Source organism: Bolinopsis microptera, chromosome 9, assembly GCF_026151205.1.
Source record: "Bolinopsis microptera isolate Bmic1 chromosome 9, MBARI_Bmic_1.0, whole genome shotgun sequence".
In the NCBI taxonomy this organism is placed as follows: domain Eukaryota; kingdom Metazoa; phylum Ctenophora; class Tentaculata; order Lobata; family Bolinopsidae; genus Bolinopsis; species Bolinopsis microptera.
The window spans coordinates 1639853-1784031 of record NC_087080.1 but is presented as its reverse complement, the minus strand read 5'-3'; the positions used below and the strand labels follow the sequence as shown (position 1 = coordinate 1784031).

Below are 144179 nucleotides of genomic sequence, written 5' to 3'. Positions count from 1 at the left end.
CACTGGCCAAAAAAGATCCTTCGGCTTCCTGTAATTGGCTGGTTGCACTTGTGTAACATTGTGGCTGTTGGAATACACCGAAGTAAAATAAGTGTCTAGATAAAAAAAGATATCAATAGATCGCGCTATATAGCGTCCGATAGCGCTAAGTGCGCAACATCTAGTGTCAGTGTTATTTTATATATAGCGCTATCGCTGAATTTCGTTCAATATTACTGGCCTTGAGAATCTCATTATCAAACAATAAAAGTAACACGAAATATAAGTGCAGGTATTGGATCCATTTGAGTGAACTGTAGCAACAATCAACGTACAGCAAAATTCTATAACAAAATCAGGAGTATCATCAACATCGAATATCGATTAAAACCTAAAAAGTCCTTTGAAAAACTTTACCAGGAGACAATCTTTCCAAACCTAGCGATATAGCTTGATCTCCTTCTCAGACCGATTGTGGGTTTGGAAACATTTCCGTAGATGCATTGAAAACAGCGGAACTTGATTCGATATTATCGATGCTTTAATCTAACATTAATTATGGGGAATATGTTAATCGTATGTCACGCTAAATCATATAAGTCTGGTAAATGTGGATGAATAACTGTAACTGTTATCAATGCGAAATAAAAAGATTAACAAATTGTTGTAATCATGATATGTTAATTCTACGTTTGTTCGAGTGGTAAAAAATGGTATGTCTATATAACTCATCTCCCTTACTCTAACACTCAGTGGCGTAACGTTGCCTGTTACGCTACTGCTAACAATAAGCTGCACTAAATCAAGAGCCCGGTCTCTGCCTTATCATAGTCTCATGTGCGCTGTGTGATTCGTGGGTCACGTGATCAGCATTGGTCAGGTCTCGGTGACGGTAATCTCTTCCTGCAGAAGAGTTATAACCGTATGAGCTAATGACCGAGCAACCTACCAATGAATAAGTCAACAGCTTGTGAAACTGCGAGGGGACCTTTAATGAAGGTTTAAGAAATGCAGGAAAAGATTTCAAGGCGTGAAGCTGAGATTTTGTGTAGGCATTGTTTTCCGATGGGCAATCGACGATTATCTTGAAATAGCTCATCGAGAATGGGAGGGGGAACTTTAATATAGCTTTAAGAAATGCGGTAAAAGTTGTCAAAGCTTGAAGCTGTATTAAACTGAACGATTTAAATCTGTGGGAGGAATTTAATAGAGATTTTGTCCAAGCAATGTTTTCCGATGACCGATGGGTAATCACTAATCGACGATTAACAGAAAATAGACACAAAATAGACACAAAATAGACACAAAATAGACACAAAATAGACACAAAATAGGCCAATTTTACATTCCTAATCCACACGCATACTGTCCTGATATGCTTATCTTTTGTTTAATTTTGTTATCGCGTCACTCCCATTTGTAAACGGATATGATCGTTATAATTATCATTTATCAGATAGGAGATAAGTCACCAGTTTAACTTATGAATGTGAAAGTAGAAGACACATAAATAAATGTTATAAATAAACAATATCTGCACAATTTGCATACCTAATAGTAAGGGGAAAATTGGTCGATTTAAGGGTTCCGTTGGATTTGAATGTTCACAAGGATTTCTCAACGGAATATGGTAGTTAGGACCCCTACGAACATAATTAGACTTGTTGCCAATTTTGTATCTCAACAGAAACACCACTTTTACCACTTTTTACCACCTTTGTACCACCTTTCTGGTTTGCCAAATATCTTTAGTTGTGAACGTCGTAGAAGGCTGCAAATTAACCTAGAATGTTTATCTTATCAAGGAGTAAAACTTTTGTATGAAAAATTTTGACATTTGACAATCAGCTAATTGGATAATTACCAATTAGTTAATCACCAAAAAAAGTGAAAATTTTTTATTGGCTCAAAATGATTGAAATCGTTTGAAACACGGAGAAATGTAGTTTTTAGAAAAACTTCAAAAATTGTTCACTTAAAAATTTTTTTCGAGACTTTGAAAAAAGTTTGAAAATTTTAAAATATTTTTTCCGCCAAAAGTGATCGAATTGCATGAAACGTAATTAGGAATAGCTTAGCGGAAAGGGCTGAACCTGAAAAAGGTTAACCACACAATATTAGAGTTTCATAACTAATTACAATACAGCTTTATCAAATTCCACATAAAGAAACAGCACAAAAGGACCATTTAAGATCGAACCGATTTTATACCTGCTGTACTATCATTTTATTGATTTCAATGATCAAAACCTCTGTACCGTCAATCTTGCCAATCTATACCGGGTATCTGAATGTACCGGACCTCTTATTTACCTCTATAATTAGACCCAGTTATGCAAGAAATGCGATTTCTCACAGGGATTTCTTTTAACTTTGCACTTTTTGTCACTCTCGCAAGAGGCCCGGTATTATAGGGGGGTATAGGAAGAGAGTGTAAATATACCTTTCATCATCCACTGTGGCTTTTTTGTATTGTGAATGCGCATGCCGCTTCGTTTGCTATGCCAAATACCTCAAATAACCCCCATATCTCATTGCCAGGGTCGGGATAGAGCTGGAGATAGCATCGAGAGGTTGCTAGAAATAGCTAGATTTAGAGTAAACTGGTGGTAGCTGGGTGGTGCTAGCATGGATGTAGCAGAACGTAGCTACACGGGGTTTCATTGGAGTTGGTTATTTTAATGGCCAAAGAGTGCCGGAACTAAAGTTACTTAAGATTGCAGTTGAGGGGCAGTGTAAACCACGGTGTAGTCAGGGACACAGAGCTACAGTGCAGGAGTACTGCAAAAGAACAGTGCAAGTGATACAGTCTGCAACAGTAAAACGCAGACGAAGCTAGACTTAGAGTTAACTGATGTAAGCTGGGTGGTGCTAAAATGGAGGTAGCAGAACGTACTACATGATGAAAACAGGAAAACTAAGGCTGGTTGAGACCTAAAAAGATGTGAATCTGTCCTGATAGATCCAGTGAAGAGCGAGTTTCGAAGAGTTTGATCACTAACCTAAAGCTTTAAAGAAGAAGAGGGCTAAAGAGACTCACTTTGATCAATAAATCCGGTACGGCAAGGTCTGTAGCCTTGATAAGAAGATACCATGAAGTAATTCATGCGGTAAAGTCGATTTATATAAAGGTTTCGTTGGATCTAAAAAGGGTGGGTCAGTCTCTCTGTTTTCATCAGATTCTGATGAAAGGCTGTTAAGCTCAGGACGGTGATCTTAATAGGTCGGATAGCTGTACCTGGTTGCTTTCAACCCACCCTTGTCGCTTGAAAATAAGTTCTCACTCCACCTCTTCCAAAAATGCAGTTACCAGAGAAGGGCACTCTTCTTCCTCCTCTTCTTTCAACCCAAACACAATCAGGTTCCAGCTCCTCTCCTCCTCTGCAGTCACAATCTTATCTCCTTCTTCGGCGTTTTACTGTTGCATACTGTATCACTTGCACTGTTCTTTTGCAGTACTCCTGCACTGTAGCTCTGTGTCCCTGACTACACCGTGGTTTACACTGCCCCTCAACTGCAATCTTAAGTAACTTTAGTTCCGGCACTCTTTGGCCATTAAAATAACCAACTCCAATGAAACCCCGTGTAGCTACGTTCTGCTACATCCATGCTAGCACCACCCAGCTACCACCAGTTTACTCTAAATCTAGCTATTTCTAGCAACCTCTCGATGCTATCTCCAGCTCTATCCCGACCCTGGCAATGAGATATGGGGGTTATTTGAGGTATCTGGCATAGCAAACGAAGCGGCATGCGCATTCACAATACAAAAAAGCCACAGTGGATGATGAAAGGTATATTTACACTCTCTTCCTATACCCCCCTATAATACCGGGCCTCTTGCGAGAGTGACAAAAAGTGCACAGTTAAAAGAAATCCCTGTGAGAAATCGCATTTCTTGCATAACTGGGTCTAATTATAGAGGTAAATAAGAGGTCCGGTACATTCAGATACCCGGTATAGATTGGCAAGATTGACGGTACAGAGGTTTTGATCATTGAAATCAATAAAATGATAGTACAGCAGGTATAAAATCGGTTCGATCTTAAATGGTCCTTTTGTGCTGTTTCTTTATGTGGAATTTGATAAAGCTGTATTGTAATTAGTTATGAAACTCTAATATTGTGTGGTTAACCTTTTTCAGGTTCAGCCCTTTCCGCTAAGCTATTCCTAATTACGTTTCATGCAATTCGATCACTTTTGGCGGAAAAAATATTTTAAAATTTTCAAACTTTTTTCAAAGTCTCGAAAAAAATTTTTAAGTGAACAATTTTTGAAGTTTTTCTAAAAACTACATTTCTCCGTGTTTCAAACGATTTCAATCATTTTGAGCCAATAAAAAATTTTCACTTTTTTTGGTGATTAACTAATTGGTAATTATCCAATTAGCTGATTGTCAAATGTCAAAATTTTTCATACAAAAGTTTTACTCCTTGATAAGATAAACATTATAGGTTAATTTGCAGCCTTCTACGACGTTCACAACTAAAGATATTTGGCAAACCAGAAAGGTGGTACAAAGGTGGTAAAAAGTGGTAAAAGTGGTGTTTCTGTTGAGATACAAAATTGGCAACAAGTCTAATTATGTTCGTAGGGGTCCTAACTACCATATTCCGTTGAGAAATCCTTGTGAACATTCAAATCCAACGGAATGCCACTTTTCCCCTTACTATAAAGGCAAAGGGGCCGAATAAATGATAAAAGGAAATCAATATTTCCTCTCAACTCTGACCTATAGCGCCCGTAACCCTTACCCGACATCATCCTTCCACTTCTCACCAAACCCTCAAGCTTCTTTCTCACTCTCTTCGTCAGGTAACAACGCTGGCCTTCCATTTGAACCCTGATGAACCTCATGATTGCGACCACGTCGTCCTTCGTTCTTGCATCTCTCATCATCATCTTCATCCTCACTCTGGACACCGCCATTAACTCTTCCCCGTGCTTCATCACCTCTTCCTCTTTAAATATCTCCACTCGGATGCTGGGGTTAGCTTCCCGTTCCTCTCTCGCAAACTTGTCGTCATACTCATCACGGCGGAACTTCTCTACCTGCCTACTGCTGTAGTACTGGATGGAGGGGGAGCAGGCTTTTCCTGCTTGTTCACAAGGGTCACCCTCGGGTGTCTGGGTAGTGGTTGCTCCTTGTCCTCTCTTTCCATCTCTTTTCTTTTCTCCCCGCTCCTAGGTTTTTCTGGCTCAATCTCACCTCTTCTTGAATCAAAACTAATGCTTTTGCCTCCTTTAATCTCTCCATCTTTGTAGGGGCCTCCACCACCATGGGTTCTTCCTCCCTAGCTTTACTTCTGATCCTCAATATTGCTCTGGCCTCCTCCTCAGTCCTCATGCTCTCCTTAATGATCTGCTCCAACACTAGTTGCTTCATCTCCAATTCCCTCTTCTTCAAATCTTCCCGCTCTTTCTTCCTTTTTTCCAGCTCCTCCGGCTCTATCCGTCTTTTCTCTATCTTCTCAGCTACTCCAGTTCCTTCTTTCTTTTCTCTAGCTTTTTCTCCACTGTCTCCAAACCCCTCTGATCCATTAATATTCCCGAACCCCGAGTAACTTAACGCTCCTCCCGAGCTTTCCCTTGCTCCTTGGTTTCTCTTTCTCACCAATCTTATCCTCGCCTCCTCACTTTGGTTCACAATCGCTTCGTCAAAGCTCCTGCTCTCGCTCCATCTGTTCTCCTTCCATTCTCTTTCTCCTTCTAATTCTTCTTCAAATCTTTTCCTCTCCTTTTCCCTCCGTCCTATCTTCTCTTTCAATTTCTTCAACTTTTCCCCTCTTTTCTTCACTCTTTCATCTTCTTGACATTTTCTACAAAGATCTTCCATGAGCAGCTGCCCCTCTTCATCCTTCTTCTCTTTACATAAATAACATCTGTAGCTCATCCTGAAACCGTGGAAGTATTAATGACAAAATTACAGATAAAGCTGCAATTAGTAACAAAATTACAAATAACGCTGCAATTAGTAACAAAATTACAAATAAAGCTGCAATTAGTAACAAAATTACAAATAAAGCCGCGATTAGTAACAAAATTACAAATAAAGCTGCAATTGGTAACAAAATTACAGATAAAGCTGCAATTAGTAACAAAATTACAGATCAAGCTGCAATTAGTAACAAAATTACAAATAACGCTGCAATTAGTAACAAAATTACAGATAAAGCTGCAATTAGTAACAAAATTACAGATAAAGCTGCAATTGGTAACAAAATTACAGATAAAGCTGCAATAATAAAACTGCATGACGTAGTAGTACCTGACACGACAAAGCGTTCGTTACTAAACATCTCCCGGGTTAGAAACGGCAAAGGAATAACACTCTCAACACGTCTACCCAAGAAGGCATCAGGAGCGAATCTCTACTGGATATTTATCGCTACGCCATGCAACCTTCACTCAAAATACGTAGGTACGAGTGCGAAACAAATAAAGTCACCTCAACTTGACATATATAAAAATATGAAGTTTAAACATCTAGATTAAACCTTATCGGCACAAGAATATTAAAAGTCAACTCAAGGCAAATCCAGGCATCAGGAGCGATGCTCTACCGGATCTAAAGGTGACTCACACTCTACAGTCTACTCTTCTCCACGGTTCAACAACTAACTCCACCTCTCGCGAATTCTACACTCTCCAGGGTAGCAAGCCCTTCTAAATAAAAACCAGACATCACTTATCAAAATCAACTGCTATCACTGACCAGACAAACTCTAAGCACGGCGGAAGACAAGAAATGCAACGATGACCACCCTCCACAGGTTCCAGGTAGTCTGCAAAACATGACAACAAACATCGTGTCTGCCCGAGCAACAGGTAGTATACTGGCATCACGTGACCAGCAATCCTCTAAAACCCAAGTAAACTGTCCTTTACCACCTTCAATACAACACTTATTCTCGACACCGGTCTGTAATAATCCGGCTTTTTTAACTCCGTTCTATTTATTAGAGAACGTCCTCCACTGGCTACAGGCGTACTCTGTTCATCAGGTGAGTAAGCTAGTGTACTGTTGCTCTCCCCCAGTATGACAGGACTCAAACTATCCTCCATCTCAGATGTAGGTTTCTCAACCCCTCTGCTCCACCCAGGTGTGTAGAAAGATCCAAAACTCGATTCCGTTTCCTGGATCGGTGATGAAACGTGAACTGCAGTGTTAAACCTAGCTGGTTGAACTGTACTGTCCTGTCTACATGTTTCAGAAGGAAGTGATTGAGATCTGTCAGAAATCTCAAGTGTCGGACATACTAAGATACTCTCTCGAACCACAGAAATCCTTCTCTCCACATGCTCATTATGTACTTCCTAGATCACATGAGGTTGACATCCAGGTTTCACCCCAGCTGCCTCCACACATTCACCCTCCTGTCTCTCATACCACTCCCGACTTTACTGACGAGGATACAGAGACCGTCCTCACTAATCTACTTGAGTCTCGTTCATCAGACTTCAAGCAAGAGAACCACGCGGAATATCGATCGTCTCTTTGAGTATGTCAAAAAGTTTAAGAACACGATGCCCCCTCCAATTTTCTGAAGTGATAATTTTGGAACTTTGACGGGCTATAACTCTCGCTAGGAACAGCCATTTGCCCAAAACTTGGTACCATATGACTCTACTCAATGAAATAAAAAATGTCACCCACAAGTTGGCGCTCTTAGTACATACACTAAGTGAGCCGAGTGGGTCGTCAATGACCCAAATTCTTTATTTCTAAAAAGTTAGAGTCACACAGTATTGATCATATGTTTTTTACTTACGCTACAGTTTTTATTTTATCCTAACGTCTTTGTTTCAGAAGTTAAAGCCGAAAAACCCTGATGGGTCGTTTGCGACCCGGACGAGTGGGTCGTATGCGACCGCAGTGGCGCAGTTAGTAAACAGCGTCTAGCTCTGTTTGTGAACATTTGATTATCACTGGCTTTTCATTTGTCTCAAGGAAATCGTTGCCTGCAACTATTTTGTTCTCAAAAAATAAGCCTACATAAAGTTGTAATGTCCCAATCAAGGCAAGAAGTTAAGTGAAATATTTTCCAATTATGACGACTAATTAGTCTAATTATTTAATTGTTAGTGATTAATTGGGTCTCGACTGGAAAGTCAATAACGTAGCCCAATAAATTTTGAGCATATGTGCGAAAGATTCGTGGCGTTTAGTATTTTGGTTTGTCCTCTATGACTATAGCCTCTAGAAAAGGTGTGTCGTAAACGACCCTATCGTCCCTAATGGGTTAATAGTGAGTATTGATTCGGAAAGACAGCAGCAATACTGCGGAGCCTAAAAGGAGAGACACGGTGAGAAGTGATAGTGATGACAGTGATAGCAGTAGTGATGAGGAGGGCTGGAGGGGGATGCCTGAGCAATACATATACATGTGATCTTGGCAGTACATATTATACTTTTTCTTATAACACCGAATACTGTCAGTCATACAAGGCTTGAAGTTGAATGGGTTAATTGTAATTACGATATGAAGCATGAGTTGGCGCTCTTAGTACATACACTATATGTTCTTCCGTCATGTTTATAATACAAATCTCCTCCTCAGAAGATTACGGTGGTTAAGGCGAGTTAGGAATGCTCGACAGACTCTGAATCTGAACTTTAAATAATTGTGGACACAACAAGAAAATTGAGAATAATCTTGTGCGAGGGTAGGGACCCAGATGTCGTTTCTAACCCAAATAAACTTTAAGGAGGCTTCTCATCAGTAGCCGCACCTCCTTACTCGGTTTCTGAACTGGAATTCTATGGGCTTCCAGACGGCCAGACCGAGTATTACCACCCCATCCTTCTAGAGTTCATCACAAGTAGCACCCACCTTGAAGATCTTTGACACCCAGACACACCCCATTGGCGAACAAACTTTGGATATAATCTTACATGCTCCCGAAGGAATCCCTGGTTTATGGTCTTTCTCATCGTCACCAGCACTTTCACTAGGTCACCAGCTCTTTCACTGAAGTCATCAGCCCTTTCACTGAAGTCATCAGATGTGACTCTGATCAACGGTATAGTTGTGGACACAACAAGAAAATTGAGAATAATCTTGTGCGAGGGTAGGGACCCAGATGTCGTTTCTAACCCAAATAAACTTTATGGTCTTTCTCATCGTCACCAGCACTTTCACTAGGTCACCAGCTCTTTCACTGAAGTCATCAGCCCTTTCACTGAAGTCATCAGATGTGACTCTGATCAACGGTATAGTTGTGGACACAACAAGAAAATTGAGAATAATCTTGTGCGAGGGTAGGGACCCAGATGTCGTTTCTAACCCAAATAAACTTTAAGGAGGCTTCTCATCAGTAGCCGCACCTCCTTACTCGGTTTCTGAACTGGAATTCTATGGGCTTCCAGACGGCCAGACCGAGTATTACCACCCCATCCTTCTAGAGTTCATCACAAGTAGCACCCACCTTGAAGATCTTTGACACCCAGACACACCCCATTGGCGAACAAACTTATTAATACTGGTATATTTACTACGTGTAAAGATGGCTCAACCTTACTATTGTACTATCCTTAGGTGTAATTACTTATTATATTCATGTAATGTAAATCTATGTCATGAGCGCTTTTTTCTATGCTAATCATAATATGATTGAATTTGTATATTAACTTGTCAGTAAGCAACTTCGTTCTAGAATTTGCGTAGAATTCCTTGTTAATTTCAGTCATGTAACATCATCGTCGTGCACTGATTTATCACTATCAGAATATGATAATTGTACTCTTATTTTTATTCTTTATGTTAAATAAGATGATAAAGAACATGTTTTATTTTGTCTTATTCAAGAAGATTTAGAAAATAAACTAGCCTAAATCATTTGGAAACCCGCCTCCCCCCTCGGCTGATTACGTATTATGTGAACGACCCCTTAAAAGTCTACATCTTTGAGCCGGTCACATAACTTATAAGCGTATAGTCACCTAACAATAGAACTGTAATTTTATTCACGAGGAATTACGCTTCCAGTCACCTCGTACGCTTAGGCAACGTTGTCTTCCTAACACTTGAATATTCAAAAACTCTACTACTTGTAATGTCAGATTATAAGAGTCTTACAATCTGACATTTCAAGTAGTCTAGTTTATTTGAATAAATTACAGTTCTATTGTTAGATGACTGTAAGTATAAGAGGGGGCTGGGTGCCATATGATGATGATATGGGACCGGCTAAAAGATATAGACTAAGGAAAGAAATTTAGACAAGAATACAGTCTCTTCTCTCAGTTTAGTTCATTAATATTCAAAAATTCAGACCCGAGATGAAGATTGAAGATTAACTTGTGTGTATTCTAATGCTGGACCAAATGTAAGGATCCCAAGGGTCCTGATATTACTATTATAGCTCAGAAAGCCCAAAAAATGTGAGAGTCCTAAAAAAGATTTGATGATATCAATCTATGTTTATGCACCCTAATTTGGGGTGTTATTGCCATCAGACAGGATATAGTTTATAAGTTGATATCACAATTTAAGTGTTCTCTCTTGTTACATGTCATAAAATGAAAAAGTTCGTTTTTAATGAAGGTAAAAGATGCTACTAATAATATAAGGCAACATAGATATTTTAATATAATACCAAAAAATGTTATTTAAGATTTCAACCAGTAGAACTTAACTTGAAAACCAAAATTTACTATGTTTATTGATTCTGAAAAACTGTGTAGATGCTTAAGTAAAATATACGATTGATGGTTACAATTTAACCACTGCTAAAATAAAAAGAACACGACGAAAAGTGTATATTATTCGTAAAATGTCATTCAATTGGCCTTGACTACTAGTGCTGTAAAAGTAAACGAGAATTCATATCTGACCATTGTGCCACGGCCCGCGATAACAACAAACCAAGTTTTACTCAGACTTAGAGTAATGAAATAAGTTATTAACCACGAAAAACAAAAAGAAGAATTTGATTCTTGAAAGGTTAAATTTAAGAGGTGAGGCGAAAGTTTTTAGATGCAGCAGCTTCAAAAAAAATTGTTCCTCGTGTTCAGCAATAATCTAAGTGTTTTAAATGTTCTCAACTGATTCTATAAACTGTCAATTGTTCATACCAGGAGTGATATTTATTCTTCGTCCACAGGTTTAGGTATTATCCCTCTCAGTTCAATCCAGCTAGTGCGCTCCCTGCATGTTCCGGTGCTTGCTGCAGTTGGTGCTGGCAGAATGAGAGGTTGGCTGCAGTTGCTGCTGGCAGTAGGAGAGGTTGGCTGCAGTTGCTACTGGCAGAAGGAGGGGTTGGCTGAAGGAGAGGTTGGCTGAAGGAGAGGTTGGCTGAAGGAGAGGTTGGCTGAAGGAGGGGTTGGCTGAAGGAAAGGTTGGCTGAAGGAGAGGTTGGCTGAAGGAGAGGTTGGCTGAAGGAGAGGTTGGCTGCAGTTGCTACTGGCAGAAGGAGGGGTTGGCTGAAGGAGAGGTTGGCTGCAGGAAAGGTTGGCTGAAGGAGAGGTTGGCTGAAGGAGAGGTTGGCTGAAGGAGAGGTTGGCTGAAGTCTAAACCAGTGTGGCCTTTATAAGTCGTTCAGCACGATGTAGAACAGGAACCCGATAATATCCTGAAAGTAAAAGTATAATAATAAGTGTCCAATCCATCAACTCACTATGCAATGTGAGTCGGTTTTGTAAACAAGATCCCCCTGTCAGCAAATTTAATTATGGCTAAAAAATCTCATGTGATCAATTTCTAAACCCCTATTCCCCCTAAAACAGCTAACCTGTCTGCTGTTGAGAAGGATGAAGATGTACTACATCCCAAATGTACTACATGAATATCCAAAAAATCCAGCTAGTGCCCAACAGTGATATTACCCCGCCTGCTGATTTGAATCTTCCCTGAAACAAACGTTTGTAAGAACTTGAATTTTATTGGAGGCAGCCGAACACTGGGAGACGCGAGATAGTGTCAGTTTGACAATATCAATTAACGTTATTGTTCATAGTGGCCAAATATTTTTCAAAATTTAAGATCAAACTCACCAGATTGCGTTGCTGATCGGAGATATTTCTGGCAGATTTCGTCTCCACGATGACCTTAGCGATGGGCCCAGAAAGAAATGGCGCGCAGAAGGGAATACTCTTAGGTCGGATAAAGCTCATCTCACTATCCGTGTTCAGTAAAGAAGAGTTCGCCTGTCGTTAGTTTCTTCGTGAAGATGATGTAGCCTATGAACGAAATCAGGAGCGGAATTCCTGTAAATGTTATTCGCGTTCTTTTAAACAACTAAACAAAGGCGATTCAAGGAATAAATATTAATAAATTCCGTACCGAAAATAGTACGGAAAAAATATTGATAGTCGACGAAAGAACACAGATGTCATCTAGAGAGGACCTAGTAAAAATACTAAATGGTATTAACACTAACAGTACTGATATGTCGACATTCCACAACTTACGAGGTTGTACTTTATCACGTACTTGGAGATCTGGGAATCTGAACACCCAACCATTCACCCGAAAGAAAGCTGCCAAACTGCCAAAGGTTGGGCATAGTAATACTCCACGCAACCTGCGGAACACGAAGTATGTTGTGATGGTCCATCAATTAAAAAATTTAGTGATTACCAAATAAATTAAGTGATTACCAAATAACCGAAGAAATAACAAATAGGGAGTATCAGAACTGACCTGTTTGATGTGTTAAGTGTCCTCTCACTGCATTCTGGAACAGAAAAAATGGAAACAAATTCTGGGACCGGAACTATGCAACTTGAGATCTCAATGGTGCTCATCGGGGGGGGGGGGGGGGGGGGGGGGGGGGGGGGGGGGAGGGAGAGGGGGAATGAGGTGGGGGTTTATTTTAGGGTTAGCATTTAAATTTGTAATTCAATGTTCAATGATAATGTGATAATTTCCAAGAATTTCGTGATTCTTCAAATAGATGTATATACTTCAAATGAAAGTATTTATCTGTTGTAGCCAGGATTTTTCACATGGGAATTTAATTCAGATGTCATCAGCTTTTGAAATTAGGGGGGGGGGGGGGGGGTAGGGTAAGGAGTAATAGTGGATAGATGCTCCCACGTTTGGGGATAGGTATTTACTCCCGGATTTGGGCGTAAGGTAAAACAACTATACTATGATTATAAACCTTAAGTCCGAATCTGGGAGAAAATACTTATTCTAATACTATAAATGGTATATATACCAGTTATAGAATTAGAATACCAGATAGGTATTTATAAATACACCAGACTCCCCCGAATTTGCTGACGATCGGGAGGTGGAGGAAACAATGAAATTTCCAGCCTTTAATCTGTTCTGTCGACTGAAATAATTCGGATATATTAGTATTATTTAGTACTAGTTTTAAGGAGGTATAGTCGACTAATCAATATGCAATGCAACGAATCAAGCTTTCGTGTGTATCGTATCATTTTCATCATTGTTATGGAAAATATGGATAAAATAGAAATTGATCCTGTTAAAGTCTGCGACTATATCCAATATCAACCAGCTGTGATTGCAGAGTATCAAGGGCACATTCCTCGCTAGGATTAGCTGAAATATTGAACATGATTATAATTTAAATTATTACAATTAGTAAATATCAAACATGGAAGATTGGGTATTATTTTAAGTAATAAAATTAATACTTTTTTTGGTCTGACTGTGTCAAACCAAGTACTGCTGTAATATTGTTGTATTTATGTTGCTTCAGGACGATAGAAAATAAAATATATTGCATTGAAAATGTATTAGCTATCTCAGAGTGCAGAGGATGAAATTCTGGTTTATTGTTTGAGCTCCTCGTGGTACTTATTCTTTACATACTTTAAGCCGGGTTTGTCATTAATTTATTTTGCATTGACTTAATAAAGATGTCATAAACTTCGTATAGTGAGATATCAAAACCGAGGTCTCCTGAAGCCACTTTTAAATACATTATCCATTTTGTGTTATTTAATGCAATAAAAAGTGTTAAACCTTCAACTTACTTGGTTTGTAGCGAGTAGTGCATCACTTTGATTAAACTCCTCCTTGAACTGGGTTGACTGCAGCTTCTTATCCAACTGTGTCATTCCGCTTCAGTTGATAGGTTCGTTCCTGCTGAGCAAGGGTCTGAAATAAAGTGTCGTAATATTGTGATATAATAATAATGCATTAAAACTTTGTTAAAACTTTGGATTGATTTTAAATATTTAATGTTAAATATCTTGTTAAATGTACTTGGACAAAGCATTGAGGTTCTTGCTGTTCCCTGTACTGTTGAGATATAAGAAAGGTTACCTTCGCTGCGCTTCCAGGGGCTTGTGAGGACTGACTTTTTGTTTTCATAACTGATTACTTTCCATTCAGGGAAATTGAACTTAATAATAGTTTTACTTATTTAAATATCTACGTTAGGTTGCAGTATCATGGGGGGGGGGGGGGGGGGGGGGGGGTGGGAGAGGAGGGGGTGTGGCGAATAAAGTCATGAAGATACTTTTGTTATTTAGCAATTTCACTGCTTCAATACCTTGGTTCATACACTCGGGTTCATTTAATTTGAAATTAAATTCTGTTTCTGAGATGCAGGTCACTTCACTGCTCCCTTTTCTGACAGCTCCAGAGTCAGAACAAGTGACTTCCACCACAGTTCCTTTCTTTACTGGGAACGTTGTTGAGGTCTCGATCGTACTTTTCCACTCATCTTTCAGTCCAGTGCAGATCACTGAGATCGGTTTGTATTCATTGTGGTTTAATGTCAGTCAGAAAAATGTTGTATGGTGAATAATCATAAGGTAACTAAAATAAAGACAAACGGAGAACATGAAATAGGGCTTCAGTCAACACCGAGCTAGGAACTATGAAACAGGGCAAGACAAGCAGATAGAAGCCCTCTGGAAACAACTCAGCTCCATCAACCAAACCAGCCTCACCTAACTACCAACATTGCATCAGTACCAACTACCCAACCAAATGGTACAACCCCCAACTGCTCCGTGGAACAACGGCCAGAATCAGTGTTCCATCTACTATAAAATTCGCAGTGTCCCCTAAAGCCATCACACACCAGCACAAGTGGAAAATACCCTTTATTTCTGACTCTATTCTAAACAACAAAAATACATTCGAGCCATTTATGGGGATAATAGAAACGTGGCTGAAGATAGGTATTTACCTGACATATACCTGATCAGTATAGATGTGACGCAGAATGTCGAATAATAAAATACATGAATTATACATATGTGTTACATGGTTATAAGTTTATATAGTGTGTTACTGTTACTATATTTACCTTCTGGTATGTAGAAGTCAGAAGCTATGTCCGAGGAAGAGAATGCGATCTTCTCCACTTCTCTACTCCAATAATTGCTCCAACTAGAGTCAGTACACGTCTGATCTGACATGGTAATATCCAGTACTTTTACCTCGTTACAGTGCACCGTTATCCTTGGTCCAGCGAACTTAGTGATCTTCCATGTCTTATTCACGTCACTAGGTAGAGAGGGGAGAGAGATGAGAGAAGAGGAGTCGCAGGAGCCGAATCTGTACTCTGGAGAAGATTTGAAATAGAGTTCGAAAAATCCAGCCTACCGTCCCGCTGCGGTGTGGAAATCCACTCTCATGACCTCCCCACTCCCATCAGCACTGTTAGTCTTGATCTGTAGCGGAGTCCTTATCAGGTTGTGAGGTATCTTTACTTTAAGGGTCACTGGCTTCCAATTTCCTGTAAATCAGTAATCTGTATTCTTTATAATGACTTAGTTGATGAAAATAACGAAAATAACGAAATTTGAATATTCATATAATTATTCTTAAAGTGCAAATAGTTCGATAGTGTGAGGGTTATAAATTATAGATATAGCTTTTGCAAGTAGCTCAGAGTTTCTAATTTCTATCAATACAAGACGCGGAGCTGTAATCTACAATAGTTCGCAGTCATCAGTATTTGTGTAACATTGTATGTAGCTATTATTATATCATTATCAAGTGCGTGAAATATGCTGATATAATTGATTTGAGACAGTTATTTGGGATTTACAACTGTTACTAAGTTTGTAACTCCGATATTATTATCGGATACTTACAGTTACGGAGCACAAAGTGCTGATAAACAGTCGCGAGGCAAGTCTCACTCAGGACACAGGATTTTATGCTATAATGTTTCATCGTTATCGTATTTTATATTTATATTTTGAGCAAAGATTATCTAGCCAGTCCCAACCATTAGCTGTTGCATTTGCCATTGATATAATGATTGTGAACGTTGTCATTGTATTTGTTACACTCTGAATCCGGGTTTAACGAACAAACCACCGCTGAGAACAATACATCTAAGTTGTCTTGATTCTCGGTACACTGGTCAATTTAAACTATTTTATTATATTACATGTATTGGTTGACCAGGAATAATAATTAATTGGAGATTGTATTGAAATCTTCTGTTGTCAAACTTGTAATCGATAATTGCAGTAAAAAATAAGCAATTCAGGAAAATTACAAATTTTATTGTCATTAACATGAATAATAGAAGATTTCATATCGAAACTATTGTAATTAGAATTCTGTGAACATAGCTTCGTTTTGACAAAGAGATTTTTTATTATTTATTATTTTATATGATGATCGTGCTCAAAAGAGTAAGGAATGATGAAAAAAAAGATACAGGGGGGCCAAAAGTCAGTACCCATACGTCGGCCTTAATAGCTCAATCACTGAGTGCCCAATTGAGATAATTCTTTCTGGTATGACTTCTACCACCAATGGTTCGAGGAATTTGTCAAATCAAAACATATTCGTGTTCATTTTCTTCAAATGAAGGTTCATTTTCGCATTTATTAAGTTATTAATATTAGATAGTTTGGATAGTCGGATCGAGCCAAGTTCTAGCTTCTCAGATGACCGAGATATGAAGCATAACGAGTTTGTTCATTACGTGTGATCAGGTGATTGGGTTGAGGCTAGATCCGCATTACGGGAATCGTGCAGAGAGCCCAATTACGGTGTCGTAATTGGGTAATCAATGATTACCCGATCAATTTTGCGGGTGGCAGACAACTGAACCCAATTGAACCTAGTTCCCACGCAGTTAACAGGCACCCAATCAGCTTAATTGGGTGACCAATCAGCTTAAATCTCAAAACGACAACTGAACCCAGGTCATATCACAACTGCACCCAAATTGGAAATACGACAACTGAACCCAAGGAAATACGACAACTGAACCCAACGATCGGATTTTCAGGTTCTCCTTCTGGCTACAACTTGTGAAATAAAGGGTAAAGGTAAGGCACGGCTGTAATTTCGAGAAAATAAATAAACAAGAGTGTATAGTGGATCCAGAACTTTGGGTATAAAATGGTCATCAAGGTATAACGTCTTTAAGGCACCGTATAATATCCGGTTTTTCACACGTAAGCTTGTTAGATCAGATCTCGCGATCGAAAGCAGAGGCACATATTAGGTGCGATGGGTGCGGGATCGCACAATTTACCGTTTTCCGCACATTTCCGCATAATTAATTGTTTTCCGCACATTTCCGCACATTTCCGCACATTTTGTAATTTTCTGCATATTTCTGCATAATCTAGCATTTTCCGCGTAATTTCGCATAATTTTGAAATTTTCGCGTTAAGATTTTCGAGTGTAAAAACCAAAATATGTTAAAAGTCGGGCCCTTTTAGGACCGTGACTCAGGCCCTTTCGGGACCCTGACCCAGGCCCTTTCGGGACCGTGACCCAGGCCCTTTTGGAACTCATACCTAGGCCACGTGACCCAGTTACCACGTGACCGAGGCCCTTTCGGGACCCTGACCCAGGCCCTTTCAGGACCGTGACCCAGGCCCTTTTGGAACTCGTGCCTAGGCCACGTGACCCGGTTACCACGTGACCCAGGCCCTTTCGGGACCGTGACCCAGGCCCTTTCGGGACCGTTACCCAGGCCCTTTCGGGACCGTGACCCAGGCCCTTTCGGGACCGTGACCCAGGCCGTTATGGAACCCTCGTCGTTACCGTACTTCGATTATAGTGTATCAGTTATCATTCGTAACTTCACCACATCATCTGATTACTCTATATCACATCACAACGTCATGGACCGTTTAATTGGTAAAAATTTACCGCACCTTACCGCACATTTTACCTTTATAGTCGGGTGCGGTACCGCATAATTTCGATTTTTTTACCGCACCTAATATGTGCCTCTGAATTCGAAAGGCACCTGAGACCTTGTCATCTACAGGGTGTTTCAAAAATAATGTCCTGATTTTAACAAACAATAAAATTTTTTATAAAGGAGCAAAATGCCCATTATCGGTTGGCATTAGTTCATAAAGCTTACAAATTTAATTTTTTAAGCTCATCTGTTCCAGCGATTCAACTTTGTTAATTTTTTTGGCTCTGTTCCAAAAAGTCGAATTTTGAGAAAAATGGGGTTCACAAAAAAAACAAAACTTGATATTGTGAGGACTTATTGGATTTGTGGAGGCAGAGTGACAAGTGCTAGGCGTTTGCTACAGCAAACTTGATGATAGGACAATACGACGTCTTGTAAAAAAGCTAGAAACTGAATTTACTGATTGTACCCTGATAAAGAACACGCGTACGGGTAGGCCGAAATCTGCTCTTTCTGAGAAGAATATCAAAAGGGTGCAAAGAAATTTAGAGAACAGTCCAAGGAGGTCAACCAGAACACTTGGTAGGGAGCTTAAGTTATCGACAACTTCAGTTTGGGGAATTTTGAGGAAAGAGCTGAAGAAGTTTGCCTAAAAAATTCAAATCAAACAGACACAAACTCCAAAAAATGGAGAACAAAGGACCAAATTTGGCAGCATGATGGCTGATCGCATCGAATCTGACTCAGAATTCTTGAAACAGATATTTTTTCAGATGAGGCTCATTTTCATCTGAGCGGTCATGTCAATCGCCAAAATTGTAGGTTTTGGGCAGATGAGAACCCCCATGCAACAGTTGAGTCGCCTATCACTAGAGAGAAAGTCACAGCTTGGATGGGGATCGGGTATCATGGTATTTTTCTCAAAATTCGACTTTTTGGAACAGAGCCAAAAAAAATTAACAAAGTTGAGTCGCTGGAACAAATGAGCTTAACAAATTAAATTTGTAAGCTTTATAAACTAATGGCAACCGATAATGGGCATTTTGCTCCTTTATAAAAAAATGTATTGGTTTTTAAAATCAGGCCATTATTTTTGAAACACCCTGTATTAGTACGCTTGTTATACAGATCGGATCAATACATAAGGAAGAGAGATGGTGGTCACAGTATCGAATCATGGTTGTCTTCAGCAAGTACATCAGCGGACAAAGAGGAGCTCAACTACTTCTGGACACAGACGGTTTCCTCTACACCCGGAGAAAGGATCGAGATACCCCTACTACCTCTACTTGGAGATGCCAGAAGTACAGAATCAAGAAATGTCCTGCTCATGTATTCCTTGACCATGGAGATCAGTCCTTGGTCAGCGGTGCCAAACCTCATTCCCACATTGCCAGTACTTATCCTTTGCTCATGGATGTGGTACACTACTTTGAACGTAGTTATCTTGGTTTGGCTAACTTGACTGGTCCTAGATCCACCCCCAAGTATCCGACTGAGTTTTGGAACCACTTCTGCACCATTATGGTGGATCCTGAATATCCCCGGACCAGTAACATGGTGAAAGGTTTCCACCGTGGTTTCAGGTCAAGGGTTACTCGGGCCAAGCCCACTGTCCAGGAGTATTTCAGGGCTATTCGTGAGCAGCAGGTGACAACCGATTTTCATATCGATCGTCTCGCTGTTGGAGTCACTCCCTCCAAGAGACGGAGGAACACGAGCTCGAACCTTGAGTTATATGATATATGTTCTAAGTTTGACAGTTTTGATACAGTTTTAGAGTATCTTTTTGCCATTGCTAAGTGCTTTGGACACGATGTTACTGCTTAAGCTGAAATATTATGATGACTTTGTGTGAGATTTTAAGTAATAATTATTATATATTTACAATTACCTATTAAAATTAACATTAATGAAATATTGTCTCTGTTTTGTCTCCGAAATTATAGCACTAGAAACCAGGCAGCAGCTAAACTAGAACGGTATTTGGAAACCTGTTAAACTGTTAGTGATTTCTAGTGACGATTGGGTTCAGTTGTCGTTTCAAAGTTAATTAGGTAGTCTGATTGGGTTAATAATTATTTTCCCAAGCTACCCTGTCTAGGAAAAGTCCAAATTGGGTTCAGTTGTCCGGTAGCCATTTTTGCTAACGAGATAAACAAATTGCTTGATAACTTCTTCATTTTAAATCCGTTTCGCACCATCTTTTCAGATTATATTCCGGATTTAATGACCTATTGCATTATTTTACAATGGAGTCTCTAACATGTTCACAAACACCAGTATAAGCTATTCAATTTTGATTGGGTGTGGCCCCCAAAAATCGAATTTTCAAATTTTAGTGACGGAATCCTTAACGGGTGATACTCTGTTCCTTACTCGTTCCTTACTCGTCGCGCGTCCTGGTAGGTTGTAAACCTACAACGGAATCCTTGAACAAGTAGGTACAGTGTGCCATCTGCAGAGCAACAACTCTCAAATATAAAACACGGCGGTGGTATAAGACCCAACGTATGGGTACTGACTTTTGCCCCCCCCCCCCCCCCCCCCCCCCCCCCCCCCCCCCTGTATTAGAACGTTATAGCATAATAATGCTATTCAAAAATAGTGCACCGTTTATTACTTCTCCAATTATAGGCATGCATAGTCGTCAGTCTTATGTATTATATACTTATATAGGGTTATTAATAGGATACGATAGCTATATAATATTAATATATTATGTGCGATAGATACAAATAATTATTTGGTGAAAAAACAAAATTCTTACCTTCATTCGTATCAGCACTTGCAGTCCCAAATAGGAAGAGAAACGAAAACAATTTCAACATTTCTATTTTTAGAAGGTTGAAGATTTATTCATAAATATTTTGATTTATTTAACATTGAATAAAACTGACAATGTTTTACTGTATGAGGCATAATTTTGTTAAAACAAGATGAATATTTCATTAATATTGCAGAAAAATTTAGGAATAGAGAGGGACACAGGGACACAGGGACACAGGGACACAGGGACACAGGGACACAGGGACACAGAGACACAGGGACACAGAGACACAGGGACACAGGGATACAGAGACACAGTGACACAGGGACACAGGGACACAGGGACACAGGGACACAGGGACACAGGGACACAGGGACACAGGGACACAGGGACACAGGGACACAGTGATACAGGGACACAGTGATACAGGGACACAGTGATACAGGGACACAGGGACACAGGGACACAGGGACACAGGGACACAAAGACACAGTGACACAGGGACACAGGGACACAGGGACACAGGGACACAGGGACACAGGGACACAGGGACACAGGGACACAGGGACACAGGGACACAGGGACACAGGGACACAGGGACACAGGGACACAGGGACACAGGGACACAGGAACACAGGGACACAGGGACACAGGGACTCAGGGACACAGGGACACAGGGACACAAAGACACAGTGACACAGGGACACAGGGACACAGGGACACAGGGACACAGGGACACAGGGACACAGGGACACAGGGACACAGGGACACAGGGACACAGGGACACAGAGACACAGGGACACAGGGATACAGGGACACAGTGACACAGTGATACAGGGACACAGGGACACAGGGACACAGGGACACAGGGACACAGGGACACAGGGACACAGGGACACAGGGACACAGGGACACAGGGACACAGTGATACAGTGACACAGGGACACAGAAATACAGGGACACAGTGATACAGGGACACAGGGACACACGGACACACGGACACACGGAAACACGGACACACGGACACAGGGAGGTTAAACTTAAAGTAATTAGATTTAAATAACTAAATAACTATTATTAGATAAAGTTGTAAACAAGGAATTGTTTAAAACGAACGTGCTAAATCACTCTACACTCTAATAACAAGAACTGTAACGATAAGAACTATAAGTATTTTGGAAGTTACTAGAATGAGCTGCAGGGTTATTAAGACACCCTTTCAAAACAGCAGTATGTAGCGACAGATAGCGCTAAATAACTCTAGATAACGCTAAATAGTGTCAGATAGCGCCGATTAGTGATAATAACGCTAACTAATGACAGAGGCCGAAACGTCGAAAATACATGATGTATCTTGTTTTATAGTGAGTGGGGACTTTCAATTCGTCCTCTGCTCAAAAGAGCGGAAAACATAAAATAACGCTATAAACCGTCGGACACCTTTTCGATATCAATAGATCATCGCGCTAGATAGCGTCCGATAGCGGTAAGTGCGCAACATCTAGTGACAGTGTTATTTTATATATAGCGCTATCGCTGAATTTCGTTCAATATCAACGTACAGCAAAATTCTTTAACATAATCAGGAGTATCATCAACATCGATTAAAACCTAAAAAGTCCTTTGAAAAACTTTACCAGGAGACAATCTTTCCAAACCTAGCGAGTGTGTATGGAAACATTTCCGTAGATGCATTGAAAACAGCTGAGCTTGATTCGATATTATCGATGCTTTAGTCTAACATTAAGTATGGGGAATATGTTAATCGTATGTCACGCTAAATCATATAAGTCTGGTAAATGTGGATGAATAACTGGTTTAGATATTTACTCTTTTTGTGTAACGGTTATCAATGCGACATAACAAGATTAACAAATTGTTATAATCATAGTATGTTGCAGGAGGTGACCGGGACATGATTTCAGGCCTGACCGGAACCGGGACCGGGACCGGGACCGGGATACAAAATGTGACTTGACCGGGACCGGGACCGGGACCGGGACTGAGATCCGCTGAGATTATCAATTTACCGGGACCGGGACCGGGACCGGGATGAAAAATGTGACTTGACCGGGACCGGGACCGGGACCGGGATGCTCAAAATTGCCAATCCCGGTACCGGGATTCCCGGTACCGGGAATTCCGGTCGATTACTGGTTAATTCATGATCATAATTTATTACTCAAACTTGTTTAGCAATTTTAAACATTGTTGTATTTGGCTCAGAGGATGTTTAAAGATGAAATTCACAATGAATGAAAGGAAAAACTTAAAATCACAGTGAATGAAATTATGTAAAAGATCCCGGTCAAAATCCCGGCAAATTTGAGTGATTGACCGGGACCGGGACCGGGACCGGGACCGGGACCAAGAATCCCGAATTAACCGGGACCGGGACCGGGACCGGGATCATAAATAAATAAATCAGCATTTGACCGGGACCGGGACCGGGATAGCTCAAAATTGCCAATCCCGGTACCGGGATTCCCGGAACCGGGAATCCCGGTCACCTCCTGGTATGTTGATCTACGTTTGTTCGAGTGGTAAAAAATGGTATGACTATAACTCATCTCCCTTACTCTAACACTCAGTAGCGCAACGTTGCCTGTTACGCTACTGCTAACACTAAGCCGCCCTAAATCAAGAGCTCGGTCTCTGCCTTATATTACCATAGTCTCATGTGTGCTGCGTGATTCGTGGGTCACGTGATCAGCATTGGCCAAGTCTCGGTGACGGTAATCTCTTTCTGCAGAAGAGTTATAACCGTATGAGCTAATGACTCGGGAGAGACCGAGCAACCTACCAATGAATAAGTCAACAGCTTGTGAAACTGCGAGGGGACCTTTAATGCATGTTTAAGAAATGCAGGAAAAGATTTCAAGGCTTGAAGCTGAGATTTTGTGTAGGCATTGTTTTCCGATGGGTAATCGACGATTATCTTGAAATAGCTCATCGAGAATGGGAGGGGGAACTTTAATATAGCTTTAAGAAATGCGGTAAAAGTTGTCAAAGCTTGAAGCTGTATTAAACTGAACGATTTAAATCTGTGGGGAGGAATTTAATCTAGAGGTTAACAAAATGCTTTGTTATAAAGGTCAATTCTTGTAGCTGAGATTTTGTCCAAGCAATGTTTTCCGATGGCCGATGGGTAATCGACGAGTATGTCAAAAAGTTTAAGAACACGATGCCCCCTCCAATTTTCTGAAGTGATAATTTTGGAACTTTGACGGGCTATAACTCTCGCTAGGAACAGCCATTTGCCCAAAACTTGGTACCATATGACTCTACTCAATGAGACAAAAAAATGTCACCCACAAGTTGGCGCTCTTAGTACATAGACTAAGTGAGCCGAGTGGGTCGTTAATGACCCAAATTCTTTATTTTTTAAAAGTTAGAGTCATACAGTATTGATCATATGTGTTTAACTTACGCTACAGTTTTTATTTTATCCTAACGTCTTTGTTTCAGAAGTTAAAGCCGTAAAACCGTGATGGGTCGTTTGCGACCCGGACGTGGCGCAGTTAGTAAACAGCGTTTAGCTCTGTTTGTGAACATTTGATTATCACTGGCTTTTTATTTGTCTCAAGGAAATCGTTGCCTGCAACTATTTTGTTCTCAAAAAATAAGCCTACATAAAGTTGTAATGTCCCAATCAAGGCAAGAAGTTAAGTTGTAAGTGAAATATTTTCCAATTATGACGACTAATTAGTCTAATTATTTAATTGTTAGTGATTAATTGGGTCTCGACTGGAAAGTCAATAACGTAGCCCAATAAATTTTGAGCATATGTGCGAAAGATTCGTGGCGTTTGGTATTTTGGTTTGTCCTCTATGACTATAGCCTCTAGAAAAGGTGTGTCGTAAACGACCCTATCGTCCCTAATGGGTTAATAGTGAGTAGTGATTCGGAAAGACAGCAGCAATACTGCGGAGCCTAAAAGGAGAGACACGGTGAGAAGTGATAGTGATGACAGTGATAGCAGTAGTGATGAGGAGGGGGATGCCTGAGCAATACATATACATGTGATCTTGGCAGTACATATACTTTTTCCAACACAGAATACTGTCAGTCATACAAGGCTTAAAGTTGAATGGGTTAATTGTAATTACGATATGAAGCATGAGTTGGCGCTCTTAGTACATACACTATATGTTTTCCGTCATATTTATAATACAAATCTCCTCCTCAGAAGATTACGGTGGTTAAGGCGAGTTTGGAATGCTCGACAGACTCTGAATGTAAACTTTAAATAATTTATTAATACTGGTATATTTACTACGTGTAAAGATGGCTTAACCTTACTATTTTACTATCCTCAAGTGTAATAGCTTATTATATTCATGTAATGTAAATCTATGTCGTGACCGCTTTTTTCTATGCTAATCATAATATGATTGAATTTGTATAACTTGTCAGTAAGCAACTTTGTTCTAGAGTTTGCGTAGAATTCCTTGTTAATTTCAGTCATTACCTAGCGAGTGTGTTTGGAAACATTTCCGTAGATGCATTGAAAACAGCTGAGCTTGATTCGATATTATCGATGCTTTAGTCTAACATTAAGTATGGCCATGGGGAATATGTTAATCGTATGTCACGCTAAATCATATAAGTCTGGTAAATGTGGATAAAACTGGTTTATATATTTACTCTTTTTGTGTAATCAATGCGACATAAAAAGATTAACAAATTGTTATAATCATGGTATGTTGATCTACATTGCATTTGTTCGAGTGGTAAAAAAATGGTATGACTATAACTCATCTCCCTTACTCGAACACTCAGTGGCGTAACGTTGCCTGTTACGCTACTGCTAACAATAAGCTGCCCTAAAACAAGAGCTCGGTCTCTCATGTGTGCTGTGTGATTCGTGGGTCACGTGATCAGCATTGGTCAGGTCTCGGTGACGGTAATCTCTTTCTGCAGAAGAGTTATAACCGTATGAGCTGATGACTTGTCGCTTGGGAGAGACCGAGCAACCTTCCAATGAATAAGTCAACAGCTTGTGAAACTGTGAGCAGTGAGGGGACCTTTAATGTAGATTTAAGAAATGCAGTAAAAGATTTCAAGGCTTGAAGCTGTATTAAACCAAACGATTTGAATCTATGGGAGGAACATAATAGAGGTGAACAAAATGCTGTTATAAAGGTCAATTCTTGTAGCTAGATGCTTTATTCAGCAAACAGAAGCAAGGAATAAGGGCTATTATGCCTGGCTTCGTAAACTACTACTTTAAGGAAGGTGCCTTACCACAACACACAAAGCCATTTTTCAGTGAACATGAAATTCTCACTGTGCATGGTCTTATCGTTTACAACTCAATTATCTTGATGCATAAAGTTAAAAACATGCCACAATTAGTCCCCAAAAACATCTCTCAAGCTTTTCCCGCCGACATACCCACAAAACTTTCTGATCACACGTCAGCCTGCTCCTGGCTCCAGTTATACGGGAAACGACACTTTCAAAACAGTAGTTTCTACAAGGGACCACTGCTCTCTGTCTTCGCAGACAAAGCAGACGTTACTACACTTCCGACATTATTTTCGATAAATCTGTTCAAGACTAGTGCCAAGAAAATGCTACTTAATCTTCAAAGTGATGGTGATGTTAACGAGTGGCAACCATTCCTACTGCACAATGTTCCTGGCCTAAGACAGTCTAGACGTGAAATTTAAACTTTTAACATTTAACCTGAATCGAATTTCAACTGAAACGAATATAATCTAAGTTTAAATTAAGTCTATTGTCTAATTAATGGCTTGCAACAGGGAGCAGTATGAAAATCACACAACCCAGCACATAGAAACTACACTAAATGACACAAATTTAAATAACAACTTGCAATTACTGACTACCAATATAATAACCGCTCGCATAACTACCCCCACTTAGCGTAGATAAGCAAGCATTTCACTGCCGCTAAATTCTTTTTCCATACATTTAATCTCAATCGCGCACTCATAATTACTGTAAGCGCTGAGTTACCGGCCAAAATCATTAATCACTGATGGTAAAATTATGCACAAAATTTTAAAAACAATAGTCCAAGCTGTTCAGTGCAAGTCTAAACTTCTTAACCTATAGGATCGATATTATGGATGTGTAATATCATGTGTAGCGTGAAGCGTTGTGTTTTTAAATCTGTAGTTCATAGTACTTCATGATCACAGTGTACTTTTTGATAAACCGTGTGCAGTGCCCTTTCCAGAGGGTTTTTTGAAAAGAATTCTTTAACGTTACTATTTTCTATCTATTACTGTTTGTATTATAATTTTGAGTAAACATTAATCGAGTAAACCGCTCGATTCCCAATCAGCTGAGATTTTGTACAAGCATTGTTTTCTGAGGCCGATGGGCAATCGACGATTAACACAAAATATATCATCGCTGAATGGTTTTTGGAGATCGAGGATCCTTGCATGTTATAAGAAATGCCGTTATAAATGTTGAGAAATTGAGATACCTGCCTGCCTAGATCCCTGCCTGCCTGAAATAAAAATTAAGCACAATTAAAAGTTGGCATGCTCCGATAACTGATATTGAACCCAGGTACCAATCCTGTGCCGATCACCAAAATCACATGACACTATTGGCCAATCTTACATTCCTAGGCCACACGTATACTGTCCTGATATGCTTATCTTTTGTTTAATTTTGTTATCTTTGTCACTCCCATTTGTAAACGGATATCGTTATAATTATCATTTATCAGATAGGAGATAAGTCACCAGTTTAACTTATGAGTGTGAAAGTAGAAGAAATGGTAAATTACTCGAATCACAATAAATTTAATAGTGATATGAGGGTATCCCTTATATATCCCTTAATACATAAATAAATGTTATAAATAGACAATATCAGCTGCACAATGCGCATCTTAGCAGAGCCAAAAGACTAAACATTTTTGTTGGGCCCTCTGAGGCCTATAACACTATATACTATATAGTATAATATAATATAAATGATATATAGAACTGAAAAGGTTTCAGGCCATCGCTCGTTGCAGCGCCAGCAGCAGTCAGCACCCCCAGACACGATCGACATTTCAAAGTCTGGGCAGAAACTCCATGGATTGTTTTACTGGTGGCGGTGGCTCTTACAAATTCGCTCGCCCAAAAATGTCACGTGACTTTGGTTATTTATGGTTTTGCAGCCGTACAAAACGGTTTTACATAAACCCTAGTCCCAACCCTAACCCAAGTCCTAAACAATCGAATTCATGTTTTACTAGCCTGTCACGTGACCAAAACAGTTTTTTGCCCATAACTCTCCAGGGAAGCATTTTTACCCTACGTCATGGTAAATGATTCGGAATCAGCGTCCAAAAATATACCGCACCGATTTCAGATTTAAATCAATTTCATACCCAAAGGGCCTTTTCACAAGAATTTTCTCAAAATTTGGGCAAGCGATTTAGTAATATAAAAGCGGGTGGCGGTCCACATTGTACAAAAGGAAAATTTGGGACAATGTAGATTAAAGATTTATAGAGTTATCCCAAAAAGTTTTATTGTGGACCGAATAAATGATAAAAGTTCAAAACTTTAATTTTTGGCTTTGCAAAATCCTGTTATGATCTGATTGGCTGAATTTTGGAATGTGTCACGCGGGCAATTATGAATTAGCAATGAGTAAACTTACCGCAAAACTAAAAAGTGTCTTTACTTCTTTAGCATGAAGTCTTGCATGGCCGGTAAGGTTTTTTAGGTTAGTGAATTAAAATTGCCGTGCCAGGTACTGAGCGGCGAGCGCTGGTTGATACATGTTACGTATCACAAATAATAGAGATATTATATATTTTCCGCTGCGGCGCGCGCAATGCGCGCGAAATGTGGCATGCAACGTATGTCAAAGCGCTGGGTACTGGTTGACGGATGTTACTCGTCTAAATTTCTTCAAAGTAGCGTGTGCCGCTTTCTTCTCGAAATATTATGGCCCGATGGCAAATGCTACGAAGTAGCGCGCGCCGGGCCAGACCATTAACAATGGTCAAACTCGGCGCACGTCCTGGTAGGTTGTAAACCGTCAGTGATTTTGATAAATTTGGTACCAAAAGGTGCCTTTAAGTATGAATAATCAATAATGCAAATTTACCGTGCAGCTTACCTGGGGACCTCAGGCTATCATGTTCATTAATAGAAATTTGGCGGAATGACAATTGACAGGCTGAGCGCGGCCTTGCTCTAACCAGAGCCCTCTCGCTTGCAGTAGCGCGCGACCGCCGAAGGCGGCAAAAGATTCAACTTGTATAACAACTTGTAGTAGAGGCTCTTACGGGCAAAAAGACGTGTTTTCTGCTACGAGTTTAGAGACCTAACCGCTAATTGGACACAATAGTATGATGTCTAAGGATCGATAATATGTTAAGAAGTATAAATTTGGCCTTATTAGTCACGTGCTATACCAATGCGCGTTTTAAACTTTGACAGTCTATTACTCTAAGGCAAATAGAGTAATTATATTCATATTTTGTCAGCAATAAGATCACATTGTTTTCTATTTAGTGTGAAAATATGAGCTAGAACGGACATAATCTCGCTGAGTTATAGCTGTTTGAAATTTATGATGAACGCGCGGGTGCCAATTGATAACAACTAAATGCTTTTGCGCGTAGTGCGCGTCGAAAATTTGGCAAAAACGCTTGCGGAGTGAAAATATTCAAACTTCGATAAAGTATATGAAGTGGGTACTTCTCGGAAAGGAAAAATTTAGGCAAACACGATGTAACTATTTTTGGGTTGATTTAATACAACTGCAAAAAATTATTCAAACTTCAAGCAAAAAAGTCAAAATTTTTACCACTTTTTTGGATTTTTACCTCAGAACAAATAGAGGGATTTGTTTTATTTTTATACAATCTTGTGCGGCTGTCTTTTAGCTATCTTTATGCAAGTTTTGCCGACATGCCAACAAAATTAACTTGCTCAAAATATCAAAAAACATGGTTTTTTGGCCTATTTTTGGCCCAAAAATCGGTTTTTTGCGATTTTACCCCAGAACAATCAGTCCAATCATCTTGAAACCACTTTCAATCGATTCTACGGTCAAAAATACGTCTAGTAAGGTGTATCTGGGGTCCCTAACGTATCGAGCAGACAATGCCCGTAAGAGCCTCTACTATTGTGAAACAAGCGCGTCACGCAGTACGCGTATACACATGGCTATGTGAAAGCGCGGCCCAGTAACCGTGCAGCATGATACAGTTTACTGGGCGGTGCTCAGCCTGTCGTTCCGCCGAATCTCTATTCTGTATTCGGTTTATGAGCATGGTAGGTTATAAACATATAACAGACAATTAAGTGCTTTTGCCACGATACAATTAGTGAAACGACAATTCACAATTAACGGGTGATACTTTTGACTTTGCTCTAACCAGAGCCCTCTCGTTTGCAGCAGTGGCGTAACGTTGCCGGTTGGCGCGCCCCTGCCGAAAAAAGCGCCCCCCTGTTGGCGCCCCTCCCCTTTTGGTGCTCCTCCCTAAGATTGAACAAATTAGGTGATTTTAGAGAATACGCCGGTAAAATCTCTAAAAAAGTGTGTATCTAGAGCAAAACGCGCAGTTTTGCTAGTACTTTAGTTAAGTTTTCGAAATTGTCCCACATTCAAACGACGATTTGGCGCCCCCTAAGACAGCGCCCCCCTGCACAGCGGGGTCAGCAGGGCCTTTCGTTACGCCACTGGTTTGCAGTACGCGTAGACACATGGCTATGTGAAGGTGATACTCGTAAAATATCTGTTCCACATACAGATTACAGGACCGTCGACGAGTCCAACTCGGCGCGCGTCCTGGTAGGTTGTAAACCTACAAAAAATATTCTCTTAAGACAGTTTACTCGTTCATAAACTTATATTTATATATATATAAAACATCAGTGCATTATAATGTTAAAAATTTTCTTGACGGATGTTACTCGTCTAAATTTCTTCGAAGTAGCGCGCGCCGCTTTCTTCTCGAAATGCAAATGTTCGACGCTTTTCCGTCGAAATGCTCGACGGCACGAGCTACGAAGTAGCCCCACACTCATGCAAACGTCCTCTAGACAATTAGCACCGTCCAGCACATCTCATCAGACACCACCATCCTCCGTAGGCATCTTCTGCGCTAACAAGCACAGCACTTAGGAGGGGTGGAGTTTAGCTTGTGTCTTTTTGAGAGACTCACGTAGGAGGAGTCAGGGGTGTCGCACTTGCCACGGTTCTCTAACAAACCGAAAAGAGGAGGGGCGAACAAATGTTTTCCTCCCACTTCTTGCTTTTAATCAAGGTACTCCGATCTTTTTTGCAATTTGTTTCAGCGTGTTGCCGGAACCGTTAGCGCTGTTTGCAGTTGCCCGGATGTTAATGTAGTGTCGCTGTTCGCAACCTGTCAGGGTTGAAGGTTGTTCTCCTCCGCCGCATTGTAGACCACGTAAACATTGTTATGTGGATCACTGATCACTACCCCTGTTATAAGAACTTCTGGCGGACAGCTGTGGTGATGTCGTTTTGTTTTTGGGGTTGTAGAAAATGTAGTCGACTGTATAAGGAGAACTAGAGGTTATCACTCAGCTGAACGGAGAAGATCACGCACTTGATGTCATCTTGTAGTAATGAGGTGAGAGCGGAAATGAAATGCCATGGATTTACCAAGAAGGGGTGAGCTCGCAAATGTCTTGAGCCAGTCATGCTTCTAGAGTTTTGAGGTCTCCTACAGGCAGTTGAATATTGTTTTGTACGTGTGGTTTGTCTATCCATTCAAAATCAAACAATGTTAATAACAAAGATTAACAAGATTTAAGATTACGGTGGGACAACTTGCATCTTTAGGTTTTCTGGAGTTTCAACTCAGCAAGAGAGTCATTTTCAGCTTCTGTTACAATTCTGTAAACTCACACCAGGCCCTTCTCGACCACTTCTTCCTTGCCACTGGCTGTGCTTGTCATTGGAAACTTGGCTTAAATTGACAGCGCCTCCATGCCAATTTTAGGGGTTAAAAGCCTTTCTGTTTCACCCTTGCATCAGCTATCCACGACATATTCAATCCTCTGATGGTTTAGCGATGACTCTGCAATGTTTGTGGATAGAATTATCTTGCGGTGTGCCTCCAGGAGGAGCTATAGCAAACACCCCCACTTTGCTGAGCATTGGGAACGCGCCAACCAAACAAAAAACAATATCTTAAGGAACCAGAGCATGCAGACTGGCGTTACAACTCAGTTAGAAGGCTTGTGGCCCCGTGTTTCTATCTTCCTCTTTTCCTGTGAGGAACACAAAATGTCACCCTCAGGTGGCATCTCCTGGGTGATTTGAAGTGCCTGTTACCAAACTTGTGGCGTGGGCGTAATCTTTCTGTGTGACTTTCGAGTAAAGATTTTTTATTGGTATTGTCGCTCCCTTGGGATGTATAAAACTTTGCATGTAAAGAAGTTCTTTTTTGAAAAATGATCAGCATCGAGTGTGGCTGACATTATTTATAAGTTTTTTAAGGGGGTTTTTTTACTCGCTGAGTTTGGATCTTTTTGAGGAGCCCAAACAAAACATCAGTATTTCCACAGTACGCTCGTGAGCCTCATCTAAAATAATAACACCGTACTTTTTAAAGTTTCTTCTTAGAAATAGCTTCTCATAGCAGCATTCCGTCTGTTATAAACTTTATTTTAGTCTGTTTAGAAGTTTCTTTATCTTCGAATCTGACACAGTATCCGACTGTTTGTCCTACTTTGGAGCCCATTTTCGTTTGCCACCACGCCGTCCCAGTGAGATTGTGGCAAACACGACGAGGTAGAGTAACTGCAACACATTTTCCCTCTGCAAGTAACCCAGCATTGTGGATGAACAGGTGAATTGTGAGTTGTTTTTACCACTGTCTTTTATCTTCTCCAACTATGATGATAACTCGTTTGTTTTCAGCTCACTGACAATCCTACCCTCCATTATGTGATGGTAGTTGTATGTTTGCGCTTCCTTCTTTTTCCAAATTGTTTGTTGGGTGATGCTTTCTGAAGATTGTTTGAAGGGTGAAGTCTTTTCTTTGCTGGTATAACGAAGCAGGCAGCCGCGACCCATTGACATTCTGGATGAAATAAAATGATTATATTTAAGTAAAATGCGAGAGAAAACAAACGATACTGTACAATAATTAGATGCAAAATTCGTTAAGAATTAAATAAAATGTATATTTAAAAAGTAATCTATCTATGCCCAATTTTTTAAAAGGAGTGGGACACCTACCATGTATCCATAGTAGCTAGTGCGGGGTTTTTATAATGTTTCTTTCAGGTAATATAAACTAATACACTATAATAACATAGTTTAAAATCTGAAAATAATTGATTCTGGTCATAAAAAAAGGGTCCCAATTAAATAACAATATTAAAAAAAAAAAATCCTATTATTAAAAAGTTGTCAAATAAAAATAATCTTAACTAAATTCCCTTGAATTAAATTATCTGAATTCTGATTGTAAATTTCTAACCGATAACACAACAGATGTCTCTGATCCTGAAACCAAACGGGATTTCCAACAAATCTTCTTTGGTAATTGATCAATCTGTTCAGATTGTTTCCTTGGTCAACTCATCTTGCCGAAGTACCAAACATTTTGGCCTTTTCTGATGAACTTTGAAATTAGGATCCTTTGCAATACCTCCCTCCAAGAATAGTTTCACTGTGTAGGATTCTTGTACATGTAATCAAACATCCGCTACTTACTACTTATCAATCTTTTCATCAGAACATTGGAGACCTAAAAACACAACAATCTTCAATATCATCCCTCCTTAGGATCCTCCAACCATATCTTCGTAAGTTGAAAACACAGTATATTTTTCTTGGGGTTCCCCTTTTGCTTAAACCAACCACTATATATCAAAATACCATCCTTGCTCAGAGCATTTTCGTTTGATGAACACATCAGCAGCGAAATACTCGTAGAATGTCCCAGTATATTCATAGTGTCCCAACAACAACTCTTTTCATATGATTGTAAAATGAACAACATACATCCCCTTTGGATTTCTGTAGCAATAATTGTATTTTATTATTCCCCCTTTAGTTATCCAATCCCATATCTATATCGTGTGTGTTGAAAACTCTGGAGAAAGGCATTGCATCAATCTTTTTTCTGCGACGCTTCTTGTAACCATGGAACCTGCCTCGTTTATATTATCTTTTTCACCCTGAGAAGATGACAAAAATGATAAACAAGTTTACGTAGTCTTTAAATGCATTGTGCGTGAATTTTGAAAACAGAAAGGGCTCTGATTCTCAATTATTACATAGAACAGAAAAGTCGATGAAAAAATTAGCAATAAAGGAATGATTATTTTTATCATGTCACCAAATAAACTTTAACCCACCTGAAGGATGATCATAAAGTTTCGTTAGAATGTGTGAAGCCATGTTGTTACCACTTTTTGATAAGTAGCAATAAAAACATCATCATCCACGTTTTTGTGTGAAGAGTATCTATTTCTCTTCATATCTTTCAGCTGTTATAAAATTAGGCACAGGGAGACCTTTGTAAATATTGCATTTGTAAGGTGGGCATTACCGAGCTTGTCATGGAATTAGCTGGATGTTATATCGTACCTGAGCATTATCAATAGAAATATTTTCTACTGAGCCAATAGAAAATATTGCACGTTTGATTTTGATGTCCTGGAGAAGACGCTATTACTGAACCATTTTAGAGGCATTGTGGAAAATATATTGCAGAAAAAAACAAATGAACTGGAGGGCCAATTAAACTTAATAGAAAGATTTAACTTTTTAAAATGATTTAAGTTTAAAAACTTTTGAACAAGAATTTATTTTAATCAAGAGTAAAAACAGAATGGTAATTGTATCAATTGAGCCACATATTCATCCATTTAGAAGTACATTAACACAAATCATCAACATAATACATAGACTATTTCCCATATTTAAAAGAATAAAAATAATAAACATTACAGCATTATAATTTGCCATACAGCGTTAAAAAACAAAACCAAGAAATAAAATGATTATAATACCCTGGGATCTGATGTAATAACTGGATAATCTTACAAATGCCCTAATCTTTATACAAAACGGATCTCCAACAACTCCTTTGGTTAGTTGATCATCTGTTTGAGACTGGTCATATCGGTTCGAACAATCACCCAGGCCAACTGACCTTCCAACTTGCCTTTTCAATGAACTTGAATTAGTGTCCTTCTTATTCCCCATCCCTCCAAGAATAGTGTCCTGTAGATTTCTTGGGACATGAATCAAACATGCTGCAATACTTACTACATTATCAATCTTTTCATCTGAACACTTGGAGACCTAAAAACTCAAACGAATCTTAGACACTTCCCTCTTAAGATCCTCCACCATATCTTCGTAAGTTAGAAAGAGTATGTTGGGGTTCTCCGTTCTGTTTCGTGCCACCCTGCAACGTGATGTGAAGTAACGATCCTTGCATCTTTAACATTTCGTTTGATGAGACACGTCTGAGAAAAACTCTGAGATGTAAAGCCAGTATATCCATAATGTCCAATCAAAACCCTCTTTTCATGTGATTATAGTACGAACCAACATACATCCTTGGGATTTCTGGTAGTCAATAGATGTATGGTTTGGATTTGTATCCCCCTTTTAGTATCCAATTCCCATCTATCATGTGTTTTTAAAACTCTGGGAGAAAGCATTGCCATCTATCTTTCTTTCGAAATGGTCCCACATTCAAACGACAATTTTGCGCCCCCCCCCCCCCCCCCCGCACAGCGGGGTAAGCGGGGCCCTTCGTTACGCCACTGTATGGCACCTAGGTGAAACTCGTTGATCATTCCAAAAAGGTATGCTATGAACATTGAACAATTTGGATTGACATTGTGAAAAGGCTCGCACTCTCTAGAAAACAATGGTACAAAATTTTGAAGGCGCAGTTTATATCTCCGCCAAAAGCATCACATTTTAGCATTAATGCGCGTAGTTTTCTCAACTATTTTCACAGTCGCGCCTTCCCGAAGTTACATTAAACAGCCACTTTTGCTTCCTAACATACCAGTTTATAGGAAGCAAAATATTATATATAAGTAAAGTGCAAGAAACCGAATTCGAACTTGGCACATTAATAGCATGGCCGAGACGATATTGTACATGGGCGATATTTAGTAGAGAATAAACCGGTACCTACGTTACGGTGTACCGGTACCGGAATACCTATAACGGGGTGATATTAGTACAATTTGGTTAGAACACCTCCTCCCGTATTATTGAGAATAAATTTACTTTTCCGTACAATTGTGCACTTCAGTCGTATAGTAAACCGGCAGTAAAGCATGAAATGCTTTAATGATAAAAGATTCGTTTGTTATATAATAATGCTTTTTTTGAGTCGAGAAATACAAAATATGATGTTACAAAACACAACTTTAAAGAACGATCAAAATTCTTACAAAGTTTTATTATTAAACTCTGTGACTGTTAAAAAGTATTAGGTAAATGATTCTTTTAATTCTGCCTTGATGGTCTGTAGCTTTTTCTCCTGTTTCCCATTTTGAGGAAGTCAACCCTCTTCTTAGAAATTGTGCAGTAGAAGTGTCGACGGGTCTGAGAACTCCAACGAATGAGGCATGATATCTTCTTCTACAGTCTTTTTAAAAACTTGTTAACATTCTGAGTTATATTATTGTCATAACAACGAATAAAATTTATTAGAGTTGAGCTATTCCTAGTCCTTGCTATGACAGTATTAAAACTACAATAGTTGTCACGAGATGTTTGATCTAGTGGCTAGAGTTGAGCTATTCCTAGTCCTTGTTATGACAGTATTAAAACTACAATAATTGTCACGAGATGTTTGATCTAGTGGCTAGAGTTGAGCTATTCCTAGTCCTTGCTATGAAAGTATTAAAACTACAATAGTTGTCACGAGAATCGAGATGTTTGATCTAGTTATTAGAGTTGAGCTATTCCTAGACCTTGTTATGACAGTATTAAAACTACAATAGTTGTCACGAGATGTTTGATCTAGTGGCTAGAGTTGAGCTATTCCTAGTCCTTGCTATGACAGTATTAAAACTACAATAGTTGTCACGAGATGTTTGATCTAGTGGCTAGAGTTGAGCTATTCCTAGTCCTTATTGCTATGACAGTATTAAAACTGTAATAATTGTCACGAGATGTTTGATCTAGTTATTAGAGTTGAGCTATTCCTAGTCCTTGTTATGACAGTATTAAAACTACAATAGTTGTCACGAGATGTTTGATCTAGTTATTAGAGTTGAGCTATTCCTAGTCCTTGTTATGACAGTATTAAAACTACAATAGTTGTCACGAGATGTTAGACCTAGTGGCTAGAGTTGAGCTATTCCTAGTATAGTCCTTGCTATGACAGTACCTATTAAAACTACAATAATTGTCACGAGATGTTTGATCTAGTGGCTAGAGTTGAGCTATTCCTAGTCCGTGCTATGACAGTATTAAAACTACAATAGTTGTCACGAGATGTTTGATCTAGTTATTAGAGTTGAGTCATTCCTAGTTCTTGCTATGACAGTATTAAAACTACAATAGTTGTCACGAGATGTTTGATCTAGTTATTAGAGTTGAGCTATTCCTAGTCCTTGTTATGACAGTATTAAAACTACAATAGTTGTCACGAGATGTTTGATCTAGTCATTAGAGTTGAGCTATTCCTAGTCCTTGCTATGACAGTATTAAAACTACAATAGTTGTCACGAGATGTTTGATCTAGTGGCTAGAGTTGAGCTATTCCTAGTCCTTGCTATGACAGTATTAAAACTACAATAGTTGTCACGAGATTTTTGATCTAGTTATTAGAGTTGAGCTATTCCTAGTCCTTGTTATGACAGTATTAAAACTGCAATAGTTGTCACGAGATGTTTGATCTAGTGGCTAGAGTTGAGCTATTCCTAGTCCTTGCTATGACAGTATTAAAACTACAATAGTTGTCACGAGATGTTTGATCTAGTTATTAGAGTTGAGCTATTCCTAGTCCTTGTTATGACAGTATTAAAACTACAATAGTTGTCACGAGATGTTTGATCTAGTGGCTAGAGTTGAGCTATTCCTAGTCCTTGTTATGACAGTATTAAAACTACAATAGTTGTCACGAGATGTTTGATCTAGTTATTAGAGTTATGCTATTCCTAGTCCTTGTTATGACAGTATTAAAACTACAATAGTTGTCACGAGATGTTAGATCTAGTAGCTAGAGTTGAGATATTCCTAGTCCTTGCTATGACAGTATTAAAACTACAATAATTGTCACGAGATGTTTGATCTAGTGGCTAGAGTTGAGCTATTCCTAGTCCTTGCTATGACAGTATTAAAACTACAATAGTTGTCACGAGATGTTTGATCTAGTGGCTAGAGTTGAGTTATTCCTAGTTCTTGCTATGACAGTATCAAAACTACAATAGTTGTCACGAGATGTTTGATCTAGTGGCTAGAGTTGAGCTATTCCTAGTCCTTGTTATGAAAGTATTAAAACTACAATAGTTGTCACGAGATGTTTGATCTAGTTATTAGAGTTGAGCTATTCCTAGTCCTTGCTATGACAGTATTAAAACTACAATAGTTGTCACGAGATGTTTGATCTAGTGGCTAGAGTTGAGCTATTCCTAGTTCTTGCTAGGGCAGTATTAACCCATAAGGGACGATAGGGTCGTTTACGACCCACCTTTTCTAGAGGCTATAGAGGACAAACCATAATACTAAACGCAACGAATCTTTCGCACATATGCTCAAAATTTATTGGGCTACATTATTGACTTTCCAGTCGAGACCCAATTAATTACTAACAACTAAATAATTAGGCTAATTAGTCGTCATAATTGGAAAATATTTCACTTTACTTCTTGCCTTGATTGGGACATTAAAACTTTATGTAGGCTTATTTTGTTGAGGACAAAATAGTTGCGGGCAACGATTTCCTTGAGACATATGAAAAGCCCGTGATAATCAGATGTTCACAAACAGAGCTAGACGCTGTTTACTAACTGCGGTCGCATACGACCCACTCGTCCGGGTCGCAAACGACCCATCACGGTTTTTCGGCTTTAACTTCTGAAACAAAGACATTAGGATAAAATAAAAACTGTAGCATAAGTTAAAAACATATGGTCAATATTACTGTGTAACTCTAACCTTTTAAAAATAAAGAATTTGGGTCATTAACGACCCACTCGGCTCACTTGCTTATTACTACATATGTCCATGTAACTTCTTGAATTCAGCCTAAAGCATGACATCATAAGTTCAAAATCGCCTCTCAGCAAGTGATAATCATCATAAACTGCGAAAAATCGGTTAAATGGGTCATTAGCGACCCACTAGGACCACAAAATTGATTAATTAAATATAATGTTGTCAAACTTTTACAAATATTAGTATAAAAACATGTTATATCTTGGTCATTACTCCTGTACGTTGATTTAACTTTTAAAATCGATCAACTGGGTCAATAACGACCCACTCGGAAGTTGAACCACCTCATCAATTATTATCAGTATCATGCTGTTCCACCATCAAGAAAGACACTCGTAGGTCTTAATTCCACGCAAACCACGGGTGGCTGACTACTAGCCCTTCTGAGATCCAGGGCCAACTGAAGGGCCGTCATCACTCATCAAAGAGCTGCGAGAATAACACTACTGCATATGCCTGGAGTTGCGTCCTGACTATAATACTATGGTGCGTGGAAATCTGTACCGAAAGGACCGTGGCCTTGCCGCAAAAGAAAAGGAATCGGCCCTCGTTCCTAACTTGCTAGGTAATAGCCATGCTGTTGTTGTTGCTTATTAGATTCTGTTACCTTTTTCGTCAATTTCGAATCTTGGTAAACGACCTGCTACAACCCACCACAGAATAATTGATCAAATGTTAAAAAATAAGCTGATTTAGGAGAAGCAAATATTAGTTAAACTAATCTCTGTCACATAAAATACTGAAAATAAAGTTCACAACTGTGAACTCAAATGTATATAAAACACACTCACAATTAATCGTACAGTTTAAAATGGAACAAAATAAGACAGAATAATTGATCAAATGTTTAAAAAATAAGCTGTTTAAAAATAAAGGTATCATATCAGACGAGTAGCTTAAATGCGGGGCGAAGGTCTCAATTGAAGGAATAATGCTGGAGGGCGCGGCTTAGCAACCATCCAATGCGCAACGATCCAATGCGAAAATTTAAAATCACATTTGGATATAATGCGCGTGAGTGCTTACAAATTTGCTTTTGGCGGAGATATAAACTGCGCCAATTTTGAAAATCCAAGCAAGTTTATTTTTTATCATGCCCTCCTAGATAGAGTAGCAAGCTAAGTAATCACGTGCATTTAGGGGGATTTCATTTCACTGTTATGTCATGTATGTGTTAACTGTTAACGTCGTTATGTAACTTAGAATACTAGCTTGCTAGTTTATTGCTCGATTATCTGATCTCACTGGCATGGATGTGATTTTTACAAAAATGTAAATATATTGTTTGCTCTATTAAAATGAAGATAAACACAAATTGTGCGCTAATATTTTACATATTTTTTACTGTTGTCAACTAACTTCAATTTTACAGGATCGTTTAACAAAATACATTTACAATTATGAATAAGTTTACTTGGCGACCCCAGGCTATAAGTATAATGTTCATAAATATGAAATAGAGATTCGGCGGAATGACAGGCTGAGCGCCGCCCAGTACACAGTAACAATTAGTTAGATGAAATCAATCGCCAAATTGCAAATCAATCTTAACAATTATGAATTACAAATTAAGTACTTTTCCCAAGAATCTGAAATCGATACCTGCATGGCAGTTGATCGTTAAACTTAATAGTTCTCAATGTGATTCATGACCACATATGGTAGAGCAAGGATTTCAATGTTCAGTAATTCGGCAACGGATATCCAGAAGTATTGATTAAACCGAAATTAATGATGTGGTTATGCAAATCGGTTACTTCATTAATATACCCATTTCTCAATTATATCAATTAATAGTAACGTCCTCATCCGTTCCTGAACCGAAGACTATTGACATCGTACCACGTGACATCATCATCAGTTTTATTATCGCCCGTTCCATTAGGAGTATCTAGATCCAGAGGCTTCGCTTTGCAGCCTCTACTTTTAGTTTCCCGCTTCTTTTCCGTGAACATTATCGGCGACCTGAGGTCGGAGTGGTAAAATAATAACGTCATATATTGCAGGATCCTATTGTTACGGTTAATAAAGGTTCCGTTTTTAGACCAAGGTGCCAGGATTTCAAAGTGAACCAAAACACAAAACACGCACATAGTATTTATAAATATAAAATTAGTGTCCCACTACTTCTTCCTCTGCCACACAGAAATTAATTTAAGTTGAGACAATGAAAATGGCTTAAAGACTACAATATTTCTGTGTTGGAATGCAACTTGCAAGATAACGGATGGTCAGTTGTAGAACAAACTACCTCAGTTTTGTGGATTTTTTCTCCTTCCGTCTCCTTCTAGACCCACTCATGTCCAGTGCACCGTCAGCTATGTTGGTCACCATATCCTCCCAATCAAGCATTCCTGGGATCCCTGAAAAAGTATTCTGTTCACTTCATCCGTGTACTGTATATCACACTATCAGTGCATGCTCGTAGCCTTTTTAATGGCTGTGTGTAAACTGATTACGGAGGGGGAGCGCGGGTTACAAATTTTCCAAAACGTGATTATGTTATATGTGACCGACCCCTACTTATGATCATGTTCAAGTCTACCGACAACTGAAGTACTGAAAACTGATTCTGCCGTTTTCCATGAACTGGGATGTTGAAAACTGGGAATGTTATTTTATTTGTGTACAATTATTCGATATATTATTAGTATTAATATTACTTTTAGACACTTTGCGGTGAGTATAATTATTGACGATTTCTACTTTTTAGGACACAACAAAAATTGTGTCATATTCGCCTTGGTTTCGAGGGAAGAGTAAGTCTAATTAGACCACCACCTCTGTAAATTACATGAATATTATTAAACTGTTTCTAAGTTGAGCAGAATTTCACTGATGTTCAGCTGACGAAGATGATGCTCAGATAACTCATAAGGACAGTGCCACGATTTACGGTAATCTATATTATATATTGGCTGCATGATTTAAATTGTATGTCATAGGAAATGGTGACAAACTTGAAAATCTTTTTACATAAATCTCAATTTTAAAATATTTATTTAATCAATCGTTAATTTTATCAAAAAAAAATTACATTTTTGAGTCTTCCATTTTATACGTAGTCAACAGTCTACAAACTGTACAATTTTCATTTTTCTGTCCATGTCAATTAAGGTCCATACCAGTCCAATACCAGTCCAATTCGTCAGGACATACCAGTCCAATTCGTCAATGTTGGCTATATTACAGTCTGCAGCTGTGCTATGACCCCATCACCCGACATCTTCTTACTCCTCTGGAAAACTCGCCTTCACAATCCTCACCAAATCATCCTGCTCCCCAGGAACGAGTCTCATGACAGGATCATTAAATACCTGACCATCATAAGTGAGACTATACGTCATACCATTACTTGTCTTATCTTGTACCCAACACAGCAGCTCCTTTAGGAAGGATAGCATGCATTCCGGTTTCCACTCGTTTGTTCCAACCTCCTCCAGATCTTTCATCGTGAATTTCTGTATTTCTTTGAGGTCTCCTTCTTCTGTTCTGTATCCAATGTAGACCGTGTCTATTCCAATAGGAGCACAGTGAGCCCAAATATTCCTGGATTTGAATTTTTTGAACTTTACACGTTGCTTATCTGTTTCACTTACTGCTATTTTAACCTCAACGTAGTTCTCCAGGACATCCTGGTGATCCCCGGGTAATTGACAGCCGATGCTAGAGTTGGTTATCAGCTTCAGAGACCCTAGTTTGACAAGTCGTGGCATCCTGATATCAACATCTTCGCATGCGTATCCTGGCGTTCTCCTCCCTCCCGTCCTCATCACATCCTCAAATACTGTACCCATCACTACAAATTTACCTTGCACTAGATACGTCTGACCATCGTGGTGTTCGTCATCACCCTCAAGGTACAGGGTGTTGCTGTACTTGTATAATTTAACCTTCCACCCTTGTTTATTGTAGGGAGTCTGACATAACTTTTTTATCAAGCTCCTGCCAACCACCATGTCAACTTCACTCATACTGTAATTCACAGCTTTAGCCCATCTCAAGATTTTATCAACCGATGAGTAACCCAGACTCGGCTGAAGTGGTGCTTCAGTTCTCAAACTCAGTGGTAGTTGAGTGGGAACTTCTAGTTGAGGAATTCTGCACATTTCGGGGATATCGTCACCAGAGTGTACTGACCACACTGTCATGGGCTCCTCTGGGTTCAGGTCGTTGAATCTGCCAACTTCTTTAGCACTGAGGTGTTCCGTCCTTGTGCCACGATAATTTCTTGGTCTTTGGACCAAGAGCTGTTCCTCGGCCATATTTACTTTCCTGATAATAGTTCATTCGCCGTGTGAAATGTTTACTTTGACCAGCTATCAAATTATGCTAAACAAAGTTAAAGTAAGAAAACTTAATACCATATATTTTAGGTAAACCTCAAAATCTTGTAATAAGCAAGTAAAGGATGAGTGACCCAAAGTAAAGGATGAGTGACCCAAACAATACTGTCGTTTTGGTGACCAACATCACAATATATACAATCTGTAGCAGTAACTCAGTTGCTGTCCGATAAAACTGAAACAGAAATAGCGGAACAACGCACAGTCGCACACCTTACCGACGTGACCCTCTGGCGTGGCCAATTTAAGCTCGCAAATGGAGTTGAAACCTCGCCATTTTTAGCAGAGTTGTAAAAAAGGATAAGAATAGGATATAGCATTCTTAGAATGTTGATCAAGGCTTTAAATTTTCTATAATCAACGTAGGAAGTGAGTTAAAATAAACGTTAGAATAATGGTGTAATTTCATCGAAGGTTACCTGCGTCGTTGCTAATGCTTAGCAACATCAAAAGATTGCACATGCGTGAGCAAGAACAGATTAGCAACGCGCGTTGCCATGCTCTATACTTCTATAGTACATCATAACTAGCTCACATTACAATTTACGCTATGACTATCGATAACTTTGGTTGTGAATTGTGATTGATGTTTTTCGATGCGGTAAGAAGTATCGATTAGGGAATACTTAGATAAAACTTTTATCGTTATAGACAAATAAAAATCCATACAATTTATATAACGGATCTAGATCATAGATAGATAGATGATGACAAGAAACTATAACATAACTGATTTTAAATTTCCTTGGATACATCTTTCAGCTAGCGGGTGTACAGGTTTGAGGAAGCATATGAGCTAGGTAGGCAGATAACTCATTGTTTACCATATTGTAAGGCACAACACTCATACTCGAAAAAAAGCTTTAAAATCGTACGAGAAAAATGTTTGGTCAGGAACAGGTTGTAATGATACGGAATATTAAAACTGTCCCTTTGATCACGAATCAATACGAACAAAAAGGTAGATTGATAACAGCTGTGAATATGAGGTATATAAAATGAGCTATAGGAATGAATAGATATGTTTCGATCTATAAGGTTAATTGAGGGTTAAATGAGGAGGGGTACCTGTTAAAAGTTAAAGAAACTTCCTAGGATACCCCTTCAGCGCATACTGTAAACATAGTACTATTAACTATACTATTACTATTACTATAAGGCAGCTGACCCAGGCCGAGTCTATCGAGCACAAAATAAAAAGATGAAATATTTTTCTTGTTAGTTCGTAGTGAAAATATACTAGCTTCTTGAGGATTACATGCAATGAGCGATTCTTACTTTACATCACAATATCCAATCATGTCCTAACATTCCCTACTCAAAGTCAATATCCCATCCACTGTCATTGTTAAGCTAAGAAGGTACACGAAATGTGTGTGAAAAATGTTGCGTTATCCAGATATTGTCGTACGAAGCACCTACAGCTTTACACGTCACGAGGCACACTATTATCAATCATTAATTTTTCTAAAAACAAAGGTCATTTTTGAGTCTTCCCATTTTATATGTAGTCAACAGTCTACTAACTGTACGATTTTCAACTTTATTTCCATGTCAACTTAGGTCCAGTCCGAGTCGTCAATTTTGGGTATATTACACTTAATGCAGTCTGCTGTAACTGCTGTGTGCTATGACCCCATCACCTGATAACCAACATCTTCTTACTCCTCTGGAAAACTCGCCTTCACAATCCTCACCAAATCATCCTGCTCCCCAGGAACAAGTCTCATGACAGGATCATTAAATACCTGACCATCATAAGTGAGACTATACGTCATACCATTACTTGTCTTATCTTGTACCCAACACAGCAGCTCCTTTAGGAAGGATAGCATGCATTCTGGTTGCCACTCGTTTGTTCCAATCTCCTCCAGATCTGTCATCGTGAATTTCTGTATTTCTTTGAGGTCTCCTTCTTCTGTTCTGTATCCAATGTAGACCGTGTCTATTCCAATAGGAGCACAGTGAGCCCAAAACTTCCTGGATTTGAATCTTTCAAAATTTACATGCTGCTTATCTGTTTCAATTACTGGGGCTGTTTTTAACTCTACGTAGTTCTCCAGGACATCCTGGTGATCCCCGGGTAATTGACAGCCGATGCTAGAGTTGGTTATCAGCTTCAGAGATCCTATTTGGACAAGTCGTGTCATTCTGACATCAACATCTTGGCATGCATATCCTGGCGTTCTCCTCCCTCCCGTCCTCATCACATCCTCGAATACTTTCGAGAGTTGAAATTACCTGGCACTAGATACGCCTGACCATCGTGTTCTTCGTCATCAATCTCAAGGTACAGGGTGTTGTTGTACTTGTATAATTTAACCTTCCACCCCTGTCTTCTATTGTAGGGAGTCTGACATAACTTTTTTATCAAGCTCCTGCCAACCACCATGTCAACTTCACTCATACTGTAATTGACAGTCTCAGCCCATCTCAAGATTTTATCAACCGAGGAGTAACCCAGACTCGGCTGAAGTGGTGCTTCAGTTCTCAAACTCAGTGGTAGTTGAGTGGGAACTTCTAGTTGAGGAATTCTGCACATTTCGGGGATATCGTCACCAGAGTGTACTGACCACACTGTCATGGGCTCTTCTGGGTTCAGGTCGTTGAATCTGCCAACTTCTTTAGCACTGAGGTGTTCCGTCCTTGTACCACGATAATTTCTTGGTCTTTGGACCAAGAGCTGTTCCTGGGCCATATCTACTTTCCTGATAATAGTTCATTCGCCGTGTGAAATGTTTACTTTGATCAGCTATCAAATTTATGCCAAACAAAGTTAAAGTAAGAAAACTTAATACCATATTTTTTAGGTAAACGCATACCTTATCGGACGTTATTTGACCGGACATTGCGTGAACGGACATTAAATTTAAAATGAACGCTAGGGCCTTCAGCGTCCAATTAATGTCTGCTCTATTTTAAACTTTACGAAATCCCCCCGGCAAAAAAACACTGAAAATCGACCAAAAACCGACCCTCTGGCGACGCCAATTGACTGGCGTGGCCTAATTAATACATGTTTCGTATACCACCTTCGGCTGCGCGCTTTGCGCGCGAAAAGTGGCATGCAACGTATGTCAAGCGTGGCCAATTTAAGCTCACAAATGGAGTTGAAACCTCGCCATTTTTAGCAGGGTTGTAAAAAAGGATAAGAATAGGATAGAGCATTCTTAGAATGTTGATCAAGGCTTTAAATTTTCTATAAGGTCATTGTAAAGTTTGCTTTGCCCATTTTGCTAACTTTTTGATTTAAATTTTTGAGCAGGTTGATAAAGAGCAATTTAATCCTTTCTGATATCATTTTCATCTGAAGATTCCGAATTTTCTGAATTCTTTGGAATGAAGTTTCTATCTCATGTGGAGCAAAAGTTATGACCTGCTTTTCAATGTGGAGCAAAAAAGTGTGGAGCTCCCCAATAAAATCTATGCTTTTTGACTATTTTGATCGCCATTTAAAAAAATAGATCCTGGACGTTAATTGCAAAATATTTTCACTGCCAAATCATAAAATGGACCACAGCCAGTGTGGAGCAGTCGAAATATCCTCATATTTTTCGTCTCAACCAGGGGTAAAACACTAAACATTACAGTAGAATCTCCGTCTTTTCACAAAATCTTAGTTTGAAGGAATACGCACCAGATAACATTATCAATAATGGTACACCTTGCTCAACCGATGCGGAGCAGCGAAACTATTATACCTTAGTTGGGAACCCAGACAACCTTACCGCCTGCTGGGCTTGCTAGAGGTGATAGATTTTCAACAGCACGTATGGCGTCGCGCGTCACGTCAAGTTTACCTTTCGCACGCTGCATTGAGCCTAGTAGTCATGACAACGACATTTCTTTGCAAAGTTTAAAAGCTGTGATCATTTATTTAGCCCAAAATCACACTTTTCGGTTTAATTCAGAATCTACGTTGTCCCCAATTTGGCTCCTGGGGAGCCAACTGTAAATTCACGAGACGGAAATTTTGTTGAAAACCGGAAGGTTCTATCTATTTTACTTTTGGAGATATACCCCAGATGGTAGGGTTTGCTGGGCCTATAACCTACGCGCGTTCAAAAGAATTTGCACTTTCATTTTAAAACGTTCACTTTGACGAACCATAACTCTCCACCAATCAAGTCAAATCTCAATTTTAAAATATCAAAAGAAAGTAGATAATTTCGCCAACAAGAAAGGGGCCTCCTGGATGGGTAGGTAAAAACGCAATCTTCGCCCTCAAAATCGACTTTTAAAACTTCATACATATTCCGCCGAAATTATAAGTCTTATATCGCAAAACATCCCCCACCTCCCTGCAACCCCCCCCCCCCCCCCCCTTCCATTTCTCCCCCCCCCCCCCTTCCTTCTGCTTTCTTTTGCAGCTGAACTTATATGAACTCTCATGCAGCTCTCTTGCCTACCCAGACAACATTACCGCCTGCTGGGTGTTAGGGACGTGTGTAGTACCTCAGAACTAGAAGTTAAGTTGAACCCCAGTATGCTGCGTTAGTAGTAATTAGATTTGTAAATATGTGGATTAAAATGGTAAATAAACCATGTAAATTTGCAAATATTCACCGTAACATAAAGTGTCATAAAGATGAATTAGGTGAGAACTTATATGATTAAGATCTGATTCGAGAGGTTTGCAGAACACTGCAGCCATTGGTCAGAAAGGACATTTAGTGTTATTAGAATTATTTACAAAGAAATTATTGTATTAATAGAGTTATTGAATTCATCAATTAGTGGAACAATATTTTAACCAGTTTTTAAAAACCTGTATTTGTATTATTAAACCTGTTTGTTTGCAATAACCTGTTTGCAATAACCTGTTTGTTTGCAACTCTCCTGGATAACGCGTGGACCGCCTCTTCCACTGGAGCTCCTCTTCCACAGAACACCTAGACTACAAAAGATGAACACATAAGATTCTCAGGGCCGTCTGCCTTTAGCCTTTTCCCGAACGCCTCTCCTATGATTGGTTTTCCCTACACGGCCCGGGTGTTAGTATGCTGCGCTCTCTCCCATGTCACTAGTTTCATAAATAGATTTCCTAACGTCATGCCAGATAATAGCAATTGGTTCCCGTCGCTTCTGTTGAATTCCTAATAGGCTAGGAAGTTTGTTCCTCGAGGTAATATTGTGGTGAGCCTATCCTACCTGGTTGCTTGTCCTAACCTTAGCAGCACCTACATTATTACCTCGACATTCCCCTCCCACGGATTCTGCCCTCGTTGGCAGCATTGAAGGAACGTAGCCATGATATAGCAGCTAGCAGCTACCCGTCCATCGTCCAGAGAGAGAGAGCAGCCAGCCCGTTATAATACACACCAGTTCCCATTGATCACCCAGCTACCCAACTGATTTAGGGTAACGGACTTTACCATGAGATTGAACACTTATTTTATGTACTATTGGATTGGTCTTGCATTATTTTACAATCTTAATAACTTGTTTTAATTGGTTATCTTCCAGATATAAATTCATCTAAAAGTTCGAAGTTAAAACTCTAGATATAAATTAACCTAAAAGTTCGAAGTCCATAATTATAACATAAATTCCTGTCATAAATCTACCATTGTACACTGAGAGTTTGGGTTTGAACTATGCCCTGAGTGAGTCTCAAGCCGGGAGGTATTCCATAATATCGGAACCTGAATATCCATACTCTAGTTAAAAGGAGCCCATTATACGTAGTTAAATTAATACCATCACAATTGAATGAAATATAATAAATAAATAATCTCTAGAAGTCATGGAAAATTGGAGCAGTAAATAGGCCGTTAAGTAAGTTGTCGTGCTAAAATCCGAGTACGCCTCTTAACAATGTAGCCCTAATGCGGCTCTCTCTGTACAAATTTTGGTAGCAAAATTTCAAAAATCTGGAAGAGACGCCAAACTTTAGTTTGCTTGTTTTTCTTGTTAGTGCACCGTTAGTGCAATTTGTTTATTTACATTGATAGTAGTTGTTGCAGCAACGACACCAAACCCACCAACGACTTAAATATTCAAGGTCTAAATTGTGTTATAGGCTAGTTTTATAAAGTTGAAAATCGAAAAGTTTGAAGTTGCACACGTGGGAAACTCGCCCAAATTGATTTAAATAGCTAATACACTGAAAAATGCTATTTTTCACGATTTTTAATCAACTTGGGAGTCCCTTGTGGAGCCTAGTAATTTTTGAAAATCTTCTGAAATTTTGCATGCTTATCAAACTATATTATACAATACCACTATGCAAAATTACGGTGATTCAATATGTAATGCGCAACGCAACGTCCGCTCAAAGTTTGCACGGGCAAAAGGTGCAGAGAATTTTGCTCATTCTTGATATCGAATATATTCTATTTCAGCTTTCCCACGATATTTAAATGGCATTATATATGAATTTAAATGCCAACACCCCCCCACCTTTTGGAAAAAAAAAATGATTAAAAAGTGCCAAATCATTATCCAGTCTGTTATCGACAGATAAGCATACCTAAAAGATAAAACAAGGAAACGTTTTCAAAGGTAAAATACGAAAACGTTCAAAGTACCTCCTTAATAATGAATTTCGACTGGTGTACAATTATAACGAAACTCGATAGACTGTGGATACTGAAGGAACAGAAGCAGTTTCCTAACGAACGCTTCTCAACACACGATATATCGTCGTGAACTTGGTTTAGTATATATGAAACATTTGACAATGGAGTTGTAGAGTGAGTGCGCTCGCTTTTCGAGTTTTTCCCATCATTCACGGTTTACGAATTGGTAATACAGATTACTGAATGGGAAAAGCGAGCGACCGATATCATACTCGGTATTCAATTTGCATTTCGGACGGTTCCCCTCAAATTAATACATTTCTTTTGTTTGGAAAAGAGAGACAACTGGCCAGCGTTCACTCTACCCATGACTATGGGTTTTGGTCAAATAATAATAAGCGATTCTACCTTTTAGTTTTAGTCCTTTATAACGGCGTAACACAGCTTTATCTGCTTGATTGTTAGTGCAATACATTTGTTAATAATGATTATGTCCTTTCTATTCTGTATTTGCTTGTTTGCTTAGTTCAGTACATGATAATCAAATGTCACTAATCGGAAGACCGCCATTTGTATTCGAAACTCACACGAGACACGGCCCCATCCGTAAAAAAGTACGCAACTAAAGCTAAATTATCTAGAATAGTTACTAGATACTGTCCCACCATATTATTAAAACTCTAAGTCTAACGCATTATGATTATCCAGCAAAGAATTTCAGTTTCACACCGCAAATTTGAGATCCTTTCCCTTCTTCCTCCTCCTCCGTGCTCTGTCTCCACCCGCCTACACTGCTACAAATGTCGTATTGAACATAGCTGCAATGACAGAGGAGCAAGGATCTCTTTATGCACCGTTTAACACTGCTAGGTAGTTATTTTTAAATTTGTATTTTTTAAAAGTTGGTAATACGATTGTTAGTTTGTTAGTGCAATTATTTGTAAATTGTTAATTATGCTGAGTAAAAAACATAAAGTGTTTGCCGACCTCCTTGTATTGAAAAAATAAAATCATTACAAATTATCTGATGAATTGTTAAAGTTATCGGATTATTAAACCTGTCTCAAAAACAACTTGAAACTTTCCTCAATATAAAGACTGTCCTCTGTCAAGTGATCAGGTGCCCGAAGTGTGACTCAACTGAGGATGAGTTACTCAGCAATGAAGGTAGCCAGATCAGTGTCACAAGATATCTTCAGGTAGACTAAAAGTAAAATCCTTCTTAAGCGTTTCCTGTTGCCAGTTATTTGGTTACCGTTTTGATCGATGATCAACAGCTTGAGCATTAATGTTTGTAACAAGATTTAAGCAAGTAAGTATTAGTAATAATTTTAGGTTGATTGATTCTTAATTTAAAGTTAGTTAAAGTCCTGTTTATCACAGTTCTAAAGCTTCGAGAGCTGAAAGCCCCCATATGGTTATCTCCTACAGTGAGGCCATCCTTCATCATCGTAAGTTATGTCCAACTTATACGGAATCTGCTAGTAAGTGAAAGAAGTTGTTAATTGTCCTTATAAATAACTACTTGTTGGACTTGACATAATTTCATTTCAATGGAATCCAATCCGGCTACATTGTACATTATATTATATAGATTTCAGTCGAGTTATTGTCTCCCCTTAAATCGCTAGCATAGCCCCAAATTTATTAAAAATTCTCGGGAACAGGCGCCTGAGGGTGTGAAAGTAAATCTGGTTCGGTGTAATTTTTTGGAGAACGCTGATAGACGTTTCGAATCACCCCCGGTCCCCATACGTAGGGTAAAAATGCTTCCCTAGAGAGTTATGGGCAAAAAACTATTTTGGTCACGGACAGGCTAGTAAAACACAAAATTCGATTACTTAGGGCTCGGTTTAGGGTTTATGGATAGCTTCGGGTTATTGTTAGGATAAGAGTTATTTAAAACCGTTTTGTTTTACCTTGGGGACCTCAGGCTATTATATGTTTATAAACATATGAATAGAGATTGGCGGAATGACAGGCATGAGTAAGTTTTGTTCGGCTGCAAAACCGTAAAAACCAAAGTCTAACGTGAAATTCTTGCGGGCGAGCGAATTAGTAAGAGCCGTCTTTAACACAAACAACAATCACTTTATACAGTGTTATAGCTACTTACAATTGATAAACTGAAGTTCGTTGCTTTACCAATCCCCAATTTTTACACCCGGTATTTTTTCAGTTAGTCCATGTCACATGACCATCGGTTTTTACATTTACAAAGAATTATATGAGCCAATCTAAATGAAATATCCGCAGGTCTGATGGGATTTGTTATGATGAGTGTACAACTACTACAATTTCAGCAACTGCTTTCATAATACAATTCGATTATAATTCAATATTAAAGTAATTTGTTTGAATGGAAAAATTTTTCTTCAAGAGATTAATTTGAAAAAAATATTGCATAAATTTGGGTCGTCACTATATTAATAAACACTTTGACATTTTTACCCCCCCCCCCCCCTCTACTCCTCGATAATCAGTTTTAACACATAGCTATTGTTGTCAAAAATTAAACGAGCGTGATCATTTAGGAAATCCCCCTCCCCCCTCGCTGATACTAATATCGTCACCTACAAATAGAAAGGGCCTATTGTCGACTAGGCCCTTTTAAAAAACTATAACCAGCACGGAAAATCTTGTGAACCATACCTACCACATCCCAAATACAAAGTCAATTGGGTGAAAATTGAATATCCTTAATTTGTTAAAAGGGCCTATATAGTACATAGTCCTTGTTCAATAAACTGACGCTACGGATATTGATAAAATAAAAGGGCACATGTCGAACATAGGCACTAAACAAATTGTTGGAATGGGATGCTCAAAGAATAACTTTGAAAGTTAAAAGGACCTATTGTACACTATACGCCTGTAACAGTGTACCAGAGCTTCACATGTAAGATGGTTTCAATTAATAAGAGGGGGCAGGGCCTATGTAATGTATCGAATGTGTTTTAATAGGCCTATGTCAAAATTAAATTCAATTACCCCAATAAGTCGAAAACTTCAGGAACATGTTTCAGAGTGTAAGGCCAGTCATTCTTTCCCATTTAGGATACATAGAATCAAATCCAAATGCCTATCCTAACAATTAATTTCCATAAATAGGTTTTTATGCATTACCTCAAAACGACTTTTTTTCGACATAAGGCCCTTTCTATTTGTAGGTGACAATAGTGAACGACCCCTCTTGTAAAATGTACGAAATTTGGTACATTGCATGTGTGCGTTTATCGTTCAATAAATTAAAATAAATACGGAGTTTTTTCTTTTACTTCTTCAGTCTTGTTGAAAATACGACTTTCCTTACAATCACACGGTCTACTCATTTTTCTCATTTCTAGGTTAAAGGCACCACACGAGCCGCACGTAGGCAAAATGTTCTACCTGAGTATGGGAAGGTTTAATGCATATTTTCAATAATAGGTTCAATATTACTACGTAAGGCGTGATTCAGTACATTTTAAACAGCCAAAATAATCTTGTAGCACATCTCCTGAGACTCGGAATGTTGACTTTGAAAAAACATTTTTTTCTCTGCTCTTCGTACCAAAGCCTCACAGTTTCTCTGTTAAACATTTGCTAACAACAAACGTTAAATGATATGTATACGGATAACCTCTGTCGCCGGCGCGCGAAAAAGAGGGGTTGCAAACGTGTTTCAAGTTAAACACTACCGAGTGCCTCGGTCAACATAACTGGAAGGTCCCACAGTACTGCCGCGTATCTTATCCGGCTGATAAAAGAAATCCTAATAGGTCTACTCCAAACTCAAGCCTCCATTTCAATTCGAAATCTTTACTGTAGTCTGTAGTAGAATGTTCAGAAAAGAAACAACATTTTTCAATAAAACTCCGAGAAAATTGTGCATTTAAACAATAATAGCGATTATTTATTAGTGCTTAAAATCCTAATTAATTAATTAATTGGGATCGAGCGTATAACTAACTGCTCATTTTAAAAACATTTACAAAAGATCATTTCACTTTATTTTCACATCTCTCAAATATCTTTCATCTTAAATCTAAAAGTGACTATCAACGCCCGATTTAAATTAAATATAAATGTTGCCTTCTGACCGATAATATATAAATAAGGCCCACGTACCTTGGCATGCAGACCCTAACTGTGCACGCCTCCTTCCATGAATACACCTTCTTTAAGTGTCCATTGAGTAGTGAGCAAAAGATCAGCACGTGATCTTTCCCAACTTTGTCTATACACCCGGATACTGTTAAGCGTGAGCCATGTATTATTTTCTACAGAATATCTCTTAAAATTAATTATGAAGTATTCAGACATATACTGTTTCAGAATCATAATTTCTAACATTCTTCTGCATTTTGACGGTAAAGATGGGCATGTTTTATCGATGTTTTAAATTGTAAGATTGATTTATCTTTCTCAAAATATGGCTCAACCCACCATCGTCCATCAGTCTATTAATCAAGTCTACATTTCTCAATTTATAACTATTTATGTATTCCTATATTTGATATCTCGTACTTTTCTAAATCGACCAGTGGCCCCAGTATTTTTTAAACCGTGATACTAATACAAATTGTGATACCAAATAAGCATCCCTCTCACCTTAAACGTATTCGTAGCACTAATTTTCTAATGTACTTGGCTCATCGGACAGTGGCACGAAATTTATTAATCGTGATACCCTACAAAAAATTCTCTGAAGAAACAATTAATTAAATCAAACTACTTCGAAAATATCTTCACTGCTAAAATTGTCCATATACATTAATTCATTACAAAAAAAAATCATCAAATAGGCTTGCAATTAACCTACGTCCCCTCCTAATTAAAGTTCATCGTTAGACATAAGCAATAACCGCGAACAAATTGACACGTGTTTCTCTAAGAATTCATCTCTTCTAACATCTCACAACAAACAGCTGATATTATCCATAGTTTTCTTGTCCTTTCTTGATAACTCCGACAGGCATTGTTATTTATCACGTGATTTGTTGCTATAGAGTCACGTGATGCGTGCTATGGATCCCGTGATGCGTTTGCAGGAGTCACGTGATGCGCGCAGCGGCGTTATCACGTGGAGGGTGGGGGGGCTTCATTTGTCACGTGGCACGCTGTTCATACACAGGACTGATAATTCGTGTTTGAAACGTTTTCTTGTTCGACAGAAACTGAAGAAAAATTAACATAAATATCAAAGACAGAGAATTGATACGCTACTCTTATCACAGAAAGCAGAATCACTATTGCTGACGGATTGAACAGACTAACCCTTGATCATTCAGTATTTGGGCTGAATATAGTGAAATTATACATCAACATCCCATGATATTATTACGAAAGTAATAATAATATCAAATTAATCATATATCGCATATATACTACCAGTGACAGTCGGGAATTAGTAACGAGGAAGATTAAATATTCACATAGTTGCCTTAACTGATTCTCTCGTGCGGGTCTGTTGGTGCCACATCTTATTCGTTATCACTATAACTGAAATTGTAAGTTTCAATTTGGAACGTTTATTTGGAACGTTTTTGGGAACGTTATTTGAACATAATTTGGAAACGAAACATGAAATTCTTCGTTTCTTCTCAGATGGCAAGGTTTGGATTTTAGGTGGAAAATAAAAACCATCAAAATACGGCGTCATCTGCCAAACTAAAGGGAAAATAAACTAGAATTTATAACAAAAATTAGATAAAGGAAGAAGCTACCGATTTGAAATGATCGAGATATGGTGGTCCAGTGTGCTGCGATGCGTCTGAATTAATGTTATCCTGTACATGTGCGCATGGAGTCTCTAACAACCTGGAGATAGTGAATGTTTGAAATTTGAAGCACAAATTTGTATCATTATAGTAGACATACTCATATAATGCTCGTGACGTCATCATAGCACCCACGTGATGTCATCATATACCACGTGACGCTCATCACAACACCTCGGGAACTACTCACTAACTGCGAACGAGGTGGAGTGAGCTAATATCAGTGAATCTATGTAACAGGTATGAGCCCCGTACGGCTATGTTCTGTATCTACCCCGGGTATGGTGGTGTGGTGTAGTCCTGAGGGGTGCGGGGCGGAACTGGGGCTCATCTTGGAGGTCTGAAGGAGAGGTGAGTGTTAGCAGATAGATAGAACATCTTCAAATGAAGACGTAGCAAAACATGAATATATATATAATCAAACAAGTCCCGTCACCAAACAACACGCGTTAACACAAGTTAAAAAAGTAGCGTCATCACCATATCACAACGTGACGTCATAACTTCACCACGTGACGTCAACCACTTCCAACACGTGACGTCATCAGCAACACCACCACTCTCCTCGTGTCGATTGTGAGGCTCATGTGCTGCAGCACACATAAGACAGCAGCTCCCAACTAAACAAGGACATACTGGTACAACAACGCTGCTTTGTAGAGGTTTATCCTATCTACTCCTGTGGAGAGCACACTTCTGGGGCGTGTATTGGGAGTGCCTCCGCTACCGTCCCTGGGGAGAAGGGTGTTAAGGTATCAAAAACAAAATAATAATATTGAAATAATATTCATAATTTATAAATACTATTTCACTAAGATGAGAGGGTGGATTACATATTTGTGCAACGATAATCCATTACAAATTCCCATTTGGGAGCCGGACTCTCAGTTACATAATTGTGGAGGGCTGGATCGAGTTATAACTAACCAACCTGACATAACAGTCCCTTCTGTGTTTCCTTGAGCTATGCCCAAAGTCGGACACCACCAATTTTAAAAGGGCAAGGAGTTTCCCGTCTTGGTACCGCCTGCTACCCACTAGAATGTTCGCTGTTTTTTAGGTCTCTGTGGAATACCTCCAGGTTCGTGGAGATAGGACATTTCCGCTGATAATATCCTGACACGGGAGGGGGGGAGTCAAAAAACTAGTGAATTCAGAAAGATGAATTTATTCATTTTGCAGTAAGAAGAAACAGGCGTTTTTTTAAAGTCATAACCGCCATTTTTTATTATGAAAACCGGCGAACCGTGTCATGTTAGAAAGAGTGTTAATTCAGCAAATAAAAAGAAGAACAAATAAAGAGAAGAAACAGCGGTTGTTTTTAATTTCTAACTCACCCTCATAAAAGGATTGAGCCCAGCTATCCTCATCAAGTATGACCGCGGGATATTAAGAAGTCCATCAGAGACCCATAGCGTTAGTACCGTAACAAAAATAGCTGAAAATAAAATAATTTATTTTCCAAGATACATTTGGTAATCGGATGAATGTATTATATTAATTTGCACCACATATGAAGTTAAATAACTTTAACCGCAGAATGACGTCACCACACACCACGTACGTCACCACCAACACCACGTGAACGTCACCACAACTCACTTGTTTCTGACACATGACACACTGGAGGTGGGGTGTTGACATCCCCCTCTGACGTGGGGTCTGTTCCCATACTCTCCAGAGTACTCACACACGATGTCATGTGATAGCACTGAGATAACTTCGAGTCGTCCTCCATGTGTTTTCTTTTCTTGTCTAGTGTACCGTTTTCTTACACCTGAAAGAAAAGAGATTGGAGAGAAGTATGTTTTAGAGCAACAAACAATTACTTAAATATTTATCTCCATTTATAGTTTACAATTAAATTTCATTAATTTTTTATTGATTTGACGCCTTGTTTTTTAAATCATAGTTGACCAAATAATTTAGGCGTAAACAATACATATCTAAAACCTATGATACTTTAATAAAATAAAATGACTACAAAAATACAACATAAATAAACAACTTCGTGGCTAACTTTATCTAAAGACTAGCTAAAAACACTTTATCTATATCTTTTTAAAAAGATGAATAATCACTCACCAAAATAAAAGAAAATAAACTACAAAAATACAACAACGAAACTACTTAATCGAAATTTCACTCAAAAGTGAAACTCTTTCGCCAACCCCAACCAATGTTCACAACAGAAAGTGGTGAAAAGTCAGTAACTGGTACCTACCCCTTCTTGAACTCCTCACTGGTAACCACTCCCTGTTGCAGAGTTAGTCCTGGGAAGTGCTGTAGAAGTCTACCATATTAGTTGCTTTGGCTACATGGAAGTATGTGATAATGTGACTACCGGCGCCCTTTTTAAACTGATAAGGGTTTATTGTAATTTCAATCAACTTTATAATTTAAAAATTTTAATAAAGTTTAGCGGCTTTCTAGATGCTCGAAGCATCACAGAATGTGAAATTATACCGTAATTCCCATAATATATTCTAGATTGTTCGTGTGTACGCTATTTTTATGAATTAATTTTTTGTGAAATTTGAAGAAGTTTTGCAATTTCTTCAGAAAAGTGCTCCCAAATGCAGGGAGCAGTGACTTACAGGCTAGGTGCGACAGATTTTTTAATTAATGATTATCGATTAGGGAAATTGGTAGATCACCGACCGGCTATAAGCCGGTTATAAGCCGGCTATAAACCGGCTTATAGCCGGCTACAATTTTTATAGCCGGCTATAAGCCGGCTTATAGCCGGTTAGTAGCCGCTTACATTTGTTGTTGAGCGACGGCTATTAGCCGGTTATAAGCCGGCTATTAGCCGTTTAGGTATCGGCTATAAGAAATTCAGTGAAAACGGCTATTAGCCGGTTATAAGCCGGCTATTAGCCGTTTAGGTATCGAAAGTGGTTATAAGCCGGCTATAAGCCGGCTATAAGCCGGTTATAAGATATTAACTCAACTTCATCGTACTGAACGATAGTCAGGAGCCGGCTATAAGAAATTCAGCGAAAACGGCTATTAGCCGGTTATAAGCCGGCTATTAGCCGTTTAGGTATCGAAAGTGGTTATAAGCCGGCTATAAGCCGGCTATAAGATATAATCTTAACTTCATCGTATAGTTAGGGCAAGAATTGCTGTTTATGGGTCAATCTGTGAACAAATTCGTAACAAAGGTTTGTCTACAGGAATGTGTTGTCCATAGTCCCAGGAACCACCAAAAAAAACCGTCCGGCTGAAACTTTTGGGCAAAAATTTTTATAGTCATTTTTCTCCAGGAACCCATACGCCCCACCCCTAATATTGGTTATTCGGCTCCCGAAGGTCTTGAAATCTCCATAGGGGGTGCAAAATGACCGCAATGGCCACATTATGGCAGGCGAATGATAGTTTCAGAACGATTGGAGCTTTATTTTTCGAAATAAATGGAATTTTTCTCAATTTTTCTCAATTTTATTGAAATTTCGAAAAAAAATACACCAAATTATTTTTAACGCTTATTTCAAATCTATTTAAAAACTCATCTACAAATAACAAATACAGTCAATCTAAAATGTGTATTCTCAGTAAATACCATGACAATTATTAATACACAGTTAATATTAATCAAAATTCGCTTGTTCTTCAGGTTCATCATGTCTAATGTTTGTGCAGTTCATACCATGGCGTCGTCCACAAGCTGGCAAACAATTGAAGCCATATTTCCTACATGAACATCTGAAAGTCAAACAGGCCTGTTCCACATCGACAGACGACAGAACAGTTACAACATATAAGGTTCAAAATAGACTCTGGAGCAATTATAGCTTTTGTTGCAACTGGTTCGTAATTGCCACCAGGAGCCAATTTTCAGCCGTAGTCAAGGGGATTCAGACTGTCAGCGTTAAGTATTACCCAGTTATGGTACTGTAAGTAAGCTCTAAGGATGTGCTCCGTTGCTGAAGCTATTGTTGGAGGTATCCTATTCGGATTGAGACTCTTTTTCGCTACCATCCTATTGTATGCTAGGAATCTCAAAGCAGAAAGAGTCTTTTTCTTGTCACCATAAATGTACTGCAAGAAATAGAGGCCTGCCTCAATAATCTTTTCTTTTGATTCTCTCACCGAAAGTAATGTTGCCAACTGACCTTGCTCATCAAAGGTGAGAGCTTTCTTTAGCACTTTAACCTTGTTAAAACCAAACAGTCCACTGACGCTATCACAACCTGAAATACTATGAATTAGAAGAAGTATCTCCTTTTCTTTATGATCTAGATGACTTGATATTTCTTTGATTGAATATGTACCTATACCCTTCATTGTGATGGTCACTGTTGAAATGATGTACTAATAGACTTGAACTATATCGGTATCCTCTGCATTCAATTCAACATCGCCAAGGAATGACATTTCCAATGTTTTCTTTGCAATTAAAGTATCAGCATCGTTACAAGCTCTGATCACTTCAATACCATTTACAGTAAAAATGCTTGACATAAGGTCGATCAGTTCTTTTTTGTTATTGTTGTTGCTCAGAAATGTTGTTTTGGTGACAGTACAAAAGGTGGATTTCTTTACAGCAATATTAGCACAGAACGCTTTTACTCTCCTCTTGTGCTCGTGATCTTTAGTAGAAGGCTCATATCCATAAAAAATCACAGTAACTTCCCGATTTTTAGGGATAAGCTTCAAGTACTCCATTGCTACCTCACCATAATTGTCACACCCTTTAAATGAGCTTAGTTGGTGAATTAGCCAACCTCCATCAATGACTAGTGGGATCGTGAAGCTGCAAGATTTAAGTGTAGATTGGTTTATACCAAGAGCAGCCTTATTAGATTTCCTCATCATCTGATATTGATCAAATAAGCTCATCGGCACCACAGTTAACTCGTATGTTAGGCATTCCTCTATTGAAGTCTCTCTATCAGCAACCAAGACTAGACGGCTAAAACACTTCAACGGATCGACTGCAACGCTTTTATTATTCACTTTAACCTGCTTTCTCAGTTGTGTCAAGTTCTTTGCTTTACCTTTGATACTTATCTTATCGATGAATGTCAACCCATCTAGCTCACGTTGAAGGACAGCCCCGACGGCCAAACATTCCTCGGAATTCATTGTTCCCAGGCTGTGATATAAGACCAGTCGAAAAAGATATTAACTTAGTCTTATCTTCGGATTCTGTAAAGTCGACAGTAACTTTAAACCAAGTTAATAATTTTCCAAATACATCACAGTTTTTCTTGATTGATGACTTTACTTGTTAAGATCTGAGTGGATGGCAGCTTTAGTTGGTACTCCTCGCTTCGATGAATTAGCTAATGAATCTCCAAAAGACTGATTTATTAAAGCCATCTGATTCAGGGTGGCCACCCATAACTTGTAGGCGGACTCACGATTACGCATCCTTCCACTTGTTAATCCACCACTAGATTTAGCTGCCCTCATAAGACTCTGCTCTATGGAGAGGTCAGTCCACACCCCGGCCCACTCGTGGTCGTTGTCACAAACCGTGTGAAGCCCAGTTACTTTAAAGGTCTTTAAAAGCGCCCCATACTTGACTTTTAAAATAGCATCCTGCTCCAAATACAGTCTTAAAGCTATTGCATACTGTCCCCTCCCAGCTGCTGCGAAGTAGGGCAGCATCAAAGCTACTGCTGATAAATGCATATTGTAGTCGTGCAACCTCTCTGCTCTTATGAAGTCCTTTACTAGTGTTATCATGTTGTGGTAAGTAACCCATAAAGCTGCTGTTCTACTGTTGGAAAACAGGTTCTTTAGAAGCAGAGTTATTTTCTCTGATAGATCCTGAAAAGATTTAGTCTTAAAGTTAACACCTAGATTTTCGTTCACACATTTGTTGATGTAACCTTCCAAGTCTACTAGTTCATCGTCGTAAACTTCTTCCTCTATAATGAAACAACAAAGAGCGGCGTCGATCAGAAAGTGGGCTCTCAACGCTTTATATAGTAAGATCCTCCATCCGATATATGCGTGACGTCTCCAGGATACACAAGTTTGATGAGCTCCTCTAAACCCGAGTCTGCTATTATATAGCCTATGCAGCCAAGAAAACTCGTGAGAGTGTGGAAGCCCCCAACCCTGACCACAATAGGCATCCCAGTTATCAGTACTATTCGGGTGGCCTTAATCCACAATGGCAAATCGAATGTGATTATCATCGGCTCACTGTAGGATAACTTAAGACATTCAACCAGAGTAGTATGTACCGTCGAATAGCTGTCTGGGGGTTGGTCAATAATCTGTTGTTTGTTAGTTAACCTTGATATTTGTTAATTGAAGTTATTTCCCGAGTAAGATTTGAAATAAGCGTTAAAAATAATTTGGTGTATTTTTTCGAAATTTCAATAAAATTGAGAAAAATTGAGAAAAATTCCATTTATTTCGAAAAATAAAGCTCCAATCGTTCTGAAACTATCATTCGCCTACCATAATGTGGCCATTGCAGTCATTTTGCACCCCCTATGGAGATCTCAAGACCTTCGGGAGCCGAATAACCAATATTGGGGGTGGGGCCTATGGGTTCCTGGAGAAAAATGACTATAAAAATTTTTGCCCAAAAGTTTCAGCTGGACGGTTTTTTTTTGTGGTTCCTGGGACTATGGACAACACATTCCAGTAGACAAACCTTTGTTACGAATTTGTTCACAGAAAAATCAACTCTTGCCCTAACTAGTACTGAACTGAGTTAATATCTTATAACCGGCTTATAGCCGGCTTATAACCACTTTCGATACCTAAACGGCTAATAGCCGGCTTATAACCGGCTAATAGCCGTTTTCACTGAATTTCTTATAGCCGGCTCCTGACTATCGTTCAGTACGATGTAGTTGAGTTAATATCTTATAACCGGCTTATAACCACTTTTAATACCAAAACGGCTAATAGCAGGCTTATAACCGGCTAATAGCCGTCGCTCAACAACAAATGTAAGCGGCTACTAACCGGCTATAAGCCGGCTATAAAAATTGTAGCCGGCTATAAGCCGGCTTATAGCCGGTTAGTAGCCGGCTTATAGCCGGTCGGTGATCTACCAACTGGCCATCATTTCTTAATTGATGATTACAATTTACATATCATCAAGTTATCTCTCGGAAAATAATTATTTGGAGCAGCGTAGTAGACCAAAAGATTTCATTTCATCAGGGATAATGTATTTTTATTAAGTGTTAAGTTTCCCCCTCCGCTTTTGCTCAAAACGACATAACTTGTGAGTCCCCTAAATGAGCAGAGAATATCTGGAACGAAATCTGAACCAGGGTTGTAAATCGATTATCGCAACTGGAACAACCGTTTGCACATGAAGAGCTCAGATATCTATATTTTGATTGATCTGCTTTTGTAAAAATATAATTTTTTGTACATCTACAGGGATGTCAGGTGAACTTGGCAACCCCACAACTACGATAAGACAGTCAGTGACGATTGAGCAGGCAGTCGACCTTACAGTTGATAAGATAAACTTAAAGCTGGTGTTTACATTTGCTGCCATGCTGTGTACTGTGATAAACACAGGGGCAGTGAGCTGCGCGACCATTTTTACTGGATACATTCCTTACAATCCCCCGGAAATAAAATTTAAATATGACTAGGAATCCAGTTTGGGAAGAAAAAAAGGCTATATATTTTTCGGCCGCTTTGCGGCCGACTTGTCACTGGTCAGCTCTTCTCCCAGGTCAAGATTAGTTTGAAATGCTTAGCGTATCCATTAGAATAATTACCGGATGAATATGCAATTGCAAATTTTGAAATTAAATAAAAAATTTCTGAGAATTCTTTAATTTATTTGAAACGCAAGGAAATATTTTTTAAAAGAAGTATACAGCCTAGCCCACAGATATTTTCGTACTATTCTACATACTGACTCGGTAGATCGAGTTCTAAGATTTGTCTCTCACCAGCATGATGAACGATTCGCCACTCTGAAAGTGGCTTCGACCTTGTGTCGATATTTATGGCCTGACTTTGGATCTGAAGCTTGCTTCTGCCAGGTTAGATACAATATTGGACAATAAACAATGACAAACTTCGGACTTAAAGCGGGATAGGGATGTATAATGGAGGGGGTTGTCTGCACTGTACTCTAGATGATCTAGGATGTGAAGCTTGCTTAAGCCTAGAACACACGAGTTCCCCTGATATAGTAGCAATGGCTAGATTCACTTCCTTCCCACTTGCACTGTTGTTGACTTGTAGCTACAATATTAAATTGATTCGTGGAAATCGGTCTCGGATGTGAAGCTTCCTTAAGCGCCAAACCCTGAGAATACTGTATTACTCGAACTTCGAGAATTTTCTAAATGAATCTAGACTAAAGGAGCCAACTTGAATCCATAAAATTTTGAATGCTACATTTTAAAATACCGCTCTATATTTACACCGTTCACCAGTTAATATGGCTGGGAGGATTGGGAGAATTCATATTAGATTGTCGATTGTTTAAGATTAACTTGATATTTTAGCGTATCAGAGCTGAAATTTTGCATGACTATTTCAAATGACTATTTTACATGACTATTTTTTCATATTCCGGGATGTTGAGGAAGGAGGAATGGATAGCGCGCGTTTTCTGCGCGTTTTTTGGTGTCTGAATGCGCAAAAAATAGTCAAGCAATCTTATAGGTAAGAAATAGTCATGGAATCTAGGAATGCGCTCGATTCGAACTTCGAGTCGATAAAATGATGTAACATCGCGTTAGCCCTGAGAGCGACCAATTTTGATTTAATTTTAAATTAATGTGAATATTTTTTCCACAAGAATCTTTTTTTACCGGTTATCAACAAATTTTGACTAGGTGTTAAATTCCTGGACGCCTGACTATTTGCCACTGGGCTTACAATGACTGGGAATGTGCTTCGATAAAGTGTTTTGATCTCCAGAAAAAGGCAGAGGACACTGAAAAGTTCATTTCGTACGACACGATGTGCAGCAATGATTTAGTGGCAGGTTCTGATTTCCAGTGGACCTCAAAGATGCACACATTCTCCATGGATTGGCACTTGTACTGCGGGGATGAAGCTGTTTTCTCCTTGATTAACAGTGGAATAGGATTTGGGTCCCTGCTCGGACTGACACTATCAAACGGACTCTACGAAAAAATAGGAAGAAAAAGGGTGGAATTGTGGGTAGCATCTTGTCTACCCTTTCTGTGGCAGCTTGTTCGATTGCTCCTAACCACCAGGTCCTACTCCTACTCCGGATAATATCCGGATTTGGTATCTTCGTCAACTTCACAGGAACATACTGCTGGGCCATTGAGTTTGCACCAACAAATTTGAGAATTCCAATAAGTGGTTTTGTATCACTAGGGTGGGTAGTTGGGCTCTTCGTTACTATAACTTTGAGTTATCTTTTAAATGACTGGCAGAACATATTTCTAGGTCTTGCCGGAGTGAACGTTCTCAGTCTCCTTGCATACTTCTTAACCCCACTCCATGAATCTCTACGTTTCTCTTTGATTCAAGGAAAGGAGGAAGAAGCCAGGGAGACTTTGAAGAAACTCGCTAGAATTACAGACAGCAACGTCAACGTGGATACTTTAGATCTGGTATTTGAAGAAACGAAAGAGTTCACTTATCTAAACCAAGTCAAGGATTTGAAGACCTACCCTAACTTGTTAAACCAGACCCTGCTAGGTCTGTGGGCCTGGTTCGCAGTGGCTCTCATTTCGTACAGTTCCTCATATGGCTGGGGTAAAATGGGCGGAGACCTGTTCAGCACTTACTCCTTCTCTGCACTGGGCGAGGGCGTAGCTTTCATTACTTCCGTGTTCGTGTGTCAGCTGCTGGGTCGTCAAAGAGCCACATTAACCTACCTAGTAATCATGATCCTGATGAGCTTGTTGGCCATGTTGGACGTCAACTTCTCCCCAGAGTGGAGTCTGGAGCTGGTGGCCGGCTTGATAGGCTACGTAGCCACCACCTCCGCGTTCCAGATGATGTGGCTGGTTTCAGCTGAACTAGCTCCGACCTCCCACCGGGGCATGATCCTCTGCATTAGCTCCAGTGCTGCCAGAGTTGGCAGTATTATTGGTCCCTACGCTAACTTACTGTACAGCGTAACTGATAGGAGGGTACCACTAGCTCTGTCTGCTGGACTATCACTTATGTCGTGTGTTGCTATATGGTTTCTACCTGATACCACCAACAGGTCCATTCCTGAGACACCGGAAGATGTGGAGTTGCTAGCTAGGAAGAAGAAGAAGGAGAATTTGGGGGAGGTGTTGGAGAATAAAGGAGCTCCAATTTTAGCGTGATACTGATGATTTGTATATTAAACATTCGTGTGATTCATTGGTAGACATTAAACAAATGTTTTGAATTTTGTAAAACCTATTATATTAATCGAGTTACTCAAGTACAAATTCTAAATTTGTCTCTTTCTGATTCACAAAAACCGTATTTTTCAGGACATACATTATTTTTAGTTTAAATAGCAGGACTGCAGTATACATCTAATTTACACAAAATCACTGCTGTTAGATATAAAGTGGGCAGGCAAATTTCATCACATGTATTTGATGTAGACAAAATTTCATAACTTCAGCTGCATACGTTGATTTATGCTCTCATTTTTTGAGGCAGCTTTTTTATTCATGGAGGAACCCCCATCTGGTTACAAGTTAAGTTTGTTTGAGGATTTGTCCAGATTTGTGGACGATGATTCGATTAAACACACTGCAAAGCTGGATCTTGGAGAAGGGGATGTTATACTGTGTTCTGGGCTCATTCTCGCTAATACCTCACAACATTTGGAGGCAGGTCTTTGTAAGCTGATGATTATTCTGGATTACCTACACTTTTATCTTTGTCCTGATTCAATTATAACGTTCCATTCTGTTTAGATAAGGTTAAAGGTTAATTAATTTTACAGGATGCGGTGAAGAGTTCAGACACGCTGAGTCTAGTAGGTTTCACAAGGGAAGGGGTGCTGGACTGTTTGAGGCTGTTACACGGCGGATCAATAACACTCAACCTCCACAACTTCACTGATCTCCTAAAGTTTGGGGTTTTCTTCCAAGTTCCCCAGTTCCCAGAACTCTGTCTGAGCTGGGTAAAGGTAGAGAAGGATGTGGCCAGTTTGTTGAAAGCAGCGACGGTTATTCTGGGAAATAGTGAGTTGGCGGAGTACTGCGGAGGGAGCTCCTGGGATGAAGAGGGAGGGAGATCTGGAACTAAACTGTTGTCAATTTGTTGGAGGGACATGTTCGATCATAACGATCTGCTGCGAGGTAAGTGAAACAGAACAAATCTACAGTGTTGTAGTGAATATTTTAATGTTCACATGATATAATTAATATGCTGTAGGGAGCATCACAGCAGAATGACAATCCCAGAATGATACCCAGCATTTCAGAGTGTCGTAAGACACTAGTGCAGTCCAATAACCAACAAGACACGATGGAACATCTCTTAGCAGAAGCAGGTTCACTACCAGATAACATGATTCTCTTCCTGTTTGGTCTAGATACTATCTCGTCGCTGTACAATGTACTACAAGTTTGGATCAACTCGTCAAAGAGGTGATTGTACCAATCAGACCAGCCGTGAACGAGTATTTTAAATTATTTTCCTTTCCTTGCTTTTGCAACCGACTTTAGAAATATGTATTATTAATGTCTGGTTCAGGCGGATTAATACAACAATCTAATTTAACCACTAAATGACCACCACCACCTTTTACCAGGGTAAACATAATGTTGAAGTGTATATCAACCCTGTTAGAAACCCAACAGAAGGATGTAGTGCTCCACTCTGAAGCGCTGAGTGACCTACTGGATCTGATGGACAGTCTAGCTGAACTGCCACGAGAGACTACCCAACAGATAAGAAAGTTGGAGAGTGGCCTGATGAAGAGAGTTATGAACCAGGTTCATTACATGTTTGTTACTTTTCAAGTGATTGTATGAATAACTGTTATTAACTGAATTAACCGTGGTTATATTTGGTTACAATTGCTCTTAGTAATAGTATCCATTTTAGAAATAAAATGTTCATTGTTCATGTTATACAATTGAATAATCATGAAATACCCAGATGATAAAGGCAGTCGACATCAATAATCCTGTAATTTCAATACAAGAGACACTCAATAACAAAGTTTGGCGATCGTTTGACCGGAGACAGTTTGTGGAGCTCAAGAAATCTCTCAATCTTCCTGAATACCTGTTTATTGAACTATTCCTGGACTGGACAGAGCACGCCGAGCCAAAAAAGTCTGATATTATGGAAATTTGGAAAGAACTAGATCTCCCGAACACCTCCCCGATTCAAATAAAGTACTTGAGACAATTCATCATGTCAAAGTTCAATATTCCCTTGATAGCTCCCCTAGTAGAAAACAACCACACGACAGTTTGCTACAAATGTAACACAAATCTAGTCCAGCAGCTACGAAACGGAAAGTACGCCTCCTTCACCTTCCCTATGACCAGCAAACCAGGCCTGAACCCCGCGTTCAAACTGAGATTGTCAGTGGAGAGAGACCCCCACACCGGGGTATCCTATGAAACTGATAAAACTACCGGAGATGATCTGGAGATATCCCACAAAGTAGTTCACTGGTTTATAGTCGGGCTGGAGAGCTTCAGTTTGTGGAATATGTTTGAGAGGACGACGAAGGGACCAGTGTTCATGTCCCTGCTGGTGAATGACTATGAGGCTATGTGTAGTGTTTTGCAGGCTTGTAGTAGGAGGTTAGAGGTGTATGCGTTGTTAGAAGAAACCTAATCGGGCAGAACAAACTTATAATGGAGGGCATACCACAGGATCTTTAGTTTTAGCTTTGCTAGTTTAGTGAGTCTACTAAGACTGTTTATAATTTAAAATAAAGGTCTATCTTCTAATTGAGTTGTATTCCCATGGAACGGCGAAGATATTGAGATTTTAACCGTACCAACTTAAACATATGACCCAAGGGACAAGCGCTCAGCAGTATTTTTGTACGATGAATTCTTGCTTTTTTCCATCACCATTAATTATCACCCAGAGATGAAGCTGATGTTATGTGTATAGTTTATCAAAAATTATAATGTATAGCAGTACTCTGTCACATTGATATTTTTCGTATTTCAATAAATTGTTGAGAAAAATGGGGTGTTATGTATTCGATAAAATATGAAAATGAGATACAGTTTACACGCCTTCCTTACACTAACTGTTATCTTATTAACGTTTGTCACTTGTCAGGCTATAATTGCTAATAGCTATAGTATTTATGTACCCGATCAAAATATGCAAAATTATATGGCATCTTTAAATAACTGAGGTGTATTATAAATATACCCGGTTTTGTAGAACAAAGAGAGAACTTTGATAAATTCTCCAGTATGTCTTTGCACAGCTAGGAATTGGCATTTTTGAGGCTTACGTCTGAAAGTTCTCTATTTTCGTTTCTATCAAGTTTGTCTTCTGACCATACCATAATTTCACTGATATAAGTCGAATCTAGTGACTATATTTACTTTCAGATTACAAATATAGGTTATACTTACGTATCCAGCGAAATCGTAATCAATTCCAAGTGCAGCGATCTTCCTCCTCCTTTCTGTTTCTTTCTTAAGAAGTCGCTTAACACTCTTCTGATGTTCTTCTGTTGTCTTCACCTACAGAATATCAGTTTGTCAAACTTAAAGAGTTAATCAAAAAGCTTTGAAAGATAAAGTTTCGGAATTCATCTTAGGGTCAACTCATTTAAAGTGTAATCAGAGAACAGAATTAAGCAAACAACTTTTGGAATAGGTATTTCATCACAAGACTCACCCTGTTGCGCTCAACCTTAGCTCTGCCTTGCCAGTCTATTTTCTTGAAGGGTCGGCTGGCACCTTTAAATGTGTCCTTGTGGACTCTGCTCATTGGTATGTACTGACCTGAAGGAATGATCAAGCTGAGAATAATAATCCCAATGTTCTCCTGTTAAGTGCAGTTTTCCTATACATTTTGAGGCTGCAATCTTGTTAAACTTATGTAGTACGGTACCGAATCAAGTAACATGAACTGATATCGGATTTCCAGGATCTTCTGGATTGCGAATTATAGCCACCAATTAGCTTAATGGCATTTGGAGTGTACGATTTTATCTAGCTAAATGTGAAAGCCACCACCTGAACCGCACAGAATCATCTGTTTAAAACTAAGTGGGTGTAGGTATTGAAGTGTAAGCATTTATCGTGTAAGTGATATATCGACTTCCTAGCTTTTCCTTTAAAAACCAAGAGCTCCTCACTCATGAATCATACATTATCAATATCCAGGAGGAAGGCTAGCTGGTTTAATCTGTAGTGAAATCGGGGCACAACGTGTACATGGGGCGGTTCGCCACACACTAACAGTACATTGTTAGAGTTAACACACACACTTCATCACATCTTAAGGTCCAATACATTACATTAGTCGTCGCGTCATCGCGTGATCGCGTGATAAGGCGATGCGCGCATAAAGGCGCGGCGCGCTAAAAACGTGTTGGCGCAACGGGCTCCAAAACAAATGTACGACAGTTTCCAGATTAGTAAAAATAAAGATAATCTGCCCCATTGGGCCATTGCAACATGTCCGACAGGACGTCATCAAAGGATATCAAATGCTAAATTACTTTTGTTCAAACTATAGTCTACACCGAGCCGAGTTAGTATGAACTATAAGATTAGTAAGTAAGAATTAGTATGAAATATAAGATAAGTAAGTAAGAATTAGTATGAAATATAAGATTAGTAAGTAAGAATTAGTATGAAATATAAGATTAGTAAGTAAGAATTAGTATGAAATATAAGATAAGTAAGTAAGAATTAGTATGAAATATAAGATTAGTAAGTAAGAATTAGTATTCACTCACATTTTAATAATCTGCCACATAGTATGTAGTCGTTCATAGTATTCGCCACAATCTTCGCGACTTCTTCATTCTCATACAAGATAAAGGAGTATCCTTTAGAATTAGCTGTCTGAAGTAGTATTATACTGTTACGTAAAGTTTTAAGATGGATTATTGAATGAATAAATAAAGGAATTAGTCCAGCAGTTAATTATTAGGACAATAAAAAAGTCACCAAATAGGATACAAAATTTAAAATTTCAACTCTAGTGATGATTGAAACACGCGCACAATTGAAAACTTGAAACAAAGCCAACAAACTTTTTTACTGCGAGATATTCTTAGCTTCAGAATGTCACCAAACTGTCCAAAAAACTGTCTCATCTCTTTTTCTTGGAAGTGGTTTGGAATGTGTCCTACGTACACTACACCCATACCTTTATAGTCCTGGGAGAATTAATTAATAGATAAATAACTTATAACATTTATTACACTCTTCAACATTATAATATATATATATTTAAATAATATGTTACATAGGGGTCGTTCACATATTACGAGGGCCAGTTCACATCAGCCGAGGGGGGAAGGGGTTTTCCAAATGATTACACTAGTGTGATTTTGACTCAAAAGCTATGCGTAAAACTGATTACGGAGGGGGGGGGGGGGGGGGGTTAAAAATTGTCCACGACCCCATATTATAGTGATAGGTTTATATTTTGTCTTTCAACAACATTTTACGGGTGCAATTAGTAGGACAAGTAGGCTAATAATTTAATAATAATCACTAAATAAAATGATATCAATTACTATCTTCAGAATGAATAAATATGCTTATTACACATGCCGAACCAAAATTCGATAATATATCGACTGCGGTTTTTAAGAGTAGAATCAAGCCGTGAGACTATTTAAGCTTTGACATCGAGTTTTAATGAATATTCCGATCGTCATTGAGCTGAGGAACTTTTAAAACATTATAAGAAATTAAAAACTATTTACCTTGTCAAGTGTCTGATCATTGCTCGGAGTCTCCAGGGACATTACATCAGGATTCTTAGGTGTACTTAGCTTTCTCTTACCCATAACTGTATCTACAAATGGTTAAAGTTTGTAACAAGTAAAGTGTATACTTTTTAATTATTTGATAATCCATGGTCCGTTTGAGTCATCACTTAAACGATCTTGTGAATAACTAATGAGTTACACAGAATAAGGTCTATGGTTTATGTATTTGGCCCAATTTAATGAATTATCTATGATCAGTACGGGTTGGATGAATAATAAGATGCACAATTACGCAGGGGGCCGGGGGGGGGGGGGGGGGGGGGGGGCGGGGGGCTTAAGCTCTTGTCAGTAGCTTGGACTGTGCAAGTCGTACGACTTAACCTTATCCTACAACTTACAACTTAACCTTATCCTAGCGACCTGTAAGGACATGTGAAATGTGTCCAAATGAAATTAAGGCAAAATTATTTACATTTTCAACAAGAATGAGTAAAACGAGGTATCCATAAAAATCAACATTTAAAAAATCTATGTAATATTAAACCTCCCCTAAAAAATAAATTAAGTCAAACAGGATGCAGGGATTCAGAACAGTTCACCAGAAATAGTCAATAATAAACAATAACATCTCAGTGTAATTTATAGTCAAGATAAAGGTTTAATTTGCCACGTCTCCAAATAGCAAAGAGTAGGTTTGATAAGTGGATAAATATCTAATATTTATCCTGCAGGCAGCTAGAGAGAATCCAGTGGCAAGTCCCTCCGAATTTGAAATATATTCAAGTGGCTGCTATACAATATGAAAGTGGATAAGCAGTACACACTATATTATTGTATATTATTTGAGAATATGCACTAAAATGTAATACCCGGAATATTGACCTACACTTTAATAGTCTTCGTGATCAGATAATTTCGGGTGTTGAGTGTTTTCTGTCCACAAATATTTTTCAAGGTCTTCGTGAGGATGACAGGATAGGTGCTGTTCTACACATTTCACTTGTGTAACTTTCAGTTTGCAGTTTGACCAGTTTTTAAACAGTTTGCGAACACGACAGTAAACTTAATGTGTTGACTTACTTTTTACATTAGATTTAAACTTATCAGTAATTTGATTGTTTTGTTGTGTTTTATCATAGAAACTGACCGCAACAAGCCTCATGAGAATGAAACTTGTATGGAGTTTAGAGAAACAATGTACATTCAATTAGTCAAACCTCTCTATTACCTGAATATCTTGGTGCCACAAGTCTCAAGTTCTTATTAGCTCTCTTCAAAATTTCATTGTTTCTTCCTGATTCTACATTCTAACAGGGAGATATGTTGATATCTTATGTATTGTTTATAGGGGTATAGAACACGTGATCAGCCCACGTGTAGAACACGTGATCAGCCCACGTGTCTGCTCTTTTGGGAAAGTACCGCCCTCGTGACTCGTGTGCTCCACCCCTTGTGTCCACCGTGCTCTTCGTCCTCCGGATAACGTTACAAGCGTACTTTATAATAGTGTTATTTTTGTGTGTTCAGTGATGTTTACCATATCATTTGAGCTGTTTTTATCATGTTTTTCAGTGTCATTTGAATAAAGAAGTATCTGTCTGGTGAACCGAAACTGTCCAATAAATGTATTTAAAACCTTTAAAAATAATTTAAGTACAGTATCTAAATAATTAATGTTATGTTATAAAAGGTCGGCTCATGATAGACTGTTGTTTAGTGTCACAAAGTACCCCGATATTCTTTACAGATAACAGTTCTGTTGACATAAGCTGCTTGATAAGTGTTGTCTTCACCACAGATTCAAACCAAGTCTGACTTAAATCTATCCTGCCCTCGTTCCAATCTATATTTTCAAACTCACAGTCAAACAAAACCAGAGGTATTTGAGACGCCATTCCGTAGTTGTACTTAACACCAGTTTCAAGCATACTTGAGATGACTTTTGGGGACTCCAACTGCAGGCCAATCCTAAATAGAAGGCTCACCATGTTACGGATTTGGTGCCAAAGAAAGGCATGCCCTAATATGGTTATACAGTAGATAGATAATTTATCATCATCACGGTCTTCAGTTACCAAATCAATAGCAAGATAAGTAATCGTCCGCTCAAAGTTCTGACTTTCTAAAGTTCTATCGGCTTTACAGAAGCCCCTGAAATTATGAGTCCCCACAAACCGTTCCAAAGAGCCCCTCATCAGCTCGATATCCAGATCACACTTAGGAAAGTAGTACTTGTAGGAGCGATACAGCACTTGAAACCTCGCATCAAACTCCAGCCCGACATACGCCCACGCAACCAGTTTAACTTTAGGAGGCAGAACATTATTTATCAGGGTCACGTAATCGTAGTCCTTCTCCGGATCTGTTTCACCCTCCGCAGTTTTAGATCTGAGGTAAAGTGAGATGACCTGTGTGAAAGCGGAGACCCCTTTGTCTGTGCGACCACATCGTGTTATCTTGTAGTCTCTGGCAGTGTAGATAAGGGCACACTTCTCACATGCCCGCAGTAATATCTCTTCTATTGTATCATTCGTGTTTATCTGACGAGCTAAACCATCGTATTTCCAACCCAAATAGGCTACTTTTAGAGCTACGTTTTTAAGGGTTGCGGTACGAAATATTTCCTTGCGTTTGGCTTCTTTTGCTATTCGAGCTGCTTCCTGTTTGGCGTTAAGTTCTCTCTTGTTTTCTCTCAACGAAAGCTCAGTAAGAATAGTAGGGATAACTTTGACAGGCTCAGCTGATTTCAAGATAATTTCAGGTAAATTCTTTATCTTTAATGACAGCGTAGAGTCTATCTCTTCAATCTGATAACCTGAATTATAACAAGTATTTACATTTAATCAGTACTGATAAATCTAAGAATTCAATAACGCCACCACAATCTTGTGAACTGATACAAGGTTCAACCCTTTAAGTAAACATTTTCCATATGAGTTGAACCTTGAAGCAGCAGATGATTACTTTTACATTCAATTATATTATTATGGAACCTTAGCTTACAGACATAATTGTCATAGAAAAATAACCTTAAAAAAGGTAATCTTATAAGCCGCCACTAACCAGAGAAAGGTCTGCCTAACCGGAACCACTCCAACACCTCACTAGGAACTCTATTGGAACAAGACCACGCAGATACCCCATTAGTTGCTAACAGATCAGTTCGCAGATCACTGCAGTACAAGTAGTAACCATCTACTAGCTTAGCTAACATCTTCCTAGTTGGGGTGGGGGTTTTAAGGTTTCAAATATAACGTATCCGCCATTATTTAACAATAACTAACAGTGATCTGATAACTGTGATTTATGTTTATTGTTTATTGTTCATAATATTACTTATCAAGGCTCTTAATATAAACATAGGAACATATTTGAAGATCATTCTGTTTAAACACTAAACAGTGACTTCACTTCCCACAACTTTTATCAACTAATATACCCCTAATACGAGCAGTTTCATTACCACGTACCACATAATATACCGTATGCGGCTTTTCTGTACCGTAGTTAACCCCAATAATTTGTGCTATACACAATAATGTTAAATATATAGGAAGTACACAATATGTAATATATCCGGATAGGAAGTACACATGTAAAATCCGGATAGGAAGAACACAGCCCTCATTCTTAGATGTACTGTTTGAGAAAAAGCTGCTTAATTCTATATTTCAATATCACAAGGGTGTTGTGTAGCGATTTGAATTAGTTATAATTTTGCGCTGGTTCTGTTTATAAATATAAATAAGATATTTTGTGCATTATAAATTAGTTTTACTATTAGTTTTACTATACTAGCAGGATTCTTTAACTAAAATCTTTCTTTTTTAACAAGTTCACAAGAGATTTTACATTTTACAAGATACTCCCCCGAGGTTTTACTGTATTAAGTTTTATCCTTAGTATATATAATAGCTATATATATAGCTCTATATGCCAGGTACAATAAGTTGCCCTAGTTTATGCCACATACGGCTGTAACCACCGTCATAAGTTCCAATGTGGAAATAGCGCTTAGTGGCAGCAATACAATGTGGTGTAAGAGATACCAAGAGCTATAATAGTGTAGATTATTGCATTTCTCATATAATCGGTAACATTCCTGTATCCTCAAACATTGCCTCCACACGAAATGTTTTTGTTAATACTTGGGAAATTTTTCAGGAAAAGGTCATTCAAACAATATATATAATATGTACAATAAATAAAATCAACTGGTAGAGCACAATCATAAATCATGATCTCATCTATCCCTCGTAGCTCTTCTCCTCAGGGATCAGGTTAAAGGACACATTTGATATAGGGGCGGTCTATGCCTTCTTTGCCTTTCCACGTACAAACTTAAGAGTTACTACTTTTTTTTATATCGAGAAATGATCTTCGTCAATGCTGCTTCATCAACGGTGACCCCCTTCTGTCTTGTTGATAACATCAACGATAAAATCCTTAGTCTATGCCATCAACACTGTTGCAAGTTATATTCGATCCAATCAATGCGGATTCCGGATGGGTTGATGTCAGTTTGCCACGTAGCAGTCGTCACAGTTGCATTTGTACGGTAAATTGATATGAAGATGAGATAACAACCCATATCACCAGTACGTGGTTCATACCAGTACGTGGTTCGTGATACCAACCCGGTATCATGGTCACTTCTAATTTCAGTTCGTATTAGTATAGTTCCCAGTACAGTAACATCTTAGCTTTTTAGCATTCTTTATAACTATTTTTTAGCTGATCTCATGTGTTTTCTTTTCATGATTTAACCATTCTTTTACCATCTCATTGAGCATATCACTATAACGTGTTCCGGGTTCCCACGTGCAGGGGGTGGTATAGGATATAGCAATAAATCGCAAAATTGACCCAAATACTGACAGTGAGACGAAATACAATACCAGGATTGGTTGTGTTCTAATCAATCTAGAAATATAGATACAGAAAGTCAAGTACTGAGCACCAGGCACCTCTTTAAAAAGGTCTGTTTTGCGAGCAACACATACCATGTGATTTATCTTAGTCAAGTTTTTTTTGCGGTTACCGACCATTAGGAACTAGTCTGTCTCCTTTAGAGTTCCGAGGAATTCTCTAGAGCACTTACAGTAGTTCAGCAGTATTTCAGCAGAACCTCATCAGCACTTACCTCCTCAGCACTAATGGACAAAGCTTCAAAATGTAACATGTAAATGTTGTCCCCCTCTGTTTGAGAAGCTCAGTAGAAACTGTGTGGACCATTAGTGGACATTATCACATTCTTTAGAATTAGTGGCAACCGCTATTGTTTCTACTTGCTCTTGTAGAATAGTTGCAGATCAGAGGAGACTTGAGGAATTGAGGGACAGCAGTCTTACACAAATATATGTGCTCAAAACGTACGCCGGACCAACAATGGTTCGAAAAATTCCTGAAATACCAAAAACTGCCAATTAAGAACTTTAGACGATTCACTGCTCCCCTATTAAAGATCAACCCCCTCAGCGCTAGTAAGCATTTCTTGATAATGTTTTTGAAGTTGTAAATTGTACATGGGACGAGTTCAGAGTACCAATTCTTTTGCATTATTTATCTTTCATGATTTCTCATTTCTAGCTCTTGTTATTAAAACTAGATAGTTTTAAATAATTAAAAATCCTGTCATTAATTGGGCTAAAGACGACAATGTTTCAATAAATCACATTGATATATCGGCTAGTGCCTAGTAGTGTTAAATTGTTCGCTCTCTTACATTTGAATGAACAATGCTGAATTTTTGAGGAGTTTGAGGAGTCCTCACTCTCCTCACGTCCAACAATGGCGTTTCTCTTGTCGCTAATATGAATGAAATTTCAGATTTTGTCCTTAAATTTAACCAATTGAATTACCTTATTTAGCGTTTTATTTCTTTCATCACTTGCACTTTATCAGTGCCTTTTCTGTAATACAACTTCCTGATATTTTAAAACTGCAACGCATTAACTGTTATCTATAATAAATCAATCATTAGTCATTAATTGTAAGACGAGCTGCTGTACTGCGGTTCTTTGATCTCTCTTCTTTTATATTTTACACGTGAGGGATATATGATTATGACCTAATATTTCCTGGAAATATTCACGTTTAACTTCCTAAGTCCTAACCTTAATTCCTTAAGTGATGATATCCGAATGGTTCATTCCTGTATATATCGTTGCTGTAGTGATTGGATTTTTCAATCAAATATAAAAGAGACCCTAGCATTCTGATTGTGTGCTACAGATAAGATCAAATTATCATATCTTTGCAGGGTGGATTTTATTAGGAATTCCTAGGAACAAGTTGTTACCCTACCTTTAGTGTTCCGATCATTATTTGTTTAGGTAGTCCATATTTTGTTGCTCATACTTCAAACTCTCCATATTTACGAGTAGATTGCTAAATGTTACTGTTGAAGTTTATCTGGGATGACATTTGAAATTTTATTAATTAACTAATTAATTAACTAATTAATTAACTCACAATCTCAGCAATGAACACAGCAATGAAAGTGTTCCTGTTCCTTGGTGCCCTGGTGTGTACAGTAGAAAGTATCTGTAAAGAAGGGGAGCTGACTGCGCTCGAGCAGACAATTCTAGACGCGCACAACGCACTGCGCGCTAACCACGAGGGAACAGAGGATCTGTGTTACGCTGAGAGTGGGGAGGATGTAACCTTCATCTCCCAAGCCTGGGCTGACAGCATGGCGGAGGAGAAGAACATGCACCACAGTTCCGGAGAGTACGGAGAGAACCTGGCTTACAAGGGCTCATCCGGGGACAGGGTGGGGCAGGAACAAGCTTACATCCTGGCATCTAAATCTTGGTACAGTGAAATCAAGGACTGGAACTTTGCGGAGAGCAAGGCTAAAGGAGGGGTAACAGGTCACTTCACCCAGCTGGTATGGAAGGAAAGCAAGCAGATGAACTGTGGATACGCGGAGTTTGAGAACGACTACAACTCCCACTACGTAGTCTGCCAGTACTTTCCTCGTGGTAACTTTGGGAGGACTCCGGAGTATGTTTTGAACGTGGGACAGATCGCGGAGGGGGCTGATATGAGCGAGTATGAGATTGCAGAGGGTAGTAGTGCAGGAGGAGTGTTCAGCAGTGCAGTGGTGATGATGGTCGTAGCTGTCTTCGTTGCTATTCACTAATTTAATTGGTTAATTTATCAATCAATTTACTAGTTAATTTACATAGGAATTTACTAGTTAATTTACATAGGAAGTGAACATGATCACTTTTTGTACCAGGTTATTTTAAATTTCGATTATCTTAGTATCTTATCTTATCTCATCATATTATCTTGCATTGGGATTGATATTTTTTATGAACTAGCAAGTTTTTTATTTCGGGGTATTGTAATTATCATCGTTACATTACAACTTTTAATAAATTATAAATGTAAGATAATTTTGTTATTTTACTCTCAAATCTTTAAAAAAGACATGTTTTAATTTTTACAGACTGTGTATCTTGAATGAATAACCGTATTACATTAATCGAGGCTTTTAACAGAAATCGAATAAATTTGAGACATGTCAGGATCAATAAATAGAATAAAATACAATGTGTCATGTCACTATGACAATGTAAATTATAAAGGATATGAATATCAGCACTTACAAATTTCAATTGACACAAACTTGTGAAGTTGTGACTTTGTGAGGTCACCCTCATTAAATTTAAAAGCAATGTGTTCCCCCCCCACATATACGTTACTTAGCTGTACGTTACCTAGCTGTACGTTACCTAGCTGTTCTTCTAACTTAAAAACGGAAATAATTGATATTCACAATTTATCGAATATATATGAGATTTGAGAAAATAAAACAACAAAAGATCATGAAATCAGAAATGGCGACAATTTTAAGTTTAATCAATAGTAATGCTCAACAAACAAAGCAACATTAAATACTTAAATAATTTAATATACTGTTATTAACGTGAGTGTTTCTGTAAATTAAGGGATGTATTAGTTCACCACGTTCTAAAGATAATATCTCACTAACACGTGGTATTCCACGTGACCGTAACGTTATAAGTCTTTTATCCAGCCGCAGATTAAAAATAATACGTGTCAAAGAAAATAGCAAATAGTGGTAGGAATAATAAGTTGTAAAATTAAAAGTAAATGTGCACAACGTAATGGTAGAATAATAAGTTGTAAAATTAAAAGTAAATGTGCACAACGTAATGGTAGAATAATAAGCTGTAAAATTAAAAGTATATGTGCACAACGTAATGGTAAAATAATAAGTTGTAAAATTAAAAGTATATGTGCACAACGTAATGGTAAAGTTATACATCCGAAGATCTGTCTATGTTTTTTTTTAATTCAACGTGACCGTAACGTTATAAATCTCTAATCCAGCCGCAGATTTAAGAATATTATTCTAAGAAAATAGCAAATAGTGGTAGGAATAATAAGCTGTAAAATTAAAAGTAAATGTGCACAACGTAATGGTAGAATAATAAGTTGTAAAATTAAAAGTAAATGTGCACAACGTAATGGTAAAATAATAAGTTGTAAAATTAAAAGTATATTTGCACAACGTAATGGTAAAATAATAAGTTGTAAAATTATAAGTATATGTGCACAACGTAATGGTAAAATAATAAGTTGTAAAATTAAAAGTATATGTGCACAACGTAATGGTAAAATAATAAGTTGTAAAATTAAAAGTATATGTGCACAACGTAATGGTAAAGTTATACATCCGAAGATCTGTCTATGTTTTTTTAAATTCCACGTGACCGTAACGTTATAAATCTCTAATCCAGCCGCAGATTTAAGAATATTATTCTAAGAAAATAGCAAATAGTGGTAGGAATAATAAGCTGTAAAATTAAAAGTAAATGTGCACAACGTAATGGTAGAATAATAAGTTGTAAAATTAAAAGTAAATTTTCACAACGTAATGTATTTCTTCACAAGTAACAAGATTAAACTTCTAAACATCCGTAAAAATATCTAAGAAAGCACCCAAGGTACTAACTACAATACTTCAATAAACTTAAAGCTACTGTTATTAACGTGATAAATGACCGTAACGTTATAAATCTCTTGTCCAGATAAGATAGAAATATATTTGTCACTAGTAATATTACTAATAATTCTAAGCAACCTTCTGGAATTCCGATGATAAATGACCGTAACGTTATATAACTCTAGATCCTTACTTTCGACCATTTGTTCCGTGCATTTTTTATAGATCCACATGATGTCTCGCTGCTGTGTAACTTGACCGTTACGTTATAGAAATCTTGTCGTTATCTTCTGTTAGTTGTAGAATAACCTGGCCAGTGAATATTAGGTTAGTAGGTGTGGTTAGTTATAAAGTGATTAAGTAAGTAACAATAAAAGGTTTAAAGACAAAAGCCGAGTTTTGATATCATTCGTAATTTTACAAATGCAAATTGTATTTCTTTGAATCGATTACTTCAAAGGGAAAGTAATAGAATATGTTTTTTAGTAAATGAATAAAATAAAATGAATAATTATTGATAAATTAGTTTTTACCTTTCCTTGAAGTGCTCAAGCATTGTTAAACCGCGTGTAACTGAAGCAATGTAGCAGTTAGAACTTAGTAAGGCCTGAAATCTTTCAATTTCATGGTCTACTTTGTATGTAGCGAATAAAATAACAAATAGTATTCGATCAGAGAGTTCTAGTCATTGAGTTGGTTTTCACTGATAAATAATTCGAAAAATTCATGGACCAGCAGAGTGCTTGGCCGGGTGGATACTACTACAAAAAATAATTAAACTAATTAAATTATTGACTGTAAACCTGTTCTCCTAATTTCAACCGTAACGTTACAGTCTCGTTTTTACATTGGATATCCGATATCTATAAGTGACCGTAACGTTATAAAACTGCAGGGAGAGTATAAACCACCCCGGCAGTCAACTGATGCCGTTAGTACAGGATCTAGATATATTGTCTGTGTCCCTGCAGAGTGAGTTGGCACACAAGACACGTGTTTAGTCACGTGACAGTAACGTTACAGAACTTTTTTCCTGCTGCATTCCTGAATAGATGAATAGATAAATAACTTTACATTTGAATAACTTTTATTTCAATATTACATAATTATAGTCCCTTTAACATCGCCCAATGGCAACATATAAATGTGTTATTAATTTAGCTTAATATGTGAATAATTAAAGATATATTGAGAATATTGAAGGTTAAATGTATTTAAATGCACAGGACGAAGAGTACAAGGCCCAGTGTATCGTGTACACGGTACACTCCAAAATTACATTTTTGTTGGTATTTTTTTCGAGAACTAAAACAAAGCCATACCTAGCACCTGGTGAATAACACTTTGAGATAAATCTTTCTCACCTTAAGTTTTTGCCGATTTTTTGGCCGCCCCAAGGATAGCGGGTGTTTTAATTGGTAAAATTAATGGGTTTGTGTTCGAAGATGGGGTCCTCGAGCTCTGGCCATACGAAATGGCCAGAGTGAGTCAGTCACCTTAGTGAGCTGACTGCTGTCTTGGCTGGTCGCAGCGTGACAGAAGTTTTGTCTTGAGTTTATAGCCATTCCTACCTAGAAAGGTATGGCCAGCCTCATTAACATCCACGTACACTGTCGGCTACAGCCCCCTAGATTTATCGACACAAATGTTAGAGAATCGGCAGGCATGTCCGGTTGGTGAGGTACCCGGGACCTTCGAATGCGTAACGTCGCTGCATGGGCCAAGTTACGACTGTAAGGTCGTCCCTGGTCCCGAGCAGCTCTGTCACTGCGCTCTGTGAGCTCCCGTCACAGACGAGGAGATTATAATGTCCCCGACAATCCGGCTATCTCGTAGTGAGATAGGCACGGATGCCGAGGTACGGTCGATGGCATCTCCGCTATTTGCAACGCAGACCTCACGAGGCCAGCCCGAATTCAGGGAAACCTGAACATTAAATGTTGGGTCCGCCCTACGGGTTCTAATTGGTTGTTGGGTGGTGTTAGGTGCAGTTGCTCGAACGTAACATTGTTACATATTAAAGTCACTATTGTGACGGTACATTAGAACAAGACAGAAACAAAGTGTGAAGGGCCTGAACGGAACCCCTCGGTTTCAGTTCCTTGTTTAACACTGCCGTACAGCAAGGACATCCACCGGGTTCTCCAAGGATGGGCACATAGCTCACTCCACACCATGCTCTGTCAAATGTTACTAATATAATACCAAGGATCTTCAGGAAATATTTCCTTGTAAGTTTAGAGGGCGATCTGTGAACAGACAACTACCTCATTCCCAACTATAGGAACCAGAATTCCTATACTATCCCAACGAGGTACACCAAGCATAGTTTCAGATGAGAACAGCCGCGATAAATCAGCAGGCTAGTACTCTTAATTATATATTAAAGTCACTATTGTGAATTGTGCTGAATATACGAGTAAACGTCCCAAGAATAAAGAGTAACTTAGTCACCGGGTTATGATTACTCGAAAATTATGCCTTCCTCTGGATCTACTGGCTATATATAAGCGGAGTAAACAGGTTAGCAATAGCATCAGGTAACTGTATTCAGAGTTTCGTATTGATGTGATACAGCTAAGGGCAGGTATCTACTCACAGACATGTTTCAACCTACCAGGCAATGTTATCTCCTTATTTGGATGTAAACAAACTGATACAATCGAGCATTTCGTCTCCGATGTTAGAGTTTCATGTTTTATTCTTGGCTCTGCACGTTATACGTGTCTCCCCAAGACATTGTACGGAATAATGTACGTTATTATTTCTATATTACACCAATGTAGAAGAAGGGGGGGGGGGGGGCCGGGGGGGTTGCTTAATGCTGTCAATAGCTGACGGAGGGGTGTAAAAATGGCTTGACGTAATATGTGAACGCTGTCTTATTGTGATTTGTTCATAGTTTACCTTAGATAATAACGCTGTGTGTACTAATCTATAATTACCTGACGAATGTTGTGGAAGAGCAAGTAGGTTTTTTTACTCCAGCGGTAACCACGTTACAACAGCATGTTAGCTAGCTACGGTAGGTATTCCTCCAAACCTTGTCAGTAGCAGAAAACTGGTTTGTTGACCGTAACGTTACAGAAATCCTGTCTTGCTGCTTTGTCGCACGTGGAACAGTTTCAAGTGGCACCTGAATGGGATAGTGTGTATACAATAATATGTAGGAGTGAATTTGAAGAGCTGAGGGCCTGTCTGTTCTAAATGTGAAAAATAATAAATTGCATTACAAGTAGAAGTAGTAACATTTACTAGGTTGCCGTTTGGTGTGAGCAATAGCAAACAGCACGCACACTCCTTTGCCCCGTCAACCTATATCTAATCTATTTAAAGAGTGACAACCATACTACACATTGAATTAGGATTCCTTTAAATATCAAATTGATTTATTGTAAAATTGTTTAATCTGTAATAAATGGCATAAAATTGAAATTTTTGTTTGACTGAAATTTTTGTTTAACTGAGTAGAACTGGCAATAAATAGTACCAGCAGTAAGTGTAAGTAATGAAAATCTACCTTTGAGGTGCATTATCCAACAATTCTTCTTGTATATGGGACAGAGTTGTTGCAGGACTTGTCGACCACACAATCTGCTCAACACTTAACCGTAACGTTGCAGAACTCTTGTCCTACCTCTGCTCTAATCCTCCATATCTTGTCAGCATCAGTGTGTTGAGTACCTATTCCCTTTTGCAGTGTTTACCTACACGGATGATCTGCAGTTGTGGGGTAGACTCCTCCTGCATAGTCTTCATGAGAACCCCATTACTTCCCCTCCGCCTGATTGACACATCTTAATGGAAGGATTTGTACAAGTTCTGACAGTAACGTTACCTGACTCATGTCCTGGCTTCTTTATCTCTTGCACATGTAACGCCATGAGTTGAGCTAACTGAACAGGAATATATATATACAAATTTTATCAGCCAATATTAAAAGAGTATCAACAAAAAAGCATACAATTTCAGATCTTTATATACGATATATACGTAAATAATATACGATATTAAGCTAGAGGAATGGTCTATATAATCTATTGCCTATTCAGAAGTTGCTTATTTGAAATTGGTACATGTACTAGGATTTAACTGATTTGCAACTTAAATTACTATTTATATGGAAGAATAACTATGAAAGAAGAAAAAATTCACATTGAAGCAATCTTTGAAATGAAATGAATAGATGATTTTTTAACATGTATTCTTATTTAAAATGGAAACATAAAACCATTTTCCATTTGGTTGATAAGAAATAAATTATTTAAACCCGAGTAGCATCATCATTTTAAAACTAAAATACAATAGTTGTTTAAAAAAAACGAAATCAGTTTACTGTGACATCACCAATTACAGTAAAACCCCATTTACCGCTGAGTTTGGGAAAAGGAAATATCTGCGGTAAATCAGGGTTTGCGGTAAATCAGGGGTTTGTTTTATTTAACAATGTACATGTTAAGCCTTATTTGGGGAAAGGAGATGGCCGCGGTAAATCAGGGTTTGAGGTAAATCGGGGCGCGGTAAATTAGGGCACAGTAATTCAGGGTTTTACTGTATCATGAAAAATACTTTAATCACTGTATTATGTTTTTTATCATTATTCGATTGGAGCCATGTTGGCGGAAACTTGCCATACCACTGTAATATATGATTTAATGATCATGTTATAAATAATGTAAAAATAAAGGATTTGATACAAATAAAATAAATATCTACACAATTTTCATGCAGTAAATAGAGTTTTGACACTAGCTGTAAACTCAGCTTTCCGATTTTATGTTAATTAACGTCAATTGAACTTCACAGCAGTCCAACACATCGTTTTAAAAACTGTAAGTGCAGAGGTAAAATCCACAAACATTTACCAATCAGAGCCTCTGTAGGAACCTGACCATAATCGTTGCTGTCGACAGAGCACTTTTGATTGTCACCCACAGCCCAAAAATGACCTGAGTGTAATTTGATATCACAGAACAAATTATGTATGAAATTAATTGACTATCAAGTTCAAGAAAATTACTGAATGAAGATAAAATAGTGCAAAGTACGGAGTAAATAATCAATCATCCGTTTTATCATTACTCTGAATAACTCTCACAACCCTTAGTATTCATTGCGCTACATAGACATAAAAAATATTTAACCTTAATATGAGTAACAATGATAGGAAACGTTATCATTCTTATAATTACAAATTGCTCCTCAGTGTATTAATCATTCTGTGAGCACTAATCCATCTCAGCCAATTAGTTCAATTGTGTTCCATCTTAACATTAAATGGAGCTGAAATACAGAACAGGTTGCTTACCAGGTTTGACAAGGATCACATTTCCATCCCGGGCCACGATTGAATGACCACTTGTAGCCAAGACTCTTTTAACAACTGATTTTTTATTAACCCCTGGCTTCACAAAAACTACAACATCGTTGACTTTTGGGGTGTACATCCCAAACCAACTTGATATCTTGTTCAATAGTAAGAGGGAGTCACGTCCTTCTCTGTTAATTGTTGGAGACATTGATCTTCCAGATACATGGAACAATTGGGACAAGACCAATGTTGCTCCAGCGCCAATAGCTATACTACAACGTCTCATCGTAACTTGATGTAAACAGCTTAGAGTCCTATGATTTCGGCCACATACTTCTGTAACACATCTTAGTTACCTTAAAATAAGTGATGACATGAATTGCAATAATAAACCAAAGTATAGTAAGTGAAACAAATTATTTATGCCCTTCAGCAAAACTGCAAATTATCCTAACATATTGTTGCAGCGTTTTCGTAAACCAGTGTCAAGGACGAGATTAAATAATTTAATGAGAATATTTGATGAAGTGTCAAACCGTGTGGCACTGCTTTTTTGGTCCGTCAGCCTCCAGTGCTGCAACTTTTTCCTCTGAACCTATTTTCTAATCAGATGATAATTTACGAACGGGTCTAATTGGTTTGAAGGAAACTGAGTGGATACAAAACTTTCATAACAACTATACATTTCCTGTTCAAAAGTTCGATCAGAAATGTCTTCATTTATGATTCATGTGTAATTCACCATAAAGTAAAATAAAAAGTATTCAAACAATATAAACATAAAATCACAATGACCCTAAATGAAACCGTCAAAAATGTAGTACATTAATATACAATTAAATTGGCCTTGTGGCTCTAAATTTGAAATGTAAGTCTAAGTGTTCACCTGAAAAGAAGGATCTCAATGAAACAAAAAATTCAATGAAACAAGAAATTTCATTTAGCATATTTTACAGAATAAAAAGATGTAAAACATTTCATAAAATATAATGCAAATTAATTAGCAAACTATGTAAAATATTTAATGAATCTTCAAAGCAAAAAAGGAATGACGCGCCAGGCAACGTTTAATTTAATTTTAAAAGTTTTATTTTATAACATTACATTACATACTTTTTATAAAAAATTGTATTTGGCTTTCTTCATTTTATTCGAGTTATAAAAATAAAATTAGGATGGTCTGTTCGAGTGATTTCGGCAGATGCTCTGGCGGCAACGTACAGAGTAGATTATCTACATCAGAACGCAAAAGAAGAAGCACAGCACTAATCTTCACTCTAGCTACTTTTAATGTCCTGGGTATTACTTCTCCAGTTAAACGGGATGAACTTTTGAGAGATTGCTATTATCGTAAAATAGACATTCTCGCTGTGCAAGAAACAAAATGTCGTCACTTTGAGGATTCAGTTTTGCATTTTACAGATGATGATGGGAAATCACACAAATATCGCTTCATAAACTTTCAGCAATTTGACAATAAGTGGCAAGCAGGTATTGGTTTTCTTGTAAATTCAGTCTATACCAACTACATCAAGTGTTACAACAGTATCAGTGACAGGGTTGCTTATCTAGATCTTGAGATACCAAGTAAATCAGGTAAACCAAGACTTTGCCGTGTTATCAATGCCTATGGACACACTCAAGTAAATTGTGATAAGTATCCGCAGAGACGTGATTATTTCTACAAGTTTCTTGGCAAAGCTGTTGATATCCCATCAAGTTGGGACTTATATATTCTTGGAGATTTCAACTCTCGACTCGGTAAATTGTCTCATTCAGATATTGTTTTCGGGTATAATGACTTTATGGGTATGTATGGGTCTGGAAAGAGGAATTCAAATGGAGAGCATCTTCTTAATTTTCTTGTTGATAAAAAACTTTTTGCTTGCAACACTAGCTTCCAGCACCCTGTCCGTCATATAACAACAAGAATTGGTTTTATGAAAGACTACTCAGCTCCTAAAAACTCACATCGCACTTTACCCTACTACTCTCAAATTGACTATGTCCTATGTAGCAGTCGATTGAAGAAACTTTTAGTGAATTCTCGAAGTTATGGGGGTACTCTTGTTAAATCTGATCACAAAATTGTTATTACACGTTTCAACTTCAGTGACGCTCACCTTGTCTTCCCCAAACAGAAACCTAAAATGCATTTTGATATCACAACCCTTGTCAGTAATCCTGCTGCTAAAATGCATTACAACAACACATTGAATGATATTCTAACAGACAGCCCTGTTAATCCTAACCCTGAGGAAGAAATGAATAGTTTGTTTCACAATGTACATAAAGCTGCTGAGGTTAGTATTGGATACCTTCCTAGGAAACGCCCTAAAAACTTTTGTAATGACCTTGAAATTCGAGAGATGTCTGATGAAAAGAAAGTTCTACAAGCTCTAATCAATCAGAACAACACCTCTGAAGATAGATCAGTTATACGTACCAAAATCAATCGTATTCAAAATGACACTCGTAAAGGCCCCGTGACACCCTGGACATTGCGCTTTGGCGCAAAAAAGATGCCTGCTTAAGCTCAAAAGATGCATTTCTACGCTAAAATTTCTTAAAAAACCCGAGTCGTGAACGTGCATCTTTCGATTCTTTACTCGCATCTTTTGGAGTTAGTCTTAACGCCAAAAGATGCGCTTTAAACCGAAAGCTAGAATCGTAATTCGTGTCGTTAACTCAAAAAGATGCGGTTTAAGAAATATTTTGAAAATTTTATAACGCGTCGCTAAATCGCATCTTTTGGAGTTAAGCTTAACGCCAAAAGATGCGGTTTTACAAATATTTTGAAAATTTTATAATGCGTCGCTAAAACGCATCTTTTTGAGTTAAGCTTAACCCTAAAAGATGCGATTTAAGGGGAGTTTATCTTGATTGAAAACGCCACTAAAAAGTTAAAACTGAAATCTTACCTGACAACACAGATTATAATAGTACCATTTTAACTCTCGTGCAAGTTTACTCCTCTACTGCACTGATTTTTATTGAACTTCCAATGTTCCAAGAACTGTCCAGAAGATAAATCAGTCAAAAGCAAATGCCTAAATAGCTAAATTACAAACCTCATCCACGCCCCCGAATGAATTGTAGCAACATATAGTCTAGTCGGGAGTTTTCCATATCAGCACAGTAGTGTACACAACCTTTGTATTTACCCAATTGTATTTGTACACTGTACAGACAGTTCTAATTAAATGCAGAAGAGTTGTTCCCACTTCCCAATTACAATCATGACCAACTCGAAATTGAGGATTGTATGCGGTACTAATTTCTGTAAAATAAGCACGGTTCATGTCTTGCAAAAATATAGTCATCAAAATTTTAGTCCAAATAACACAGCAGTGGCGTGCATCCTAGAGCGCCAGCATTGAAGCCGACGATCGCAATTCGCATGTTCAATTCGGCTTGCTGGCATGTTAATTTTTTTGCTCAGATCACTCTGAGCAAAATCATTTTTCATGATAAATATAACATAAACAAAACTGACATGGGCCTTGCTAGATAACTCGAGCAGCGGTAATTTGCCGATGAATTTTAGCAAGCTAGTGAATAAGTAGATAGTGTATTTAAGATACAAAGATAGCATAGTGATACTTACTAATAGGAAGGGATCAAGTAAAGGTAAATAGTCTATCAATCATATCTAATACAACTAGCACGTTTCCTTGATTTTTGTAGGGGATTTGTAGGGGATTTGACCCCTGTAGGGGATTTATGTTCCGGGGTATTTGTAACAGGTTTAGGGGTTTAAATAGTTAGTTCCTGTCCCAACCCATCAGAAAAAATCAAGTTTTGACCTCCCAACCCACTCAGGCCAATCCCAGGGGCCACGCCCATCCCAAAATAGCTGAAATCCAGGTCAAATCAAGTTTTAAAATGTTTACCCCTGTAGGGGATTTATGTTCCGGGGTATTTGTAACAGGTTTAGGGGTTTAAATAGTTAGTTCCTGTCCCAAACCATCAGAAAAATCAAGTTTCAACCTCCCAACCCACTCAGGCCACTCCCAGGGGCCACGCCCATACCAAAATAGCTGAAATCCAGGTTAAATCAAGATTACTATCTTTGTATCTTTAATACACTATCTACTTATTCACTAGCTTGCTAAAATTCATCGGCAAATTACCGCTGCTCGAGTTACCTAGCAAGGCCCGTGTCAGTTTTGTTTATGTTATATTTATCATGAAAAATGATTTTGCTCAGAGTGATCTGAGCAAAAAAATTAACATGCCAGTACGCAGAGTTGAACATGCGATCGTCGGCTTCAATGCTGGCGCTCTAGGATGCACGCCACTGCTGTGTTACGTGGACTAAAATTTTGATCACTATATTTTTGCAAGACATGAACCGTGCTTATTTTACAGAAATTAGTACCGCATACAATCCTCAATTTCGAGTTGGTCATGATTGTAATTGGGAAGTGGGAACAACTCTTCTGCATTTAATTAGAACTGTCTGTACAGTGTACAAATACAATGGAGTAAAGACGGAATTCACGACTAGCTAAAAAGGACTATCTGAAAATTGAATCCGGAAAATCACTTGCCAGTTACAAAGAGGCTAGGCTTCGATTAGATAACCGATTCCAGTAATCAGTATCAGTAACCAGTGCAGACTGCAGAAGAAAAGAAGATATTTATCGCACTCCACTCTTTCTGCTGTTCTTACTGTGTTTCATCTCTGTTTCAGTGTCATTAACCGCTGCTGGTTCTATCCTGAATGCTTGTTAAACCGGGGACCTGTATAAATATATAAGTTACAGTTATTTTTTAAAGTTACAAATATCAGCTGATTTGCAAAATGCAGCAATTCAAGAATTCGGAAGAAGAATTTTGAAATTTCGCGCGAAAGTATTTCCCAAATCGCATCTTTTGGGGTTAAGGTTAACTCAAAAAGATGCCATTTGAAAACGCATTTTAAGATTTTACGACTTTATCCGTCAAACGGCATCTTTTGGCGTTAAGCTTAGCGCCAAAAGATGCAATTTGGGGATAAATCTCGATTATTTCAAGTCAAAATTATTTGACACGACGTCAAATCGCATCTTTTGGAGTTAAGCTTAACGCCAAAAGATGCGAATTACGAAAAAATGTCCATGCTGTCACGGGGCCTTCGTAAGAGAATCAAGCTCCTTCAAGAAGAGCATGCAGACACTCTTGCTGAAGAGATAAACGAAACTGACAGTTCTAGAGCATACTTTGCAGCCACTCGCCAACTAGCAGGTATCAAACGTGCTCCAACCATAAGTGTGCATGATGAAAACTCTAACTTCATAGGTACAGACACTGGAAAAGCTGCTACACTAAAGAACCACTTTGAAGAGAAGTTCACTGCAAAACATACAGTTGAGCCTATTGACACTTTCTTTGATCAACCTAGTCCTCTCGCTGACCCTATTACCGCTATTGAAGTTGAGATAGCTGCTAAAGCTTTGAAGAATGGTAGAGCCACTGGGCCTGATGATATCCCAAGTGAATTGATTAAGTATGCAAACAGAAGTGTATTTCAGAAATATGCAGACTGTATAAATACCGCATTTGAAACAAACACCACCATAACATCTATTGGAAAAGGCAACATTACTCCACTCCAAAAGCCTAAGAAACCACTTGGTCCAGCAGCAAACATCAGACCTCTCACCCTCTCAAACTGCTCCAGAAAATTACTGTCAATGATTACCCTAAAACGTATCCAAGGCAAGCTAGATCAGTACACCGGTCCTACACAAAGTGCTTACAAGAGAGGTAGAAGTTGTGGCGATATAATTTGGTCTCAACGTATGCTAACCTCAGTGGTACTTAGAAAGCATTGGAGCTACCACAGAATGAGTATAGACATGTCAAGTGCCTTTGACACCATCAGCAGAGAAACAGTACTCAATGTTCTTGAAGATGCTGGCTGTACTAGTGATGAAATTAGGATGGTACGGCTCCTACTATCAAACACAGTGTTGAAAGTAAAAGTCAATAATACTGTATCAATTGAGTTCCAAAGCACAACTGGAGCATTTCAAGGAGATGCACTATCAGGTAATCTATTTACTGTTGTTGAAGCCGCTGCACTTATTCACCTCAGATCTGTACTCTCCCAAGTATCATCAACACCTTACCCAGTGAATCATCCAATCCCTAATCCTCCTATCTCAGAAGAATTCATGCCACTCGAAACAGGATACTCTGATGATATTGACTTTAATAACACTGAACTTGCTCCACTCAAAGAAATGCTTCCTATCGCTAAAGATATATTCCAGCAGTGGGACCTTCATATCAATTCTTCCAAGACTGAATTTGTCCATTTTTATTTAGCAGATCCTAAACCCACTGTTAAACGCAAGGTGATTGTTGGAAAAGTGTATAGAGGTGATGAAGAGTGGCGCTCTAACAAAACTTTAGGATCGTTGATGTGCACTGTTAAGGATATCAAGAATCGAATATTCCTTGGTAATGTCGCCTTTAGTAAATTTCAGAAAGTTTGGATGAAGAGCAAGATTTCAGTCCAAAGGAAGATCAAAATCTACGAGGCACAAGTAGTCTCTATTCTACTCTACAACTGCAACTCCTGGGCTGCACCACTAGCTTCGTTGAATGAACTTGATATTGCTCATCGCAAACACCTCCGAAGAATCCTCAACATCAGATGGCCTACTGGGGTTATTTCTAATGAGGCACTCTATGCTCGTTGTTATGTCACTCCCTTGTCTGTGAGAGTCTCTAAGTTTCGATGGAGAATGTTAGGACATATCTTAAGAGGACAGGAAGACTCACCAGCATACACCTCTATGTTATTTGCTATAAATTCTGATATTTTTATGGAAGGGAGACGGGGTAGACCATGTTTAAACTTATTAGATGTTATTAGAAAAGACTTGACTAGTAGAAATCTTGATATTAGACTTAAGAATTTGACTGATTTCGAAGACCTTAGATTTTTAGCTTTAGATAGGGAGGAGTGGAAGAAGTTAGAAGATGGTTGATGTTTTTGTTTTCTTTTTATGCGTTTTGATATCTATAAGGTGCCTAGGATGCTCTTTTAAAGAGATATTTCGTACTTTGAAAGATTTACTACTACTACTACTACTATAAAAATAAATGGCATTGAAAAGGAAAAAACTTTAAAAACCAATTTGTTTTTAAAGCCCAGTAAGCTTTTGAGCTGCCTTCACATTATTTTTAGTTTAGAAAAGATCCATGCATGCCAATCGCCAAACAAAAACGAATTTCATGCCCAAGGACTAAATATTGTTTGACCATTGTTAATGACCAGGCCCGGCGCGCGCTACTTCGTAGCACTTGCCATCGAGAAGAAAGCGGCGCGCGCTACTTCGAAGAAATTTAGACGAGTAACATCCGTCAAAATATTGTTTGTATTACAATTTATTCATTTTGTTTAAACCCAAACAGAATTCAAAGTTCAGTTGTTTGTCTTTTAAGTATTTCAATTTACTTGGTGCGCTATTTCCTTTGCACACACTCCTGTGAGAGAATGAAGCAAAGAAATATTGACTCTTCCACTCGCATAAGTAATTAACAGCGCTGCACATACTTTTAATCGGTGAGTTTGTTAATATGAATTTAAAATGCAGTCAAGCTAAACATATATGGACTGTTTTTAATTTATATCTCGAAGAAAGTTTGTTTCAGTAACCTTTGTGCTTTGAGAACCAGTTACCTTTGGTATAACAGTGGCCTTTTATTTGGTATAACTGCATCTTTAACCAAACTTTCATTTTGAAACGTCAAGTGATTGGTACAGTCAAATATTATGTTCTATGAACATTTAAGGTATAGATTTGTTAGGTGGGTATTCAAAATTGTCTGTTTGAAATTAAAATTTTTGATCTCTAATATTTATTATTAATGAAATGCTCATTGTAGCCAGTTATTTTATGCTTTTCATCATTATAGTATGGTAGGTAATATTTAAAATATATTAATACTAATTGCGTACGCAGCATAGTCGAATACTCTATTTAAACTAAATCTTTGTTATGTGGAAGTTGAGAAAAGACAATTTTTGAATGGTCATTTATCGACAATCAGTATCGTATTTCTCAGTGATTGAACTTAAAATTGTATTTTACTTTTGTATCAGGTTGGTGTATTAATTGAAATAATTGTTAGATTGCAGGTATATGCCCCACAGAAGCAAGGTACTCCACAGAAGTAAGGTGTTTACTAAATTTCTTCCAGTTACTCCACGCTTTAATATTGACTTAAGCTCCATTAATCTATTGAATATAATTATATTTTCTAAACTTCCTGATATTTGGTTTACTGATATTTGCTTGAATGTGGTCTAAGAGTACTTGAGAAATTGCAAAATCAACATTATGTGAATCATGTTGGTCATTTTAATTCTCAATCTTCTAAGAAAGTGTTGTGAATCACAGTCATGCAAGCATTTATTAACTACTTTGGGTAACTATATAATTGTAAACTTGTTTGTTGAAGAATTTGGAAAAAACTCATGCGCCCCACAGAAGCTAGGTTTTTCATTTCATACTAAGTGGGAATAAATTTCGTTTTAGATTTCTAGTATTTATTTATAACATATCCCTGTGGTAACTTTTCTAGGAATTCTAGTTCCTATAGTTGGGAATGAGGTAGTTGTCTGTTCACAGATCGCCCTCTAAAAAAACTTACAAGGAAATATTTCCTGTAGATCCTTGGTATATAAGCAACATTTGACAGAACATAGTGTGGAGTGAGCTATGTGCCCATCCTAGGAGAACCCGGTGGATGTCCTTGCTGTACGGCAGTGTTAAACAAGGAACTGAAACCGAGGGGTTCCGTTCAGGCCCTTCACACTTTGTTTCTGTCTAGTTCTAATGTACCGTCACAATAGAGACTTTAAATATATAATCAAGAGACAAGAGTACTAGCCTGCTGATTTATCGCGGCTGTTCTCATCTGAAACTATGCTTGGTGTAGCTCGTTGGGATAGTATAGGAATGCTAGTTCCTATAGTTGGGAATGAGGTAGTTGTCTGTTCACAGATGGCCCTCTAAACTCACAAGGAAATATTTCCTGTAGATCCTTGGTATATAAGCAACATTTGACAGAGCAAAGTGTGGAGTGAGCTATGTGCCCATCCTTGGAGAACCCGATGGAATCCACCGGCGGTGGATGTCCTTGCTGTGCGGCAGTGTTAAACAAGCAACTAAAACCGAGGGGTTCCGTTCAGGCCCTTCACACTTCGTTTCTGTCTAGTTCTAATGTACCGTCACAATAATGACTTTAAATATATAAGAAGGTAGTAAGAATGTTGGATTATCATTTATTCATTTGACAGAAATAAATTTTGCCCCACTGAAAGCAAGGATGCACAGCTGAGAAATTAATGAAATCAGAATATTATGATAAGGATAATTCTGCCGTTTTCTAACAAATATGCTTAAAGATCATTTAAAAAATTCTGAATTCTTTAACCCAAATTTCTTTTTTAGGTCAAGAACTATTCCTGAAAACCATCAGAAACCCCCTTTGAAGCCGATTATTATGCCACAAGTTGTCATGAATGTGTCAAAAGTGCTTGAAAACCTCGGATTTTTGAGTGGTCTTTAAGCAATTCTGTCAGAAAACAGCAGCATCAGTTTGAATCAGAGAAATATCATATTTCAGTCTTAGATTCATTATGAATTTCTCATGACAGCTACAATCAGGTTTAAAAAACTGAATGTTTTGCTTTTACCAGCTAGTCCTCTTATTTGCTGCAAAACTAAAATATCTATACAAAACTTGTCTGAAGACAAAACTTGACTGCCAATGGCTGTTAAATCCTGAAATTCATCAATAATTTTCACTTATTCAAAAATATCTTGATAGCATTATCGATACAAGAAGACAGATGGTACAAAGTAGGGCAACAACCCAGTACATAACGTTTCCAAGAACCGTGAACCAGCCTCACTGTATGATCAAACCTATCCCTCTCCTCTCACTTTCTCGGCACAACTCTCTCATTTCTCCGGTTCAGCAGCCCTTTAAACAGATACCTGCAGCTGATTCTGCTTACAGAAGACACAGAGTTAGTTCAGTTATCATTGTTACTTTATTAAGTTCTGCTGATGCACTGGATAGTGGTTCTTTACAGAATTATGAATATATCCTGTGTGTTAAAAAACGTTTTCATAATGTTTAATGTATTTTAAAGACCAGTGCCGTCTCTTGCAATGCTGTAATTCTTGTGCAAGCCATTGGAGATGTTGATAATAGAATATTATGTTAATGTGCAGAATATAAGTGTGCCAATTGAAACTTCTCATGGAATGAATTATCAAATGAGCGAGTACGAATCATGCAAAAGTTGGCTTTTCACAATTGTCAGCAATAAAGTATTGTTCTTGGGGAAGGAGGTGTCTCTAAAATGAGGTGTGGGAGGGACGTCATGGTAAAAATCATTCTTCTCAATCATGCTACACTAGACTAAATAAGAAACTAGACTAAACAAGACACTAGGGCGTCTAGGAAAGATGATGTAATTTAAGGAAGGCAGTTAACAGTTTTATTGTTTTAAGGTAAGGTAATTTGAATTATACTTGTTCACTATCAGGAGATACCGAGTCCGAGTAAGGAAATGATTTCAAATATAGATGCGAGTGTAAAGAGGGTTAAAAGTGCTGTTATAAACAGAATGACAGAAACTAACCACAAGCGGAAGGACACTGGGCAGTATTTTGGTTGGCTCCTGAAAGCAAGGTGGGTTACTATACAGTTCACACTACTCTTTTTGGTTCCTTTATGAACAGCAGAGTAGTTTAGTTGAAGACCTCATTTTCATCGACAAATGAAAAATATTGTCAATTAATACAGTATGATGTATTGAGTATGTAACGCGATTTTTAAACGATCGAAAAATTATAAATTGTTATGATTTTTAATAATAAAGTGAGTATAGCGATTTGTATGTTTTCTACATACCCATAACAGATCGATGGTGGAGCTTCAAGATAAAAATGACCTAGAAAAGCGGTGGATGACCGCTGGGAGGTAAACAAAACGCCTGTGAAGCCATCATTAAATTTTAATATATAAGTTATCAGATTTATTATATAAGTTACTGGATTTACCTTACTCGAGAGTGACGGATTCAGTAACGGCTAGGAAAATTATGTACCGGGAAAATAAGGCGAAATTTTCAAAAACCCGTAAATTAATTAATCCCGGTGATAATAATATCGAGTAAGGTAAATGAAAATGGCACTAATATGATAACTTGAGACACAGATAACGCACAAATCTTAACGCACGGTAAGCACACGGTTAGCACATGATTGATGCACAGTTAAAACTGGCACTTAATGATATTATAAATAAGTGTTTGTATTACTGCAGTATTTACAAAACAGACAAACAAAACCACTGAATAATATTTCCTCAGGTTGCAACCATTGGTTGTACATCAGAAAACAGGGAACCCAACTATTGAGGAATGTAAGGGTATAGTAGGGTGTTGCAGGGGACCCAGACAGAACCGTTACATTCCTTCCACAACGTACGGAGATAATTCTAGCTCTCACTCTGGGAAACATGCTAAGGTTTGTTATTTTGAGTATAATTACAAAACATTTCTATCCTGATTACTGTCTAACCCACCATGATCAGTGATCATATTATTATCTATTAACCCCGTTTGTTTTGTATTGGTTTATATTAGTTATTTTTAATTTAAAACTTGGTTAGAAATTAGGCTTGAGCATTTCAGTACCAATTATCATAAGTCCACTCAATATGATCATGCAGTGTTCTTCTTCTTATGCATGATTAAAATATGTTCGCTAAAAAACCATCATATCACTTGGACCCTTAAACCATTAACACGAAAATGTAAAGAATGTCAAGGGTGGTCGTTAACTAGATTTAGGGTATCTAGTTACCTTTGTGTTGCCATGGTGATGTAAACAGTCATCTTGCAACCAGTTTATTTGTCGGTTATAGTGCGGGGGAGGCAGTACACATACTAAATAAATCTACTTAATGTAATGCTGATGTAATACTTAATGTAATACTTAATGTGATAATGTTGAATTAACGGTGGTTTTCTTAATTTGAAACTAATGATCTTGAATAATTTATTAAAATGGAAAGATATTACTAAGCTTTTAAGAATACTTCACTAAATTTTGATCGTGTGAGATAAATTCATTATATATTAATATATAGCATATTATATATTATATATTATAATATGACAAGATATCGTTTTTTAGCTCATAGGATAAAACCAAAAAAAAGATGTATATCATACCCATTTTATTAAATGTTATTGTGTAACTACTTAAAAAGATAAATTCAAGGCCAAGAGTAAGATGAGCATACTGGTTCTAATAATTACATATAATAGGTGAGAAAATTTATAAACTGAGGGATAGTTCACATAATACGCAAGATGGTTTGAAAAAGCTAAGCCTTTCACACAATCGCTCGGTAAAGTGGCCTATGAAAGGGATGGGAGTGGTTCGAAGTGCACAAAATTCGGTGTACGTAATATGTGACCGATCCCGAAACAAAATGTTATAGCACACACTTTTTTTTGTGGACAATCTTGAGATAATCTGTTTAATTTTTTTTCAAATAATAAAGAATAATCAATAACGCATGCACGAGGAGCATAAAATCAACTACAGTCCTTTTCTTGGCGAATTGCTCTTCAAACAGCCAACTTATTTTTGTCCGACTGCAGATCGGTAAATAGAATGTCCTGAGTTAGTTCCAACTACTTCGTTTCTGTTCACATCGATTTGCATCAACTTTCCGGATACCTTTACCCATCCTGTGCCTGTAGGGTTATCTGCAGTCATTCCCTCGCGGTAAAAGATGTCATTAGCAGAATTTACGCCAACAACAAGGTCCGTTCCGGAGCTAATCCATTGCAGTTTTCCAGAAACCTGTGTCCAGCTTGTTCCAGCAGTGTCGGCGTCACCGTACGTTCCCACTCGGTAGTAGATATCGTGTGCCGAATTCACTCCCCACACCCCAGATTCCCCGACACTGATTTGGATGAGTTTCCCGCCGATATGCTGCCATGAGCCGCCAGTCCTTCTGTAGATTTTCTGTCCTCTGTTCACTCCCCACACGTGATCCTTGTTGCTCACATCTACGTTTGTCAGTAGTCCGCCGATCTTTCTCCATTTGTTGTCTCCCAAGTACTTGTAGATTGCATCGGCTTTGTTGACCCCCCAAACAGATGCCCCAGATGAAACTTGCACCAATCCACCAGCGATTTGAGTCCAGCTGTTTCCATTAGTATTAAGCTGGTAGATTTAGTCATTGCTATTGACACCCCACACTCCTGAGTCTCCTTTCGAGATCTTGGTAAGTTGTCCTGTAATCTGCTGCCAAGCTGCTGTTATCACCTTTTGAACATATTCATCTCCGACTGGAGATTTGTAGATTGAGTGCCCAGAGTTAGTTCCAACTACTTCTTTTCTGTTCACATCGATCTGCATCAACTTTCCAGATACCTTTACCCATCCTGTGCCTGTAGGGTTATCTGCTGTCATTCCCTCGCGGTAAAAGATTTCATTAGCAGAATTTACGCCAACAACAAGGTCCGTTCCTGAGCTAATCCATTGCAGTTTTCCAGAAACCTGTGTCCAGCTTGTTCCAGCAGTGTCGGCGTCACCGTACGTTCCCACTCGGTAGTAGATATCGTGTGCCGAATTCACTCCCCACACCCCAGATTCCCCGACACTGATTTGGATGAGTTTCCCGCCGATATGCTGCCATGAGCCGCCAGTCCTTCTGTAGATATTCTGTCCTCTGTTCACTCCCCACACGTGATCCTTGTTGCTCACATCTACGTTTGTCAGTAGTCCGCCGATCTTTCTCCATTTGTTGTCTCCCAAGTACTTGTAGATTGCATCGGCTTTGTTGACCCCCCAAACAGATGCCCCAGATGAAACTTGCACCAATCCACCAGCGATTTGAGTCCAGCTGTTTCCATTAGTATTAAGCTGGTAGATTTTGTCATTGCTATTGACACCCCACACTCCTGAATCTCCTTTCGAGATCTTGGTAAGTTGTCCTGTAATCTGCTGCCAAGCTGCTGTTATCACCTTTTGAACACCATGGACAGGGTCAGTGTATGTGTAGCCACAGTTTGCATTTACCAAAATGAAAAGAGTAGAGAAATTTATAATCAGGATTACAGTCCTCATTGCAGCAAACAAATTGAAACGTTATAGAAATTTTGAATATCGACTTAAATCGAGAACTTATTCTGTTAATGTTATTGTTAAGATGTGTGTCGCATTGTGTCGTCACCACCGGCCACCCACAATAAAGACCAGTGGAAGTGGGTGTGGATGTGGATGCACATGTTTTCATGTGTTCATACTTTCAACACTACTATATAACAAACTAGAAAAGCCGTGGTCACAGGGAGGACGCTAATAGTATTCTTTGTTAGTAAGTTTAAATCGCGTCAAAAAATATCCTACACAACCGAAGATACAGCCAAATAAAATGTTGCTCGTACTAAACACAGCGTAATATCAACAAAACCGATTAAAATGACGTTAAAACAATCATTGCACGTGCACGTGCGTGTAACAATCCTCGTTAAGGTACTATGGTTACTACGCAACTACCTATTTTTCATCTAATTTGCACGTGGGCGGTCGTACAGACAGCAGAAAGAATTCTCTGAATTATAGTAGAGAATAATATGTACTATATACATCCCACATTTCTCCACTCAAATGCGATAAATCTATACCAAGATAATCTAGAATTCACAGCTACGATTAAAACTGGTGATGTCTATAATCTTATAATTGTATCAGTTATTTATACGTGTTACATTTAGATACAATCACTTTAATTGTCTACATGTTAAACCGACTGCGAGTAATCCTCTATAATAATCTTACATTCTTATAACTAAGTGAAGTAAAGATTATCCTATCTTTTCAGCCCGGACACAGCGGCAAGTCTAACCCTGGAAAAAACTCAGGTACAAAGATAAAAACAGATGCTCTCAATTTCCTTTATTCAAGTTTAATTGAGATTGCTTAATGTAAACACTAAACTCAGTAAATATATACTCGGTAAATATTCTATGATAATCCAGCATCCTACACCTTAGCAGCATGCTAAGCAGTTATTTTGTTGATCACTGAAGTGGGGTGAACTGCACACGTGCAAAACTTCAGGTTCTCTTCCTGCAGTCCACTTACACGCTGTAACTACCTTTGCAAGTTCAGAATATTCTGCAATGTTGCATGTTTTGCTGTGCACGAGACATGGAAAAGTCGGACAATAGTGTATTTAAAATATTATTGGAATCTTGACACATATTGATGAATTGTGGTGCAGAGCAATTTTAACTTCCAACCTTCACATCCTGACATATCTTTCTATAGTGAGTGGTCATTATGAGTTTAAAGTTCCGAATAAGTTTCAACATCTACTGTGATTTAACCTATTCCAGTTTCCATCCTGTACTTCAGCCACGAAAAGCTGGCCCCTATTTTTTCCTTTTCACCCTTTTGAAAAAAGGCAATAGTGAAAGGTTACGAATGGAGGTTTTTGCAGAAAAACGTGGATTTTGGAGATAGCAGTAGGCGGGTCTGAATATGATGTCATTCCGTCCGTTACCATGCAACGAAAAAGTTGCGCGCACGCGAGGATTGCTTGCGGAGATGTGATGTATAGATAGCCTGTGATCTATGAATGCGCGGCGCGACTGTGTTTTAATGTATATGATGCATGTAATGTATAATATTACTATTAGGTAATACGCCCAATTTGTACGTGGCACGCATAGTGTATTGATGTGTACACGAGTATAGTTTACCTTTGCTGATAATTTCTTGAATTACAGATACAAGTTAAGTTATACGGCAATTGAACTGAATTTCGAGTGTTTTTGAACTGAATTTCAAGTGTTTCTCGTATTAATTTATCAATATTATTATCATGAAGATTGAAGTGAGCTGATTGGAGCTTATACTTAAATTTATAGTAAATGTGAAATGGAAATCTAGCGTCCGCCAAAACAAAACAACGGGCGCAATTCTTGTTTCAGCTATTCTGGTTAATTTGAGATTTTAGCAGCTGAGGTATAGTGTCATTGTTCGATGCTATGAAATGGGAGACAGTGCTCCAAAAACGTGGAAAATTCCCTTCCGGGGGCACACTGCACAATCATATTCCAGAATATATATGTAAGAATGAGTGGGATTTATAAGTTTTAAACCACAAGGTAGAACAGTGAGTCCGGAATTACTTGGAAAATGCTATACTTTGTATTGGCTTATACATGTTGAAGGGCGATATTCCGATATCTAGTGGATCTTTAGAATGCCCTTCTGGTTATTCTCCACCCTAATGTACGTGTATCCATGGTTTTTGAGTTCTTCAGTTATTGGGACTGACTCCCTGAAAAAAACTTCGTTGGAATCAATAGTTAACAAAACATTTGTGAGGTATCTTCAGCTCTCCATTCCCTTAAAAATGTAAGTTTGAAGCTTGTGGCCAAGTACTGCCCGCTATTGTGTGGATTTCCTACCTCGGTTAACACTGTCTTCTGTTACTCTGCAGTTCTATCTTTTTAAATCTACTGACCCGCTTGTAAATTTTGATGCACGCGAAATACAGAGTCATTTTTAGATTTGGAATAACAGTGGTTAAAGTGATCTACAGTAATTATACTGTCGTTTAAAATATATTTGTTTAAGATATCATAATTCAATATTACTCTTTATCGGGAGGCCGGTTTTGTAATGAGGTCCGAGGAACTAATTAACTAATTAACTAATTAACTAAGAAACTAAGTAACTAATTAAATTCTAAACTCTGACAGCTGGTCACAGTAACTCATCAATTATATTTAGTAGTTGCAGCTGGAAGTCTGACAAGGGCTGATCTGGTTAGTAATAGGATAGTACCTCAAATGTGTCTTGTGCCACCCACAGAGAACCCATTTATTGGTCATTCGAGAAAAATTCAGACAAATTAAAACTTTAAAACAGTGAAATTCACAGAAAGCTGAAATTTGAAAAAGTCCTACGCTGCTACCGGTAGAAATTTCAGCATCAACGTTTTCTCCGGATAGACAGGTTCCAGTACCTTGATGGCGGCTTATGTCACTTTCACCGACCTCACTGATTGGTCACTGGTAAAAATGTCAGTAAAAACTGCGAAATTTCGGTCAAGGGGACGACAGAAAATCTCCTCTTCAAAAATCTTTCAAAATCTCTTTTTGTATTCTGATGATTTTCCGTTTATCAAATCTATTTTTGGGAATAGAACTTTAAGTACCTCAATCGTGTCTTGTGCCATTTTCAGTGACCCTGTAAGATGGTCATTCTAGAAAAATTCAGTCAACACAGTGAAATTTGGGTCGCGGAAAGCTAAAATTCGAATATGTCCTACCGGTAGGACATATTCAATATCTTCATTACATCAAATCTTTATTTGTTTGGACACACAGTAAATAAACACACAAGGTTCAGGTTGAAATCTTCGTAGAAAAACTACATCATTAGACCTGAATATACGTAAGTCAGAAAACTTTTATGAAATAACACAGACCAATGTCTGAAAACTTGCAAATCAGGGAATCAAAATTCAATCGGGGAAATTCATGTACAAAGCATCAGAACTCAATATTAAAAAGCAGCGACAACACATAGAAACATGAAAATGAAACTATATAAATATGAAATCATCTAACAACTACTATCCTATTTAAGCCCCAAATCTTAGTCCTAAATTTATCAATCAGTCTGACCTCTTCTCTATCTAAATTCAGCGGCTTCACTTTCTTAACAATTCCTAATTTATAAAAAGACATGTTAAAGGAGGATTTATGAGTCAAAAAACAATGCATTGAAAGGGCCGATTTCTCATAAGTCAAAGAACTGTCTATCTTAAATTTATTTCTATGGCCATTCATCCGCACATGCATGGGGGAAACAGTTTGTCCAAAATATGTGTCCTCCTTCAATTTTTGGGGCAAATTGCTACAAAGGGTACACCGTGCAATGTATATGCTGTTGCTTTTGCAATTGAGTCTGTAATCCAAGCGTAAATCCTCCCCATTCACCAAGAATGTATCAAAGTTTTGCATCAAAGTTTTCTCCGGATATACTGCTTCCAGTACCTTGATGGCGACTTGTGTCACTCTCACTGATTGGTCATTGGTAAAAATCAGTCAAAACCACGAAATTTCAATCACGGGGCCGGCAGAAAAGCTCTTCTTCAAAAATCTCTTTTTGTATTCTGATGATTTTCCGTTTATCAAAGCTTTCTTTGGGAATAGAACTTTTAGTACCTCAATCGTGTCTTGTGCCATCCTCATTCCTCAGTGACCTTGCTAGATGGCTGCATGGAATATTCCATATCAATAACTCTGATTTAAAACAAAAGTAAGAGCAGTCATTGTACAGACTGTATTGGTCGATAACATATTAATATGTAGAATATGCTGTTGTTTTTAAACAATTCCTTTTCGAAACCAAATTAAGCAGTTCAAGAAACAACCCAGGGTTGCAATATTATGTAGTGTTCACTGTTCACGTATCAGTTTCCTACTTGTTGAATTGTGCAGCGAGCCTATTTGAATCATCAAAAGAGTCATCGACCTAATTACATTATATCGTGATATTATGAGCATAATAGAACTGTCTCGAACAGATCATTAGATACATTCCAAGGATGTTTTGCCTGGCAAAATACTCGTCCACTAGTGATCTAATATGTTCAGCGCCTGCCTTTAATTTACCATGTCTCTAAATCCTGTCACGTGGGGAACTTCATCTCACACAAAAGATCCGTAGAGTCTGCATTACTAAACTCAGTGCATGCCAAATAGTGCACATGTCACGCTAGTATGTCCTCGAGTACTGAAAAAAAGAAATCTAGCCAACACCACCAGTGATCGATTGAAAAATTCAACTATAGAAGGTGGCATTTGTTGTGAGGAAGGGTGGCATGTGTTCAGCGTCTCATTACTTGGGAGGGGAGGCGCTGGCTGGCCTTCATCATGATACAGCCGAGCTCTGTGTCAGATCAAATGCAGATCAAATGCATGTCGCACCTCTCGTCCTCTTTGTGTTTTCTATTGTTTTATTACAGAGTAACAAATTATCAAGGTTAGTTTTCTTTGCGTTATCATGTGAGAAGGATGGATTTTATATTGCATATTCTTGCGTTGTACTTGGATGCGTTTTTCTTTTTTTCTTGCGTGCTATGTTCGTGTTGTTTGATCCTTAAAATAAATATGGAATTTTATGGATAGGAATTTTCTGTTAGAGTGAAAGTTATTTCGCTGAATTTCAAAGTCTGTATTGATTGTTGAAGTGCCAACTCTGTAATAAACAATAAACTCAAGGTAAATAATTTTTTTATTCTATAATTCTATATCCAGATCGATTCGTGAAAATAGAATTCCTTCAGTGTACATTCCTTCGCAAATTTCTAATTTCTAAAAATCCTTACCCAAGCCTTGTTTCAGTTGAAAGTTCTGTCGAAGGTAAAACGAAATCTCCGACTCGCCAGGTTAAATATATTTTCTTACTTTTTAGATTCTTTGTTTATATCTTTTTTCTTTATATTTTGACTATACAGAAAGATGTTTTTGTTATTGATCAATTCGTTATAATATGGTTTGTACTTGTTCTCATATACAATCGTGATCTGTGGTCAATGTCGTGAATGTTATACTGATCACAAACCTCATCACGTGACGATATTAGAACAGTTTTACTGGCTGTGTTGAACACCACGTGACAAAACAATCTTCATGTATAGTTATATCTTATTTGGTGCATAATTGTCATAACTTGGATGACTGCCAAGATATTAGGATTCAGAGCTCATTTACTGCTGAATCATTGCGTTAGTTCCGATCCACTCTGTAAATTACCTTTTGACATAGAACATATTATGTTGGTACCACAAATTAGCTTAACTTTAAACATTATTTTCTCACACGTAAACATTAAATACAAGTAAATTGATTGTCTGTCAATTCAGGAATCGTCTCCCAGAACTCCGACTAGCGCTGCTGAGACGCTTTACAAAAAACCCTACAGAAAAGGTACGGTTTAAATTTATATTCTATATTAAAACGTATGGCTGCATGCGTTAAACTCTCAAACAGCTGGATTTCAAATTGCTCTGCTTGACGATGTAACACACAACCTTTTTATGCTGTAACCGCCAACTTAATGGAATATTTTATTGTACGTTGCGTGAATATTTTTCACACATTATTTGATAGAGGTGATCGTGTTATACATTTCGATGTTTTTGAGTGTTGCAATTTGAGAAATGGCCATCTTTGCACGCCAATTGTTAATGAGTCGTAGACCTACGAAAAGGAATTGCCTCGTGGAAGTCGTGTCATGTCTGTTACGCGCATTACCGATCCAATATTTCGTGATTGACAAGGCGCAAATTGTACGCGCATTGCCACTTTTGCTATCTAATCATTGCTTGCAAATTTCCCACGTGAAAAGCCTGTCCGTATAGATTCCTCCTGTGCCAACATGACCTGTCATGTGCATTGTGCACCATTGTCCATTTTGAATCATTTAATGCTGGGATGAGACTTTACTAGCGTTAAGCCTGATTTGCACAGTACACACAAATCAGAATACTTCCCGTACCAGATTATTATAGTACTAGAGAGATGAAGTTATGGTACCGAGTGACGAACCATGTTGAAATTGTAACCTGTTTAAACGATTAAAACTATTTCAGAGACAGTTATGAACCCTAACAATTTGGCTCCAATTCGACTTATAACAGTGGGGAAGAGCTCCAACGTGAACATGTTAGAGGTAACTACAAACTTTCTGAGATAAGCAGATATTTTTATTTGAATCTTCTCAGCAGTTAATTTATATTCCAAGTGACTAATTTAATTATTAATTATTCACTTCCTCAGACGAAGTACAAGTGTTTGTCTGCCCAGTTTTGTGGAGCTTATAACGTGCCGGGTACCACTGTCACACAGAGATCTCAACGTAATGTCTTGGTTCCCAGGTAGGAGAACCATCCCCGACCCCAAAATTGTTTCTGGCTCATTTAAAAGCTCTTCCGTCGGTATTTTCACACAGGTAGGGTATCATAAGAGTATGTTAAACCAGTGCTTTAACTTAAACCTAAGTTGGCCCAGGTACGGAACGTTTAACCAGTGCTTTATCTTAAACCTAAGTTGGCCCAGATACGGAACGTTTAACCAGTGCTTTAACTTAAACCGGGAATTAGGTCAAAGACCGACCACCGCTTAAGAGCCGGTTAAGAGCCGTTTAAGAGCCGTTTAAGAACCGCTTAAGAGCCGCTTAAGAACCGTTTAAGAACCGGCTAAGAACCGGCTAAGAACCGCTTAAGAACCGGTTAAGAGCCGGTTTAGAGCCGGTCAAGAGCCGGTGAGCGGCCGCTTAAGAACCGTCTAAGGACCGCTTAAGAACCGCTTAAGAACCGTTGAAGAACCGCCTCTAAAACTGCATTTAAACAACCTAAGAACCAACTTAGAGCCGTTTAAGAACCGGTTAAGAACCGGCTAAGAACCGGTTAAGAGCCGGTTAAGAACCGCCTATAGAAAACAGATTTATAAATCTACTAATAAACTTAGATCCGGATAAGAACCGGCTCTTAACCGGTTAAGAACCGGTTAAGAACCGCCTATAGAAAACAGATTTATAAATCTACTTATCAACCTAGAGCCGGATAAGAACCGGCTCTTAACCGGTTAAGAACCGTTGAAGAACCGTCTCTAAAACTACATGTAAACACCCTACACCCGGCCCAGCACATTTAAACTCCCCCGCTCCCTCTCTTGTCTTTACCCTCGCTCCCGGCCCAGCACCACTCCACTCCCCTGCTCCCTCTCTTGTCTTTACCCCCGCTCCCGGCCCCAGCGCCTCTCCACTCCCCTGCTCCCTCTTTTGTCTTTACTCCCGCTCCCCGCCCAGCACCTCTCCACTCCCCTGCTCCCTCTCTTGTCTTTACCCTCGCTCCCGACCCAGCACCTCTCCACTCCCCTGCTCCCTCTCTTGTCTTTACCCTCGCTCCCGGCCCAGCACCACTCCACTCCCTTGCTCCCTCTTTTGTCTTTACTCCCGCTCCCAGCCCAGCACCTCTTCACTCCCCTGCTCCCTCTCTTGTCTTTACCCTCGCTCCCGGCCCAGCACCACTCCACTCCCCTGCTCCCTCTCTTGTCTTTACCCCCGCTCCCGGCCCCAGCGCCTCTCCACCCTCCTGCTCCCTTTTTTGTCTTTACTCCCGCTCCCGGCCCAGCACCTCTCAACTCCCCTGCTCCCTCTCGTCGTTACCCCGCTCCCGGCCCCAGCGCATCTCCACTCCCCTGCTCCTTCTTTTGTCTTTACTCCCGCTCCCGGCCCAGCACCTCTCCACTGCTCCCTCTCGTCTTTACCCCCGCTCCCGGCCCCAGCGCCTCTCCACTCCCCTGCTCCCTCTCTTGTATTTACCCCCGCTCCCGGCCCCAGCATCTTTCCACTCCCCTGCTCCCTCTCGTGTCTTTACCCCCACTCCCGTCCCAGCACCTCTCCACTCCCCTCCCTCCCCATTTTAGACTAGGTTAGTAGTTTTTGACGTACGTAACAATGTTGGCAATAGCACCTCGCTTTTGTTATAATTGTATTGCTATTAGCATCTCGCCTGACGGCTCGACCCAATATCGCGATGCAAATCATAATATTTCATGATGCATGTCTTATAGTGCGCAGATGCAATTATTAAGACTTCAATTTTGTTAGAATTTCAATTTATTTCGAATCAAATTTCATAGGTAGATTAATAAATTACATAAATGATTAATCGAATAGTAATAGTACATCAATTATTGTCTGAGATACAACGTTGAATTACAGAACGAGTTTAATGTACAGATAAATTAAAATATTATATCAATCCATTCAGTACTTCGCTATCACACGTTATAACTATGCAAACAGTCTTTTCATCAAAAGTGGTAGTTCTCTGTTGAAAAGTCTCCGGCAATCAGGATCAGAGCGAGTGAGACCTTGTTTTCTCATCCACATAAACTCGTCAATTTCTACTATCTGTCCAGGACCTCCGATCATCACGTCACCAGAGAACAAGTCTTCCGCCATGCACTGTCTGATAGCTTTAAAGAATCCCCGGACTTTCTTAGGATCCATAGAGAGGGTAACTGCAGCTTGGCAGACGCTGCTAAAGGTACAGTAGAGCCAAAGTAGGTGTAGAAACTTCATAGCAGGTATCTGTTTCCCGGCCAGGAGGGAGTCAGTGCGGATGGACACGAAGTGAGCTCCACCAGGGCATCGCCAGCAGCAGCCATCTTTAAACTTCTGAGTCGAGCATTTCACTATCGTCATCCATTGTTGGCAGGTGGTACAGTATCTGCGATCTCGTAGTATCCCAACGTCAACGCAGTACTGTATACAGTTCTCTTCTGTTGCCAGCACGTTAGCTCTATCGAGGTCGTTCCAAGAGAGGAAGTGAGGAGATGTCATCTTGATGTAGTAAATGTGTAATAGATAAATACAAGTTTCAGTGTCCTTTTAAACCCATCAAATCGGTAATTAGCCACGTACAGCATGTCATCGGTCAAAATTCGCCAGCCCAATCATTTGCACACAGTCACGTCACGTGATACGAATCGCCGAAAATATGTTATTGCGTTTAGATGAGCAATCATATGAGCTATATCTCACACCCAATCACTGATGGAATGCCTTTGGTTCACGTATCAGCAAGGTAGCACCTACACAGGAGTTAGTGATTATGACGAAAGTTTGCCAGGTGTATACTATATAAGCGGTTATAGCTAACGTTATGATAACCTGAACAATGTCTTCACCACCAAAAGACAATGTCTTCCCAAGAAAATATCTCGGGATGAAAAGTTTGGGCCTCATAAACCGCGCACGAAGGGTGGGGGAGGGTGGCAGTGTGGTATAACTTTAACTGTATTTATAGTTATACAGTCAGACCCCCTGTCACCTGTTTCGCCGATTTTGGGAGGAAAATTTTGGGTCTTAAAAACCGGGATGCAGCCTATGGCCTAAATATACTAGTCTAACTGGCATGACAGACCATGATAGCACCTCAATGCACTACAAAACGCCTAATCTAAAAACTTTATCAAAATATATAGATTCAAGATTCAAGATTCAAGATTCAAATTAAAAGATCTTACAATAACAATCGTGTCAGATCGGGAAAAATTACTAAAAAAATAAACGTAAAGCGTAAAGAATATAAAATATATACCAAACGTGTTTACCAAATAGCATGTACCTGAACCCAGTCCCCCCCCCCCCCGCCCTGGCCCCTGCCCCCACACCCCCCACAACACCCTTCCACAACACCCCTCCACGCCAGTATTCAACCACTCCCAGGGTGAGTTAATTTTTAGCGTTAACCACCGGGAAGAGTGGTTAATATTGTATTAACCACCAGCTGGAGTGGTTAATATTTTATTAACCACCGGCTAGAGTGGTTAATATGTTATTAAATAACACGCAGAATAATCAATGAGTCAAAATCGTTAATAAATGCAATTATACCCCGTCCCCTCGTAGTTTGCTTCTTTTGTAGGACCACAACTTCTTCTATCGTTAATTACCAAATAAAGTTTTCCTCGATTGGAAATTTGGAAAATTTGAAAAAAAAAGTTTTTGCTCAAAATGATTGGAATCACATGAAACATGCAGAAATACAATTTTTAGAAAAACTTTGATTTTTTTTTCATTTTGAAAATTTTGGGACCACGGTTGATAATCGGGCCGCGATGTTCTGGCCCACTCTGTATAAATGAAAGCATATTGAGGTGTTTTGTAGTGCAGCAAGGTATTATCGTGGCCTGTGTTACCAGTTAGACCAATATATTTGGGTCATGGATTCGCGGTTTTGAGGCACAAATATTTCCTTCCAAAATCCGCGAAACAGGGGGGTCTTATTGCATATTACGGTTTTAAGTTACCTTATCGGTGCAGAAAGTTTTACGGTTATAACTCGTGAATCAAGAGTTTTAACCGGAGAACTTTTAACCGGAAAACTTTTGGCTGGAAAATTTTCTACCGCCCGATGAATTTCTATGATTTTGGCTGTCAGCATTTCTTAGTTATACTCATCATGTTATTAACATGTTTTATTTCAATAAAATTAAAACTTAGAAATCCAATTCAATTTTCATCGAAAATTCGCTAAAAAATCTTATTTGCTAATTATTGACCTATTTTTGCAAAATCGAGATTGAGGCAAACTTTTCAACGGAAAATTTTCCACCGATAAGGTATTCATACTCTTATAGTCGGGTATTCTATACCCTAAATAGTACATAATAGCAATGCTTCGCGACGTGTTGGCATACCCTAACGCTATTATTTGAGAGAACCTGTAACCGACCGGGGTTTAAGATTTGGCCGGGATTAGCATTTTTTAGCCGCGGCCGGGATTTGGCCGGGAGCAGGATTTTGCCCGGGCCGGGATATTTGGCCGGGATTTCTAGAATTTTTATGGTATAATATGTTAATTAGTGTTGCTTCAGTACTCAATTGATTATACTTTACAACATGCTTTTCAAAATGTATACATGAATGATCAATGATAAACTAAAATTTCAATCCTTCGATTAATTTTTTAAATTTCGGGCTTTGGCAGAGCCAATTTTTTATCACAAACTCCAGAATTACCGAGCTATTTTTTGTAAAAAATCCCGGCTAAATTCCCGGTCAAAATGGAAAAATTGGCCGGGGCCGGGATTAAAATCACAATCCCGGCGCCGGGATCCCGTTCGGACACTGGAGAGAACTTTGGGTTAACCCAAAATAGTTTCAAATTACCGGGTTAATTGAGCTAAGCGTATTGTAACATAATTGTCGCGTGATAGGATACGAGATCCAGTGTTAATATGATATCACTGTACCGATTAGCAAGATACACCTAATGATAGGTATTGAATCAGATCACATTCGCGTTGACGAAAACGGTATGTCGTGCTCTGATTACATTTTAGAAAGTGATCTGATGACAAGATCTGACACCATCTTGTTGTATGCATCCAGCACTCCCGCTACTTGACAATAACAAGCTATGGGATACTATAAATATATGACCACCGTGGTTGCTGCTAGCGATCGCTACCAGCGACCGCTCGTCTAGCTGCAACGTCGCTGAATCGCGCGTGCCGTCATGTGACACGCCATATTATATACCAAATTAATGTAAGCCGACTTCTTCGCATGCAGACCTGATCAACTGGAATGTGGATATCTAATTAAGCACTAGATACGATACATATATAATGTACATTATATGAAACATGAGTACATGAGAGGGAGCAGGGGAGTTGAGAGGTGCTGGGCCGGGAGCGGGAGTAAAGACAAGAGAGGGAGCAGGGGAGTGGAGAGGTGCTGGGCCGGGAGCGAGGGTAAAGACAAGAGAGGGAGCAGGGGAGTGAAGAGGTGCTGGGCTGGGAGCGGGAGTAAAGACAAAAGAGGGAGCAGGGGAGTGGAGATGCGCTGGGCCGAGAGCGGGGGTAAGAACAAGAGAGGGAGCAGGGGAGTGGAGAGGTGCTGGGTCGGGAGCGGGGGCAAAGACAAGAGGGGGGCCGGGTGTAGGGTGTTTAGAGACGGTTCTACAACGGTTCTTAACCGGTTAAGAGCCGGTTCTTATCCGGCTCTAGGTTGATAAGTAGATTTATAAATCTGTTTTCTATAGGCGGTTCTTAACCGGTTCTTAACCAGTTAAGAGCCGGTTCTTATCCGGATCTAAGTTTATTAGTAGATTTATAAATCTGTTTTCTATAGGCGGTTCTTAACCGGCTCTTAACCGGTTCTTAGCCGGTTCTTAACCGGTTCTTAAACGGCTCTAAGTTGGTTCTTAGGTTGTTTAAATGCAGTTTTAGAGGCGGTTCTTCAACGGTTCTTAAGCGGTTCTTAAGCGGTCCTTAGACGGTTCTTAAGCGGCCGCTCACCGGCTCTTGACCGGCTCTAAACCGGCTCTTAACCGGTTCTTAACCGGTTCTTAAGCGGTTCTTAGCCGGTTCTTAAACGGTTCTTAAGCGGCTCTTAAGCGGTTCTTAAACGGCTCTTAAACGGCTCTTAACCGGCTCTTAAGCGGTGGTCGCTGTTTGCCCTATTAACCCTTAAACCTAAGTTGGCCCAGGTACGGAACGTTTAACCAGTGCTTTAACTTAAACCTAAGTTGGCCCAGGTACGGAACGTTTAACCAGTGCTTTAACTTAAACCTAAGTACGCCCAGGTATGGAACGTTTAACGCAGAGGAATGTTATGTGTACGAGCACGATACCGCTTATCAAACCTCCAAAAACCCTATGGTGCTACCGCCCAAATCATCGTAAGTATTGGGGGGGGGGGGGGGGGTCCAACTACATTTTTGTACATGGCCACCAGATTTTTGCCAAATATATGTACATGTACAAAAATGTACAAAATATGTTTATTCCTGTTTTTCCTGTTCCGTTTCCAGGGATTTCCGATTTTTTTACATTTTTTATGACCATTAATGTACATGGCCATCAGATTTTTGCCAAATGTACGCTAAATTAGTGTACAAAAATGTAGTTGGACCCCCCCCCCCCCCCCCCCCCCAGTATTCGGTGTTTTTTAAATCAACATGTGCAAATAGAAGATGGGGATACACACTTTTTAAAACTAAAAACTATTTGATTGACCTAACTGATCCTAACTAGTAACTATCTCTCAGAGACAGCAGCTCGTTTAACGTAGAGCTGGACTTTATGTTGGACAAGTTTGACAGTGACAACGAGGACACAAGCTGCAAGTACCAGAGCGATATTCAGCGCATTGCCAGCAAATACTCGAACGGATCAGGTAGTTTGATTTTTTAAAGTGCTACAGACTTGCTTCACACTTGCTCTTCCTCTTGCAAGGTAATGATATAGTTTGATTTTTTTTAATTGTCATAATTGTCAATACTGCCAAGCTATTAGGATACAGAAATCACACTTGCTCTTCCGCTTGCAATGGCAGCATGGCATTAATGCTATCCTTTGCCTAACATATGTAGTTTTAAGTGATGTGTAAAGTTACGTAGAGAATGAACACAGTGAACATCTGCAGCTGAAATCATACATTACTAAATCCAAGACACTAATAAATGTGCTTGGTTTCGATGTTCTGGTCCATTACTACAGAGGGTTTACACCTTCTTTTAGAAATCCTCCCAACGGTCAGATGAGTTGCAATGTTAAATATAACAATAAATATGATAATAATAATTTCAATCTTTAATGATAGGGATTAAAATCAAACGTTGAGGTTGTCAAAGTCGTAATAGTATCTACGTCTTACTATCTACAAAGTTCAATTTTCAAATAAATTGAGCTACTTTTATTAGTTACGTGTTTAATGTATCAGCCAATCACATAAATTAACTGTGGAACAAACGAACTTTCTGTTTGGTGACTTCATGAGGAGCTAAAATCAGAACGTTTGTTTCGTTTCGTTTGGGGACTGGTTTGTAAGCCAGCCAATGTTTACGAATATAATAACTTTATTACATAATCATAAATATATATCATAAATAGATCAAATCTGAAACAGAAATTTGCACGCAGTTGATACATAAAAAAAAAAGAAAATGAAAAAAGAAAGGTTTATTGATAAAACAAAATATGGAGCACTCTGTGCTTCCAACAGCCTTTCAGACTCGCGCAAAGTTTTTTAGGGACTGATTTAGGATATCGTAGATATTGCTATGCCATGCCATTAGTTTGGATATGTAGTGTTGTGATTGTTAAAATCAATTAACAAGTCATCATTAAATAATAATAATGTGACAATATATAGAACCATCTCTTGAGCCTTTGTCAGTGTCCAGTAGCTTTACCCGTAATCTTGTTCGAACAGACATTAATTGGACGCTGGAGGCCCTAGCGTTCATTTTAATGTCCGTTCACGCAATGTCCGGTCAAATAACGTCCGATAAGTTGTGCGTTGTTCCGCTTTTTCTGTTTCAATTTTATCGGACAGCAACTGAGTAACTGCTACAGATTGTACATATTGTGATATTGGTCACCAGAATGTCAGTATTGTTTAGCCATCCTTGCTTACTACAAGATTTTGAGGTTTACCTAAAAAATATGGTATTAAAATATGTTATTAAGTTTTCTTACCATAACTTTGTTCGGCATAAATTTGATAGCTTAGTAGTAGTAGTAGTAGTAAACCCGCGATGGGGTGGCATGTGCCTCAATAAAAATATTACAATCATTTATTATTATATCAATGTATCATTAAATATTTCAAAAATATCAATAACGTATGGTTGATCCTTCACACTTGGTAAAATATATAAAAATAAAGTTAATCTACACTAAAGAATAAATAATCTATATTATATAAATCAACAATATTAACTCCCCATCTTCATGTAGTCATTTATCAAAGCGGTAGAAATCCAAGTAATTTTAGTACGCGGTGCGCAAGGAATTTCGTTTTTTTTTAAATGTGTAGGCAAGATAAGCTGATCAAAGTAAACATTTCACTCGGCGAATGAACTATTATCAGGAAAGTAGATATGGCCCAGGAACAGCTCTTGGTCCAAAGACCAAGAAATTATCGTGGTACAAGGACGGAACACCTCAGTGCTAAAGAAATTGGCAGATTCAACGACCTGAACCCAGAAGAGCCCATAACAGTGTGGTATCAGATGGAATAATAGCAATAACACCAGCCGACAAAGGAGGAAGCATCCTCATTGTTGATCCCAAGTTACTGAGAAATAAGACCCTTGAGAAACTAGAAAATCCTCAACTATACCAGAAACTTGATTCCGACCCACTCCATACCCTCCACGGTGAACTTTTTGACACTTGGGTCGAAGGTAAGACAAGAGGCTTCATTACACCTGAAGAAGCAAAGTCTGTGATGGGTATTTCAGACAACACAAATAAGGCAGGCACAGGCCCGACCAACAGGCCAAGTACAGCTCCCCACCATAAACCGGGAAAGAGCTACTTTTACCCCTCCTTGAAAGTCCACAAACTGAGGAAAGACCAACTTATCCCAGGGGTTGAACCGCCAGTGAGACTTATTACAGCACTTCAAGAAGGTATCAGTAAAAAGAGTGATGTGTTTGTAGCCACGAAATACTTAAGACCCCTGGAAAAAGACTTCTGCCAAGACCTCCTTACAGACACAACAGATGCATTAATTTGGCTCGACGAAATCAACTCTAATAAACCCCAAGTTGAAAAGAAAACATATAAACCGTTTACTTTTGACTTCAAGGGCCTTTACGACTCACTCAGCCCCTCCCTTGTCATTGAAGCTCTTGAATTTGCCATGGACCAATTAAGACCCGACTGGTCTATGAACTTCAAAGCTTGGCTAATTGACTTGGTGAACCACAGCCTAAAATCATCTATAGGTTTTTTCGAGAATGCTTGGTACAAACAAATACACGGTGTACCTACTGGAGGTTCTCTATGTGTTCAACTGGCAAACATCGCTGTGTTTTATGTCCTTAACAAGGAAGTCTACTCAAACCCCACACTAATGGACCAAGTAGCATCTGTTAAGAGATATATTGACGACGGAGCAGGTCAGTTTACAGGTACTACCAGACAGTTTTCAGCATGGATAAATGGATAAAGAAGGTCAACGAAAACATCGCTCCCGATGGCCTTGAAATAGATGAATTCCAAGCAGAAAATACAGCTGAATATGTCAGTTTTCTAGATGTACAGTTTACTTTCGACCATCAAGGAGAGCTTCAAACTGATCTATACGTAAAAGAAACAGACTCCAGGTCCTACCTACATTTCAGCAGTAGTCACCCCAATCACATATTCTCAGGAATTGTATACTCCCAGTGTTTACGCCTCAGGAGGATAATCAATTCAAAGGAGAGATTAGAGACCCAGCTTAACATTCTCAAACGGGCGTTTCATGAATCAGGATACCCTAGTAAAATGGCTGACAACATAGCTAACAAAGTCCTTGGCATGGAAAGAGTGTTAGTCAGGAAGAGTACGGTCGAGCCTAATGAACAATCCCCGCTATCAGCCATACCAATCAGAGTCATCTCCAGTTATGGAAGTGACAATGACTTGGTGAATGTTGTCCAGAAATACGAAGGTCACTTGAGACGAACTCGTAGTTTTAGTGAAAGTGAGAGTCAGCAAGCCACAAACTCCACCACAGCACCGAAAGGAAAAGATAAACTGTTTCAGTTTGTAAAGAAAACGGGATCTACACTTAGATCTCGCCTCGTTACATCTAAACAGCTTGCCTTAGGTGCTAAACATGGTAAAACTGAACCCTGTCACAGAAGAAACTGCAAGTGTTGTAAAATGATCATGAATAAGGACTCCATCACATCAAATGGCAAAAAGATCAAATCAGCCCCTGGTTGTTGCAAGACCTATAACATCATCTATCTTGTACAGTGTTCGATTTGTAAGAAAAACTATGTGGGTAGGACTATTAATAGCTTGCATAAAAGGATGGACGGATACAGGTCCAAATTTTATGAAATCGTTGATGGTAGAGCATTTGATATTACTAGTGATGAGTATAGCCTAGGAGTTCACTTGATTGACCACGGTTTAGGAGTACATACAGATTTTAATGAAACTTTTAGAACTTTTATTTTAGAGAATTGCAGTCCCAGTACACTTGAAGTAAAAGAAAATAACTACATACATTTGCTTAATTCTCTTAGACCTTTTGGCCTTAATACTGTCAATCCCTTTGGATTACCTATATTCCATAAACCTTAATATGATCTTTTTACCTGATTGGGAATCGAGCGGTTTACTCGATTAATGTTTACTCAAAATTATAATACAAACAGTAATAGATAGAAAATAGTAACGTTAAAGAATTCTTTAAAAAAATTAAAAAAAACCCTCTGGAAAGGGCACTGCACACGGTTTATCAAAAAGTACACTGTGATCATGAAGTACTATGAACTACAGATTTAAAAACACAACGCTTCACGCTACACATGATATTACACATCCATAACCTATAGGTTAAGAAGTTTAGAATTGCACTGAACAGCTTGGACTATTGTTTTTAAAATTTTGTGCAAAATTTTACCATCAGTGATTAATGATTTTGGCCGGTAACTCAGCGCTTACAGTAATTATGAGTGCGCGATTGAGATTAATGTATGGAAGAAGAATTTAGCGGCAGTGAAATGCTTGCTTATCTACGCTAAGTGGGGGTAGTTATGCGAGCGGTTATTATATTGGTAGTCAGTAATTGCAAGTTGTTATTTAAATTTGTGTCATTTAGTGTAGTTTCTATGTGCTGGGTTGTGTGATTTTCATACTGCTCCCTGTTGCAAGCCATTAATTAGACAATAGACTTAATTTAAACTTAGATTATATTCGTTTCAGTTGAAATTCGATTCAGGTTAAATGTTAAAAGTTTAAATTTCACGTCTAGACTGTCTTAGGCCAGGAACATTGTGCAGTAGGAATGGTTGCCACTCGTTAACATCACCATCACTTTGGAGATTAAGTAGCATTTTCTTGGCACTAGTCTTGAACAGATTTATCGAAAATAATGTCGGAAGTGTAGTAACGTCTGCTTTGTCTGCGAAGACAGAGAGCAGTGGTCCCTTGTAGAAAATACTGTTTTGAAAGTGTCTTTTCCCGTATAACTGGAGCCAGGAGCAGGCTGACGTGTGATCAGAAAGTTTTGTGGGTATGTCGGCGGGAAAAGCTTGAGAGATGTTTTTGGGGACTAATTGTGGCATGTTTTTAACTTTATGCATCAAGATAATTGAGTTGTAAACGATAAGACCATGCACAGTGAGAATTTCATGTTCACTGAAAAATGGCTTTGTGTGTTGTGGTAAGGCACCTTCCTTAAAGTAGTAGTTTACGAAGCCAGGCATAATAGCCCTTATTCCTTGCTTCTGTTTGCTGAATAAAGCATCTATATGGCTTTTTGCAGCAAAACCCCATATCAATGAACAATAGTTTATATGAGACTGTACAAAGCTTTGGTATATCTGGAGTCTAACTTTAATCGGCAGCCGACTTTTTATTTTGTACATAATACCAATATACCGCATCATTTTCGCTTTAAGAGCAGTAATGTGACTGGTCCAGGTCAATTTTTCGTCAACAATTACGCCAAGAAATCGGGCCTCAGTTTTTCGCTCAATAGTGGTGCCTGCAATTTGAATATTTACGTCAGGTGTTGAGGTTCTGTTGGGTGAGAGGAGCATGTAGCACGTTTTCTTAAGGTTTAACGAAAGACCATTTTGATCTACCCAGTTTATCAATAAAGGTGAAAATTCTGTCATCTTTTGTAGTATTTCTTGATGATTTTTACCTGAGATAATTATGTTTGCGTCGTCAGCATATAAAACAAATTTAGCGTACGATTTGATTTTTGGCATGTCATTGATATATATTATGAAAAGTAAAGGTCCTAGAATACTGCCTTGCGGCATTCCGTGTCTCATGGACTGTGAGGAGGAATTTGTGCCCCCTATTGAAACATACTGACTCCTGGAACTTAGATAAGACTTGAACCATTGGTGTGCTAGTCCTCTTATGCCATAATGATACAGTTTGTCTAAGAGAATATCGTGGGAAATTACATCAAACGCTTTGCTAAAATCAAGTAGGAGGAGTAGAGAGACCTCTTTTTTGGAGAGGTTGTGTCTAATCGTGTTGGTTGCATCAAGGAGCGCATGTTCACACGACCGACCCGGCCGAAAACCGTATTGTCCTTCAAATAAAGTGCTATGTCGCTCCAGGAAGTCAAGGACTCTTCTGTGCATGAGTTTCTCATAGATTTTTGAAAAGGTGCAGAGTAATGATACCTTTTTCGGATTATTAATTTTGTAACGGTTTGAGTTTCACTAACCTTTTAACATTTTTTAGGTTCAATGTCACTGGAGATGACTACAATCGAAATATATTTGGCAAGAATCTGAATGTTTTCAGTGTTAAAAGTTTAGTTTCTTAAATCCTGGAGTAGTCATTCGTGTCCCTGATATTTGGGTTAATTCTAACTCTCCAGTGTGGTCAGTACACTCTGGTGACGATATCCCCGAAATGTGCAGAATTCCTCAACTAGAAGTTCCCGCTCAACTACCACTGAGTTTGAGAACTGAAGCACCTCCCCAGCCGAGTCTGGGTTACTCCTCGGTTGATAAAATCTTGAGATGGGCTGAAGCTGTGAATTACAGTATGTGTGAGGTTGACATAGTGGTTGGTAGGAGCTTGATTAAAAAGTTATGTCAGACTCCCTACAATAGAAGACAGGGGTGGAAGCTTAAATTATACAAGTACAGCAACACCCTGTACCTTGAAAGTGATGACGAACAACACGATGGTCAGGCGTATCTACTGCGAGGTAAATTTTTAGTGATGGGTAAAGTATTCGAGGATGTGATGAGGACGGGAGGGAGGAGAACGCCAGGATACGCTTGCCAAGATGTTGATGTCAGGATGCCACGACTTGTCCAAATAGGGTCTCTGAAGCTGCTCACCAACTCTAGCATCGGCTGTCAATTACCCGGGGATCACCAGGATGTCCTGGAGAACTACGTAGAGTTTAAAACAGCCCCAGTAATTGAAACAGATAAGCAGCATGTAAATTTTGAAAGATTCAAAACCAGGAAGTTTTGGGCTCACTGTGCTCCTCTCGGCATAGACAAAGTCTACATTGGATTCAGAACAGAAGACGGAGACCTCAAAGAAATACAGAAATTCACGATGAAAGATCTGGAGGAGATTGGAACAAACATGTGGCAACCGGAATGCATGCTATCCTTCCTAAAGGAGCTGCTGTGTTGGGTGCAAGATAAAACATGTAATGGTATGACGTATAGTCTCACTTATGATGGTCAGGTATTTAATGATCCTGTGAAACTCGTTCCTGGGGAGCAAGATGATTTGGTGAGGATTGTGAAGGCGAGTTTTCCAGAGGATTAAGAAGATGTCGGGTGATGGGGTCATAGCACAGCTGCAGACTGTAATATAGCCAACATTAACGAATTGGACTGGTATGTCCTGACGAATTTGACTGGTATTGGACTGGTATGGACCTTAATTGACATGGATGGAAAAATGAAAATTGTACAGTTTGTAGACTGTTGACTACGTATAAAATGGAAGACTCAAAAATGTAATTTGTTTGATAAAATTAACGATTGATTAAATAAATATTTTAAAATTGAGATTTATGTAAAAAGATTTTCAAGTTTGTCACCATTTCCTATGACATACAATTTAAATCATGCAGCCAATATATAATATAGATTACCGTAAATCGTGGCACTGTCCTTATGAGTTATCTGAGCATCATCTTCGTCAGCTGAACATCAGTGAAATTCTGCTCAACTTAGAAACAGTTTAATAATATTCATGTAATTTACAGAGGTGGTGGTCTAATTAGACTTACTCTTCCCTCGAAACCAAGGCGAATATGACACAATTTTTGTTGTGTCCTAAAAAGTAGAAATCGTCAATAATTATACTCACCGCAAAGTGTCTAAAAGTAATATTAATACTAATAATATATCGAATAATTTTACACAAATAAAATAACATTCCCAGTTTTCAACATCCCAGTTCATGGAAAACGCCAGAATCAGTGTTCAGTACTTCAGTTGTCGGTAGACTTGAACATGATCATAAGCAGGGGTCGGTCACATATAACATAATCACGTTTTGGAAAATTTGTAACCCGCGCTCCGTAATCAGTTTACACACAGCCATTAAAAAGGCTACGAGCATGCACTGATACAGAACACAGATGAAGTGAACAGATTACTTTTTCAGGGATCCCAGGAATGCTTGATTGGGAGGATATGGTGACCAACATAGCTGACGGTGCACTGGACATGAGTGGGTCTAGAAGGAGACGGAAGGAGAAAAAATCCACAAAACTGAGGTAGTTTGTTCTACAACTGACCATCCGTCATCTTGAATTTCAACACAGAAATCTTGTAGTCTTTAAGCCATTTTCATTGTCTCAACTTAAATTAATTTCTGTGTGGCAGAGGGAGAAGTAGTGGGACACTAATGTTATATTTAAAAATAATTAATATGTGCGTGTCTTGGTTCACTTTGAAATCCTGGCACCTTATACTAAAACAGAACCTTTATTAACCGTAACAATAGATCCTGCAATATATGACGTTATTATTTTACAACTCCGACCTCAGGTCGCCGATAATGTTCACGGAAAAGAAGCGGGAAACTAAAAGTAGAGGCTGCAAAGTGAAACCTCTGGATCTAGATACTCCTAATGGAACGGGCGATAATAAAACTGATGATGATGTCACGTGGTACGATGTCAATAGTCTTCGGTTCAGGAACGGATGAGAACGTTACTATTAATTGATATAATTGAGAAATGGGTATATTAATGAAGTAACACTAACTGATTTGCATAACCACATCATTAATTTCGGTTTAATCAATACTTCTGGATATCCGTTGCCGAATTACTGAACATTGAAATCCTTGCTCTACCATATGTGGTCATGAATCACATTGAGAACTATTAAGTTTAACGATCAACTGCCATGCAGGTATCGATTTCAGATTCTTGGGAAAAGTACTTAATTTGTAATTCATAATTGTTAAGATTGATTTGCAATTTGGCGATTGATTTCATCTAACTAATTGTTACTGTGTACTGGGCGGCGCTCAGCCTGTCATTCCGCCGAATCTCTATTTATGAACATTATACTTTAACTTATAGTTATTAGTTATAGCCTGGGGTCGCCAAGTAAACTTATTCATAATTGTAAATGTATTTTGTTAAACGATCCTGTAAAATTGAAGTTAGTTGACAACAGTAAAAAATATGTAAAATATTAGCGCACAATTTGTGTTTATCTTCATTTTAATAGAATTAGAGCAAACAATATATTTACATTATTGTAAAAATCACATCCATGCCAGTGAGATCAGATAATCGAGCAATAAACTAGCAAGCTAGTAAGTTACATAACGACGTTAACAGTTAACACATACATGACATAACAGTGAAATGAAATCCCCCTTAATGCACGTGATTGCTTAGCTTGCTACTCTATTTAGGAGGGCATGATAAAAAATAAACTTACTTGGATTTTCAAAATTTTGTACCATTGTTTTCTAGAGAGTGTGAGCCTTTTCACAATACCAAATTGTTCAATGTTCATAGCATACCTTTTTGGAATGATCAACGAGTTTCACCTAGGTGCCATACAGTGGCGTAACGAAGGGCCCCGCTTACCCCGCTGTGCGGGGGGGGGGGGGGGGGGGGGGGGGGGGGGCGCAAAATTGTCGTTTGAATGTGGGACAATTTCGAAAAACTTAACTGTGGTACTACTACTAGTACTATTAGCAAAATAAAACTGCGTTTCTTGCTCTAGAAACATACTTTTTAGAGATTTACAATTACCGGCGTATCCTCTAAGATCACCTAATTTGTTCAATTTTAGGGAGGCGCGCCAAAAGGGGAGAGGCGCCAACAGGGGGCACATTTTCGACGGGGGGGGGGGGGGGGGGGGGGGGGCCAACAGGCAACGTTACGCCACTCATGGTGCCATATTTAATGATGCGCGGCTTTTGGAGCTTCGGTAAGACTAAGAGTAAGTCAGTGTAAAAGTCGCGTAATTTGACGAAATTTGTTGATTTTTTTCTGCGAATTAGCAGAGCAACGATCTCGATGCGAAGTAAGAATAAGCAGTTATACTTACATCACTGCTTGGAGTGTGACAACATGTTTTATCCATGAACGAGTTTGACGAGTTTCATACGAAATGATGCTAGCGAACGCAGCATTTACATCGGAAAATAATGACCGATAATATTCTACAAGTACAATCTACATATATTTATAATATTCCAGAGTCAAACTTTCTAGAGCTAGAGGACGCATCCTTATCTTGTTTTGATAAGGAACTATAAGTATAAGATATTACTGCAGTGAGAACTTCGTTTAATCAAATGTGCTTTGGTTATAATTATTTGGCTGTGGATTTACTGCGCTTGCATCGATAACCGTTTTTTCACGATAAATGCTGATGTGGCATCCTAAAGCTTGCAGTTTATCTAGTTACCATGAATGAAATTAATCTGCTTTTCTGTATATAGTTCATTGCTTCGTTAGATATCATACCTAGGTTATAATAGGTTAGTCCTCATTACAACATTTATTCGGCATTAAACATTTGTTAACACCAGTGGGAGATCAGGAGTTATCACACCACTATTTACCTGTTAATCACAGCCTAAATGTAGGACCCATGAGAGAACATAGTTATCTCATGCATCATGGGTAGTTATCGCATGGGTAGTTATCACAATGGGTAAGTTACATTATATTAACGTAAACGAGAGTGAGAGAACAACTTTTACATAACGGACATTTATACCATGATCATAGGACTAGGAGAATGCTAATTGCTATATTCTATTCGTATCCTTTTTTTTACAACCCTTCTAAAAATGGCTAGGTTTCAACTAGGTTGTAGGTCGTCATCGAAACATTTTTAGTTTCTCGGATTTACAAATTTTTGGTATCATTAGTTAGATATAGCCATGCTGATCTCAGAGCACACAGGCATAATTGTCGAAAATCTTGGATTCCTGAGATATCGCCTTTTGAAAACCGCCTTGAATCAAAAAAGTGTCCGAAGAAAAAAACGGCGTTATTTTGCTGAAATTTGGGCTCAGCGTCGGACTGTTTTCAAAAGCTTATCATAAATTGTATCGAAATAATGCAATCATGGAAACTTCTGGAATCTATGTACAAATAACTTTTTCAAACGATAGCATAAAGTAATAAGTATGGGAAGTATGGATTATTTACAAATATATCCGTGTATTTGATAAACGCAATAATAATAATATACTTATAGGACAAGTCAGAAACACGCCAACCCGCACACACTTTGAAATATAACTCGAGCTACAAATTAATCGCAAAACAACCAGAGTTTCAGTAAAATGGTGCCAAGAAGACTGTGGCACGCGCATTGCACGTGAAAAATGTTTCAGTCAGTCGACCTCGTTTTGCGCGCTGTTTCGTTTCCATCAGAAATTTTGAATTTGTACGCAACTTTTTTCGAAAATTTAAGGTGAATTAATACTTTGAAAGTGTAGTATATACAGCTATGGTAATGCTATCCAAGGCTTCTTCTCGATATTTAGATATTATCTAACAGTAATTTTCGCTTTCCTGATCTCTCTGACATCATGCTTTAAGTTTATAATATACACATTTTGAACACATTTTGTACGATGAAACATACTTTACCGTTACGGACGAATTTCAACATTTAACTTAAAAATAAATTACTGGCAGGTCCTCCCGTGTTCCGAGATATATTCGATGAGCCCTACACCAACTCCAAGGGTTTAGAGTAGAAATATGTGATGCTAATGTAGATGGGATAATAATCCCGGGGTCTTCCAAAAATTCAGACTTATCAGCCTCGTCAGGTATTATTAAATCTAACCTTAAAAAGCACTTGCTATCCCTCCAAAATCGAGGTGACCCTAATATATGGTAACTAATCTATATTATATCTCAAATTCTACATCTGGTACGGCTCTGCACACATGATATCTCTCTCTGCCATGAAACATGGCTAACCTTTCAAACTATGATTTAAAACATAAACCTAAACTAAAACTCAACTGGGCTCTCCTATGTCACCAAACTAGACCAATAAGCAATTTTAGCTTAGATAATTATATTTTTCTATATTTGTATAATAAGTTTTATATTGACGTAGTGGATGGTTGAGGGGGTTTCAAGCACAGGTCACTCTCAAATCCTAAAGATAAGCAGTGGCCTTCGGCACTTGAAACCTCTTCAAACCTCCCCTGATTTATTTATTATTGATATTGTTTGATTGTGCCGTAAAAATAAATATTTGTTTTATTAAAAAATATTTGTTTTATTAAAAAGCTCTAAACAGGGCTACCTTAAATTTACGCTAAATCGGGGAACCAAAACATCTCGCCAAATTTAACAAAATTATGTCGCGTTCAAGTTCAACTCCATTTCACATTTGCGAGCTGAAATTGGCCACGCCAGAGAGTCGGTTTTTGTATTGGTCGGGGGATTTCGTCAAGTTTAAAATATAATATAGATACATATTGCATATAATTATACTTAATATACAAACGATTGAGTATATTATAATTATATGCTCAATCGTTTTACTTTTATATTACAAACTCGACATTTTCTTATCAGAATGTTTCTTCAAGATTTGGTTTGTGGTTACTGTTTTGACAGTGTATCCTTTTTCTCGATCACTTTGTATTACAAGCTCATGACATACCTTATCGGACTTTATTTGAACGGAAATTAATTGGACACTGGATGCCCTAACATTCATTTTAATGTCCGTTCAAAATTATGTCCATTCACGAAATTTCCGGTAAAATAACGTCAGGTAAGATGTTACGTTGTTCCGCTTTTTCTGTTTCAATTTTATCGGACAGCAATTGAGAAACTGCTACAGATTGTACATATTGTGATATTGGTCACCAGAACGTCAGTATTTTTGGGCCATCCTTGCTTACTACAAGACTTTGAGGTTTACCTAAAAAATATGGTATTAAGTTTTCTTACTTTAACTTTGTTTGGCATAATTTGATAGCTGGTCAAAGTAAACATTTCACACGGCGAATGAACTATTGTCTATTACCAGGAAAGCAGATATGACTAGTGAGCAGCTGTTAGTCCGAAACAGAGGGCAGTATCGTGGCACAAACACGAGACAGCTCAGTGCTAGAGAAGTAGGCAGATTCAACGACCTGAACCCAGAGGAGCCCATGACAGTGTGGTCAGTACACTCTGGTGACGATATCCCCGAAATGTGCAGAATTCCTCAACTAGAAGTTCCCACTCAACTACCACTGAGTTTAAGAATCAAGGCACCATCCCAGCCGAGTCCGAGTTACTCATCGGTTGATAAAATCTTGAGATGGGCTGAAGCTGTGAATTACAGTATGTGTGAAGTTGACATAGTGGTTGGCAGAAGCTTGATAAAAAAGTTGTGTCAGACTCCCTACAATAGAAGACAGGGGTGGAAGGTTAATCTATACAGATACAACAACACCCTGTACCTTGAAAGTGCCGATAAACCCTATGTTTCTTGGCCAGGTAATGAACGGTACGCAGACTGGGGTAAAGTATTCGAGGACGTGATGAGGACGGGAGGGAGAAGAACGTCCGGATACGCTTGCGAGGATTTGGATGTCAGGATGCCACGACTTGTCCAACTAGGATCTCTGAAGCTGCTAACCAACTCCAGTATCGGCTGTCAATTACCCGGGGATCACCAGGATGTCCTGGAGAACTACGTAGAGTTTAAAACAGCAATAAGTGAGACAGATAAGCAACGTGTAAATTTCAAAAAATTCAAATCCAGGAATATTTGGGCTCATTGTGCTCCTATTGGAATAGACACGGTCTACATTGGATACAGAACAGAAGAAGGAGACCTCAAAGAAATACAGAAATTCACGATGAAAGATCTGGAGGAGATTGGAACAAACGAGTGGAAACCGGAATGCATGCTATCCTTCCTAGAGGAGCTGCTGTGTTGGGTGCAAGATAAAACATGTAATGGTATGACGTATAGTCTCACTTATGATGGTCAGGTATTTAATGATCCTGTCATGAGACTTGTTGCTTGGGAGCAAAATGATTTGGTGAGGATTGTGAAGGCGAGTTTTCCAGAGGAGTAAAAAGATGTTGGTTATCAGGTGATAGCACAGCTGCAGACTGTAACATAGCATATATTTTGAAATTGAGATTTATGTAAAAAATTTGACTAAAGTTTATCACCATTTTAATTTACTGGGCCACGCTCAGCCTTTCATTCCACCGAATCTCTATTCTATGAACATAAATATAATAGCCTGAGGTCCCAAGGCCAGGTAACATTTCAATTTTCTATGACTAATTATTACTACGATTTAAATCATACAATAGATTAACATAAATTGTCGCACTGTCTTTATAAGTTCTTTGAGCATCATCTTTGTCAGCTGAACTGCATGTGAACATCAAAAAATTGCTCAACTTAGAAACAGTTTAATAATCTTCATGTCATTTACAGTGTACAGTTACTGGGCCGCGCTCAGCCTGTCATTCCGCCGAATCTCTATTCTATATATGTTTATGAACATAATAGCCTGAGGTCCCCGGGTAAAGTGTACAGATGTGGTGGTTTAATTAAACTTACTCTTCCCTCGAAATTACCAATGTCGACCATTATTAATGGTCTAGCCCGGCGCGCACAACTTCGTAGCACTTGCCAGAAGAAAGTGGCGCGCGCTACTTCGAAGAAATTTAGACGAGTAACATCCGTCAACAATTCAGCGCCTTTTCTTACAAGCAAACGGCTTAGTGTTCATGTTGGAAGACTTCCCAAGAAACCTTACTGGTAGGGGCCTAACTTCGAAAATAAAAGAAATAGAAATGTCTGGTTTTCAACAAAATATTCGCCTTGTAAAAATAACGTTTCCTCCCCAGGAGGAAATTTTAAGACAACGTAGATTTTGAATAATCGCGAAAAGTCTTATTTTGGGCCTTATAAAAGTGCGCAGCTTTAACTTTGCAGATTCTTGTTCTCTGATTGGCTGAATCGTATCACGTGGTACGTGGTTCAATTGCATTCTTGGAATAATTGAATGTTGAAGCGTGCAAATGCAATGAACTAACGAGCGCGCGCGGAGTTCAACAAGCTGTGAAGACGCAAACACCTGTAGTAATATCGCCAGCCAGTAAGGTCTGCTGGGTATGTAAAAGCCGAGATCAGTTCAGGAAAGCTGCAGAAAAAGAGAGCACACGAAAGGGGGGGGGGGGGGGGGGGGGGGGGGGGGGGGGGGGGGTAGGAAGTTCAGAAAGGGGGAGGGGGGGAATATTTTAATATAAGGCTTATTTTGACGGGGAAAAGTATGAAATTTTAAAAGTCGATTTTGAAGGTGAAGATCGCGTTTTTACTACCCCATCCAGGAGTCCCCTTTCTTGTTGACAAAATTCTCTAGTTTCTTTTGGTATTTTAAAATTGAAATTTGACTTATTTGGTGGCGACTTATGCTTTGTCGAAGTGGAAGCTTTTTAAAAATGAAAGCGAAAGTCTTCAATTTGCGCGTTGGTTTTATGGCCCAAGAAACCTTACTGGTAGGGGCCTAACTTCGAAAATAAAAGAGATAGAAATGTCTGGTTTTCAACAAAATATTCGCCTTGTAAAAATAACGTTTCCTCCCCAGGAGGAAATTTTAAGACAACGTAGATTTTGAATAATCGCGAAAAGTCTTATTTTGGGCCTTATAAAAGTGCGCAGCTTTAACTTTGCAGATTCTTGTTCTCTGATTGGCTGAATCGTATCACGTGGTACGTGGTTCAATTGCATTCTTGGAATAATTGAAGCGTGCAAATGCAATGAACTAACGAGCGCGCGCGGAGTTCAACAAGCTGTGAAGACGCAAACACCTGTAGTAATATCGCCAGCCAGTAAGGTCTGCTGGGGTCTGTAGAATGATTTAGCACCCTCGATTTAGGCTTTAGCAAAACACGTTCAGTTGGCCCCCAAGTAAACAAGGCCGTAAAGCTAAAGTAATGGTTTTTTATTTAACAAGCAATGGTAACACTAACAACAAACAACCCTACGACTTACACTCACCCTGAGAGCGTCACGCTCAGGAGTTTGTAGGTTCATAACCAACCAAAACACGCGCCGAGTTGAACTCGTCGCGTGTTTTGTGTTGTGTTTGAAAGAAATATTTTAAGAGTATCACTTGACCATTGTTAATGGTCTGGTCAGTGGTCCGGCGCTTGACCATTGTTTATAATGGTTTGGCCCGGCGCGCGCTACTTCGAAGAAATTTAGACGATTAACATCCGTCAATGTGTGACAGAGTGAATCTGGGCGCACCATTCAACAAAAAAAGTCGTCAAATATGTAGGTAATGGTCGTATGTACCCATCCTATCAACTGGAAACTCGGAAATTTGGTTAGACACAGCAGCAAGGGACACGTGTCCATATTTACTCCGTTACATGTTAAACTTAATTATAGTGTGACAAGGTAAACATAAGCTAAATTATTATACAAATATTGTTTAAATTCTTTGAACAATTAAACCGTTTATAATATAGGACTGATGATATCAGATATGAATATTATTTCTGAGTCAGTAACGAACGGTCCCGGGTCCATGTTTTTTGTTAATAAATAATTGTAAGGAACCTCGAAATTCTATATTAATTTCAATCTTCCTTTAAAGATAGTTAAATGACTTAGGCTTATAGTTAACAACCATTTCCATAGAGGATAGATAGTAAATTTGTTAACGATAGAAGTATACCAGAAATGAAATATACGTTGACGTTTAATTAACAAAAGGACACTTTCTGTGAGAAAACTATCAAATCATTTGACACGCTTGATGAGTTACCACGGACTTATGGAGGGGTTAATTAGGAGCACAAGACCAGCCTATCACAAGACGAAGCGTGACGAGGAATGATAAGCAGGGAGTTTAAACAAGGAGGAGCAATTTCGATCGTGATGAACAATACTGCGTTCCCTGAGAAAAGGCTGGAACGGCAGAATAGACTCTGGGAAATTCAGGGAGATATAGCGGAGAACGATCGAAGGACCGATGTCTTTCTCACGTCAGGGCAGTCTGTTAGGTTGTGTCAGTGCAACGTGCTTGTAAACAGAGTCCAGTAAGCCGGTTCCGCCCGGGTGCTTTAACCTTTCCAGTCATAAGTATTCCAGTAAGTTCCTTGCTTTAAATTACTGTTCGCCGTTTAAATTAGTATTTTGTTTCTTATTAAAAGAGTCTGACGTGAAAGTTATATTTACAATGTTTCTAGTGTTTATTCACGTACCCTCTAGGCATATAAATTCTATGCAGTACACTAAAAGTAAATTCTTACCAGGTTGCAGTGGATCCGATCCGTCACATCGAATAGATTCCCCCGTACATTAAAGAACAGTGACTAGTAAGTAAGTGCAACTTGATTAGCAGAAGATACATATAATACCTCCTCCAAATAATTAATATTCCATTTATCATAAATAAATTATCCTTCATAATTGTCTAACGTTCTGCCATCTTAAATCCTCGTAAGAGTAATTTGCATGATTCTTTGATTACTTTTTATCCAAGGTTTCCGGGTAAAAGTAAGCTAACGACGATAAGATTCCCGATCTCCTTCTCACTTGAAGGACCATTATACGGATTGAAGTTGTTCTCGAGGTAAATTCCTTTTCCATTAGTTTTTACATAAATAGGTTTAAGAATATCTTTGGTAATCGTAGTTCTGTGCTCTCAAAATTATATACTTTGTACAAAATTACGTTTCCGTTCCCAGGTAGAGAGACACGAACATTCCTGCTCAAACCGTGCTGCCTTTGCCGATACCTGCTAGAATAATTGATTCTCCTTCGTCAACCGAGGTAATTAGTTCAGTTATAACGTCAGCATAAAATAGTAGTTGTCTTAATAATTAAGTTCATTAAGTATTGGTTGATAGAGCTGTAAGAATTGATATTTCTTTTATATTAATGTTTACGAGTGCAGGATTAAAGTAGTTTCCCGTTGGTTACGTAATAAATTGTTTCTATTGCCATAGTTAAAAGATATTGCTTTCAGACCATTCGTGACAGTCAAACTGTTGACGGTGAGACTCAGTCAAAGACGCGTGATATTCCAGCCCTCCTACACTATTTCTCAGAGAGAGACTTATCAAAAGGTGATTGCACCAACATAGACTTAGAGTTCCTTTAAATAGGTTATGAGAAGAATTTCTACCGTGTCAATTAATTAGTATAGTATCAAAAGGTTACTTCCATTGTTATACAAACATCTTTCAATTTAAGAAGGTTTTCGCTCATTAATTATACTACCATTAGTTGTTCTATATTTTGTTCTATATTGTCGTTTCAATTTGTGTCAACCCACCAAAATTGAAAGTCTGAATTATAATCATTAACCGCACTAAATTAAATAAGAAGTAACATGAAACTCTGAATTCTAGCAAAACTATAATTTCCATAAAACAAAAGTTTTAAGACGCTCAATCGTGGGTTCAGAACCTTCCGAAACGGACTCTCTTGATATAACCGGGGCCTCCCATGTATAGTTCTAGCCAAGTCAAAAGGAGCTCTAAATAAATAATTTCTTGGAGGAAATAAAGTACTACATACCATGGACATGGGAGAGGTGATTATTACCCGGTACTTGCTTTACTTGTTTTAATACTTTCAACACTACTATATAACAAATAATTTAGGCATGTACAATGGCATGACGGGCTAGGAAGTACAGCCGATCTCCTAGTATGCGGGTGCGCTGGGGTTCCTGAAGTTCGCCTCCTGAGTTAGGCTCCTCTCGCCCAGTGCTTGCACTGGGCAACAACACCTTAAACACGATGTAAGTTTCTCTTTTACTTCTTTCTCATTGTTAGCTTATTTTGAATGTGAATTTTTACATCTCTGATATTGCCCCTCTTATCCTAGCTATATTTTCACTGGCAAATTTAACTTTACTCCCGACCAGCAGTTTCATTACACATTTTCTCGTGCCATTTTCCTTCCAGGTCGTGTTTAGTGTTGTGGGAGGTTGCCTACTCTGAGGTGTTACGGATGGTTCCCTGGCAAACTTTGCTGCCAGACTCGACAATCTCTGACAACAATGATAAACCTTCAAGAGATTTTCGACTATGTCAAAGCTGCCTCAGTTGAGGATCTACGTCATATCCTTAACTCTGTTCAAAACGAGCTGCCAAAGCGTGAGGGAAAGGTGGACAATTTTGTGTTACATATAGAGGACTTCTGCGAGGATGAGGTTCTCCGTGATGCGGTATGGGTTGAATGTGAGTCCCTGCAGAAACTGAACACCGAGGGAAGACACAAGGCAACAACAGCTTGGTTGTGCTCACAGGATGCACCCTATATTTACACTGACACAAATCCAGTGCACCCACCACAGGATATCAGTGGTTTCCCTAATATCAAAAGACTCCTGAGTCTTGTAAACTCGAGTACGGAGATAACTGGACCTCTGGACTCATGTCTGGTCATCAAGTATGGAAACAACCAAGCGAGTACTTCAATACACAATGACGGTGAGAAACTAATGGACCAGGAGAAATCGATTTGCTCTTTCTCACTGGGATGTGAACGGACGCTTGAGTTTTACGAGGGCACAACTGGGAAACCTAATTGTGTCAAGACGATAAGGATGAAGAACAACAGTCTTGTTGTAATGCGGCCTGGGACACAGCAGAATCTGAGGCATGCTGTGCGAGCAGAGCCGGCCACAAAGGGAGAGCCTCCAAAGAAATCGGAGCAAGTAAGATACTCCCTGTCATTTCGAGCTATTGTGAAATCTGGTGGCCAAGTTAGCTCTCAGAATATCAGCACAGAGACTAGTACACCAGCTTCTGGCACCGAAGCCCAAGTACCTGCGCAAAGAGTCACGTTGGTTGCTGGAGACTCTTATGCTCAAAGATTGGACTCCGCAAAGCTGGGAAAAGGGAAAGTCACAGTCGTAAATGTTGCAGAAGGCGGAGCAAAAATGGACAAAGTCCAGAAACAGTTGGAGGACTACTGCACGGCACATCCTGATGTCCACGTTGAGAAGCTTCTGATCAGCGTAGGCACAAACGATATTAGGCGTGTGGGGGATAAAATTGGTATTTTGAGGGGACCAGTAAAGCAACTTTTTGGTAAGATAGGCCTATTATTTCCCAACTGTAAGGTATATGTTCAATCTCTATTGCCATTACCTTTACAGAATGATAACGATAAATTAACTAACAAGAGGGTAATGGATTTTAATAGGATTTTATACAATGAGTGTGTATTTAGGAGGTTCTTTTTCATGGATGTGTTTTATCCCTTTACAAAGTTTAAGAGAGCTCTAAGTGAGCCTGTTAAGAGATTTGATCCCTTATTTGAGAACAAAGGCATTCACCCCAATCCTCAGAAAGGTATGGGTGTGTTGGCCAGATTTTATATTCGTGCCATCCACAGTAGATATTTTAATCCTTATATCTATCAGTAGTTCTTTTGTGCTGTCTTCTGAACCTTGTTAAGCTAATGATATGCAGTTGTAGTCTGGCAAGTATACTCACCTGTAAAACACCATGATCGATTTAGTAACATACAGATTTAGAGTTGGAGTGTTTAGTGGAAATTCTTTTGCAAAATCCATCAAACATCAGAACCGTAGACGTGGTACAGGTAGTATTTTTGATTATTTAGACAGCTGCATTGATTCTCGCTTATTATTTTATATTTTTTATGTTATATTCATATGTCACTTTTCGCTAATCACTATCACATATGTCGGGGTAAGTGGGTTGGCTTTTTCTAGGGTCACTTATGATTGCCGAGCCTTTGTACCAACATACCCAGTTCCTAACTTGTGCCGATGCTTTACAGTTTATTTCTTTTTATATTTAGCAAATATGTATTATCTGAGGAATAATTACAGTTTCGATGGTTTATATAGATTTTGCCAGATTTCAATCCATAAGAACTTAAATTGCATATTTACTGGTAGAACCGGCAATACACTCACGGGATGCATAATTTGGTTGTTTTTGATGAATGGTTTTTTGATAGTTTTAGTAAAACCTGGAATTGTAAACCCAGGGCCGTCTCCCATAGGTGTTAGAGTTGGGAATGGTAATAAATTGAATGTTTACTTTCAGAATGTTCAAGGTCTCATCCCTTTTGGTGAACTGAACAATGCCCATCCAATGATTGATACCACTAAATGTCTTGAAGTGTCGACTTATCTTAATGAGGCTAAGATAGATATTGCAATACTTAACGAAACCTGGTTTAAGAGTTCTATTGCTGATAGTGAATTTCTGCACCCTGACAGATATAAGATATTTCGCTCTGATAGATCGAAGAAAACTCATCCACCAGATCCTTCTAATCCAACCCGGTTTAGGAGGAATGGTGGAGGGGTCATGATTGCAGTGAGAGCAGACCTTGATCTAACTTCAAAGGAAGTTCATCTCAAGTATGGTGCAGAAATTCTTGCTGTGGAATTTAAGACATCCACTGGAATTAAGTTTGTTGTATGCACATGTTATCGTGTTGGTACACTGGGCTCCGCAAATCATGAAAAAATTGTTGAGTCTTTGAAAACTCTTCTCAGAAGAAGAGGACTGAGTAAAGTCTTCATACTAGGAGATTTTAACCTGACCGGAGTTTCCTGGTCTACCCTGGCCAGCTCCTGTCCTATTGAGCAATCTTTTGTTGAATCTTTTGTTGATCTAGGCCTTCAACAATGTGTGTTAACACCTACCCACTGCAAAGGCAAAACACTTGACCTATTGCTCACAAACTCTGTGTCAAATATTAATGACCTAATGGTAGGTGAGAGAGATAGTGCTTGCAAGTCTGACCACTTCCCCATCAATTTTAAGATCAACGTTAAAGTTGGTAGGAAGAAGCCAGTCAGGCGTATGTGCTATAACTTTAAGACTGTGAACTGGGAGAGGCTAAACCATGAACTCCGACACACGAATTGGGATGCATTGCTCAATGGCACAGAACCTGAAATTGGATGGAAAAAATTTAAGGACAAACTTTTTAATGTCACAGATAAATTTGTTAAAAAATGCTCTGTCAAGACTGATGGCCAAGATCCATGGTTTGACTCGGAGTGTTATGATGCATGGCGTAAGAAAGTGAGATTACATAAAGAAAGGCATAAAAGTGATAGAGCTGAAATTGCATTCTCCCTTGCTAGGAAAAATTTCAAAAATGTGGTTGCTCAAAAAATGAGGGAAACATTAAATGAATCTGATGATAGTGCTTTAATAACAAAAAAATTTTGGTCCTATGTCAAATCGAAGACAGCTAGTCAGCGGATCCCTGAGTTTGTAAGCCACAAAGGCACTGTCCGCAACTGCCCTGAAGACCAGGCCAACCTATTTAATGACTTTTTCTTCGAGCAGTTCTCTGAGGCATCAACTTATGACATAGATATAGATTACTCTAATGATTGGCGCTTTGATATTGAATTTGACCACAGAAGGGTTCGCAAAATCCTTTCCAATATTAATGCTAATAAAGCTTATGGACCTGATGGTATCCATGGGAAACTTTTGAAAAACTGTGCGGTTGGGCTCGCATACCCTATATCAATACTTTTTCATTCATGCTACAACATTGGGACACTACCAAGGGAGTGGAAACTGGGGCACATTGTACCAATATTCAAGAAAGGGGATAAACATGAGGTTTCAAATTATAGACCAATTTCTCTTACATGCTTAATCACAAAAGTTCTTGAACGCATAATAAGAGATGAGTTATTGGCACTTACTAATGGCATGATCAATGACAAACAGCATGGTTTCCGAGCTGAGAGATCTTGTGCAACTAATCTTGTAGGACTGTGCGACAGCCTAGCGCTCTCACTGAATGAAAATATGAGAACAGATGTAGTCTACTTTGATTTTGCCAAAGCATTTGACTCGGTTAACCATGATCTTATATTATTTAAGCTAAAGAGCAAATTTGGTATTGATGGGAGGCTACTGAAATTCATCACTGATTATCTAAGAGACAGGCAACAACAGGTCTTGATAAGTGGCAAGTTTTCTTCTATGAGAAACGCCCAGTCTGGTGTACCTCAAGGGTCAATTTTGGGACCATTGCTGTTCATTATGTTCATTGATGATATATCAGTGGGGATTTCACCAGGCACACAACTGTCACTGTATGCCGATGATACTAAAATTTGGCGTAAGATTGTTTCGGAGTCTGATATCCTGCGACTGCAGAAGGACATTGATTATCTCCATGACTGGTCACTTTCTAATAAAATGAGATTTCATCCCGACAAATGTAAGGTCCTCACCGTCGCAGGAAGGATATCCGAAACAGTTTCCCTCCTTAGTGTCCTACCACTCTTTAACTTTGTATACTCCATGGGAAGAATCACACTTGACTATGTTGATCATGAAAAGGATCTGGGTGTAATTGTGACATCAAATCTCGATTGGAAAGATCAGTGCTCCAAAGTCCAAAATTGTTATTTTGTCCAAGACGTAAATCGTCGTAGAGTACTGTATCTCACTTTAGTGAGGAGCCTATTTGAGCATTGCTCGGTTATATGGAGACCAGTCACAAAATCCCAGATAAGCAAGCTGGAGGGCCTCCAAAAGCGTGCTATTAAGTGGATTCTTCACGAGGAGTATATGAGTTATCCACCATCCACATACATTCAAAAATGCAGACAGCTGAAGATTATGCCGATTGAAGACCGCTTTGACTTCTTGGATCTCATCTTCTTCTTTAAAATTGTGAAGCAACATATACCTGTCACTTTACCCTCATATTTGCAACCATTTCAAGGCCACTCAAGGCTCAGAAATAGTCACATGGACTCTCTATGTTTTGTAAGCTCTATCTCACCTCGAGCAAGCTCCAACGCTTTTGCCAAGAATTTCTTCTATAGGACCCACACTAAGTGGAATCACATTCCTCTAGATATCCGTGAGATAGAGAGTATCACTGATTTTAAAAGTAAACTTTCCACTTACATGTGGGGGAAAATTATCCCGGTGGATTCGGACTCTGAACTTGACTATTCAATAGAAACAAATCCGTAAAATAGTTTATTCAAGATTATCTATTCTTGCTGTCTGCATTCACATATTTCTCAATTTCATCTCACAGCACAATATTTTATGAATTGATTGAATGGGTGTGTGATTTTGTTTAAAGTAACTTATTACAATTTTATAAGGGCCCATGCTTGTGCAGGAGCTGCATTTGCACTCAATATCTGTGTTTTGGTGACCCTCAGGTCCTTTGGTTACATACATTTTGTCCGAGACAATTTCAACTTTGACAATCCATGCTTAGAGGACAATATTATATTTAACTAATTCATTGTGTAAACTTGTATGTAATTGACTGATTTGAAAGATTTCAATAAAAAAAACTAACACCTGATTAAATTGGTACCGTGGTTAATAACATTGCGAGCAGCGATGCGTTGGGCTCTTAAAATTTTTGCCAAAAATTGAAAAAATCAGAAAGTGGGTTGATACAGATTTATTTCTTAAATCAGTTTTTGTCATTTTATAATTTAGCTCCGACGTTCCAGTTATTTAATTTGCAATTAATTATAGGTTTGTTGCTAATTTAATCCAGTTCATTAGGAGAAATAGGAGAAAAGCGACGTCAGACTCAATTTATTCTAACCATTTTTATTTTTATTCAGACCGAGGACTAAAATGAACAGGGGTTTCGCAGGATGTGAGTAGTAAAGTAATTTAAATAAGAAAGTGTACAGTGGTTTGTTTGTGTATTGTAAGTTAATTTTGGATACATTGATTGATTATAACTAGGACAGTTAAGAGATAGTTATGGATAATGAGGATAACAAACGTTACTTTTGTAAGCGTCAAAATATCGTACGCGAGAAATTAATCGATATTTAAAGAAGTTAACTTGATAAGGAATATCATCTGCCGGCAGATAATTGAAGTCAATTTTATAAGGATAAGGGGGCCATGTGTCAGTGAATAGTGAGATGGATAACCATTGTCTAGCATAAAGCCGTAAGTGTCATAACAAGCGCTGTGTGTCACTGGATATTTGCTCAGCTTGGTTACTTCATGATATTCATCTGAACGTCATGGAAATTAGGGATACAATACCGAGGGGCGGTTTGTAATTAAGTTAACTTGTGTAATTCAGACTAATGTTAAGGGTAAGTTTTGAATAAGTAAGAATAAACTTTTATTAAAGGAGTATTCATTAAATTTCACGGGAGAATTTGAAGAATTCAGGAATTTAAAGTGAATGATGAGGAATTAGTATGATGGTAATTCGGATAAGTAGAATAACTGAATAAGTTAAACACATTAGCATTAAAATAGCAAATATTTACAGTGAATTATACAACAGTACCATTAGAAAGAAAGATGTACCTATGAACATTTATTTAGTTCCTTGGTCTGTCTTATAATAGGTGTCCTAATAAGTAGTTATATATTATATAAGTCCTTTACAGATGACGTACCAGAACCTAGATGGAATCAAGCCCGCTACCTAAATGTTTTCACAATGATCGCCGCGTTGATAGAAGACTGTTCTGAGCTGAGAAAGACCAGTAAGGTGTGGAAACGGGCGGTTTTTTTTGGGTGTTTAGACAGGTCGCAAAATGGGGTAGAGTACCGGTATTTGGGGAAGGTGGCAGAATTGTTAAAAGAGGAGAAATTGAGGGGATTGGTATTTAGTGAGGACTTTTGGCCGGTATTGACATTAACGTTAAAACGGAAGGCTGTGAGAATGTCGCTGGGGAGGCTGTCAGCGTACATGTACCATAAAACTTTGAAAATAAGGACGGGTGTTTATGAGGAGCTAACTTTTGAGGAGAAAATGAGGTTGAAATTCGAGATCAAGGCCATGAGAGCCGTGGGAGAACATTTGGAAGCACATTACCCTCGGCATTTAAACAGGCCATTCTGGCCATCTTTCCAATACCGGTATGTGCGATCGAACTATTTATCGCACTTGAAAAGAAAACTAAGGGGGGATCAACCACACTACAGTTTTTATTTTTGAAAATAGAATTAAGTACACCTACAAAGTTCACTTTAGCTTTTCGTAGTAGAGATAAACTATTTTTACAAGTAATTTTTTTTTCAAAAAAGAAATATTGTTGCATGAAGGGGCCATAACTTTTACTGCAGTATAAAATTATTACAATTTGTATAAAGCGCACAGAGAATTAATCGTGTCCCTCATTGAAAGTAGGACTAGAAGACAATCCAAATTTAACAGTTCAAGCTCACTTTAGTTCAAGTTGATGACAAAGTACATGAAATTAGTTCTTTCAATAATTAGAGAAATATCATTTAGTTTCCACCATGGCCGATGTTGTTCGAGACCCACAGTTGGCAGAGCAAGATGAAGATATTCCGATCGTGGATGCTGGAGTGGCACCACCAGTGCCACCGAGAGCTCTTTTAGCACAGCAAGCACCAGTACAGTTTCTAAGAGCACCTCCACAGTTGCGTCACGAGAATGATTTAGACCTTTACCTTCGTCGTTTCCAGAGCTATGTAAACTCGATAGGAGCGAGACCCGATGAAATACCTCATATATTGATAAACTGCATGGGGGATGAGGTAATGATGGCTGTAGAGAGGTTCCTTGTTCCCAACTTGCCGTATGAACAGTTGATAGCAATCTTGAGAAGGGAGCTGGTAGGAACGAATGAAAATAGAGAATCGTATAAGGCCAAATTACGAAAGACATTGAGAACCCGCAATGAAAATGTTAGAGCGTACTATGTTCGTTTATATAATATTGCTAAGAAAGCTTATGCCAATAATGAGGATTTCCGGGACCTGGCCCTGCGAGACGCGTTTATTAATAACATGCAAGACGCGGGAATTTCGGCTCGATTGCGTGAACAGGCTAACATGAATAATGAGCAGCTATTAGAGCATGCTGCCATGCTGGTAACCTGCAAGAATGCCTCTGCCCGTCAACCTGATCAAGTTAATGCAGCACTTAATGCTGACGAGTCTGGCCCGAATGAGCTACAGAAAATGTCGGACCAATTAGGACAGCTTGTTGACTTAATGGCCAATAATGTACTCAATACTAAGCCTTCTGCTAACACCTCTCAGACTCCAGTTACTGCACCAGGTCAAAATAATCCACAGTTGCAGGATCATCAAGGTAACAACTATCAGACTTACCAATATCAGGGTTCGAGACGCAGTGTAGGATTACCAGGTTATCAAAATAATAACCAAGGTAATAGAAACCCCGGTTATTATAGAGGACAAAGGTATCCAGGCAATTTCCAGTCTTACAATAGAAATCAGAACAATTTCTATCGTGACAATTACAAGAGTAACTACCGGCAGGATAACAGGTCTTTCATTAATCGGCCTGACAATAGAAATAATGCCTGGAACAATGATCGTGCACCTCGTTACAATTCTGATAGAAACCAACAAATGCCTGCCTTACAGGGATCTGAACAGCAAAATTATAGACCAAGAGGCCAGTATCAGACTAATTATCGGCCACAACAGTCAGAACCACCGTGGAGATGGGCAGAATTTTTAAATATGGCCTCCTACGATCAGGAGGCCGAGTACAGCATGTCTAATGATGATGATAGAACAGCCTAGGTAATGGATCCCGTATCATGTCAATAAGAAACATGGATTGTATTTACAAAAGGGGAGTGTTCTCCCTAATCCTGTATCTACCCTGACCCATTGCAATATCCCATTGCAATATCCCATTGCAATATTATGCCTATGGGAGATTGTTCTCCCATATCTTTCCAGCCGGCCAGGCATAATCTTATTATTTTACTACTTTACGATTATTATAACAATTATTATAAATAAATTGTTTTAAATAATTTTTAAGTAGGTTAACCGAAGAAATTATTAAGTATTTGATTAATTTTTTTTGAAAAAAAAAAAATTTTAAAAATTTATTACGCGATTTTAAATGGTGTATGGATGTTTTAAAACGCGTTAAATTTTTAAATGAATACATTTTCTAGTCATTTAAGTTTAATCGACGAGGCCGTCTCTATTTCAGCGGGGAGGTGTAAGGAACCTCGAAATTCTATATTAATTTCAATCTTCCTTTAAAGATAGTTAAATGACTTAGGCTTATAGTTAACAACCATTTCCATAGAGGATAAATAGTAAATTTGTTAACGATAGAAGTATACCAGAAATGAAATATACGTTGACGTTTAATTAACAAAAGGACACTTTCTGTGAGAAAACTATCAAATCATTTGACACGCTTGATGAGTTACCACGGACTTATGGAGGGGTTAATTAGGAGCACAAGACCAGCCTATCACAAGACGAAGCGTGACGAGGAATGATAAGCAGGGAGTTTAAACAAGGAGGAGCAATTTCGATCGTGATGAACAATACTGCGTTCCCTGAGAAAAGGCTGGAACGGCAGAATAGACTCTGGGAAATTCAGGGAGATATAGCGGAGAACGATCGAAGGACCGATGTCTTTCTCACGTCAGGGCAGTCTGTTAGGTTGTGTCAGTGCAACGTGCTTGTAAACAGAGTCCAGTAAGCCGGTTCCGCCCGGGTGCTTTAACCTTTCCAGTCATAAGTATTCCAGTAAGTTCCTTGCTTTAAATTACTGTTCGCCGTTTAAATTAGTATTTTGTTTCTTATTAAAAGAGTCTGACGTGAAAGTTATATTTACAATGTTTCTAGTGTTTATTCACGTACCCTCTAGGCATATAAATTCTATGCAGTACACTAAAAGTAAATTCTTACCAGGTTGCAGTGGATCCGATCCGTCACATCGAATAGATTCCCCCGTACATTAAAGAACAGTGACTAGTAAGTAAGTGCAACTTGATTAGCAGAAGATACATATAATACCTCCTCCAAATAATTAATATTCCATTTATCATAAATAAATTATCCTTCATAATTGTCTAACGTTCTGCCATCTTAAATCCTCGTAAGAGTAATTTGCATGATTCTTTGATTACTTTTTATCCAAGGTTTCCGGGTAAAAGTAAGCTAACGACGATAAGATTCCCGATCTCCTTCTCACTTGAAGGACCATTATACGGATTGAAGTTGTTCTCGAGGTAAATTCCTTTTCCATTAGTTTTTACATAAATAGGTTTAAGAATATCTTTGGTAATCGTAGTTCTGTGCTCTCAAAATTATATACTTTGTACAAAATTACGTTTCCGTTCCCAGGTAGAGAGACACGAACATTCCTGCTCAAACCGTGCTGCCTTTGCCGATACCTGCTAGAATAATTGATTCTCCTTCGTCAACCGAGGTAATTAGTTCAATTATAACGTCAGCATAAAATAGTAGTTGTCTTAATAATTAAGTTCATTAAGTATTGGTTGATAGAGCTGTAAGAATTGATATTTCTTTTATATTAATGTTTACGAGTGCAGGATTAAAGTAGTTTCCCGTTGGTTACGTAATAAATTGTTTCTATTGCCATAGTTAAAAGATATTGCTTTCAGACCATTCGTGACAGTCAAACTGTTGACGGTGAGACTCAGTCAAAGACGCGTGATATTCCAGCCCTCCTACACTATTTCTCAGAGAGAGACTTATCAAAAGGTGATTGCACCAACATAGACTTAGAGTTCCTTTAAATAGGTTATGAGAAGAATTTCTACCGTGTCAATTAATTAGTATAGTATCAAAAGGTTACTTCCATTGTTATACAAACATCTTTCAATTTAAGAAGGTTTTCGCTCATTAATTATACTACCATTAGTTGTTCTATATTTTGTTCTATATTGTCGTTTCAATTTGTGTCAACCCACCAAAATTGAAAGTCTGAATTATAATCATTAACCGCACTAAATTAAATAAGAAGTAACATGAAACTCTGAATTCTAGCAAAACTATAATTTCCATAAAACAAAAGTTTTAAGACGCTCAATCGTGGGTTCAGAACCTTCCGAAACGGACTCTCTTGATATAACCGGGGCCTCCCATGTATAGTTCTAGCCAAGTCAAAAGGAGCTCTAAATAAATAATTTCTTGGAGGAAATAAAGTACTACATACCATGGACATGGGAGAGGTGATTATTACCCGGTACTTGCAAACTAACACCTGATTAAATTGGTACCGCGGTTAATAACAATAATAAATATAAAGGCTCAGTAAAAACTCTGCCAAACTGACTTGCTCTTTTGTTGGGATTGGGAAGTAAAACAATTAATTCGTTAGCGTTAAATTTAAAACGAGGAGAAATTTCTGAATTTGTAAAAGTGTCATATTCTTTAAAAAATATTCATATTGTATCAAGTAGTCAACCAGACGGGCTCGATCTTTTGTTCAAGAAAGAACAATTAATTTTTTAGAATTAGTAAATTGCTATTGTTATTCGTTTATATTCATCATGTTTACTTTTAGATAAATTTAAATAAAACGTAGGACACGTATGATGTTGCACCGAAAATTTTACTATATAAATATGCTACATCATCTTGGAAAATGGTTATTATTCTATAGCGGCAATATGTTTTATTTTCTTGTCTGTATTATATTTCTACTGCTACCATAATCTAAATCAGTATTAGCGATTGATACATCTGCAAGAGTATTGGTTTAACGCCACCTAATTTAAGAATTTTTGGAAAATGTATCCTAAAACTGTTGTGAAACTTATTTTCGAGGTATAGTATTACTAGCAACTACGAAGCCGGACCCCAAACTAAGTGTCCGTTGTTCAGTCATGCTCCTAGTCCTATTTGATCCATTTTTGGTCCAATTATGCAAAATTTCACCTCAACATACCCAGATTTTAGGCTCTATCAAAATATTCATACTACTGTACCCATTTATGGACTGAAATCCAGTAATAGTCCGCTGAGCTGAGGGGCACCTGGGGGGGGGGGGGGGGGGGGGGGGGGGGGTGCGCCAAATTGGTATTTCAATGTGG

At 38.5% G+C, this 144179-nt stretch overlaps 7 protein-coding genes and 3 long non-coding RNA genes across 13 annotated transcripts in view; 7 read left to right on the top strand and 3 right to left on the bottom strand.

The window, feature by feature from the left end:
* LOC134821057 (uncharacterized) overlaps positions 1 to 25033 on the top strand; it is a 143923-nt gene extending 118890 nt beyond the window's left edge. Inside the window, exon 23 of the mRNA XM_063831726.1 lies at positions 24999 to 25033. Within this exon, the coding sequence (XP_063687796.1) occupies positions 24999 to 25015 (17 nt within the window). The 3' untranslated portion in view covers positions 25016 to 25033. The remainder of the gene's footprint in view (positions 1 to 24998) is intronic.
* Positions 25034 to 62985: 37952 nt separating this feature from the next.
* LOC134821051 (organic cation transporter protein-like) lies at positions 62986 to 65868 on the top strand. The gene is made up of 2 exons (XM_063831718.1): positions 62986 to 63132; positions 64654 to 65868. The coding sequence occupies exons 1-2, from the start codon at positions 62986 to 62988 to the stop codon at positions 65866 to 65868; spliced, it is 1362 nt and encodes a 453-aa protein (XP_063687788.1).
* Positions 65869 to 67410: 1542 nt separating this feature from the next.
* LOC134820835 (MKI67 FHA domain-interacting nucleolar phosphoprotein-like) lies at positions 67411 to 86145 on the bottom strand. Of its 2 annotated transcripts, none has more exons than XM_063831465.1 (6): positions 86136 to 86145; positions 71424 to 71517; positions 70743 to 70868; positions 70443 to 70551; positions 69374 to 69480; positions 67411 to 69216 (listed from the first exon to the last, which is right to left on the bottom strand). In XM_063831465.1, the coding sequence occupies exons 2-6, from the start codon at positions 71505 to 71507 to the stop codon at positions 69040 to 69042; spliced, it is 603 nt and encodes a 200-aa protein (XP_063687535.1). In that variant the 5' UTR covers positions 71508 to 71517; positions 86136 to 86145; the 3' UTR covers positions 67411 to 69039. The 2 variants fall into 2 exon arrangements, with proteins under 2 accessions (XP_063687535.1, XP_063687537.1); XM_063831467.1 differs by lacking the exon at positions 86136 to 86145 and adding an exon at positions 73047 to 73061.
* LOC134820834 (tRNA pseudouridine(38/39) synthase-like) lies at positions 73047 to 74643 on the bottom strand. Its single transcript, XM_063831464.1, has 2 exons — positions 74493 to 74643; positions 73047 to 74244 (listed from the first exon to the last, which is right to left on the bottom strand). The coding sequence occupies exons 1-2, from the start codon at positions 74641 to 74643 to the stop codon at positions 73106 to 73108; spliced, it is 1290 nt and encodes a 429-aa protein (XP_063687534.1). The 3' UTR covers positions 73047 to 73105.
* On the top strand, positions 77902 to 78913 carry LOC134820515 (Golgi-associated plant pathogenesis-related protein 1-like). Its single transcript, XM_063830941.1, has one exon. It carries the CDS (start codon positions 77914 to 77916, stop codon positions 78574 to 78576), a length of 663 nt encoding a protein of 220 aa, XP_063687011.1. The 5' UTR covers positions 77902 to 77913; the 3' UTR covers positions 78577 to 78913.
* On the bottom strand, positions 79266 to 84310 carry LOC134820516 (uncharacterized). Its single transcript, XR_010160894.1, has 5 exons — positions 83933 to 84310; positions 83358 to 83548; positions 81216 to 81456; positions 80946 to 80985; positions 79266 to 80721 (listed from the first exon to the last, which is right to left on the bottom strand). It is a non-coding gene; the product is annotated as an uncharacterized LOC134820516 (long non-coding RNA).
* Positions 86146 to 95172: 9027 nt separating the features above from the next.
* On the top strand, positions 95173 to 122584 carry LOC134820828 (uncharacterized). The gene is made up of 13 exons (XM_063831461.1): positions 95173 to 95394; positions 95558 to 95759; positions 96285 to 96430; positions 97113 to 97269; positions 100649 to 100688; positions 105195 to 105238; positions 105716 to 105779; positions 106445 to 106524; positions 106632 to 106729; positions 112958 to 113053; positions 113423 to 113550; positions 121497 to 121608; positions 121883 to 122584. The coding sequence occupies exons 1-13, from the start codon at positions 95378 to 95380 to the stop codon at positions 122040 to 122042; spliced, it is 1344 nt and encodes a 447-aa protein (XP_063687531.1). The 5' UTR covers positions 95173 to 95377; the 3' UTR covers positions 122043 to 122584.
* Positions 122585 to 126389: 3805 nt separating this feature from the next.
* LOC134821050 (uncharacterized) lies at positions 126390 to 127421 on the top strand. Its single transcript, XM_063831717.1, has one exon. The coding sequence runs from the start codon at positions 126390 to 126392 to the stop codon at positions 127419 to 127421; it is 1032 nt and encodes a 343-aa protein (XP_063687787.1).
* Positions 127422 to 130122: 2701 nt separating this feature from the next.
* Positions 130123 to 131807, top strand: LOC134820921 (uncharacterized). 2 transcript variants are annotated; one of them, XR_010160950.1, is made up of 5 exons: positions 130123 to 130464; positions 130630 to 130692; positions 130860 to 130949; positions 131065 to 131149; positions 131346 to 131807. It is a non-coding gene; the product is annotated as an uncharacterized LOC134820921 (long non-coding RNA). The 2 variants fall into 2 exon arrangements; XR_010160949.1 differs by having other exon boundaries at positions 130630 to 130696.
* A 9715-nt stretch (positions 131808 to 141522) lies between these two features.
* Positions 141523 to 143127, top strand: LOC134821072 (uncharacterized). Of its 2 annotated transcripts, none has more exons than XR_010160967.1 (5): positions 141523 to 141864; positions 142030 to 142092; positions 142260 to 142349; positions 142465 to 142549; positions 142746 to 143127. It is a non-coding gene; the product is annotated as an uncharacterized LOC134821072 (long non-coding RNA). The 2 variants fall into 2 exon arrangements; XR_010160966.1 differs by having other exon boundaries at positions 142030 to 142096.
* Positions 143128 to 144179: the final 1052 nt, after the last annotated feature.

Excerpts from the sequence above, each read along its gene's own strand:
- LOC134821051 (XM_063831718.1), top strand. The coding sequence starts at position 62,986 with ATGTCAGGTGAACTTGGCAACCCCACAACTACGATAAGACAGTCAGTG. Across the intron at positions 63,133-64,653 it reads CTGTGATAAACACAGGGGCA|TGGAATAGGATTTGGGTCCC; the intron begins GTGAGCTGCGCG and ends CTTGATTAACAG.
- LOC134820835 (XM_063831465.1), bottom strand. The coding sequence starts at position 71,507 with ATGGGTAAGAGAAAGCTAAGTACACCTAAGAATCCTGATGTAATGTCC. Across the intron at positions 70,869-71,423 it reads ATGATCAGACACTTGACAAG|GACTATAAAGGTATGGGTGT; the intron begins GTAAATAGTTTT and ends TAATTCTCCCAG. Across the intron at positions 70,552-70,742 it reads GAATATCTCGCAGTAAAAAA|ACAGCTAATTCTAAAGGATA; the intron begins GTTTGTTGGCTT and ends ATACTACTTCAG.
- LOC134820834 (XM_063831464.1), bottom strand. The coding sequence starts at position 74,643 with ATGTTAGCTAAGCTAGTAGATGGTTACTACTTGTACTGCAGTGATCTG. Across the intron at positions 74,245-74,492 it reads GTTAGGCAGACCTTTCTCTG|GTTATCAGATTGAAGAGATA; the intron begins GTTAGTGGCGGC and ends GTTATAATTCAG.
- LOC134820515 (XM_063830941.1), top strand. The coding sequence starts at position 77,914 with ATGAACACAGCAATGAAAGTGTTCCTGTTCCTTGGTGCCCTGGTGTGT.
- LOC134820828 (XM_063831461.1), top strand. Across the intron at positions 97,270-100,648 it reads ACTCTGGGAAACATGCTAAG|CCCGGACACAGCGGCAAGTC; the intron begins GTTTGTTATTTT and ends CTATCTTTTCAG. Across the intron at positions 105,780-106,444 it reads CAAAAAACCCTACAGAAAAG|AGACAGTTATGAACCCTAAC; the intron begins GTACGGTTTAAA and ends AAACTATTTCAG.
- LOC134821050 (XM_063831717.1), top strand. The coding sequence starts at position 126,390 with ATGACTAGTGAGCAGCTGTTAGTCCGAAACAGAGGGCAGTATCGTGGC.